The sequence below is a fragment of the Erpetoichthys calabaricus genome, chromosome 5 (assembly GCF_900747795.2).
Source record: "Erpetoichthys calabaricus chromosome 5, fErpCal1.3, whole genome shotgun sequence".
In the NCBI taxonomy this organism is placed as follows: Eukaryota; Metazoa; Chordata; class Cladistia; order Polypteriformes; family Polypteridae; genus Erpetoichthys; species Erpetoichthys calabaricus.
Window position 1 is genome coordinate 51,927,556 of NC_041398.2, and position 144,179 is coordinate 52,071,734.

Consider the following 144,179-nt stretch of genomic DNA (forward strand, 5'->3'; position numbering starts at 1 on the left):
TAAAAGGCACATGGCAGCCCACCTGGAGTTTGCCAAAAGGCACCTGAAGGACTCTCAGACCAAAAGAAAGAAAATTCTCTGGTCTGATGAGACAAAGATTGAACTCTTTGGTGTGAATGCCAGGCGTCACGTTTGGAGGAAACCAGGCACTGCTCATCACCAGGCCAATACCATCCCTACAGTGAAGCATGGTGGTGGCAGCATCATGCTGTGGGGATGTTTTTCAGTGGCAGGGACTGGGAGACTAGTCAGGATAAAGGGAAAGATGACTGCAGCAATGTAGAGACATCCTGGATGAAAACCTGCTCCAGAGCGCTCTTGACCTCAGACTAGGTGACGGTTCATCTTTCGGCAGGACAACGACCCTAAGCACACAGCCAAGATATCAAAAGAGTGGCTTCAGGTCAACTCTGTGAATGTCCTTGAGTGGCCCAGCCAGAGCCCAGACTTGAATCCGATTTAACATCTCTGGAGAGATCTTAAAATGGCTGTGCACCGACGCTTCTCATCCAACCTGATGGAGCTTGAGAGGTGCTGCAAAGAGGAATGGGTGAAACTGGCCAAGGATAGGTGTGCCAAGCTTGTGGCATCATATTCAAAAAGACTTGAGGCTGTAATTGCTGCCAAAGGTGCATCGACAAAGTATTGAGCAAAGGCAGTGAATACTTATGTACATGGGATTTCTCAGTTTTTTTATTTTTAATAAATTTGCAAAAACCTCAAGTAAACTTTTTTCAGGGCGGCACAGTGGCGCAGTGGGTAGCGCTGCTGCCTCGCAGTTAGGAGACCTGGGTTCGCTTCCCGGGTCCTCCCTGCGTGGAGTTTGCATGTTCTCCCCGTGTCTGCGTGGGTTTCCTCCCACAGTCCAGAGACATGCAGGTTTGGTGGATTGGCTATTCTAAATTGGCCCTAGTGTGTGCCTGGTGTGTGGGTGTGTTTGTGTGTGTCCTGCGGTGGGTTGGCACCCTGCCCAGGATTGGTTCCTGCCTTGTGCCCTGTGTTGGCTGGGATTGGCTCCAGCAGACCCCCGTGACCCTGTGTTCAGATTCAGCGGGTTGGAAAATGGATGGATGGAAACTTTTTTCACGTTGTCATTATGGGGTGTTGTGTGTAGAATTCTGAGGAAAAAAATGAATTTAATCCATTTTGTAATAAGGCTGTAACACAGGGGTGGGCAAAGTCATTCCTGGAGGGCCGCAGGTTTTTGTTCCAACCCAGTTGCTTAATTAGAAAACAATCCTTGCCAATAATTACATTTCATGGCTTGTTAGTGCTTTAACTCTGCTATGTCAAGTCATTCTCATATCCTAGATTTTTTTTCCCCATTCTAAGGATATCATCCAAATACTTTGAAGTGTAAAACGGCCGGGTAATTCTCAATCCTTCACTTTTTTCTCTTCTCTTTCCTTTGAAGTATTTAATTAAACCAAATAGTGCATGATAAATACATGTGTAAAGGGTAACAAGCAAAATGAATAACTGCTGGTTTCTTTTGTCATTTGCATCTTATTGCTAATAAGGAGCAATTAAAAACCGAGAATGCAGCTGTTTAAGACTTAATAAGCAATAAGGGTTCAAAATCTTAATGAGGGAGGTAACTAAAATGAAGCTGAAGTGTTTCTAGAGCAATAAGTGCTTCTTATTAAGCAATTGGGTTGGAACAAAAACCTGCAGGCACTGCGGCCCTCCAGGAGTGACTTTGCCCACCCCTGCTGTAACATAACAAAATGTGGAAAAAGTGATGCGCTGGGAATACTTTTCGGATGCACTGTATATGAAAGAGGACGGCTGCGCGAAGTGGGGCCAATATCGTTTCGTTCCATAGCCAGGTCTCCTACAGTGGATGCGGGGCGAGTGGCTGATCGTGCCATAGGGACAAGTCCAGTGCGGAGGTGTGTAAGGGGCCGGCTGGTGAGTGCTGGTTGATAAAGCATACCGTTCCAAAAGCCGCCGGCTGCCTCGCTGAGGTCCACAGGGACGCAGATGGTACGGGGTCCCATAAGGAGTCCCAGACCGTCCTTGCGTCCTAGAGTTGGAGGAGGAGGAACCGGAGACAGAGGGGTGGATCTCCTGACAAGGGGCAGGCTGGGCCCGTGTGCCCACCTGCTGTCGAGAGCCGCCCTCTGCAGGTGCAGAGGGAAGCCCCGAGCCTGGCTGGGGACCAGGTGGAGCACAGAAACCCATCCTGTTGCCATGTCCAGAGGGCACAGGGACATGGGGGGAAGCGCCGGTGCTTTAATTGTAATAACAGCGGTCACAGGTGGAGGCGCTGTCCATATACGCTGACAGATGACGCCAAGGAGTGGCGTCAGGGACGTGCCTCCCCGCCCTTGTTGTGTTTATCTTTTTCAGAGTGGAACTGTGACCCAGGACAGGCCAGCGCCCCAACCTGTCGAAGGACAGCCCTCGCGGGACGGGCTGCTTTGCCCTACAGGCTTCAGCTGGGGAAGGGGCAGTGTGATAGACGGCCAGGAACCCTGCCCCGCAAGGATGCCTGGAGGAAGGAGGAACCGGGAGAGAGGCACTTTCCTGGGTACCCGGCCGGTCCTTGATCCCTGGGGGACAGCACTTCCGGGAAGTGCTGACAAACCAGGGATGGTTTATGCCCGGAGTGCTTCCGGGTGCAAGGGCAGCACTTCCGCCACACTGGGTCATCAGGCACCTGGAGCACATCCGGGGCTGAATAAAAGGGGCCGCCTCACTCCATTCGGAGAGTCGGAGTTGGGTGGAAGAAGCACGGAGCTTGCGGGACAGGAGTGGAGGCGGCCAAAGGAACCAAGGACTGTGAACTGTAAATATTGTATATAATTGCTGTAAATAAACGTGTGTGTGTGTTGGACACTGCGTTGTCGTGTGTGTCTGTGGCCGGGCTAGCTTTTACTATTTTATATATATATATATATATATATATATATATATATATATATATACACAGTGGGGCAAAAAAGTATTTAGTAGCCACCAATTGCACAAGTTCTCCCACTTAAAAAGATGAGAGAGGCCTGTAATTTTCATCATAGGTATACCTCAACTATGAGAGACAAAACAAGAAAAAAAATCCAGAAAATCACATTGTCTGATTTTTAAAGAATTTATTTGCAAATTATGGTGGAAAATAAGTATTTGGTCACCTACAAACAAGCAAGATTTCTGGCTCTCACAGACCTGTAACTTCTTCTGTAAGAGTCTCCTCTGTCCTCCACTCGTTGCCTGTATTAATGGCACCTGTTTGAACTCGTTATCAATATAAAAGACACCTGTCCACAACCTCAAACAGTCACACTCCAAACTCCACTATGGCCAAGACCAAACAGCTGTCAAAGGACACCAGAAACAAAATTGTAGACCTGCACCAGGCTGGGAAGACTGAATCTGCAATAGGTAAGCAGCTTGGTGTGAAGAAATCAACTGTGGGAGCGATTATTAGAAAATGGAAGACATACAAGACCATTGATAATCTCCCTCGATCTGGGGCTCCACGCAAGATCTCACCCCGTGGGGTCAAAATGATCACAAGAACGGTGAGCAAAAATCCCAGAACCACACGGAGGGACCTAGTGAATGACCTGCAGAGAGCTGGGACCAAAGTAACAAAGGCTACCATCAGTAACACACTACACCACCAGGGACTCAAATCCTGCTTAAGCCAGTACATGTGCAGGCCCATCTGAAGTTTGCTAGAGAGCATTTGGATGATCCAGAAGAGGACTGGGAGAATGTCATATGGTCAGATGAAACCAAAATAGAACATTTTGGTAAAAACTCTACTTGTTGTGTTTGGAGGAGAAGGAATGCTGAGTTGCATCCAAAGAACACCATACCTACTGTAAAGCATGGGGGTGGAAACATCATGCTTTGGGGATGTTTTTCTGCAAAGGGACCAGGACGACTGATCCGTGTAAAGGAAAGAATGAATGGAGCCATGTATCGTCAGATTTTGAGTGAAAACCTCCTTCCATCAGCAAGGGCATTGAAGATGAAACGTGGCTGGGTCTTTCAGCATTACAATGATCCCAAACATACCGCCCGGGTAACGAAGGAGTGGCATCGTAAGAAGCATTTCAAGGTCCTGGAGTGGCCTAGCCAGTCTCCAGTTCTCAATCCCATAGAAAATCTTTGGAGGGAGTTGAAAGTCCGTGTTGCCCAGCGACAGCCCGAAAACATCACTGCTCTAGAGGAGATCTGCATGGAGGAATGGGCCAAAATACCAGCAACAGTGTGTGAAAACCTTGTGAAGACTTACAGAAAACGTTTGACCTCTGTCATTGCCAACAAAGGGTATATAACAAAGTACTGAGAAGAACTTTTGTTATTGGCCAAATACTTTTTTTCCACCATAATTTGCAAATAAATTCTTCAAAAATCAGACAATGTGATTTTCTGGATTTTTTTTTCTCATTTTGTCTCTCATAGTTGAGGTATACCTACTGTATCATGAAAATTACAGGCCTCTCTCATCTTTTTAAGTGGGAGAACTTGCACAATTGGTGGCTGACTAAATACTTTTTTGCCTCACTGTATATGGTGAAAGTGGACCCTTATGTCTGCAACACCTGAAAATGTAAGCGACACTGACAAAATAAAAGCTGGGAATTCTCTGCACTCCTAGAATCAGTTGAGTTACTATTAGTGCATGATCAGGCCATGGTGTGTGTGTGTGTGCTTGGATGTATTAATTTATTTATTTAATGAGTCACTGAAAAAAGCCAAATTTCCCCCTGGGGATACAAAGTTCTATCTTAAAAAGTTCCCTCTTAACTCCATCACATAAATTTTACCAAAAATCCCCAGACATAAATTATGGACTAGAGCCAGTAGTGCACAGGAATCACTTAAACAGGTCAACTACAAACATTGCACATATAAAACTCCTCATTCTCTACTGCATCAATCCAACAAAGATATGATTTATAAGAAAAGCAAAAATCTGCAAAACGAAAGAAAAACATTATCAGTATAGTATAACCCAAGTGCCCATGAAAACTTACAGTTATGCAGCAGTTTGGGGTTAGCAGCAGTTACCCATCGATGTATACCCAAGTAGATGCCGGCTTATAGCAGACAGTCTCAAAAAAACTTCACATAAAGCACAAACTAAAATATCAATTTAGTACAAAATGCAGTAAGTGTAATGTTTTATTATCAAGAACGTAACTCTTTCTATAATCAGAGTATTATATAGCACCTTCCTCAGTGAGCAACAGCACAAAGCACTTCTAAACATCTCAGTCTTGTTCATAAAGTTTGTTATTTTTTAACTACATACCTACAACATATGTCTAGTATTGTATAAACAGGTCTTTTCATACATATTCTTAAATGTCCTTTTTTAAAATAAAAATTGGCAAGCACCACAAGGCAGGACAGAAGTAAAGACCAATCTGGAGACAGTTTTTGCATATAAACTGCTGTTTATGGTTTACTGAATAATAATAATATATATAAATTAAAATATAAAGTATGTACAGTGCTTTGAAGTTATAAATGAGATGAGCTCTTTACAAAAAAAAAATTGAATAGTACCTAAAAGTGCATGACCTTTAATCAAACTTATATGGAAGTTTGAAATATTACTAATTCTTTAGCATCTGGAAAACACACAGTGGCATTACAAAAGGAAAGGACAGATTAAAATGGATAAAAATGGGCAGGAAAGCTGGGTGGTTTTAGGAGGGTAAATCAAAAAGTAAAGGCAAGTTAGATAAAAGCTGACGCAATGCAACACATTCACAATGGTTTATGGGTATTTTGAATAAGTTTCAGTCTCAATTTTACAAAAAGGTTTCACTCCCTCTGCCCAAAGAAATCCCACTACACTGTGATATTCAGCAGTGGTACAATCCCACATAGAACTTCCATGTTCAATTAACCTTGGCTTCAACCAGACTAATGGCAAAACTCTGATGTGATATGTTACTGCGTACACTTCTATGCGTTGAGGTTATCACATATTTTTCAAATTGCCTTTACTTTTTAATTTACCCCCGTATTTTTTAGCTGTTCGAAGTCTAACTGCATCTTTGTTAGAAGATTGTAATAATGAAGTGTATAAACAATTTTTAAAAAATTATCTACATATTTAAAACTGATTCAGAAAATTAGTTTTTATATAGGGTCTGATATCTATTAGGGACAAAAAAGACAGTAGTTTGAACATTTTCTTTTTCAAAGCAGAAATTTAAAATTCCATATACTCATAATTTCTGCAATAAAAACTATCCATCCATCCATTTTCCAACCCGCTGAATCCGAACACAGGGTCACGGGGGTCTGCTGGAGCCAATCCCAGCCAACACAGGGCACAAGGCAGGGAACCAATCCTGGGCAGGGTGCCAACCCACCGCAGGACACAAACAAACACACCCACACACCCAGCACACACTAGGGCCAATTTAGAATCACCAATCCACCTAACCTGCATGTCTTTGGACCGTGGGAGGAAACCGGAGCGCTCGGAGGAAACCCACGCAGACACAGGGAGAACATGCAAACTCCACGCAGGGAGGACCCGGGAAGCGAACCCGGGTCTCCTAACTGCGAGGCAGCAGCGCTACCACTGCGCCACTGTGCCGCCCGCAATAAAAACTATTAGTTTCCAAATCCATAAACACTCATCAGTGTTAAAAAAAAATGAAGATGAGGCAAAGACATGAAGAAACTGTAAACTAGTTTATTTAAAAATAGAACATACATAAAAAACAATTCTCATTTCCATATTTACAAACATAGATAAAATAGAATATGTAAAATACAGAGTATTTACATGTGCTAAAAAATCATTTAAGGGAAAAATTGATCAAGTTCTTCAAAGAAACCATCTGTTAGGAATTCATCTTCCTCTCTTATCTTTAACACTGTAATGAAGAATTAATGGAGGAGACTGGAATAAAAAAAAGAAAAATGCCTTGTCACAGATCTGTTTAACATTGACATTTCTTCAGCTTTAAGACTACTGGCTTCTGATGGCACAATTTTGATACTTCAATAATATGAAACTTTAAATAAATTACCCACATTCTGCAATCATGAGTACTGATCTTTTCTTATTCATATAAATACATTATTTTTTTTAATGTAACAGTTTACAAATTATGGAACATCTGCATAGTAGTTTCTACCATTGCTGCAATGGCAGGTGAAATTACAGTACACGTTGATGATGAAAAACAAAATTAGTAGTGATCAGTAAATGGTAAATCTTAAAAACTTCATTGTCCAGCTACATTATTACTTAAAAATTACTACAATATTATTAATATACTCATGCTATAGTTCATTTTCAGTCAAAAAAAACTAACACTTTATGTAATGTAAAATTAATTTTCAAATGTCATACCTTGCCAAACCAATGTGATAACCACAACTGTTTCATGGTCATGTGTTCTGGTAGCGACTCATTATTAAATAATATCTGGATCTAAAATAAAAATACAAGAAAGTCCAATAAAAAAGTGTCTGTCTAAATCAGTAATCTGTCACTGTATTCATCACCTCTACAGATAAATAGAGGATGGCCACATTAGTGATTTTTTAAAGTTGAAGACTCCAATTTTAATACTGAAGTTAACACTCAGGAAAGACAAAAAAAATTACTATGCACTTCATGTGTAATTAAAACAAATCATTAATATTGTGCAATGACTAGAATGATAAAAATGTCAAGTTAAGACTGCAAGTACTGTATAAGCCACACAAATATGCCCATTTTATCAAAACTCTGCAATTATATGTAGAACTGTTACCTGTGATTTTTTTATTAAAAATTCAAGAAACTTTAGAGTTCTCATGGAATTTGGAAGACAAGCATAAAGAAATCAATTTGACATTTTAACAAAGTCAAACATGACCATTAATTATGAAAATGTTTACATAAATAACGCATGGTAATTCAAGTGGGTAGAAATGACCAACATATTGATATTGACTCATTCTACACATTAGTTCTGCTTAATTTTAGATGATGCCTTTTGAAGATGGCTAGTTTGTGTAGGGACTTCAGTCTATTTAACAACAAAAGCCCATATATTATATTTTTATGCACATTACCCAATTTTCAGAAATGGTTATGCATTTCCAAGAAAGGAAAGGTGTAGCTTTGCAGTAACTTTTAATAATGGTCCATTTATTTGTAAAGTTTATAAATTTAACATACTGTATGTTGGGCTACAAAGCTTTCCACTTAATTGAATCGAATCATCATTCCTAGCTACTACTGTATATGTCACTATTCCTTAATAATGCTGTCAAAAATTATAATAAGTTAATTTCTTAAAAAAAATAAACAGAATATAATTTCAAACAAAAATAATTCTTATTACAGAATAAAATTCATCAGCATCAAGTATGTTTACAGAAATGATTAATACTATTTAACTAAATTATCAATCAGACAAAATTTAACAAATAAGTAAAAGAAATAAACAATGAGTAAAAATATATGCTCATAAATTTATATTTTTAGAAGAATGAGAACAGTACAATTTTAGAGAAAATTTTAAATTGCCGAAATTATTGTGATAGAAAAATGACTGGCATCTGATCTATTTGTTTCTGCCAGGCATACAAGAACACATTGTTTTAATCAAGTTGTGAACACAGAATATTTTAGTAATTACTAAAACATTCATTCTAACATTCAGACCTGCATTTAGTAATTTATAAAGCTTCTAAAATGTCATAATATCTTATTTTGTGTATTATATATAACTCATTAGTTATGTTCCAACTCCTTTGGCTGTACATATTGCTCTAATCCAATCACAGTAACAAAATCATAGGATGAGAGTGCTTTATGCACAATTCACACAATTCAAGATAGATCCAATATGACAAAAAACAACATGTTAAAGAAATATTATGCCAGTCAAATGGGCACAAGCCAAATTTCAGCAATGTATAAGATGCCATAATAACCAGGTCATGAAGAACTAAAACATTAAAAATTTGATCCTAGCCAGCTACGAGGGCTTTGCGATGTATTAGAAGTTCACATTGTCACATCATTGTTTCAAAATATCGCAGATGTATGATACCACTGTCTATGCAGTTGGGAGGTGGGGAAAGTGAGAGATGGTTGTGGGTTACAAATAATTAGCTGCTCTACCCATGTACCGCAGAAAGCTCAGGATGCATTATAGAAAAAAATTGTACTTCATTCTGTTACATTGTGGCTTAGTTATAGTGCATACACAATTTTGTCTTTTTTTATCATGCCTGCAATCAACAACCTGCAAAAAAATGCATAATGTTGCTGACTAATTGCATTTGCCTGGGGAACAGTGACCCTCAGAGCTGACATTTCATAATGCAGATAAACAACTTCACAGCACACTTTAAAAGAGGCAAACCTGCCACAGTCGCAAAAGAATTCCAACTTCTGTGAAAACAGTGAATGAACACTGTAAGGACAGTGAGACATAATAAAAAGCAATGTAAAGAACAATATATTTGTACTTTTTACATTCAATTTTTTTTCCAAATTTTTTCCAACAATGTTCACAGACAGATTATTTAACTTTTCATTGACTATAGCACAATTTTAGTGGGTCACAAGTTTACATACACTTTGTTAATATTTTTGTGTTAAGTGTTTTGGGTAGTCTTTCAAAAGCTTCTTACAATAAGTTGCTGGAATTTTGGCTCATTCCTCTAGACAGAACTGCTGTAACTGGGACAGATTCATAGACCTCCTTACTCGCACACAGTTTTCAGTTCTGCCCACAAATTTTCAATTGGATTAAGCTCAGGGCTTTGTGATGGCCACTCCAATACCTGGACCTTGGTGTTCTTAAAGCCATTTTCTCACAACTTTGTACATATACTTGGGGTTATTGTCCATATGGAAGACTCATTTGCGACTGAGCTTCAACTTCCTTGCTGAACTGTTGAGATGTTGCTGAAATATATCTACAAAATTTTCCTTTCTCATGATGCCATCTATTTTGTGAAGTGTACCAGTCCCTCCTGCACCCCCACAACATGATGCTCCCACCTCTCACGCTTGATGTTTGGGATGGTCTTCTTTTGCTTGAAAGCCTCGTTCTTATTTCCTCCAAATATAACAATGGTCATTATGGCTAATCAGTTCGATCTTGGATTCATCAGACCAATTATAAAGTGAGTTTTAAAGAATTTACCCTAAGTGTATGTAAATTTCTGATTTCAACTGTAGTTTTGCAATTATTTTTACGAAAGGAAACAAATCCAATTTCACTTAAATTGCTGGCTCACCACTAACTTTAGCTTAAATGTAGCCAGTGCCAAGGTAGCCCTCCCTCTCCTGTGGTCTAAGGTTTGAGCCCTGTTACATATGCCTACAAACAAACTATAATGACTCATTAAGAAAGAGAAAAGTCAGCTATACTTGCCGAGCTACGTCATGATTACTGTGATGTCTCAATCTATGCATCTGCATAAGAGACAACCTGGTCAATTCCCTGTTGCTGTATTAGTCTTTAACTACTCTGTCCCTCCATCCTCTCCGGAAAAAACAAAAAGGACCATCCATAATGCATAGAAAAGGAATCTCACATTCCTCCTGCTTAACTGCTCTCTTGTGAGGTGTGCAAGAATTAAATTAAAAAAAAAAGTGAAGGCTGCACTGCAGTTACAGTGTGTTTTAAGAAATTTCCCCAAATGTTTGTGGAGTCAATCACAGATTTTTTTTTTATGTGAATGACGTAGTCAGTCAATTTGCATCGCCTCAGCCCTTTCAACTACCTAACTTTGAGCAATTGCTAATAAAATGTGCAATTATTCATTTAATACTATATTTAAAATTACATCGCTATATAAAACAATTTTGGATCTTGAGCTTTCACAAGTGAAAAAGTAAATTACTGATGAGTTCCTGGAAAACATAATATCATTTTAACTTTATAGGAAAATAAAGTTTATTACCTGATGTCGATCTACTTTTAGATTGTTACACAGAACCCGCCTTAGATGCCTAATCTCTGCTCGAGCAGAACATCTGACATACTTTTGCTGAAAAAGGAATATATAAGAGAGAGAAACACAGAAATAAGTCAAGCTTAAATTTATTCATTATTCATTTAAGTTTAAAACTATATGGTAGACTAGTGTATAGCTGATTTAAACCAAAAAAATACACAAGCTACGTTCAGCTCATTGAAGAGAACACAGTACCCGTATCAGTACCTAGAGAATTTCATTGCAACCTGTTAAGGCTTTTTCCTCTCTTTAATTATATATCTTCAACATGGATTCAAAATCTAACTGTATTGTTAACATTTCAGCATATTTCTTCATCAACACGGTGGATCTTTGTGCAGGAAATTGCATTTAATTAACACAATTGATTTTCTTTTTCTGATTCCCAATAAAACATGACTACATAATGGTAAAAAAAAACAAACAAAAAAAAAACACTTTTTAAGCACAGGCATGGGTTTATATTATAGATAGATAGATAGATAGATACTTTATTAATCCCAATGGGAAATTCACAAATATTATACTACAGCTTTGATATCTGTTCATAATATAAATAAACCATATGTTCTGAGTGGATATGACACATAGTGCTGAAAAGAAATGTTCTACCTTTCCATCAATAAAAAACTACCAATTTGAAAGAAAATTGCTTAGAAATGGCAGAAAAAGAGGAAAATTTTGGATCCACCATAGCAAATGTGCATTTTCAACATGCAGTGTTGTCTTGGAACACCTTCAGCTGTTGGCTAAACTTAACATGGTGTGCTAAGAGACTTTACTGGGGCTCGTTTTTCCCTCAGCCATCAGAATATATAATACCTACTTCCTACTGTGCCCATCTTCATTCTAGACAGCTATAATACAGTAGATGCATAGGAAACAAAATTTAATTATATCATTATTAGTTTTTGTGTCTAGTTTTGACTCTTGAATTACCATAATAATTTGTACTTTTTTCTGCTTTGAATTATGTCTTTATTTTCTATGTTGCTGCTTTAGCAAATTAATTTCCTTTTTGTGATCAATAAAGTAAAGTCAACCTGACAGTACTGTTAATCAAAGGATAAGACCAAGAAAATATCACAGACTGAATTACAATAGGATTCTAATAGAAAAGAGGAGGAATGAATGTAAAAAAACTGTATGGCATAAACATTGGGACAAAAAGCTAAATAGAGCGGGTACCACAAATCTAAATATTAATTTAAAACATGCTAAGATATTGTTTAATCCTATATGGGAAAAATAACATTTTAAATTTTAAACCAAAAGCTTCTTTAAATGCTTACTTTCAACACAGTTTGGAGGATACATTTCAGTGAATTTCTTATAAATATTCCAACTTGTATTACTTAAGCATGTGCTTTGACCTCCTTTCACTAATTAACACCAAAATCAAAACCTTGTATGCATACATATGCACCTAGATAGCTTGGGAATAACTTAATTTATAGTAACAAGCTGCAAAATGTAAAAAAGGATAAAGAAATCAATAAATTCCCATCAGCTCATGTCTACTTCCATAATAAAGTCTGACCTTCATGGACTATTCTTTCATTTAGATGAAGTGCTGAGTTTGTATCTATTTGCTGTTAAATATGTTTTTGATTTACTGCCTTTTTGGTCACTGTGCTCTTTGACTGTGACCTGTCAATGACAACGTGTAGAAGTTAATGAGAAATCACCTCTCAGGAGAGAAGGCTGGATTTGTGGGCAATATACAGTGTGCCTATGTAGTACTGCACCAAACTACTCCAGTGACTTTAAAAGAAGGACTTCTTTCCAGAATACTGTCATCTTAATTAAATGACTAGTGTTTTTCATCACTCTGCTGTATCAGAAAAAATCTCTGGCAATGTGAGGCCTTACCATTTAAGAGAAAAAGTAATAAAGTTTGCACTTTGGCCAAGAATGTAACAATTTATATGTCACTACTGAAAACATTAACTTTGGTATGCTGCCTGCCGAGGCACTTTTTCTTTTAGGGGCTTATTTTAGGCTCACCACAACACACACTTTGTCAAACAGTCATAGAGATATATTGTTGTTAAATAGCACTAGAAGACTATATTTTTTGTAGCAGTAAATTTCATATTTTGTGAGCACAAAATAAAAAATTAAAAGTGGAAAACTAAACACTCTACGGCCATGAAAATAATATAACAAAATATAACTGAGGGCACTGATGCAGCAAGTCACCAGCCACATGGAATTAAAGAATTGCAATGGCCAGAAGTGGGCTCTTCATGCTGACATCAAGGTGAATTTAAAAGACAGATATGCAAAGTGACTGATAAAGGTTGGACTGGAGGGGGACTGAGTTTGAATAAGTACAGAGCCAAGAGAAAGAGAACAGATGATCAAAAAATTGTTTATGCAGTATATGGTGCAGCATTGCATACAGTACATTACTAATAAAACAGCAGTGTACATTTTACTAAAAGAATTACTTTAAGGACAGAAATACACAGGAGTGAGTTAAAATACCTAAATGTAAAAATCGGGAGTGGTCTTCCCTAGAATTTCTTGTATACTCAGATATGAGGAGTAAACCACAAGACAATGATTATATTTTTATATTATGTACATTAAAGAACCATCAACAGCAAATCAAATCAAATTTATATTATATTGAACAATTATTAAAAAAGTAAAGTTGAATAAATCGGACTCTGTAGCTGCATGAATAAGAGAGTACCACTTCCAGTTAGCGGAAACAGCTCAAAAGTGATAGAAATCCACATTTTGTACCTAATACTTATATGCAAAATTTGGTTGACCTAAGTGAAACCGCACTCAAGTTGTCGGGTTTACAAACACACACACACACACACACACATACACCGACACACAAACAATTCCAAAAATGGTATTTTCAGACTCAGGGATGTTTAAAACGTTTCAAATTTTTGGACGATTACAATACTTTCCCTATACTTCGTATAAGAGAAAGCAAAAAGCAGTGAAGGCACAATTTTTTTTTGTTTTTGTTCATTAATGCAGTTCTTACTTGTTCATTAATCATGCAAGCTCACTGTGCATCACCTCTAAGCATCAGATGGTGTGCTTTATGGTGGCAGTTTCAGACCTATTATTTGTTAATGTAAATTCATTTAGTAGTGTAGATGTCACACAACAACCTTGGTGTTATAAATAAATACATAGGTATGTATATAATGGACTGATGCATCTGAGTGATTAAAAAATGACTTTGCTTCAATGTGATGGATGTCATCTTGCAGACTACACTTTTAGAAATGAGAAAATTTCCAACCTGACGTTTTAGCTAACATTAGCCAATGTGTTAGCTACCTAAACTAGCCCATTTACAAACCATCCTCAGAGAGATTAACCATCATTCACTGTATGCAGACATGTGATGCTTGGTTTATTGGTGCTAGAAAGGCATATATTTTTATGTTTTTACTTCTCTTCATGAAACCACCAGCAGCTCTGATCAGTGAGTTGCTGCCAGCTTTATAGACAACTACTAACGACTGACTACTTTTGTGGGGAAAAAGGTGTGCAATATATAGCAATGCTGATTAAACCAATCCAAGTGCCCATGTAAATTTACCTAGTTTATCTCGGATAATCAAAATGCACACAATTGGAGCACACTTAAAATTGTGGTTTGCACAAGATGAGACATTCTTGCTGAAGTTGGCTTTTTAAATTATGTTTAATTTGACTCTTGAGTTTTTTCACAAAAGTTATTCTGTGTTTTTTAGAGAGGTGGTCCCAGAACAACCCTCTATCTTAGATAAATCTTACAGTTAACTCGCATAAAGGAACTAATGTGCCTGTGCAGGAATTTCAAAATGAGAATGTGACAGTTATCCTATAAAAATCCTTCATGGTTTAATAAAGTAGAAAAATCCTACTACTCTGTCAAGGCAAAAAAGGTTTTATGTATTCCTTTGGAGCATGATGATGTGACCAAAAAGTGGGAGTTCCAGTTCTTTGAACTTGTACTACCAATGCAATTGAATTGCGTGAGTTAGAACGTTTAGAGCCAGAATAAACTTGCATTCATTCTCTAAATATAATAGAGGGAGCTATAGTTGTTCATCCAACAATCAATCAATTTTTTTAACTTTATTTTCCAAATTAGGGATGCAAAGAGCAGCTTCCTATCCTAGTTGCACAGTGTGTGAGAAAGTAAAAATTGAAATATGTTTCAAACAATGCGACTGTCTTTGTACCTGGGATTTGTTTACAGGCGAATTTCAAAATAATGTTTCAAATACTCCATATTGCTTGGAAATAACCGACAGATATGCTGTTAGTGGGGTTGCTAGAACAGTATACTTCAGTCCAGTAAATAAATCCGCAAATAATTTAAGTGACTGTTTTGATATAATGTTGCATTTTTTTTAATCATTGATGTCAATGAATAAACTTATATTCCCAAAGCCTGTATAATCTTCTGTGAACATTACTGTAGCCTAAAACAGTGTTTTCCAAATACTTTCCATGTCCAAGGACTATTCAAATTTTGCTTGACATCCTAAAGTAAAGTAAAGTAAAGCTAAACACTTTTCTGAAAAGTGCAATTTTTCAACACTTTTTTTTCTTTTTATAAAGTTTACTGTCAGCACCCAGTGAAAACCAAAATAACACATAATACATGTGTAATCTCAGAATGCAGACTTTGGGAGCAAAAAGCCAAGGAAGTGGTTTGCGTGTCCCCTTTAACAATGTGAAAATCAAAGGGACAAAAGACAGGCACATATACAGAAGTACAAACTCCATTCCGCATTGCCTTTTAATAACAGAGATTGCACATGAAGATTATTTCAAATGTGTACAGTATATAACACCCCAAATACTTAAGCTACATTTGAATATTCTTTTAGTACTGTGAATATTAGAATCTTAATTTTGGCTTATTTTTCAATCCTATTGCAGATGTGTTTTTTTTTCTCCTGTACTGTAAGTTGAAAGTTCAATTTAAACAGAAACAAGGCAAGTGAGAGCAGGTGGGGCTGCTGCTTCACGTAGTGAGTGGTATGTGTGTGAGCACAAATGGTAAGTCTGTGTGCATCTGAAACGGACAGAATAGATACTAAGGAAAGTGAGGACTGGTAACACTTCAAAATTTCTCAATCAATATGTATCAATAAGTCAAGATTTTTCACAACACTAATAAATACACTTTAAATGCATTCAGAAGTTAATATGCATGCTTTCCAACTTTTAGTGAGTTTATCATGGCTCCTTAAAGAAAAATCCAACAAAGTGCTGGGAAGTTGACAATAACTGGCTTCATCAAAAAGGGCAATCGGTTTGTTTAGTGCTTGTTGCTCATGCTCATGCTCTCACTCAGTATCCCTTTGCTCATGTATCCTGTGAATTAGGCCATGTAGCTACATATTTAAGTTTATGAATAGCATTTAAAGTATCATCTCTCCCAGTTTTGTTATATTAATTATTTGCCTAATACTCTTTTTATAAATCCTTTTTTATTGGCAGTGAAGTGGATGAAAATATTCAAATTGATTGCTTGCACAACATTAATAGTTACTGTGAGAATATTTGTCTGACTTCTGTTATTCTATTCAGGGTGAGAATTAATATGATCAGATGGCTCCAATGACAATATTACCAGAGCCAGCATCCTCAGCAGTCACACGGTCAGGCTGCCGTGTTCAGCCAGTGCAATAACAGCCATTTTCAGAGTCAGCATTTACAGGTAGTTTTGCAGAGAATTCTAAAGATGATCATTTTGCACAAACATTTTAAATTTACTATATTAAATATTAAATATTTACTGAAATACACAGGAGTATCAATTGATGGCTGACATAAAATTTTACTGCCTGTGTTAGTCATGTGTAATTAAACAAAACAGAAGTTAATAACTACTTCTTAATTAATCAAAAATAGGATTTCAATTAGGGCATCTGTATACAGAAATTCATGGTCACCAGCTCCTCCAAACTTTGGCCCTTGGTTGGCTGGTATTCAAAACTTACTGAACTCCTCTGCTATAAAGGATACCTCAGCAAGCCTTGTAGTAGTATATTTTAGGTACTTTATCAGCACAAGTGTATTTCAAGTCAATCTAACTTCCATTTTTGACTGACCATTTTAATGGTTAGAGGCATTGTGTTGGTGGTGTTATTGTCCTTTTACTTTTGCAGCAGGTTTTGCAGTGGTCAATCAGAGAATGAAGCAGTTAATTTTATAAATGACAATATTCTTATGGTCAGCATACAGAGACAGGAGAAAAAGAAACGGGAAAATTGCTAAAAAAAGAAACAAGCAAACTAACAATAAAAACCGGATGGAACTGGACTATCAAAGCCAAGTTTAATAAGATAGTAATGGTCTTACATATTAAATTATTGCTATTGTTACGTGTATTCACCCCCTTTGAAGTTTTAACATTATATTATTATACATCATTGAATAATGGTGTATTTAATTTGGCTTTTTAGACACTGATTTATAGTAAAATACTCATTACTATCGAAGTGAAAATAGATCTGTGCAAAGTGGTAAATATAATAAAAATATAAATATAATATAAACCACAAAATAATTGTGTAAGTATTCTTGCTGTATTCTTTTAATTATATTAATTTTCTTTTAATGCAACATGCCTGAATCATCACCCATGCAGCCAGTTGGTTTCAGAAGTTACAGTCAGTTAAGTGGAGACTATCTGTAGTTAAGGTATTTCAATTTATTATAGTATCTGGAAGGTCCAACTTGTGGTGAATTGGTACTGTAGCCTATTCTACTGTGATGGACACCCCTGGAATGTAAGGATGGGGGAAGGCAGCTACTTGCCAACACTGCCTCTCCCAAAATGCTAGATGGCAGCTCCCCTGGAGTGTAGCGGTGCCCCGGATTCCCTCAGGGCATCCTGTGACTTGGAGTTCAGTTTCTCAGCCCTGTTGGGTGCCGCCAGAGGGAGCAGCTGTCAAAGAACCTGGGGACTCATACTTTCCTTATAGCCCGGAATTACAAGGTAGTCATGAAGATGTCAGTTCTTCATTAGACTCGGAAGTGTCAGCCAGTCACTTGGTCAGAAGGACAGATGCACTTCCAGGTCAAAAACTATTTAAAGGACTGATGGGAACCCAGCAAGCGTGCCGGAGTTGGGAGGTAGAGGACAGAGCTTGCTTGGAGGTGTGGTGGAGAGAATTGTGATTTACTTGTGTTTATTATTTATTAGTGTATTTGCTTTCCTGTTTATTGTGGAGGAGGTGCTTTGGGCACAATTTATTTAAAAAAAAGAAATTAAAACAACTTTTTGGTACTTTTAACACGTGTAGTCAGTGTCTGTGTGTAGGGTTAAGAGCTGGCATAGCGCCATCTAGTGTTACATACACAATGAACACAAAATAACACTCCAAACAGATCAGTGAAAATGAAATTGAAAAGCACAACTCAGGGGACAGACATAAGAAAATTTTCAAGTTATTGAATTTCCCTCAGAGTCCAGTTAAATCAATCATTAAGAAAATATGGTACAGCTATAAATCTGCCTAGGGCATGTCACTGATAAAAAACTGCGTGATCATGCAAGAAGACAATGACTAGTGAAGGAGGCTATCAAGAGACCTATGCTAACTCTAATGGCATTACAAGCTAAAGAGGCTGAGACTGGAGAAATGGTGCAACTGGGAATCCTAGGTCCAAAACCTCAACCAGTACCCCACACTGCCTGCCACTAATATAAGCCTTTGAATAAAAAAAAAAAAAACACACACAAATATTGTTTAATAAAAGGTACTTAGTTACAAAGAACTTCTGATACATCTGATTAACCGATGGCAGTATAATTGTGGTCCATTGTTTTATATGAAATTTCCTGGGTGAAACTGGCTAATGCAGTTAAGTGTTAACATAAAAGGCAAAAATATTAGTATCATAAAACTTTTAACATATACAGCTTCAGAACACCACCTTATTTTGATCATGTGTGCAGAATATGGTTGATCTTTTCAAATTAAAAGCAGATCAATAAACAGCTATATACTTTTGTGAATTACATTACTGCTAAAATGTCACCATCCAAAAATTAAAATTGCACATTACAATTTAGCAGTGTAATTCAAACCCCTATAGACAGTGACATTTGGAATTACAGATTTTCTTAATGCATTACTCTGCACCTTCCACTCCAAACATACAAAATATACAGAAACATTTCAACCTTCAAATTTTCACTTAAGGCTAAAAACAAAAAAGGAAAAATATGTCTTGGTTGTCCTCAGTAAAGAGTAGGGTGATTTAAATGCAAAAATACAACTAACTTTAGGACATATTTCTGAAAATTTTTACTGCTACTTTTGTACTAAACATATACAGTCTCATTAATAGCTAATGTATTTTATTTACAAAATTATTTCAGCATAATATGTGCTTTGTTATGTTTCTATTACATAAAAACTGAACACACACATCTCTCACGAAGTCTAGATGGAAAGGACTAAAATTAGGTTGCATGACCAGGTGGTTCTATACAACATACTCTGAAAATGGTATTAATAGTGACTTCTTGCCCTTGTAATATGCCTACAACATTGGTTCAAGTAAATGCGAATTTACACCTATAATACTGCATAAACTAATACCATCCTCTTCATCAATGCTGGCTAAAATTATTATATTTTGATACCAGTTGGTTTTGATGAAATTTGTTTCAACACCTTAACCACTTAACTTTTATACTGTTTCTCCTTATGATGTTTGCTTAAAGAAATATTTGAAATTTGTTAATGAAATAAGAAAATAGGTTCTGAACATCCATGAAAAACATAACCCCTAAATGCCATAATAAATAAGTTGTAGTTATTAAATTTTGGCATGTCATATAAAATCAATTAAGTGATAGGAAATTTGTTGGACTGAACAACATGTTTACTTTTAAACTTCAATATTGATCAGATATTTGTTGGACTGAACAGCATGTTTACTTTTAAATTGTATCTATCTATCTATCTATCTATCTATCTATCTATCTATCTATCTATCTATCTATCTATCTATCTATCTATCTATCTATCTATCTATCTATCTATCTATCTATCTATCTATCTATCTATCTATCTATCTATTTCAATAAACAACCAAAAAGCAAAGTATAAGGTACATTGGCCATTATGCGTAAATTGAAGAAATACCCCTTACCCGAAGTGTGAATCTGCTTCTGTCTTTGCCAACTGAGGAACTATACAAAAGAAAAATAAATATTGTTACATATCAAGATGAATACTTGTTTCTTTCTCTAATTTTTCCATGATTGATTCTTCTAGAACATAAACATCATTGTTTGTACGGAAACTAATATACATATAGTAGTTACTAAGCAAAATCAAATTTATTTAATTACAGTATGTAGAAAAGAAAGTACATCTGGCACCAAGATAAGGTTACAAATGACACACAAATAAAACATGTTAATGTAGTAGTATTGTCATGAGTTCAGAGTATAGCAATATTCTTATCTGCACGTCTAACCAGTGTGCAAAATTTTAGCTTCATGACAAATACCATTTTTTATCCTAATGCACATCTATTTTTAAAAAAAGAGTTTACGGCCCCCTTGGAAATTAGTTCTATTTCTGCATTAGTTACTGCTAAATTATGACTTGATTATAATAGAAGACAGACATAATCTGCTTACACTGTTTATACATAAACAATGATCTGTCTTCATGGCGTAAATAATCATAGTCTACACTGCAAAACGTATGTGAGCCTCTTAGTTAATGACTTCACCAATGACTAACTGGAGTTAGATACTCTAGTCATTTTTTTCCTTTCCAATTTGAATCTTCCCCCTAAATAAATGCGTGTGATTTTTATTGGAGTCAGTGTTGTTCATAGTGTAAACAGAAATTTTAAAATAGCTCTTGACTGTGAATGTTATAGTCAAAATATAAAAATTTTCAGTAGTCTGGTGTGTGCATGATTTTATTACTATTATATAACACTACCTTGCAGCAAATATAAATCCAGACACATTATATTAAAAAAATTAAGGATATAAAGTTTTTAAATGAAATAATAAATACATGACAATAGAAACCTGAAAATGTTTTTTTCTTTTGCAGGGCGGAAATATTTTTATATCTACATTAATTGTTTCAAGTGCAATGCAAGATAAAAACTACAATACATTTAACAGTCATGGCTCGGTATGCTTCAATCCTGAACTGGCAGTTCTATCAATTTTAAGTTTTCATCAAAACTATTAACTCATGATGGCAACTAAAACTCATGTTCATGTCGATGGCAAAAGCAGCTTTAAAGAAGACCTGGAAGAAAACTGTTACAAGTGTTGATGTATAACAAAGGCCAAACGAATCACCACATAGTTAATACTACAAAGAATGTACAACACTTGAGCTAGCCACATTAATTTTGCATTTATGCTACAGTTAATGTATTTTGGAAAATTACATTTGTCCATTTTACTTGAAGTTTCTGTTGCAAAAATGGCAATAAATATATTCTTCTGCTTAACAAAACTATGTATAATTATGCTTTTTATTGTTAAGTTCAAAGTAGGGCTGAATGATAAAACAATACAAATAATTATCGTGAAATAACCTTTCCCCGATAGAATTATAAGACATGGCCGATACAACGTCAATAGAACTCATTCCATCCATGTTTTGTCAGACAACACGAAAAGCCAATGATAATGAGAACAGTGCCATGCCAAACCAATCATGTGGCTGAAATAGAGTTACAGCCATGCCAGGTTAGGTTGACAACCACAGCACTGAGTGTAGGAGTAGCAGCTGGCAGCAGCACATGTGCAGCTGCACACATCAGTATGTCAGGACTGGGAGTGAGATAAAAGAGAAATTGATGACAGAAAAATTAAAAAACAGAACAAAGGTTTTGTTAACAAAAGATAACAAAAATTGGAAAAAAAAAACAGCGTTACTGAAGAAGAAACCCCAACAGACAAAGCCCAAGGCTCAAAAGACACATTGTTGAAAAAAAGGGTCTGAGGAATTCAGTAGTGTGGAGATATTTTGGCTATTTAAAGTCTGACAAGATGTGGAGTAGCGTGCAGTGCAAATTGTGTCAAAAACATGTTCCCACAAAGACAGGTAAAACCACAAATCTTTTGTACCATCTGTAGCAGTGCCATCCTTTAGAGCATGCACAATGCAAGACTTTACAGTCCCAGACCCAAGCAAGTGGTGGTGGTCCCCCTAAAACAACCAGAGTGATACCTGCTTAATAGCAATCGACCATAATGTCCACTTTCTTCAGCGCAATGCCTTATGACAAAAAAACAAAGAGACACAGAGGTAACACAAATGCAATAATTGTAAATTTCCCCTTGGGATTAATAAAGTATCTATCTATCTATCTATCTATCTATCTATCTATCTATCTATCTATCTATCTATCTATCTATCTATCTATCTATCTATCTATAGCCTACTTTATTACAAAAGACATGATGTCAGGAAGCACGGTCAAAAATGTAGGATTTAAGCGGCTGATTAAAGTAGTTAACCCTTGCTACAAACTACCTGGCCATAAACATTTATGTTAGATGGCATTTCCCCAGCTATACACAAAGTAGAGAGACAGTTGAAAATGAGCTGCAAAGTGTGTCTTAACTTCACTACTACATCAGATTTGTCACACATTTATGAGCCTCACTGGCCACTTCATTGACCAAGATTGGAATTTGAAAAGCAAAAGACTTCAAATTGCCTACTTTCCTGAAGACCATACAGGCGAAGTCATTGCTTCAGGATTGACAGAAACACTTGCATCCTGGGAACACAAACCAGTCTGCATCACAACAACCAGTGGAATGAATATACTGAAAGCCACATCACTAAACTGGACACAGCTGCAGTGCTTTGGGAATCTATTTCACTCAGCTACCAGTAAGTCAGTGAACAGAATTATATAAAAAAGTTACTGTAATATTTTCTTATTTTGTCCCTTAGAGCATAAGCTGACTACAATTGAGTGAATATGTCACAATTTGTTTATGTTCTCCTTCGTATATATTTGAAAGCTGATTGAATTTGTACTGAGGATACATACAGAACATTTGTTGTCTATTTATTTGTGGGTTTGTTTCCCAAAATTTTAAAACAGTTTGAATCTATACAAAAGAAAGAATATAGTATAAAGGTAGATTTTTCGAGATTTTATTTTGCAGAGATGCTGGGTATATTGGGAGAAGGATGGAGCTGCCAGATAAGAGGAAAAGAGAAAGGCCTAAGAAACGGTTTATGGATGCAGTGAGAGAGGTCATGAAAGTGGTGGGTGTAATGGAGCAAGATGCAGAGGACACGAAGATATGGAAAAAGATGATCCGCTGTGGCAACCCCTAATATAAGCAGCCAAAAGAAGAAAAAGATGAATTTCTACTTTATTTACTTAGAACTGACCAAAGACTTTACTTTGTATTCTTCTGTAGAAATTGAAAGCTTTATGGTTTTATTTTAATATTTAAGATTTTAGAATTAAGATTTTATTTTATTTATTTGGAGTTGACCAACAAATTTAATGTGTTCTCCTGTAAAACGTGAAAGCTTTTGATTGGTCAGAATTGAGACTTTTTTATTTTGTATTACCTATTTTATTCATTTGGAATTGACCAAAGAACTTAGCTCTGCATTCTATTTGTATTCTCCTGTAACACTTGAAACTTTTGACAGGTCAGGATTAAAATTTAAATTTATAACATATCTATTTATTTATTTATTTGAAATACAGTTGCATAATGTTCTACAGTACATTTGTCACGTTCAACTTCTGACAGTAAGTAAATAATATTTAAACCAAAATTAACCTTTTGATGTCTTCACATCTCACTCAGCAGTGAAAAGGAACCTTTAACTTTGACAGAAATAGTCATTTCATTTATATCATGATATACATCAATATTGACTAATATGAAAAAAATTATCGTGATAAGATTTTTTCTTTTCCATATAGCCCAGCCCTAGTTCAAAGTAATGCAAAAATTGCATCTTTTCTACAGTACCTTAAGAAAGGATTACATTTCTCATTCACAAAAGTCTTTAACCTGAGAAGTCAATACTTTGTACATACAGTAGTCCTTGAACTACAATTTTAGACATGACTCTCATTGGATATATCCATTTGAACTTTAAGATTCAGAGATTTTTGAAAATTCTTCAGTGTAAATTTGTTCCAACTCTAAGTGTTGGTGCACACCTTTTTAAAAGTTATCCCATGAATTTTCAATTGAATTCAAGTCTGGGTTTTCGCTGGGACTTTATAAAATAGTAACCTTTACTGAAGCCATCCTTAGAAGTTTTTTTTTATTAGTGACTAAATGGTACACTTAACTCATGGTACAATAAGCACTATAATATATAGTTAATCGTTTGGTTCATAGTGAGGTCTGGTGCAATACGATATATAGAAATTGCATGCAATTTACTTTCAATGGATAAAGTGTTCTCTTTTTACCACTGTCAAAAAACAAACAAGGATGGCTAATTCTTATTATGAATAAACTCAATGAAGATAAGCAAGTTAACAGGTAAAATACAAATTCTTCTACATATAAACAGAAATTCCTATCAGCCTACACTTACTGAGGTGAGGAACATTGCATAACGCAACTAAGCAGGTAAGCTTTAAAGACACACTTTTTCTTCAAGAGAATTATATCCACAATTTCAGGTAGCAGTTATGACATTTAGGCATAGACATGGCACCAGTTAGTGAAAAGCACTTTTTTGCTTGGAACTGTGGCTGGGATTGATACTTGATAGAAAAGCTTTAGAGAGTTTGGCAAGGTTTGTTAAATTCTAGCTGTTGTCTTTAAACCACTCCAATGGATTTTTTGTCAAAAGGAAAAGTATTCGACCCCCTTGAAATTCATCACCTTTCTCTGAATTTCTAAAGATACATAGACATATTCCCCTCATAAGTATTTCATTGACAACCTAAGTGTTCTAACAATTTATTTTTAAAGCCAAAGTAAATACATTTTCAAACTATATTCCTAAAAAATAAAAATTGGAAAAAGACACAGGATGTAACACTCGAAAAAATATATATACTTGCTTAGTTCCCCAAATAAAACCCCCACCATTTTGCAGTTGCCCATAATTTAAAGTAATAATAGCCTAAACCTGATTTATCTTGCCATATAAGTGAACCACCTGTGGAAATAGTCTTGAGAACACCATTTCTTGGTTTTCAGCATCTAGGTAAGGCAAAGTGCAAAACTGGATCAATTACAGTGGTCTCTCAGAGAAAGTCCAGGTCATAATTGTAACGTTTTAAAATATGTCAGAACTCCACTTTTAAAAGCAAATCTGCAGTATTTACTGACACAGCTATTTAAGCCATTTGTTTCAAAGGCTAAATCAAACACAATAGTTGGGATATTTTCATCACACAGCATGGTTGTTGCCATTCTGAGAGGCTTCAGCAACTTTATCATGTCTTCAAAATCATTTACATCTATAGATGCCACAGCAATGTCATTATGATTTGTGTAGACTTCCGGACTCAGCTGTCTCATCTCAATAGTATGTTTCTAGCAAATTGTAACTGCTATTCCATTTCATGTGTATACTGTCAGAAGTCTGTTTTGGCACAATCAAGTCAAATAAAATTTTTTTGCTTTATTAAATGGCAGTAGCTGTAGGACTGCAATGGAAAAATGTTGTCAATCTCGGTACTCTTCTCAGTGGTCAGTTTGTAGAGAATACCTGTAGAACTCTCTAAGTGAGTAAAGCATTCTAAGTGTAGTCCTAAGCCACTCACATGAACAGCAATACCCATACTGGACCCAATTGATGGATGGGGTGAAAGCTTTTATTTATTCCCTACACTGTTATTGTCAGTTTTAGCACCTCACCAATGTTTGACCCTGTCTGTGTATGATTATCGCCGTTGACTGCCATATTTAACTTTCAATCACCTAGCTGTTAGTGATCTGCAATAAAAGGAATACGACATTTGGTAGTTCTTGATGGTCATGTGTCTGTGGTCAGATGAATCAAACTGGCATTAGCAACGACATTCATAATTGTTTCTTTAGTTCACTGATACAAAGTCGCCAATTTACCTAACATGCCTATCTTTGGATTGTGGGAGGAAAATGGAGCACCCGGGGAAATCAACACAGACATGGGGAGAACATGTACACTCCACACAGGGGGGACCCAGGACGTGGACCCCGGTCTCCTAACTGCGAGGCAGCAGCACTACCACTGTGCCACACTGCCACCTTTATAAGGCAATATAATCCATAAAAGCTTTTGCCCTCACTGATGATGAAGCAATGCAGTTAAGACAGTTTATTTTAATGTCTTTTGGCCTTGTTTTGTTACTGGTGCCTGCTTGTACTCACTGTGGTGGTGAAGCAAATGTGCTGGCATGTTACATGTGTTTTCATTACTGTATAGCAGTAATGTGTTGCAGATAGTCAACATGTTGCGGAGTTACAAAAAAAAAAACTGTCTATAAATTTTACAGGTAATCCAAAAGTTTTCCACACTTTAGATTTGAAGGGAAGGGGTGGGTTTTTAATTTCAGTATGTCCATCCGTCTCTTTCATATCTGCCCTTGTGTATCAAGGAGGAATATTCTAATCAAATTTGGCAAAACCGAATGAGTGATGTATCACCCCTTTTGCATAGTGGGGTATGCACTGGTTTCTTTAAAATGAGGAATGCCAGTAGTAGTCAGTTGGTTACATGACAGCGCTTTTACAAATGCATAGGTAAATGGACACTAGAAAACAGAAGAAGTAATCATACCAGGATACATTGAATCAGGACACAAAGCAACAATATTTAAACAATTTTTGCATGAAAAACAATGTGGCTAAGTATGACGTGCCAGTTAAGGAACTGATAAAGAATCCAAATGTACTACCTTGACACTCTGACTATGAAAATAAGGGATGGTAAAAATCCAAGAAAAACTTTTGTATAAAGAATTATTTATATTGAATTCTGAACTTAATGTCAAAACTTGAAGATTTAATTGTCAGCATATTTTATCATACTCTTCAGAGCCCTAGAAGGTCACTTGGACTGCACTGTACCTCTGGAATGTCTGCGAGGATGACAGAAATGATTTATGTTTATGTAGCTGGTTGCTGTCTAAATATTGGGAGATGGGATTTCAAATGTTCAGCATGCGTTCTTGTTTTTGCGATTAGGATGCATTTTGTTACACCATTCTTGCTCTTTGTCTCGCTGCATCCATGCTGGAAATAGTAGCGTGGCAGATTGGAAGTGGGATTTAAAGCAGCCTGTCCCATGCAGCTGAATCTATTTCTATTTTTTTCTTAACTGTATTTAAAATAACAGCGACATCATGAGCTGGTAAAGAAGTTAAAGGTATTGACTGAAGTCACATTAAGTTATTAGAATATTAAAGTATAGATTCCAATTACTCTATAAAATACTAAAGTACTAAAGTTGTAAAGTCACAACTTTGTCACTGTTCAACAAGGGAGAAAACTAACAGTGCAAACCCTTTGATTTGAAACACATTTTAAAAACTCGCATAATTTATTTTATGAAAACTAAAGCATTGTACACTACTCTGTCTTCCTGTAAACTGATTTAAGAGTGACCACTTTGTTACCAGAACAAAGAATAATGGCCAAAGAGGTGACAAGATGCATTAGGAACAGTAAAGGTGAACTAAAGTGAAATATGAAATGTTCCAAATTTATAATTTCTCAATTATTCATATGTGAAGAAGTCAATAAGCTCCCAGCACTTAGTGGGAATATTAAGAAGATACTCTGTGATTTGGAAACTGTAAAGAGAGAAACACTGCTTAAATTGAAAAGGCTGAAATTAAACAAATCTCTGCAACCAGATATAAATCTTAAGAATGTTTAAGAAGTTTAGTAAACAAATATATAAATCCTTTTCCATTTTTTTGAATATCACTACACATTGGTGAATTTCCAAAGAACTAAAAGCTAGTAAATGCTGTCCCATCATAAAAATTTTTATTGGCTTTTAGGCCAGTAAGTGTAACATACATCATGGACAAATTAATGGAAGTAATTATTAAGGAAAAAAATCAAGCTTCCTGTGACAACAACAGGTGTATCAGTGAATAGTCAAATTTGGTTTAATATACAGAAATTGTGTTTCACTAAAATGCTTCACTAACATAAAACATGATCAGAAAGGTGCATGTGAAATTATTTATCTTGATTTTTAGAATGTTTTAAAAATGTACCACATAGTCAGACTTGTGGCCAAACTAAATCCAAGTTATATTTCTTAAATACATAAATATGCTGAAAATAAAATATTTACCCTGTCACAGTATTTGTCTCTATGTATACATATGTGAAATATATGTATGAAAATTAAAAATGACAAATATTTGGTACTGTAGTGCATTTGCTTTTCAGTTTTTACTCTCTTACAGCTCAGAAAGTATGACTAAAATAGATTTAATACAAAACTACAAAAATCATGGCAAACATTATTAAAAAAAATCAAATGCCCATACCATAACTCACAATACAGTGGACCCTTGACTTACAAACTCAATTCGTTCGTGAGGGCTGGTTGTAACTCAAGTTGGTTGTAAGTCAAGACTGTTTTTCCCATAAGAAATAATGGAAATGCCCTTAATGTGTTCCGAACTGCCCACAGCAACACTTACTTAACTTTTTTTTAATAGAAACGGGTTGTATAATGTGCATAATTTACCAAAAACACCAATAATTTTTCTAATGTACTAACCAAAAAGTTATAAAAAGTGCTTAGCCTACCAGAAACAACAATTTCATACTGTACTCACCATTTAAGTTGACATCTTTGGCTTGCAGGAAGGAAGGAGGAGGAGAATGAAATGGAAGGTGGTTATTGTTTGGAAGGAGTTTCCTTATACAAATCTTTTCCTTGTAAAATTGTCGAGATGGTGGATTTCGACATGCTGTACATATTAGCGAGATCGGTCACACGAACCGATCTCTCATATTTCCACACAATTTCCTTCTTCGTTTCGATTGTTCGCTTTCTTTACATTCATTACCTTCACTTCCTTCCTTAGCAATTATCAAAATAAATTATATAAATCACTGCACTGACCGAAAATACGTCCACAAACACATGTATCTGGGTTCCGACTGACGCTTACAAATGCTCTCGGCTGTTTGTTTACAATCGCACAAGCGGATACACGTGACCGCATTCGGGTCGTAATGCAAGATGTTGGTCGTAATTCAAAACAAAAATTTTTGTCGTAAAGCAAGGTGTTCGCATGTCAGGCCGGTCGTATATCAAGGGTCGACTGTACATGTTGCACAGTATCTTTTCATTTCAGATGCCAAAGTTGATTCCTCTCATTTGAAATACTGCAGTTTTCTTACTGCAAAGTGCAAGTGTGGCAAGTACTGCCCAATGTTTTGACTTAAATCTAGTACTAGCCACACAACTATGCTGCAGGATTCTGTCCTGATACACAATCATCTCCAAGATATGATACCCCTCCAGAGTAAATATCTACACTATTTACTGTATAAATGTGTGAGACACCGGAGATATTTCTTAATTCCAACTGTTTTCAAAGACTAGCATGAGCAGAAAAAATTCACTTAATGACTGCAAATTGTCTAGATCCTGATGATGCAAAAGAGCCCTAAACAACTACATTCTAAATAATATGCTTTAAGATACAGACAAGCTGGCATTTTTTCTTGGAATTCTTCATTTCTTTGTATGCCAGACATATTTCACATTTGCCTAACGTCATCTATGGCAATGTTCTTCTTGGAGAGTTGTGGTGTCTGTGGTGTACTCCCATATACACCACTCATTGAATGTTTACTACTGAAAAAAAAAATGCCTGATTTACTTAAACAGTATCTAAGATTATTACGGGTAGTTCAGAGTTCTAAAAGTTTGGCTAAATTTGTCAAAGTAATAAATAAGTGAGTTTTAAAACTACAATATGGCAGAGAAGTGTAGATGTACAAATTACTTGCAACTGAGCTACTACAATGGTCTTACGATGACAATTAAGACCAGTCCAACACAATTAATTGAAGAGAAAGCCATGAACTGAAAAACTATTGTATAAGCTTATCTACATGTACCATATGCTTTATACTAATCAGAATTGAGTGGTAAAGCCTTAACAAAAGCATCTATGGATGCACAGCTGCTTTTAGTAAAAATATTGCCAAGAAACCGAGCCTGCAAGTCATATGTTACTGGAGTGTGTGTATGTTCAAGAAATGTAGAACAAATTACAGGAGATGTGGCAAAAACCACATTATATCACACATATAATATATAGTCACACAAGTAAATGACCATCATGAACTAGAAAGACCAACAATTCAGGAAAAAAAAAACAAAGGGAAATGCTGCAGGTTTGCAGCCAATAAATCAACTATAGTCTAATGCAAAAAAAAAAAAAATTACAAGGGCCAAATGAAGAGTTTGGAGACTATGCAATTAAAGAGAGATTACCATACCATACCATTTTTATTTGTTAAGCGCTTAAAAACACAGCATTACAACTGACCGAAGCGCTGTACAGTTAAAACAAGCAAGACTAAAAGCAAAACATTAAAAACAAACATTAAGAGAGAATTAAAACAGAGACACTAAAAAACAGGTCAGGGGACCCAATAAAACAGATAAATAGCAAAAAGCAAGTGGAAATAAGACAGGTTAAGAATTAAAAGCCAATGTGAAGAAGTGAGTTTTTAGGTGTGATTTGAATGTGGCGACTGAAGCGGCTTGCCTAACCACTAAAGGTAAGGAGTTCCAGAGCCTGGGTGCACAGACAGAAAAAGCCCTTTCACCACGAGCTTTAAAACGTGCCTTGGGAACGGTTAGGAGCAGCTGATCTGCGGATCTAAGAACACGAGGGGGATTGTGACAATGGAGCAAGACACTCAAGTAGGCAGGGGCTAGACCATTTAGTGCCTTATAGGTTAAGAGGAGTATCTTAAAATCAATTCTGAAGCTAACCGGCAGCCAGTGTAGGGTTTTTAAAATCGGTGTAATGTGTTGGCTTCTGCTGCTTCCAGTTAAAAGCCTTGCAGCCGCATTTTGAACCAATTGGAGTCTCGAAAGAGTGGCTTTACTAATACCATATAGGCAGGAATTAGAATAGTCGAGCCGGGACGTAATGAATGCATGGATTACTGATTCCAGGAGGTGGTAAGGCAGAATTGGTTTGAGTTTGGCAATTCGCCTGAGATGGAAAAAGCAGGATTTTACTGTGCAGTTGACTTGAGCATCCATTTTCAGGACCATATCCATTTTGATTCCAAGATTGGAAACAGACGAAGTTACTGGAATGGGAAGAAAGTCGAGGCCAAGGGGTAGGGTCTGTTTGCGGTCGGGACTAAAAACAATGACCTCGGTTTTTGAATCGTTCAGGTGAAGGAAGTTTACAGCCAGCCAGTCCTTAATGTCAGATAAGCAGTTGAGAAGAGGTTTAGTGGAGTCAGTTGACTTGAGGGAGAAATAAATTTGGCAGTCATCAGCATATAGGTGATACGAGATTGCATGTTTTCTAAAAATTGCACCTAAAGGCAGGATGTAAATTGAAAAAAGTAGTGGCCCCAAAATGGAACCTTGGGGGACACCACATGGGAGTGGGACTGATTCAGATGAAAAATCATCTAGCATGACTCCAAGAGTCCTGTTGCAGAAATATGACCTGAACCAGTCGAGGGCTAAGCCAGATACACCAGCCCAGGATTCGAGTCGGGAGATCATGATGTCGTGGTCGATTGTGTCGAAGGCAGCAGATAAATCGAGAAGAACCATAATCACGTAGAGTCCTGAGTCCAATGCCAAAAGGACATCATTTAGGACACGTAAATGCACGGTTTCTGTGCTGTGTTGGGGCCTAAAGCCTGACTGAAAAGGGACTAACTAAAAATAACAGAAGACTGGATACTAAAACAACACACAAGTAACATATAAATACTGTGGGATAATTATAAAACAAAGTAAATGAAAATAGTTTGTTTAAACAGTAGTTAATTTTATATAAGAAAAAAAAACATGTAAAACTGTTAATTTCAGTAGAGTACAATCATAATAAAAGGTCTACTGATGGCTGTATAAAATATAAACTCTTTAGGCTAAAGGTAATAAGCACCGCAGTGCTAACATATATTATATTACTACCTGTGCTTGAGTTACAAAAAGCACAGAATGGATGTCAAGTATATCACTGAAAGTTTAATATGTTTTATTTCATGGTACCTCTCATCATTCTCTAACTCCTTCAACACCATCCAACCTCTGCTCCTTAGAGACAAGCTGACAGAGATGGGTGTAGATTCATACCTAGTGGCATGGATCGTGGACTATCTTACAAACAGACCTCAGTATGTGCGTCTCGGGAAGTGCAGGTCTAACATTGTGGTCAGCAACACAGGAGTGCTGCAGGGGACTACTTTCTCCGGTCCTGTTCAGCCTATATACATCGGACTTCCAATACAACTCGGAGACCTGCCACGTGCAAAAGTTCGCTGACGACACTCCTGTCGTGGGCTGCATCAGGAGTGGGCAGGAGGAGGAGTATAGGAACCTTATCAAGGACTTTGTTAAATGGTGCGACTCAAACCACCTACACCTGAACACCAGCAAAACCAAGGAGCTGGTGGTGGATTTTAAGAGGCCCAGGCCCCTCATGGACCCCGCGATCGTCAGAGGTGACTGTGTGCAGAGGGTGCAGACCTATAAATACATGGGAGTGCAGCTGGATGATAAATTGGACTGGACTGCCAATGCTGATTCTCTGTGCAAGAGAGGACAGAGCCGTTATTCAACATCTGCAATAAGATGCTGCAGATGTTCTATCAGACGGTTGTGGCTAGCGCCCTCTTCTATGCGGTGGTGTGCTGGGGAGGCAGCATTAAGAAGAAGGACGCCTCACACCTGGACAAAGTGGTGAGGAAAGCATGCTCTATTGTAGGCATGGAGCTGGACAGTTTGACATCCGTGGCAGAGCGACGGGCGCTCAGCAGGCTCCTATCAATTATGGAGAATCCACTGCATCCACTAAACAGTGTCATCTTCAGACAGAGGAGCAGCTTTAGCGACAGACTGCTGTCACTGTCCTGCTCCACTGACAGACTGAGGAGATCGTTCCTCCCCCAAACTATGCGACTCTTCAATTCCACCCGGGTGGGTAAACGTTAACATTATTGTCTGGTTTTACCTGCATTTTTATTACTCTTTAATTTAATATTGTTTTTTGTATCAGTATGCTGCTGCTGGAGTATGTGAATTTCCCCTTGGGATTAATAAAGCATCTATCTATCTATCTAAAGCACTGTACAGGCAGGAAACATGACTGTAGGACAAAGGCATTGGTTCCAGCTACAAGGTGAAAACCAGACACGCTTTGCTTTCTCCAAAGAAAGAAAAATCATATCCCTAAACTGCTACATTTTTAGGATACTGCTACTTGAAAACTTAAGCTAGTGCAATGTGACTGTGATATTTATTTGTACTTGTTTAAAAAATGAAGTAGAAAAAAAATAAACATATCAGGATCTCAATATTGATTACATCTTGCCTGAAGAAGGGGCCTGAGTTGCCTCGAAAGCTTGCATATCTTTTCAGTTAGCCAATAAAAGGTGTCATTTTGCTTGGCTTTTCTCTACATTCATAATGGCTAACACGGTACAACACCCTAGTACTAGGATCTCAATATGAAAGAGAAGATATGTTTATATATTTCTGTGGAACTTTTCTTGATTATTATGATTAATTTCAAGCACTTGAATATGTTTAAAAGAAACCAGAAAGTGATTATGATTTATATTAAACATTTATCATTTGCTATTGTCATTAAACAATTTCTGTCAGTTATGTTTGTTGGAAGAAATAGTTGTAACTGGAAAATTACTGAAAATAGAAAAGGTGCTAATTCTGACAAAGGAATACATAAGTAATATTTTATTTGTACATTTTCCCTAAACTGCACTTCTCCATGTGTATTAAAATTAAAACAATGACTTTATTTGGAATGGCACATGAGATACTCTATATCTAGAATAATATTAAATACAGAGCAAACATTGAATTAACACTGGTCATTTCATATGCAGATGTACTATTAAAAAATTTAACTGCCTATTAGAGTTTTCAGTTCCAAAAGATTTCCTGAAAACTGTAGAATTCATTTCAAATTAGATCACATAAAAATGCATTAAAAACTATACAGAAAATATGAAAAAAATCCTTCATTTTAGAAAATAATACCAACACTTATTAGCAAATGTTATAAAAACCAAACCTGTCATCTCAACAATGCCAATTAAATTATTATATTTTGCATTGCTGCCTTAATCCCAGGGCACTAGGTTTAATGTGTGGCCTGTGCATTGACAGAATGCAGTCTGCACTTTCTCCTGGTCTCTGTGTGGGAGATCCCCCAGGGGTAACAGTTTTTCTCCCATATCTGAAAGACGTACATGTTAGGTTAGTTAGTGACTCTGCAATGGATCTGACAGTGCAAGTATGATGGTCTGGTACGATTTCTTAAGTTTTGTCCTGTTTTACACCTGATTATTCTGGGGTGAGTTTTACCATTTTCCCCCAATCCTCAATTGGAAAATACAGGTTCAGTAAATGAGTGGATGGATGCAGTTCACCCTAGATCAAATGCAAAGTATAAATGTGTCCTGCATGATTATAAAGGTGTAAGTGACTGTGCCTTGCAACAGATTGGCTCCATGTCTGAGGCTGGCTACTATGTTGTGCCTGATACTGCCAGCATATAGGTCAAACAACAATACAAAAAAAATGACTGACCTTTAAGCTTAACCATTTAACTGACTGCTGCTGCTCTTTTCTGAACTCTATGCTGCCATTTTACTAATTATTTTGAGAATATAACAAATACAATGTGATTGTTTTTAAAAATTGGTATTGATTGCAAGCGAAACACAGCTGACTCAAATTCACTGGATTGAGAGAAGAGTTTAGTCTGAGACAAGAAAGTCAATAGCTAGGCTGATTTTGTTTTCTGTAATACTTATTGATTGCCTAAGCTCATTTTCTGTGTTGTAAGAGGTAATCAAGAAAGTAATCAATGTCGACAGGTTGTAAGAGTCACTGAAGCATAGTTAGTGCCTTTTCCAGAATAATTCACACTAGGAAAAACAACACAGCATTTTGAACATTTATTACCAGTTACTAAAAGCCTACCAAGGGATACTTGGGGAAAATACAACTTGATGATAACAGCAAATACAGATGTAAGTGCAATATTACCATTTTCAGTTTATCAGATTTGTTAATTTTTCACCTAAATATAGATGGTGGTCCATAGACGCTTATATCTAATTGCACCGCTTAAATGAATAGTTCACCAAAAATATTTTTATAAGTTATGTACTGTATCCCATGTAATTTGTAGTGATTGCAGAGAAAAAAAATAATCTCATGTTTTCATGGAGAATAGACAGACAAAAGTCTGACATAACAGAACCCAATGGTGATCAGTGCTGTATAAACAATAGCAAATGATGTGAAAAACTTTTATATAAAAAAAACAAAAAAAAAACAACAACAACTCACATAACTCATGACCCCTAATCCATGTTATCCTTTTTGCTAAAATACTTTTAAACAGATAAATCCAGAAACATCAGTGCACATCCATTAATAAGAAAATGCATTCCTGTAATACCGTGCTTCTGAACTGAAAAAGGGACTCTTGAGCAATGAATGAGAGAGAGTGGAAAATCTTTGGTCCAAAAGCAAAGTATTACGGGAATGCCTCTTTCCTGTTTTGAACCAATTTCAAATTTGCCTTCTTCTAGAAAAAGTAGTTGCCACGAAACTTCAGCCTCACTTACACATGACAATTTTCTGGCTTTTCTCCAGTCAGAGTACAGAAATTGCAACAACTCATGTTGTAAACAATACTTTAATGTTTCCTGATGAAGAAAATGCAACAACAACTATGTTGTTTGATTTTAACACAGCCTCTGGCATCATAAACCACTTTATTCTATTATACAGGCTGGACAATTACACTGGGCTCTCAGGCACTGTCCCTCTGTGTGTGTGCTTTACTTCATATTTGCTGCTCAAAGTATTCAGTTCAGTTTAGCCCTGTATGTTATTCCTTAACCAACTGAATCAGCCCACAGCACTTAACTGGGATCCTGAATTGCAAAATATCAAGTTATTTCCCACAGACTCTGTCTGCCATCTGTTATTGTCCACAGGCTACATTTTTTTCTTCTTCATCTGTCCATGGAACTAATAAAGGCTTGCACTTCATTCTTCTTTATTTTGTTCTGTTTTGTTTGATAACTTAGGAGTTTCTCAATAAACAGTCAAACTCCATTTACAGATATTTTTATAAACTGCTTTAACGTAGAGAGCTTGCTAAATGTGTAATGACAATGAGAAGGAATATTCAACAATTGTTAGTTGTTTATTAGTAAAGCAAGTAAAGCCTTACTGAGACATAATTTATATAAAAGAATAAGTAAAAAGAAGCTGGAGAAAACAAAAACTGATTAATAACTGCGTTTGACAAGTTTGAACAAGTTGTCTTAGTTTCTTATGTGTAGCACATGTAGAAAGAGGCAGTGTGCAAGGCTTCAATTTCTCTTCGATCATGTCACGTTGCACTCACACTGTACCCTAATTTTTGAAGGACAAGGTTTCTGAGTGGCATATTCCTCCCATAATCTAGCAGTTTTCACTTGAGTCTTTTAAGGACTGCTGAAAAAGTAATAAGCATGTCATCCTTTAAAGAAGCATAGTGCAAAAAAAAGTAAAACAAATTAATGAAATATAAAGAACAGAAAACAGATTTTTTAGCCTACATTTGAATACATACAAACTATGTACTAACTTTTATTTTATGAATACAGTAATCCCTCGCTACATCGCGCTTCGACTTTCGCGGCTTCAATCTATCGCGGATTTTATATGTAAGCATATCTAAATATATAACGCGGATTTTTCGCTGCTTCGCGGGTTTCTGCGGACAATGGGTCTTTTTACTTCTGGTACATGCTTCCTCAGTTGGTCTGCCCAGTTGATTTCATACAAGGGACGCTATTGGCAGATGACTGAAAAGCTACCTAATCAGAGCACACAGTTAAAGTTCCTGTGTGCTGACTGGCTCAGCGACGGAGTGCTACATTAACCAGGAAGTCTCATCTCACTCATTCAGCATTAACGTGCTCCTGCTACTGCTTCAGGGGCCGTGTCCAAGTGCCAACAGAAGATGCAAATGATTGCAGAAAAGGTAAAAGTTTTGGATATGTTCAAGGAAGGGAACAGCTACACCACTGCAGGACACCATTACGGCATGAGTCCATGATTTTTTTTATTTAAAAAGGAGGAAAAGCATATAAGATCTACAGCCGCAGTGTACTTTAACCAGGGCGCAAAACGAGTTGCAAGTGGACGTGATAAGGCAGTAGTCTGGATGGAATCTGCTTTAGGGATTTGGATTGAAGACTGCCAAAAGAAGAACAACGGCGATGCTACACAATCGCCTGAAGAGGCTCATTTAGAAGAGCTGAAACGGTCTCCTTTGTTGTGCAGTAAAATTAAACTCATTGTTATCGGACAAGTCATCGTGTCATTGTTGGTGAGTAACCATAATTAATTATCTACGTACAGTACTTATTACATGTACATAGTTTAGTGTCACTGTACACACATTTTACTGTATACAATTTTTCTTGCATTGTACGTATTTATTGCTGGTGGCCTGTCTGTCGTGATGGCTGTAACATATGTGATACTGGAGACGCTCGATATCTTTAAAATAATATTTAGGTTTTACTGTATATAAACTGTGTTTACATACATAATTTCAACGAATCTTACCTAATATCTAAGAGAATACAAAGGGTTTATGCTGTATAATTGTGCGTGAAATGTTTATAATAGTGTGGGAGAGTTTATAAGGGCTTAAAATATATAAAAAGAACCATATGAACATATGGTTTCTACTTCGCGGATTTTCACCTTTCGCGGGGGGATCTGGAACGCAACCCCTGCGATGGAGTAGGGATTACTGTACTCACACCTAACCTTTTGGCTAATCTGACATCCCTAATGACCCTGGGCTAAGAACAGTTGTGGTATGCTACCTAACTTATGGTTTTGTCAGCTTATTACTTTAGCTATGGATGACTGCTGACTTTGGGTATGTCCTGCTATCTGTATTTCATCTACTTATTTATTTCTAATGCAGTACGATTTTATTTTTCAAGTTGCATAATGCTATGAGCAAGCCTTGTAAACATTCATAACAGAACACTGAAAATTACCACATAGCACAAAAATGCACCTTAATTACCTCCCCAACTTGTAAGTATTATTTGAATTTTGCAAATGCAAGAAAATGCCGATGGACACCTCAAAATCAGTCTGACCATATTTCTCACAGTACTACAAACATAGTGCCTGAAATTAAAATATCTAAAAATTAATATATGTGAATAAATATTTATATATTTAAATTACAGTCATATGTCAAACTGCAATGTATTTACTCACTAATACGGTGTAATCCTTTAGCAAAGACAAAGAAACATGCCTATCTGCTGACACTGCAGATTGAAGGTTACAGAGAAGTCTTCTTATTTGCACAGCACAACCATTTGGGCTGTTTCAAAAACCTGATAGGCTGAGGCCACAATTGAGAAACTTGATTATATAATGACAGCTGTCATTTTCATATGAAAACAGGTGGTTGAATCAGTAAACATCTAAAGCTGACATACAAATAGTCACAAAGTGTCATTTACAATATAAGTCATGTTACATGAGCATCTGTAGGACTTGCACTTAGTTGAAATTAAACGAATAAAACAAACAACCAGGCAAACAACCAAAAAAACTGTTTTAGCAACTAAAAAATAAATTAAAAACAAGGGCTCAGAATTACTATTTCATTAAAAAAATTAATAAAACAACATAGAATCGATTTACCTTTGTCTTTCTAAACACAAAGAAACCTGTTCATCATATCGATAGTAATGGGCCTTAGAATGATCAAAACTGGTGTAAGGTAATCCTGCTGGGTCTGGTATTGAATCTAAACCAAAAAAAAGCATATATATTTTAAAGCACTTTCACCATCAGTAGATAAAATAATAGCGTGAATTTTATTCAAAGACAAACTGAAAATATGAAAAGAATGATGTGAGTAGGCAAAGATGAAAGTTACTGTAAATTCATTTTATTGGAACTAATAAGAGCAAAAAGATTTGTGAAAAGTTTAAAAGAATTAAAATTCCCTTGTCTGTCTGTGTGCTATCTTTCACAATTCTCTCTATATCAATAAGTAATAATAATAATAATAATTCATTACATTTATATAGCGCTTAAGCATAAAAAATACATGAACAGATGTGTTGTATTCCTTTGAATAAAATCTAGTTTTTAATTTACATTAATCTTCTTCAGATGGTGTAATCTGTTACCTCATTTATTCATTAAGTAATCTTTAATAATTGTATGATTACTGACATAGTGCAACAATTTTGCTGAGTCACTAAACAAAAAAAAGAATACTGTAGTATGCTGTTACACAAAAATATATGTAAGTATTACTGTAAAAATTGCTAGAAAGCACCACAGCATGAAATAAAGAATGCATATTTACTACAATGGACTAAAGCTATTTAATAGAACCATTCACAGATTTCTGTACACCAGTATTCCCCTTCAAAATCGGAAGTGACATACCTTCATTTGTTGGCTGAATAACTCTTTCTAAGCCTCGAGATTGATAGAACTCTCTAATTCTTTTTTCTTCATCTGTTAAAAAGATAAAGCAACAGTTACCACTCTAAAGTTAACACGATAAAACAATAATAAAAGTAAGCATACTCTCAACAATTATGGTTGTTTTTGCTAGGTATTGCAGTTTCACTAATGCATTAACAACAAACCGAAGATGAACCTAAAACCATGTTCTGAAAATGAAATTTTGGAAATTTCAGGGCAAACTATTGAAAGAAATTTCTGTGATTTTTATTACATGTGCCAGGGATTAGTCAATATCTTGGGGCAATAACCTTCTCCTTAAATGAATCATCTTTAGGTCCTAACTTGGGGAAACTGCTGTCTAAACAGAGATTCCCAGCTTGGCTTTGTTCACGTGCCCTGGACAGAGTAGTTTACTTGTATATTTCTGGGACAGTGTGCTTGTGTGAAAGGGACTTAAGTGAAAGAATGGGTAGTTCTGGAAAGAAGAAAATTGCCAACAAGTTTTCATGCCAGGCAAGATAACTTGGAGAAAAACTTGGGAAAGCAATCCGCTTCAAACCTGTGTCTTTCCTTCCTTCCCTTAGTTTGCCATTTCTCAGTGCAACTCTTTTCAAAGAGTCTTCAAATGGGGTAATAAATAGCAGGAATAATGTATTTTGTGCTCATGACAACAGCATTCTCAATCAAAATCATATCAATGGATTTCAGGTAAAATATCCAGCTGTATAAAACTTTTCTAGAAACTGACTGCTTTTCACTTCACAGGAAATTACCCTACAACTTAAGAAATATCTAGCTGTACTATAACATTCAGCTTAATGATTTGATTACTTTTAGATATTGAAAAAGTTCAATTTTTACCTTATTTTGCAATTTCAAAAAATATCTAAAAGCTAGTATAATAATATGCCCATTTGGAACTAAAACCTAAAATCAATGTAACCTAAATAGATTAATACTTTCATTTATCAATACTATACGACACAAAGTGCAGTGTAGTACATGTGAATTTAGAGATGGGAATGGTGAAAACCTAAGGCATTCAAATTGTGAATAAAATAAAAATTAAAAACCACTGCTTTTCATTATGGGCAAATAAGACGTATGCCAGTCAGTACTCTGGTTTTGTGATATATAAAGTATTCTTAAAATAACAATTAAAACATTTATGTTTTACACAAAAATGATATGTGCTAGATAATTTCAGCACAACATTAACAGTTACTACAAGGATAAATGACCATAATAAAATGCTTTGAAGCAATGAGCTATGGAAACTTTCTGCTTATAGGTAAACCAATTTGTGCTGTTCCGCCTGCTAGTCACATATGGCCAAGACTGTGAAGAATGTATTCCAAACAGCTTGGCTTCAAGCAACGATCAGACATGGATGTTTCTCTGTAATGATGTTGGCTGCTGTTTGGTACAGTTGACAAATGGATTAGACTGAACATTTAAAATGTGAAATATTTAAAAAGTTGGCTAATGAAAAAATATTGAATATTAATGAAACAGTTGTCTGCGTTTACATTTCTATACCACAATAAATGATCAAGAACATGTCTTCAGGTAGCACATGTTGTCTCGATCTATTTATTCATGCAGTGTACTGTGATGAGTCCTGATTTTTCTGTGAAATCAAGTTTGTATTGTCTGAATTATTTTCAGATACACTAGAATAACTTTCTGAGAAATATCCTTAATGTAAAAGCTTCCTCAACTGAAAAATAATGTAGAAATTAGGGTGATTATTGGAAGGTTTATAGTCACTAATGTAGTACAAGTGTAAGAGCCAAACTAATTACGTTAATGGTAAATTCACAAAAGTTTTTGCTTAATTTGAACAGACTATAGGTTTCACATACCTACTTAGATAATGGAAGATTCCATTTTACTCCAATAAGCTAACAAGTTAATGGAATGCTCTTAATGTTCTGCTAGATCTCTGGATTGACAAAAGAATGATCTCAGGTTATTTGTAGACAGCTAGATAGAAACATGAATTGCTAGACAGAAAGTATAAAGAGATAGTTTTCTGGCCATTACATGTGCACAGTTGTAGGATATGTGATAACATACAGAAACTTTAAGAAATGTATCCAAGACTGTTAAGCCTTAAACAAAATATCACACACAATAAGTTTGCGCGTATTAACAAATTTCTGTTTGCTTTGAATTTTACTGAAAAATTTAAACTAAAGACATCAGGACTGTGGAGTTTGTTTTGTACAAGAGTAATACTAATTGCCAGAACCTTTCTGGTAGCTGCATTTTGAACTATTTTGAAATACCAATAATATAGCTTCACATTCCATACTAAGTAGAAATTCACATATTTCACCTTGAATTTAACAAATTCTTCTTCTTCATAATAATAATAATAATAATACACACCAGTTAAACATGTACACTTAAAATTAACAGATTAAAAGCATGTTCCTAAACATTACCTAAATAAATGATTGTATGCGATTGTGTTGCATCTTCTTAAATGTACAATATCATCTGGCTATGGTTAATTTATCCTAATTATTTCTTAATTTAACATTAGAAAACTGAAATAAGCAAAGAATATCAAACAGAAATGGGAAGGATTATATTGAAAATCCAGCAGCATAGTGAAGATATTACCTAAGATTCTAGAGATATGCTTTAAAGAAAATAAAATACCAAATGAACTCTGCATACATACTCTCCTGTAACCCTGGGACCAATTTGTAGACAATATCCTGCATCACTCTGTCTAGCTTAAGATTCAATAGAGGCTGCGTTTCATGTATTTTGATGTTGCACATTGGGCAGTACTTGCTTGTCTGTAAGTATTTTACAATGCAACTCTTGCAGACTGAAAAGGAAAGAAAACAAACAATTAAAATTATTAATATAAATATTTATTTCAACAGCTTATCCCTTTATGCACACCAAATAAGTTAATTATATAGTAGGTGAATTAGAACACATAACACAAAAGAGTAAATACAAAAATTTACAATAATTAGATATATATTTTTTCTACCACAGGGCACATTCTATACATAACCAGAAAAAAAGTTTTAATCTTTTACTGCTTCAAATTGCTTAAGGAATTGCATGATGTGAGTTTGACTTGAAAACCTTCAGAAATATGCAATCTATCAAACACTGACTAGTCAACAGGCAAAAATTGCTGGAGGGTATCTCTGTTCATTGCAATACACACTCATTCTAAAACTACAGTATCTAATAAGTAAAGTCAAGTTGGGGAGCATGCACTGGTACAGTGTGTTGCCGCACCCACAACATGACAAAACAACTCGGGATCCTGGTTGGCAACCCCCCAGGCAGACACGCGGTCCAGTCTCAGCCTCCAGAAATGACCCTCTATCTGCCGCAGCCAGGTGTTATGTGGGCGACCCTTTGGCCTGGTCCAGCCAGTCAAACAAACGGTACCTAAGGATTTTCCGGAGAGACACAGTACCAAAAGAGTCCAGTCTTTGTCTCAGGTCACTGGATAGCGTCCATGTCTCGCAACCATATAGCAAGACAGGAAGCACCAGGACTCTAAAGACTTGGACCTTCGTCCTTTTGCATAGATATCGGGAGAGCCACACACCCCTTCCAGAGACCTCATGACACCCCATACTCTCCCAATCCGTCCACTGACTTCATAGGAGTCACCAGAGACATGAATGCCACTGCCAAGGTAAGTAAACTTCTCAACAAGGTTGACACTCTCTGCAGACAGACACTGCTGATGGCTGTGCCCAAGAGGTCATTAAAGGCCTGGATCTTGGTTTTTATGCAGGAAACTTGCAAGCCCAGACACTCAGACTCCTCGCTCAGTCTCTCGAGTGCCCCGATCAGAGCCTCCATTGACTCCGCGAAGATCACAGCATCGTCAGCAAAGTCAAGATCCATGAATCTTCCTTCACCAACTGATGCCCCACAGCCGCTGGATCCCATGACCTTGCCCAACACCCAGTCCATACAAGCATTGAACAGAGTAGGAGCAAGAACACACCCCTGACAAACCCCAAAATCAACTAGGAAAAACAGAGGTTCTGCCTCCACTCTGCATAGCACTCACAGTACCAGTGTATAGTCTGAACATGATATCCAGCAACCTCGAGGGGATCCCGCGAACCCTCAGGATGTCCCACAGGGCAGCTCGATCAACTGAGTCGAACGCTTTGTGAAAATCGACAAAGGCTGCAAAGAAACACTGCCGACATTCGCAATTGCAGTCCATGAGAACCCTCAGTGCTCGGATGTGGTCGATGGTAGACTTCTTAGGCGTAAAAGTATCTAACAAACAACAAAAAACTAAACTCAACTTGTTTTTAAAACATGCCTAAGGAATACACAATATATTTAATTTAAAACAAATTAATCTTTATAAAAATATCCACAGATCTATGGAATTTTTTACATTCCAAACACAAAAATCCCCATACTTGACATTTTGCCACAGTTTGCTTGACATCCCTATCTGACACATCTGGTTAAAACAGGGGAACAAATGACAGGGAAACTGAGATCTCAAAATGCATCAGAGCTGCCTCTACTCTCTTTTTAGGTGAAAACCAGAACAGAATGACCAGGGCTACTTGTTTAATTAAAAAGAGAAAAAAGACTGTGTTACAGATATAAAGAGGAGTCAAGCTTGGAGGACCGCAGTGGAGACCATGTAGTTTATAAAAACAGTGTCAGGCATACAAGTTGAAAAAGACAGTGGTTGGTCTGCCTTTGTTCACAATGGAGCCTTGCCTGCCACACTCTCCAGTCTTCACTGAAGAGCAAAGGAAGGGATCACGGACACTTAACTTATTGAAAATAAGTAAACAAATCAGGAGGCGTAGGTTTGAAAAACTATTTTATGATCAAGAGTCTTAGTTACCTGAACACTCCTGCTGAACACTATACAGTCATATGAAAAAGTTTGGGAACCCCTCTTAATTCTTTGGATTTTTGCTTATCATTGGCTGAGCTTTCAAAGTAGCAACTTCATTTTTAATATATGACATGCTTTATGGAAAGAGTAGTATTTCAGCAGTGACATTAAGTTTATTGGATTAACAGAAAATATGCAATATGCATCATAACAAAATTAGACAGGTGCATAAATTTGGGCACCCCAACAGAGATATTACATCAATACTTAGTTGAGCCTCCTTTTGCAAATATAACAGCTTCTAGACGCCTCCTACAGCCTTTGATGAGTGTCTGGATTCTGGATTGAGGTATTTTTTGACCATTCTTCCATAAAAAATCTCTCCAGTTCAATTCAATTTGATGGCTGACAAGCATGGAGAGCGTGCTTCAAATCATCCCATAGATTTTCGATAATATTCAAGTCAGGGGACTGTGACGGCCATTCCAGAACATTGTACTTCTCCCTCTGCATGAATGCCTTTGTAGATTTCAAACTGTATTTTGGGTCATTGTCATGTTGGAATTTCCAACCCCTGTGTAACTTCAACTTTGTGACTGATGCTTGAACATTATCCTGAAGAATTTGTTGATATTGGGTTGAATTCATCTGACCCTTGATTTTAACAAGGGCCCCAGTCCCTGAACTAGCCACACAGCCCCACAGCATGATGGAACCTCCACCAAATTTGACAGTAGGTAGCAGGTATTTTTCTTGGAATGAAGTGTTCTTCTTCCACCATGCAAAGCGCTTTTTGTTATGACCAAATAACTCAATTTTTGTCTCATCAGTCCAAAGCACTTTGTTCCAAAATTAATCTGGCTTGTCTATATGAGCATTTGCATACAACAAGCGACACTGTTTGTGGCGTGAGTGCAGAAAGGGCTTCTTTCTCATCACCCTGCCATACAGATGTTCTTTGTGCAAATTGCACTGAATTGTAGAACAATGTACAGATACACCATCTGCAGCAAGATGAACTTGCAGGTCTTTGGAGGTGATATGTGGGTTATCTGCAACCATTCACAATCCTGCGCATATGCCGCTCCTGTATTTTTCTTGGCCTGCCAGACCTGGGTTTAATAGCAACTGTGCCTGTGGCCTTCCATTTCCTTATTACATTCCTTACAGTTGAAACTGACAGTTTAGACCTCTGAGATAGCTTTTTGTAGACTTCCCCTAAACCATGATACTGAAAAATCTTTGTTTTCAAATCTTTTGAGAGTTGCTTTGAGGATCCCATGCTGTCATTCTTCAGAGGAGAGTCAAAGGGAACCACAACTTGCAATTAACCACCTTAAATACCTTTTCTCATGATTGGACACACCTGTCTATGAAGTTCACGGCTTAATGAGCTAATCCAACCAATTTGGTGTTGCAAGTGATCAGTATTGAGCAGTTACATGCATTCAAATCAGCAAAATTACAAGGGTACCCAAATTTTTGCACAGCCAGTTTTTCACATTTGATTTAATTTCATATAACTAAATACAGCTTCACTAAAAATCTTTGTTCAGAAAGCACCCCAGTACTCAGATGTTCCTAGGAAATGAAAGACATTCCACGGTTATCTTTTTTGTTGAAAGTAGAGTAAATTATTATGCAGGCCGAGAGGGGTTCCCAAACTTTTTTATATGACTGTACATAAAATGAAATTTCTGGTACACTGTTTGATTTCCAGTAACTACAACTGGGATAAACCATGCTACCTTTGGATGTCCACATATATATTTATTTACTATACCAATAGGTGCATTTACTCCACCTCTGACTATATTAGCATACTGTACTTCATAATAACTTATCTTTCTGTTATTAGTAAATCACCAGATGGAATATTCACTCCAACTTTTAATGAGCAAATCATTATAATTTAGATTACTCTTATTACACATGCCACATTGAATGAGCTTTGATCAACACAGCTAACAGAAGTACTATACCTACAAATACCACTACTCTTTATTTTTTGTACACTATAATGGTGTTAATTCCATTATCCTGAGGCCTCATAAATGTAGAAGGTACATACATAAATCTAATTATCTACATAAAAAAACATTCTCAAACCCTCTTATTCCAATTTGGGTGACAGAAGCCTATTCTGGCTGCACTGGACACAAGGCAGGAAACTAGGGATTCAGTCGACTGCAACACCCATTCAGACATACCACAATACTCACACAGCGGTCAATTTGGGATTGCTATTTAACCTAACTGAACATGTTTGGAGATGTGGGAGAATATGCTAATTCCACAAGGACAACATCCAGGCATGGAATTCAAACAGATGATGCTGGATCAGTAAGTTGGAAGCACAACCAATTTTAGTAAGCATTATGATTAGTTTCAATATAATTAAATTCTTTGCCATTATCAGAATTCACATAAAATATTAAAACACTTATTGCCAGATGCCACTGTTTAGACCTCCACAACTCAGCATTCAGTATTAGAAAAAATGCCAAACTACTCTTAAGTGAGCGTATAACAAAGATTTACTTTTCTTTTCTCTGTTGTTTTACCTATTATCACTTATATCCAAAAATACACACCTATCTGAATAACTGATAAAAATCTATATGGGTATGAGTGACGTAGGCCATGTGTGGGTGCAATTGTACCCATTTGTTCAGTGACCCCACATAATTCAAAAAAATGTTTTAGAAAATTAGCAGTTGTTATGTTAATACAGCAACAAACAGGTTGTAATATTCATATAAATGAAGAAAAAAGACAAGATCTCAAGGTTAGCACTTCAAATGTAACATAAGGCAGCATGTGTGCTTTGGTCTGCTATTAACTCAAATTAACACAAACTCAGAGAATGTAAATATTGAATCCAAGTAAATTCTCTTTCATGTAAAAAACAATCAGCACTGTTGCCTTTCATGAATTCTATGAATTATGTCAAATTAGACAAAAATTAAATCTGAAAAGGCACATTTAAACCCTCTTTACAGTTGAATGAAAAAAGTCATAAAAGACCTGAATATTTTTTTTATTATGTCTCATTGTTTTAGGCAATGTGTGTCACATTAGCAATAAACTAAAATACAAAATAAAGTATGTGTGAAACCACATTTTGGATGAGGTAGCAAAAACGGGCACTGCTGACATTACAAAGGCTCTTTAAAATAGTGTTTTTTAAAGCTGTTAAAGTAAAAATAAAATGCAAATCAGAAATAGACCAATTCTTTTTCATTGTCTTTAGTAAGAAAACAAATAATCTTTTATTCACTGCAGTGGATGCTTAACAATAGTAGTAAGTTAGGGATGTCAATATCATGAATAATAAAAAGAAACAAAATAGTATTTAAGGATGGCAGAGAAAATACTATAAGTGCGTTCTTAGTAGGGATGTCAGAGGAACAAATATTTTGGTATTAAGTCGAAACCAAAATTTCAAATACTTAACAGTACCAACTTTTTTTTTGTAAAACAGAATTGGTTGTACTGAGTGAAAGTCAATACTGCACTCATGTGTGACAGCAAGTAGACAAAGTACTTTGAAAATAAAAATGTAATGATGATACAGCATAACACCAACACATGTCAAAAAAGAAAAACAGCAGGAGATTTTCAGCACAGAACACACACACAGGCTTTCATTATGGAGTTAATTCAGAAGTAAATTGGCATAATGATGTGACTAGTTAGATACATGTTGTAATTGTTTAACTTCTAGTGTCACACATTTGTAAAAGAAAAGAAAATAATGACGAGATTAATCGCTTTTTAATACAATGTCCTATTCAGTCCTGATAAAGGAAACAAGATTTTACATTTATCCCTTGATTGCGCCAATCATATCTACTGATGTCCAAGTATCCAATTATTTTCTAACTGGAATATATAGTTCAGAGTCGCGTTGGATAACTTGCACTATATAAAAATCGTGGCAATTTTCAATCAAAGTGGTCTTTTAGCTTGTCTACACTGAGAATGAAATGAGCTACTTCATTTGTTAACACCAAAATAAAATTCATGTAGTGTTTCATTGCTTAAAAGCGCATCTACCTATTATTTCGACTGTGTTAAAAGAAACATGGGCATGCCCGAGATGGGCAAATCAACATGCCTCATTGCTGAATTAGAATATGAAAACACTAAACTTGTGTCATTTCTTTGGTTTTTGAAGGCAAACTAATATTCATGAGTATAAACCCTAAAATATTATGGCAAAACACACGTTATACAGTTATTTGACTATAGGTAACATCAAAAACTGCTATACAAAAGTTCTTAAATAATGGATTAATGTAAAACTGACAGGATTGATTTTGCACTAGAAGCCGTAAAGTTTACAAAACCTCACAGGGTTACATCATTTAATCACATAGGTTCTCTTATCAGTCTCTGCATGTCTTACCGATATCTCAACCAGGATGAAGGACCACCTACAGCTCAACCCAGCAAAAACCAAGCTTCATTTCTGTACAGCTTGGCTCAGTGTCACTAACACCCACCAGGTCTGTTCGCAACCTTGGGGTGGTAAATGATGAGCAGCTTTTTCTGACCACATTTCTAATGTTTCTCATTCATGCAAGTCTGTGCTGTACAACATCCGCAAGATCAGACCTTTGCTGAAAGTATGCAGCACAAAGTCTGGTCCAGGCTTTGGTCTTAAAATGTCTGGACTACTGCAACTCTCTTCTGGCAAGAGTATTAGCAAATGCTATGAAGCTGCTGCAGATAACCAAGAATGCAGCGGCACGTCTAGCATTTAACCAGACAGGCACATGTCACTCCTCTCTTCAGGTCATTACATTGGCCCCCCTGTAGCAGCACACATTAAGTTCAAATTGCTGATGCTGGCCTACAGAGAAGTCAATGGGTCAGCACCTGAGTATATGGAGACACTGATGAAGTGCTATGCTACTTCTCGCCCACTCAGGTCTACCAGGGAACAGCATCTGGTGATGTTACTTCTACGTGGCACCAAGTCTCAATCCAGACTATCGATTCCCTCAATGTATTTAAAAGTGATCGAAGACCCATCTGTTCTGTGAAAATTTGTCTAACTGAAAAGAAGAAAAAAAAAAAAAACGATGTGCTGCAATACTTTATATTCTTGGTTATTTATTTAAGTTTAATTGCTTTACTTGACTTATCTGTTAAATATTACTCTTTAGGATGTTTTTAAACCACCTAATGATGCTTACCATTCCAAATGTTACAAACCTAACAGAGTGATTCTCTGACAAACCAGATTTTAAAAGCATGTTGTTAGAAAAACAGCTTCAAAGAGTTGTTTAAATGAAAATACCCTGGATTATCTTGGAATTTACTAAATCAACAGTTTAGATATAGTAACATTTGAATTTTTAATTTTAGTACTGAATGAAAGCAGTGTTTTTCAGTTACTGCAGAGAAAATGTCAATGGGTAAATTTAGAATGTACACATGGTAAGATAAATCAGGTAGTCGATATCCTTTACAAACCCTGTACTGAAATCCCTAGATTATAAACCCATTGTTGTAATACTGGGGGAATTGTTGTGTTTCTCACACAGTAAAAATCAAGCTTTGGATTTTATTTTGATATTTATGCATTCCAGTACTACTTTACATAAATTATAGTTTAAGAAATACTTGATGAGTATACCAGTATTTTAAAGCATTTGTTACTCTTTATATTTTACATCCTATTATAAAAAAGGCATAATATTATTACATCCGGCACCGCCGAGAGTGGCAGCCTTTTTAGCAGCTCCGTGTATGACTGTATGTGTATGTGTATTTTTCTACTTTTATTTTTCTATTTTTATTTATTGATCACTCCTATCACTGTTTTATGTGGATTTGTTCACTGGACACACTTACTTTTACAACATTGGCATGGATTTTTACACGCCGAGACTCGCCTATTCAAGTAGTCAACTTCGAGCGCTGAGAACAAATGCCAGTGCCGGTGTGGTTCCCTATTTACCCGACGAGGTAAGAAGGTGGTATCGTGGCAGCAGAGCGGGCACTAAGCTAAAAATGAAGCGGCTTGCGAGAAAGTGGCGTTTTAAGCCTTCGGTGCCTTCTGTGATTCTAGGGAATGTGAACTCAATCTCAAATAAGATCGACGAACTGGCTGTGCTGGTGAAAAATGTCAGAACCTACAAAGAATGCAGTTTGTTGTGTTTTTGTGAAACGTGGCTCACAACTAACATCCCAGATGCTAACGTGGAGCTACCTGGGTTTAGCACAGTTAGAGCGGACAGAGATGCAAGTACCTGTGGGAAGCACAAAGGAGGAGGACTCGCTCTCTATGTTAATACACGGTGGTGTAACTCTTGACATGTTAACGTCAAAATCTCCACTTGCTGCAGGGACATCGAACTGTTGGCCGTAAGTTTACGTCCCTATTACTTGCCCAGAGAGTTTGGATACGTCATTGTTGTCATCGTGTACATCCCTCCTCGGGCGGACGTGGAGTCAGCGAGTGACATCATCCATTCTGCTGTTGCTAAGTTACAAACGCAGCACCCTGAGGTGCTTGTGCTAATCGCTGGAGACTTTAACCATGTGACGCTGGACAAAACATTACCTGCCTTCTCCCAGTATGTGGACTGTAACACCCGGGGAAATAAGACTATTGATTTACTGCATGCAAACGTTAAAGACGCATACAGCGCCACCCCGCTGCCTGCGCTTGGGAAAGCAGATCATAACCTGGTTCTGCTTCAGCCTCACTACAAACCAAAAGTGAGAGTCCTACCTGTAACCACACGATCATTCAGGAAGTGGACCCCGGAGGCTGAGAATACTTGAGAGAATGTTTTGCAACTACAGACTGGGATATCCTGCAGGGATCTCATAGTGAGAACATTGAGGAAGTTGTTGACTGCACTACTGACTACATCAACTTCTGTTTGGACATTGTAGTTCCAGTAAGAACAATACGCTGCTATGGTAACAACAAGCCATGGATTACAAGTGACATCAAGGGCCCTTTGAACCAGAAGAAAAGGGCTTTTAAAGACGGTGATCAACATGAGCTCAAGCGCGGGCAGAAGGAACTCCGAGTCCAGCTCAGGGCGGCGAAGGAGCAGTACAGGAGAAAGCTGGAGCAGAAGTTGCAGAATAACAGCATGAAGGAAGTATGGGATGGGATGAAGATCATCACTGGCTGCAGCTCGAAGCGGGGTACCACCATCGAGAGAGACGTGAAGAGAGCAAACCAAATGAACAACTTCTTTAACAGGTTTGACCACCCTAACCCACTCTCACTCTCACCTCGGAGTACTGCACCCTCCACACATCCTTCTGCTGATACCAGCATAGGAGAGACATCCCCACCCATAATTACAACAGCGCAAGTGAGCAGAGAGCTGAGGAGACTTCGTGCCAGCAAAGCAGCCGGTCCAGATGGAGTATCGCCACGACTGCTGAAGGTCTGTGCATCGGAGCTGGGGGGTCCTCTACAGCGCATCTTCAACCTGAGCCTGGAACAGGGGAGAGTCCCGAGGCTTTGGAAAACATCTTGTATCACCCCAGTCCCAAAGGTATCACATCCTAGTGAGCTGAATGACTTTCGGCCTGTTGCTCTGACATCACATGTGATGAAGACCATGGAGAGGCTGCTGCTTCACCACCTTAGGCCACAGGTTCAACACGCCCTCGACCCTCTGCAGTTTGCATATCAGGAGAAGGTGGGAGCGGAGGATGCCATCATCTATATGCTACACCGATCCCTCTCTCACTTGGACAGAGACAGTGGTGCTGTAAGAATTATGTTTCTAGACTTCTCTAGCACCTTCAACACAATCCAACCTCTGCTCCTTAGGGACAAGCTGACAGAGATGGGATTAGATTCATACCTAGTGGCATGGATCATGGACTATCTTAAAGACAGACCTCAGTATGTGCGTCTTGGGAACTGCACGTCTGACATTGTGGTCAGCAACACAGGAGCGCCACAAGGGACTGTACTTTCTCCGGTCCTGTTCAGCCTATATACATCGGACTTCCAATACAACTCGGAGTCCTGCCATGTGCAAAAGTTCGCTGATGACGCTGCTATCGTGGGCTGCATCAGGAATGGGCTGGAGGATGAGTACAGGGACCTAATCAATGACTTTGTTAAATGGTGCGGCTCAAACCACCTACAACTGAACACCAGCAAAACCAAGGAGCTGGTGGTGGATTTTAGGAGGCCCAGACCCCTCATGGACCTCGTGATCATCAAAGGTGACTGTGTGCAGATGGTGCAGACCTATAAATATCTGGGAGTGCAGCTGGATGATAAATTAGACTGGACTGCCAATACTGATGCGCTGTGCAAGAAAGGACAGAGCCGACTATACTTCCTTAGAAGGCTGGCGTCCTTCAACATCTGTAATAAGATGCTGCAGATGTTCTATCAGACAGTTGTGGCGAGCGCCCTCTTCTACGCGGTGGTGTGCTGGGGGGGCAGCATTAAAAGGAAAGACGCCTCACGCCTGGACAAACTGGTGAGGAAGGCAGGCTCTATTGTTGGCATGGAGCTGGACAGTTTAACATCTGTGGCAGAGCAAAGGGCGCTCAGTAGGCTCCTATCAATTATGGAGAATCCACTGCATCCACTAAATAGTATCATCTCCAGACAGAAGAGCAGCTTCAGCGACAGACTGCTGTCACTGTCCTGCTCCACTGACAGATTGAGGAGATCGTTCCTCCCCCAAACTATGCGACTCTTCAATTCCACCTGGGGGGTGGGGGGGGTAAACGTTAACATTTAACATTATACAAAGTTATTGTCTTTTTTTCACCTGCATTATTATCATTCTTTAATTTAATATTATTTATTGTATCAGTATGCTGTTGCTGGAAAATGTGAATTTCCCATTGGGATTAATAAAGTATCTATCTATCTATCTATCTATCTATCTATCTATCTATCTATCTATCTATCTATCTATCTATCTATCTATCTATTTTTCAATTGAATAATGGAGGTACTTTCAACAAAAAAGCAGATGAAGAGGATTTCTGCTTTACTGCAGTATCGAATAGGTATCAAGAATTGTAAAATTTCACTGGTAGTTCTTAGTACAAAACAGCAAAACATTGTGTTGGACATATTACCTCAAAATGCATTGTGAAGGGGTGAAGCAGAAGACTGTCCATTTTATTAATAACAACATAAACTAATCAGTCTTAGAAGTGAGGGGCAAAAGTAGATCTACCAAATACTGCAATATTTTACAATGAGTCTAGGAACACAATGCTAAAATTATTACTTGGTAAAGCATCCACTACCTTGATTTTCTACTATCAGTATTTGTCTTTAAAGAGGATTTTTTTTTAATTCATCAGAATTATATTAGGGTAATTCGATCTGATAGCCCAAATACACTCACCTATTTAGAAATATTTTAGGTTTCTGTAGAAATACATGTTTCTTATTCATTTTTCTTTTAAAAATTCCTATTATTTTAATAGGAAAACCTCTTTTCCGACTTAATTTCTACCTACTGTTTACTGCAATTCCCTATCATTCATTTCTCTCTACATTAAAGATTTTCTTTGGAACTGGTGACCCAGCATCTGGTATGTTAATTAGTAACTGCCAATGTGTCCCTGTCAGAAAATTCCTGAACGTGGATTTCAACCTCTTTTGCTTGCTGTATTCATGCCAATATAGCAAATACTTGATGCAGAGACTATTTTTGCTGTGTCTATCAGAGTTTTTTTTTTTTTTAAATACATGAATATTGCATGACTCCTCAATGTTCTGTTTGAGTACGGTTTAATTCAGCAAAATTTGCTGAAGGAAAACAAGCAGTTGACATCTGACACCATTCTCTATATCAGCAGTGCTCTTACTTCATGTATTTTGTGAAAATGGTATACAGTGTCTACTTTCACGCATGCAAAATAAAGATCTGCATAAACAGGAAATACAAGAATGAAAAAAAAAAAAAACATGACAGAAGATTTGTAATGTTTGGAGGAAAGTGTTAATTTTAATCCAGTCCAATCCATTCCATTCATGAAGATTTTTATCTTCTTACAAACACTTATTGCTTTCTTATTTAGAGACTACAGGACTCATTATTCTATCTTTTAATGCTGCTGTGGCATCATCTACCACTGCCTGTAAGGCGAGGAAATCTACATTGCCACCTAGAAAGTTATTTAGGAGTTCTGCAGTCAGAAAAAGTACATCCCTATAAAGCAACAAAGTGTCATAATATTAGAAAGCTTTGTCTGAGTATACAGAATATGCTAGAGCCAGCTGTGTTTTCATTGGCATCTAAACTGACATGGCATGGTGGGCAGGTAGCCAGCTCACTACTTACAGTCTGAAAAAAATTAAGCAAATGCTCCTGAACTTGTTTTAATTTTTAGGTCACTTGATGCTTCAACATCGGAAAAAAAGAAAAGTTAACCTCAGATCTTGCAGAAATCAGTTTATTTTGGTCTGCTGACTTTGCATCATCACTGGCACAAAATGCCACGTTACTGCTAGATGATACAACCCTATGAGCATAAGATTATGCCTTCTTCAATTTTTGCAAAATCCTCCTACAATAATCTCGATTCCTCTGTCTTTGTTAATTTTAGACCAATTCCCTAACCTGTCTTTCTTAGGTAAAATTCTAAAAAAGGCAGTTATTAAGTAGCCAAATGATCACTAGATTCAACGTTCTATTCTTTACAAATTTCAGTCAGGTTTTAGAACAAACCACAGTACAGAAACTGCACTGGTTAAAGTAGTACATGATCTACGGATTAATGAGGATAGAGGCCATATATCTGTTCTTTTTCTCTTGGGTTTGAGTGCAGCATTTGACCCCGCTGACCACAGTATTCTGATAAATTGCCTTAGACGTTGGGTGGGCCTTCCTGCCAGCATCTTAAATTGGTTTCCAGTCTTACTTAATATGTTGTACCATAAGGATCTATTCTGGGTCTGCTTCTTTTTTCAATCTGCATGTTTCCTTTAGGTCAGATTATCTCAAATCAGAAAGTGAGCTACCACAACTATGCAGACGGCACACATCTTTATTTACCTAAGTGGTCGATATCCCTGATGCTCTTGGTTCTGTGATGCAATGTCTTAGCAGTATTTCCAATTGGTTGAGGAGAAACTTTCTCAAATTAGATAAGGAAAAAACAGAAATCTTAGTGATTGGCAAACATGGATATAGCGATGGCATTAGAAATAAACTTGACCCCTTAGGATTAAAAATCAAGGCGGAGGTAAAGAATTTAGCGGTAATTATTGACTTTGACCTAACCAGATTATGAGGACTGCATTTTTTCACTTGAGGAATAAAGCAAAAGTTAGACCCCTAATAACTTTACAAGACGCTGAAAAATTAGTTAACTAGATTACTGTAATGCACTTCTAACAGGAATATATCAATCTACTGCAATTAGTGCAGAATTTGGCAGCCAGAGTCTTAGCTAGAGAATGAAAATCTAAGCACATCTCACCAGTTTTAGCATTACTGCACTGGTTGCTTGGGTCGTTCAGAATTGACTTACTAATGGTTTATAAAGCCTTATACCTGTATAATCTTGCTCTGTCCTATATTGTGGATTGCTTGTCCCCATACACTCCCAAGTCGTAACCTTATATCTTTGAATGGAAGTCTTATTATAATTCCAAGAGCCAAGCTTAAAAGAAGTGGTGAGAGAGCCTTTTGTTGTTACGCACCTAAAACTTGGAATACTTTACCAACAGAAATTTGCCAGGCTAATACTGCGAAACATAAAAAACTCATTATTTTTATTTGGCTTTTTCATAGCAACATTTCAGTTTCCTTATAGATTATATGGGTATAGAATTGTATTCTTCAGAGATCTACATTTGTACTAATCTCTACTATTATCTGCTATCTTTTCTGGTACTCCTGTGGTGGAGATCTGCACCATCATGAAGACCCCTGAAAAGTTGGAATGAAGGTTTGTGTCTCAGCTGTCCACAAGACCAACTTCATCAAGTGAAGCATGAAAACAAAGAGGATCGATTTTGAAACTTTTATGTACTGGTAGAATGATCAGTGGGGGCTGGGTGGTCTTTTGGTCTTGGAACCTTTGCAGATTTTATTTTTTGCCTAATTGGATTTTTATTTTTGTTTTTTCTATCCTCACTGCCATCTGTCCTTACCTTGTTTTGTTGTTGCTTCTTCTTTAATATTATTGATTAATCTTAATTTTTTTCTTGTAATTTTCTTTTCTTACCTTTTAAAAACACTTTGAGCTACATTGTTTTATGAAAATGAGGTATATAAATAAATGTTGTTGTTGCTGCAGCTACAACATGCCTGATTGCTCCAAAAGTCATAATAAATTTTAGCAGTGTACATTTTTACTAGTTTGAATTCAAAGATACATTTATGAAAGAAATCACTGAGAAAGTATTAAAAACAAGCAGCAATGAAGAGTACATACCCCTATACCTACCACAAAATTAGCAGCGACTGTGTGCTATATGTGTGAATATCAAACACCCTCCAGCTGTCAAGACAGTCATTGGTCATTCACAACATGTACTGTACTGGAATAAAATTGTCTCTGGACTAACTGCTCTGCTTTCTGATGTTACAGCACCATGTGTAACCCAAGATGGGTACGATTTTGTTTAAAATGGTGCAGGCTTTATTATGGTGGTTTTTGAAATAGATATTTTAATATAACATATGAAACTAACCAAGATCTAGCATAGATGTTTTCAAAATGTTTTTTGTGTACATTTCACATTCATCAAAATTAGATAGCGGGTGACATCATCCATTCTGCTGTTGCTACACTACAAACACAGCACCCCGAGGCGCTTGTGCTAATCTCTGGAGATTTTAACCATGTGACGCAGGACAAAACATTACCTGCCTTCTCCCAGTATGTGGATTGTAACACCCGGGGAAACAGGATTATTGACCTACTGTATGCAAACGTTAAAGACGCATACAGTGCCACCCAGCTGCCTGCGCTTGGGAAAGCAGATCATAACCAGGTTCTGCTTCAGCCTCACTACAAACCAAGAGTGAGGGAGCTACCTACAACCACACGCTCATTCAGGAAGTGGTCCCCTGAGACAGAGCAGGCTCTGAGAGACTTCTTTGGAACTACGGACTGGGATATCATGCAGGGGTCACATAGTGAGAACATTGAAGAGGTTGTTGACTGAACTACTGACTACATCAACTTCTGTATGGAAATTGTAGTTCCAGTAAGAACAGTATGTTGCTATGCTAACAACAAGCCATGGATTACAAGTGACATCAAGGGCCTTCTGAACCAGAAAAAAGGGCTTTTAAAGGCGGTGATCAGCATGAGCTTAAGTGGGTGCAGAAGGAAGTCCAAGTCAAGCTCAGGGCGGCGAAGGAGCAGTACAGGAGAAAGATGGAGCAGAAGTTGCAGAATAACAGCATAAAGGAAGTGTGACATGGGATGAAGATCATCACTGGCTGCAGCTCGAAGAGGGGTGCCACAATCGAGAGAGACGTGGAGAGAGCAAACCTGATGAACAACTTCTTTAACAGGTTTGACCACCCTAACCCACTCTCACCTCAGAGTACTGCACCCTCCACCCATCCTTCTGCTGATACCAGCATAGGAGACAGTTTCCCCCCACCCACAATTACAGCAGCCCAGGTAAGCAGACAGCTGAGGAGACTTCATTCCAGCAAAGCAGTGGGTTCAGATGGAGTATCGCCATGGCTGCTGAAGGCCTGTGCGTTGAGATAGGGAGTCCTCTACAGCGTATCTTCAACCTGAGCCTGGAACAGGGGAGAGTCCAGAGGCTTTGGAAAACATCTTGCATCACCACAGTCCCAAAAGTATCACGTCCTGGTGAGCTGAATGACTTCAGGCCTGTCGCCCTGACATCACATGTGATGAAGACCATGGAGCAGCTGCTACTTTACCACCCGAGGCCACAGGTCTGCCACGCCCTCGACCCTCTGCAGTTTGCATACCAGGAGAAGGTGGGAGTGGGGGATTCCATCATTTACATGCTACACCGATCCCTCTCCCACTTGGACAGAGGCAGTGGTGCAGTAAGAATTATGTTTCTGGACTTCTCTAGCGCCTTCAACACCATCCAACCTCTGCTCCTCAGGGACAAGCTGACAGAGATGGGAGTAGATTCATACCTGGTGGCATGGATCGTGGACTATCTTACAGACAGACCTCAGTATGTACGTCTTGGGAACTGCAGGTCTGACATTGTCGTCAGCAGCACAGGAGCACCGCAGGGGACTGTACTTTCTCCGGTCCTGTTCAGCCTATATACATCGGACTTCCAATACAACTCGGAGTCCTGCCACGTGCAAAAGTTCGCTGATGACACTGCTATCGTGGGCTGCATCAGGAGTGGGCAGGAGGAGGAGTATAGGAACCTAATCAAGGACTTTGTTAAATGGTGCGACTCAAACCACCTACAACTGAACACCAGCAAAACCAAGGAGCTGGTGGTGGATTTTAGGAGGCCCAGGCGCCTCACGGAGCCTGTGATCATCAGAGGTGACTGTGTGCAGAGGGTACAGACCTATAAATACCTGGGAGTGCAGCTGGATGATAAATTGGACTGGACTGCCAATACTGATGCTCTGTGCAAGAAAGGACGGAGCCGACTATACTTTCTTAGAAGGCTGGTGTCCTTCAACATCTGCAATAAGATGCTGCAGATGTTCTATCATACGGTTGTGGCGTGTGCCCTCTTCTACGTGGAGGTGTGCTGGGGAGGCAGCATAAAGAAGAGGGACGCCTCACGCCTGGACAAACTGGTGAGGAAGGCAGGCTCTATTGTAGGCACGGAGCTGGACAGTTTGACATCTGTGGCAGAGCGACGGATGCTGAGCAGGCTCCTGTCAATCATGGCGAATCCACTGCATCCACTGAACAGTATCATCTCCAGACAGAGGAGCAGTTTCAGCGACAGACTGCTGTCACTGTCCTGCTCCACTGACAGACTAAGGAGATCGTTCCTCCCCCACACTATGCGACTCTTCAATTCCACCTGGGGGAGTAAACGTTAACATTATACAAAGCTACTGTCTGTTATACCAGCATTTTTATCACTCTTTAATTTAATATTGTTTTTATCAGTATGCTGCTGCTAGAGTATGTGAATTTCCCCTTGGGGATTAATAAAGTATCTATCTATCTAAAACTGCCTCTTATCTCGAGTGGTTATCAAACCACATGGTAATGCTACTGGTCACATTTCTAAAACACGTGTTGTCACGCTTATTGGATTCTTTATATTGACAACATGTGAATGAGTGTGGGTATATGCATGAAAGTGACCTGTGATGGACTTGGTCCCCTGTATCCTTCCCAGTGTTGTTGGGATAGGATTCATTCAAGTCTGAAAAGAAAGAACATACTTTATGACTAGGTAGATAAAAATACCAGAAATTTTACGGTCTCCCCTCCAGGTTGACAAATTTGACATTTGCTGTTTTAGTTATTTGTGAATTAGCCATCAACAAAATGGAATATTTCTGGACCTTACCAAAACATTGCAGAAATTCACAGATGATGTATAAACCAAAAATATATAAAAATACAGAAATAATTTGTATCACATAAAATCACATATTATATAAAGAACAGTGTTATATTTAATATTCGCTAGTTTAAATGTATACTATATTATTGATATTAAACTACTAGTGATGCTCCAATCAATCACCCATTTATGTTAATCAGCTGATTTTCACTCCAAATGACTTGATCGGATAGTGGTAGACTGATGTCAAATTTTGACTTTTTTAAGCATCTGCTTTCTAGACTTTACAATAATGATGTTCTAATGCTGCTTCAGGTATTACGATACTTCAGGAAATTCATGTCCAGTTTTCTTGCTGGTACCATTTCTGTATACAGAAAACAACTAGGTAGGCTTTAGGAGATAGAGAGAAAATCAAAATACTGTCTTTTACATTAAAGAAAGTGGAATAATAAACTGAGAAGAAAGAATCTGAGGAGACGTCCTGTTCATGGATGGAAATGGCAAAAGTTTGTGTTGTCCAGCTGAACTTGGGAGTGAAAGAAAGGATGACTGCTGACAGAGATGTGCGTATTTGGCAGAAATTAAAAGGGAAGCATGTTTAATGAGTTCAGACCTTTTCATTTTGTTCTTTAATTAAAGCATACACTCCTTGTGGATGTTGAGTAAGCTTGTTTTTAATAATGTACAGTGCCCTACAAAAGTATTGGAACAGCAAGGCCAATTAAATTGTTTTTGCTGTGCAATGAAGACATTTGTGTGCGAGACCAGAGAGATCAGAGTTTCAACTTTTATTCCCTGGTATTTACATCTCAACATGCTAAATGTAGAACAGAGCACATTCTGTATCAAACCACTCAGTTTATCAAATGAGCAAAAATATTGCAATAGAATGTTTTCAACTACGTTAAACTAAAAATATTTAATATTTAGTTGTACATCCCTTACTTGCAAGAACTGCATCAAGCCTACAATACATAAACTCCACTAGATTTCTTGTTTCTTCAGTGTTTATGCCTTTCCATGCTTTTATCATAGCGTCTTTTAGTTGTCTGTTTTAGATAGATAGATTTCCCAAGGGGAAATTCACATACTCCAACAGCAGCATACTGATACAAAAAAAAATTAAAAAAAACCAATATTACATTAAAGAGTAATAAAAATGCAGGTAAAAACAGACTGAATAATGTTAACATTTACCACTAACCCCACCCAACCCGGGTATAATTGAAGAGTTACATAGTTTGGGGGGTTTGTTCCTTCAGTCTTCTCTTCAGAATTTGAAATTCATGTTCAGTTGGGTTAAGTAAGGTCTGGTGATTGACTTGGCCAGTCCAAAACCTTCAAGTTTTCTCCATGATGAAGTCCTTTGTTGCTGCATAATAAAGTTCCACCTGATTAGTTTGGATGCATTTCTCCATAGATTGGCAGTCAATAGGTTTCTATAGACTTATTGTTATTCTCAAAGTCTCCTTCGTACAGTGGACTGTGATATTTCCAACCCTGCTCTTTAGAGGTTGTTCACGATGTTAAGGATTGTTGTTTTGCATTTTTTTTTACTGCTCTTACCATTTGTCTGTCATCAGTTGTTGTTGTTTTCCTTGAATGACCGGTTCAATGCCTGTTGATTAGTATACTAGTGGTTTCCTTCTTTTTGAAGACATTCCAAATTCTGGTACTGGCTATGCCCAAATTTTTTGAAATACCTCTGATGGATTTTCCCTCATTTTCTCAGCTTCAGGCATGCTTTTCTCCCTTAAACAGCTCTATGGTCTTCACATTGGGCTACCCTTCTTAACTACAAATTCAGTCTCCACAACTGAAAGCCTAAATAAGCTCAAACTGAGAGTATATATCCAGGTATATTTAACATTTAAACAATCTATGACACACCTGGATAACAAGAAACACCTGTCAGCTGGACATAGTCTAATACTTTTGCTCACTTGAAAAACTGGGTGGTTTGATACAAAATGTGTTCTGTTCTATGTTTTTTTTTTTTAACATATCGATGTACATACCAGGGAATAAAAACTGAAACTCTGATCTTTCTTCTCATATTCATTTTTTTGATCTCAAACACAAATGTCTTCAATGCAGAGCAAAAACAAATTAAATGGCCTTGCTGTTCCAATACTTTTGGAGGGGACTGTACCTTGTGAATTAGAAGAACAAAATGTAAAGAAGAATTTGCCCTTGTTGTTTTATTAACAATACTTGTTAGCTTAAGACAAAAAATACGTCATATCACTTGCAAACCTGATAAACGTGTTAGCCTTGTATCCTCTAAATTAACATCTTATGAACAATTTATACTATTGGAATTGTGGCTTGTAATTATGACATGCATTATTATTTCTTTTATGCCATACGTATTATAGATAAATGTTTTGTGCATATTGTATTAGTTAACAGAAGTATGCATTTAAAGGGGATTTGGTTAAGTATTTTTATGATCACTGAACAATAAACCTATAGAATTTAATTTTATTAACAAAAATGAACCGGTGACACCTGTGATCTTCAGCTCAATTGTTAAAATGGTAAAGCACAAGTACTGTCTGAACTCTTTACGGATTATAATTTTTCTTATATTACATTTATCTGAAACATTGCAAAAAATCATGTGTTTGCACCTCTAAATGATTAAACTTCATCTGGTTATATTTGCTTTGTAGCATTATGTAACTCAGGGCAGTGGCCTTGCTTTAATTGTTAGATCTGAACTGAGCATTAAAAGAATACCGATTAAGTGCTTGAATCTAAAACTGATAGCAAAATCTAATCCTTTACTACTCAAATCTTTATCTTCTTCTTCTTTCGACTGCTCCTGTTAGGGGTTGCCACAGCGGATCATCTTCTTCCATATCGTCCCATCTTCTGTATCTTGCTCTGTTTCACCATCACCTGCACGTCCTCTCTCACCACATCCATAATCCTTCTCTTAGGTCTTTCTCTTTTTCTCTTGCCTGGCAGCTCTATCCTTAACATCCTTTTCCCAATATACCCAGCATCTTTCCTCTGCACATGTCCAAACCAACGCAATATCGCCTCCCTGACTACTACTCAAATATTTATAATCCTATAAAATATTATAATAATTAGTCATTTAAAAAATGTCATCTGATTGAATAACTAACTTATTTAGGTTCTCTTTCATTGGCAGTCTTTCCTGTGAGTGACTTTAATATCTACATTGCTATTTCCAAAAATTAGCTTACACAAATTATTTTAGCTGTGCACAGCCTTCTTCTAACAAGCTGTAGTTTTGTATTTTTTCTGGCATATTGTTCCTTATTCTAATTTAAAATTCTATTTTTCATGCACTTATAAATTTTTTTGTTTAATGTTTGATACTAATTAGTATCTAGTGTTATTTACTTGATCTTTTTCTGTCTTTGTATTCCTTTGGTACCTTTTTGAATATTCTGAAAGATTGAAGGTGGGAAAGGTGCTACATGTGTAAAATGGATAATTATTATTATTGTTAAAATACCAAGGATAACATTTTATATAGAACATGAGGCTTCTATATAGCTGGGTATGCAGGACCTTGTGTAAAAATGTAAATATATTTTCCTCACTCTTTAAAAATGACAGTAGTCAAACTCCTGCTTAAGAAAAATATCTTAGGTGTACAATTGTTAACAGCCAAAAACCTACCCTTTTTAAGCAAAAATTTAGAAAATGTGTTTTTTCCACTTAAATACGCAAATTTTATTTTTGATAAGTATGACTCAGATTTTACATCAAAAAATACAAGCAGTAACTTATAGCTTAATATTAATGCAAATAACAATAAGTCCTTGTTCTCCTATTCCTTAGGCACTGCATTTAATACTCTAGCTCAGTACTTCTCAAAATGGGGGTCTGTGGCCCACTGGCGAGTCACAGAACCCCACTAGGAGTGTCACAAAATTTGTTGTTTGATTTGAAAATTCTAGGAGCTGAAAGTGACAGTCCTGATGGATATTAGAGCCTCAAGTTTCTAAAAGGCTAGAACAATTTCCTTTTTATTCATTTCTTATTAGTGTCCCTTCTTTTCCTGTGTAATTCCCTCAGTATTTTTATTTTTTTTTTTTTTTGTAGAGGAAAGTGCCCTTTTGTTTTTCAGTTCGCTAACAGTGCTAATTCTCAGTTCAAAAGTGAATCACTGTGTTTAAAAAACCCTATTAGGATGAGATTAGTTTTGCATAAAGAGGTACCCAAGACAGACTGCCACTCCAAAATATTTTTATTATAATTTTGGTTTCCTTGAAGTTTAATTTATTAGGGGAAGGAGGGGAGCTTGAGGATCTTTGTTTTGGCTTAGGGGGCCTTAGATGAAAATAACTTGAGAAGCACTACTCTAAATTATAGCATTATCATTAAACTCTTTAGACAGGGAGCTGGCCATTCTGGTAGTTCTTTAAATCTATATAGGAGAAAATATTTTGAGAGTCTTGCGAACTATATATCTAAAATGCAAGTTATTACATACAATGTGCTTCGGAGATCAATTCTCGGTCCTTTATTGTTGTCACTTTACAGATCATTTCTAAACATTAGATAAATTATCATAGTGATACAGGAGACACACATAACTGCCTATGGCACCAGATAATACCAAGGCTCTTAACGTCCTGACTGAATAGCTTACATACATTACTGAATTGATGACTAAATTAAACAAGGTAAAAAAAATAAAATTATGAGGGGTGTTCAGTTATAAACCGGAATTTACATGCTCTATTCTTATAAAGAGTGCAAGGTAGACGTGACTCATTGGACAAACACACGCACGTTTCAACTTGTTGTTAGTAGTGATAGCTGCTCTTTCCCCCCTTCCTGTCAGTTGTAATCAACATGTCAGAGCAGGAGGCACACAGCAGTGTTGCGCAACGAATTATTATTCAATTTTTGACAAATGAAGGAGGCATTCCCTCCCAGATTTATTCAATATTTAAAATCAATTTGGGGATGTGTGTCTCTCTCTTAGTCTAAAGTGTATGACTGGTGCAAGTCACTCAGAGAGGAACGATCACCTCTTCGGTCCACTTGATGAATTTTTAGGAGGGAAGAAATTCAAGTTGAATGAGAAGGTTGTTGACGCTGTGCAAGAATGGGTCAAAAGACTTCTACTTTTCTGGGATCAAGAAGCTTTCTCAGAGCTGGAACAACTGTATTGCAGTTGCAGGAGACTACATAGAAAAATAATGCGTAAGTCGTTTTGCTGTATTCAATAAATTAAGTGTACCTCATAAATTCCTGTTTATATTTGAACACCCCTCATGTATATTAATTCTAGTTATTGGCTGCAGTAAAAAATTGAAGACAAAAATTTCATCATCTAATTTTGCCAATCAAGCCAGATATAAAGAATTTAGGTGTTATTATGGACTCTGAGCCAAGGTGCCGTTGTTTTGTTCTCCACTTAACAACCAAAGCATAAGCTCAAACACTTACATTTTTCAGCATATTGTAGCAATAATGCATGATTTCATCAGAGCCAGCTAGAATATTTTAATGTACTGCTTCCCAGATTACCAAGAAAATCGGCCGCAGCTGCCTTAACCAACTAGAGAAAAGCCTTAATAAATTTCAACTTTACATTTATGTCATTACATTTGCTATAATGCTTTGAGCAAACTCTGTCTGTTTTCGCCTTCGAGCATCTTTTGGTGGAACTGTGCATCATGGCCACCAAACTCAAGTGCTCTGTGCTGGAATGGATAAATCATGCTGCCACTAAGATAATGCTATGATTAACATGAGCAGCATCAAATATTCTTAAGAGTCCTCATCTTATGTAGTCAAATGTTAATAGCTTTATTACTATAGAATACTGTAAACCTGATGTTCTTTGCCCTTGGGACCCGAACAGTTTATTTTCTTCATCTTTCACATCAGCTGGAGTTTGTTTTCCTTTACTCTCCTACCTTACAATCTATCCATGGTGTAAGTTATTAAATTGATTTGCCATTCATAACCATTAGATACTTGTTAACTACATGAATTTATCTGTAAATGTATCAGATGTTACCTCACCAAAGGTTTTAAATAAAATAAGGAACCATTTTTGATTCTTCTAATCTAACCCTGACCTTATCTGATTTGGCTAGAATACTGGACAAGGCACTTCTTATCATTAAAGTGTTGAATTTTGAATGTAACTGTTCTTGACATAACTTTAGCCAACTTACCTACAAGCTTTACAATAATAAATAAACAAATAAATGCACACACCTTTCCTCTTCCATGGAAGAGTGGCTAAAACTCTCTAAAACCATAGTGATGTAAAAAACTGATACTTAAAGAAAATGCTAGACATTGCAGCTAAAGATGTTGCAACTGATTATTATTATTAATAATAATTACACATTTTATTTATACAGTACCTTTCCCATATTGAAGCTGCTTATTTAAACAGCAGGGCATATATATTAACTAAAAGGGGGAGAGTTCTTTTTCACACAGTGTCAAATGGTGTTAAGATAGCTTGTTCCATTCAATAAATAATTTGAAAATATATTTGTCTAATATTAGATTTTGGCTAAAGACCTGAAAACATACAGGGTCAACATTTCAAAATACTCCAAATTTGGCAGGTCCAATAAAAAAATGTCAGACAGAAAGGGGCTGCAAATTGATTACTCATGAGTATTTACTGTAATAATGGGCAAACCAAGAACCTCACTCAGAACAAGAATACTAGCAACCAACTTTTAGAAAGGGTGCTCATCACCACATACTAATTGATGTCATCAATTTGCATGAAATATTTACAGGTGCATCTCAATGTAGAGAAAAGCCAAGCAAAATGACACCTTTTATTGGCTAACTAAAAAGATTACAATATGCAAGATTTCGAGGAACCTCAGGCCCCTTCTTCATAAATTAGATTATTATTGGAAAGTTAGTTTATTTCAGTAATTCAATTCAAAAAGTGAAACTCACATATTATATAGATTCATTATATTTCAAGTGTTTATTTCTTTTCATTATGCTGATTATGGCTTATAGCTAATGAAACCCCAAAATTCAGTATCTCAGAAAATTAGAATATTGTGAAAAGGGTCAATGTCACACTCCACTCAGCTAATTAACCCAAAACACGTGCCAAGGTGTCCTGAGCCTTTAAATGGTCACTCAGTCTAATTCAGTAGGCCACACAATCATGGGGAAGACACTGACACCCTCCTCAAGGAAGATAAGCCACAAAAGGTCATTGCTAAAGAAGCTGTCTGTTCACAGAGTGCTGTATCCAAGCATATTAATGGAAAGTTGAGTGGAAGGAAAAAATGTGGCAGAAAAAGGTGCATAAGCAACAGGGATAACCGCAGCCTTGAGAGGATAGTGAAGCACAGCCCATTAAAGAATTTGGGGGAGATCCACAAGGAGTGGACTACGACTGGAGTCAGTGCTTCAAGAGCCACCACACACAAGACCTATTCGGGACATGAGCTACAACTGTCGCATTCCTTGTGTCATGCAACTCCTGAACCAGAGACAATGTCTGAAGTATCTTACCTGGGCTAAGGAGAAAATGGACTGGAGAGACTGGACTGTTGCTCAGTGGCCCAAAGTCCTCTTTTCAGATGAAAGTAAATTTTGCATTTCATTTGGAAATCAAGGTCCCCGAGTCTGGAGGAAGAGTGGAGAGGCAAAGAATCCAAGTTGCTTGAGGTCCAGTGTGAAGTTTCCACAGTGATAATTTGGGGAGCCATGTCATCTGCTAGTGTTGGTCCACAGTGTTTTATCAAGTCCACAGTCAGCGCAGCTGTCTACCAGGAAATTTTAGAGCACTTCATGCTTCCCTCTGCTGACAAGCTGCCAAAAGTACCAATACCTGGTTTAATGACCATGGTATCACTGTGCTTGATTGGCCAGCAAATTTGCCTGACCCTACAGAATCTATGGGATGGGGTATTATCAAGAGGAAGATGATACACCACATCCAACAATGCAGACTAGCTGAAGGCAGCTATCAAAGCACCCACAACGCCTCAGCAGTGCCAGAGGCTGATTGCCTCTATGCCACACCACATTCATGCAGTAATTCAAGCAAAAGGAGCCCAAACAAGTATTGAGTGCATACATGGACATACTTTCAGTAGGCCAACATTTCTGTATTAATTTTTTTTTTTTTTTTTTTTTTTTAAAAGTCGGTCTTATGTAATATTCTAATTTTCTGAGATACTGAATTTTGAGTTTTCATTACCTATAAGCCATAATCAGCAACAAGAAATAAACGCTTGAAATATATCACTCTGTGTGTAATGAATTTATATAAAATAAAAGTTTCACTTTTTGAATTCAATTACTGAAATAAATTAACTTTTTGATGATATTCTAATTTACTGAGATGCACCTGTATGTACATCCATTGGGTGTTCTCAGACACCATAATCCAAATAATCCAAATTAAAAGGTAAGTGTACTACCATTCAGATGACAGAATTCAGTGAGATGGAGATACTAAATCCCCGTGAAACAGCAACTTGAAGAAAAAAAATAAACAACCTTGGGTCATTCAGTTAAAAAATCAAATATAACTGGTATTAGTAACCATATAATTAAATACTCTGCTGTTAAAAACAAACATTTTAAATTCAAACTCATCATAAGCCAGGCCTTAAACTGGTAAAGGAGTGTTATTTTTACTTGCTCAGTTTTCATTTTATTTGGCCATTCAATTTAAATGCCAGCTATAGCTTGATTTTTGGAGTTACAGACTGAAATGCCCCCAAACAATTTATACTGAAGGTCAAATATCAAAGAAACAGAATTTATACTAATTAGCTTAGCTGAGTATGTAACTGTTTTATCTTGCAATTTACAGATGCTCAGCTGTGGAAATGTGAACCTGTGCATCATTTGAAAATTCTTTCTCTTTCAGCTTTTGGTATATTTATGACCTTTTCTGATATACCATTATGCAGTAATGTTTGACCTCCAAATTCACATAACAACATGCAAAATGATATTTAATATTTTTTGGATTATTATGCAAAACTTACAAATACAAAATACAAGTATTTTTAAAGAGATTTAAGAACATGAAAGAGTATGTTATTTTATATATACCCTTTACATATATTTTAAGGAATTTTAAATATACTTCACTGGTCAATTTCAGTTCTGCAATGCTGACACTGACAAAATTACAATATTTAGCCAGGTGGCACAGTGGCCTGGTGCATTAGTAAAAGTTTAATGGTTGCTCAGATAGAACAAAGAAGAAAAAAAAAACACAACCTCAAATCACTATACTTAGTTGCTCATACATTCAACTGTGGTTTTTTATTTTGCCATTACTAAACATGGAAAAATTGCTTTCAATACAATCTACGCAATTTACGCAAATAAAGAAATCTTAATTTGTGGTTAATATTAGAGAATGAACAGAACACACCGGTTTACAATTTCCTTATGGTCCAATGTTTAAACTATCAAGTAAAATAAACTTTCATTTTTGAACTATTACTAAATCAGAGAAACAGCTGTACATTGTCTTTTTGAAATGTTCCTTAGTAAGAGCTGATTCAGTGGTCAACGCCTGCTTGCCCATTTTCACACCTGTATCTGTGGCAGTTTATACCCAAGCCCACCCATACCCATGGCAGTTTACACCCAAGCCCACAAGTTCACATGGGTTTCCCACCAAATCCTAGAGATGTACACATAGGGCTAATTTGTGACCCTAAAGTAACTAGTAAGTGTGTGCCCTGGCTGTTAAGACTTGACTTTATTTTTGCCTTTCCATAGGGACGACACAGCCAGTTTTGGTACACATTTTCACACCCTGTATGCTCACAGCTACTGCACAAAAATTAAAATAAATAGAACATATTAAAATATTACTACAGTGACGATTTAATAAAAGATTTCACTTGTAATCTACAATTCTATAATTTAACAAGTATTATACTTTAATTGAAATAAAAACAAATATCATCTTGCCTCATGTCCATGGCATATTATTTTGCAGCTGATATGTTATCAATAATAAAGTGGTTGGTTCTGGTGACTGATAAAGTACTTTGAGCTGACTGGCACCTTTGCTGAGATGCAACACAACTCTCATGATGTGTCCTTAGGTTGTGCCTGCAAGTTCCACTTTAAAATGTTGTTACATTGTGAACACTAAACATAGCCAGTTAAAGTATTGACCAATGTAGCTCCATATTGCATGACCAACGTACTGTGAAAATTTGCATCTTTCTATGTGAATTACAGCTAAACTGGTGTCACGCCAACCTGAAAAGAGTGCCTCTCACAACAATTGGACTGCATTTTTAAACAGGTACAGTAGATACCTGTAGTACTGAGTGGCACATAAAATGCATATTACAATTTGCACCTCAGCAGCTTGCTACTTTTTCACCCTTCATAACTTGAGGTGTCAGGCAATTCTTTAACCCCCCCACGCACAGGGAGACTGCAACATATTTTTCTAAACCTGTTCTGGAAGTGGATACAAAGAATTTTTTTTTTCAGCACCCACTGGGCTAAACCCACACCCATACAAATCTGTATGTTTGACCATCACAGACTATATAATATTCGGAAACTGCTGCCACCACAGAAATTCACTGGTCAATTACACAATCACTCTACACTTACTTGTGTACCAGTTCCCAAGGCACTTGAACTCCTCCACTTGGGGCTTATCCTTTACCTCCAGGTAACAAGACACTTATTTCTAAGAAAGGACTATAAATTTAAGTTTGGAGGTGCCATTTCTGTGAAATTGTTCCAGTTTAATTTTAGGTGTTTAGGTTCCTTACAAGGAAAATTTGCAAGCATTGGCCATCCCAAAACACACTCTTGGCCGAGCCAGACACCCACAATGAAGAGATTCACAATACTGTAAGCACAAAAACAGCATCAGAATGGCATGTGGAAGCAGTCCCAGAACTAAACACTCTTATAGAACCCTCCACAAGATTACACATAGTATAAAAGCTCATTGTAAGTTCATATAGCACATTAAACAGCACTGACAAACTACCAAATGATCCCAAATACCTATGCCGGTACAAAGGGCTGCCAAAAGTTTCACAAGCAGGACAGAATTCACATCGGATCTGAGTTTCAACTATCAGACCAAGTCTCTGTTCCAGTAACCTGATATATGTTTCAGTAATAACAAACACCCTCTTGTCACTGTTTTTAAGAATGTGTACCATCATTCCAGTCAGCCAGACATAAGGAACTGTCTATGTATAACTGACAAGACATGCTAGCCAAAAAAAAAAGAATATCCAGTTATTTATACATTTTTAATTAGATCATATCTAATCCTGCAGCTTTACTACTATGGATTTTTAAATGACCATGGCAATCAATCTCTGCTACAAAGATGGACCTAACCTCAGCCTAAAAGTCTGGCACCATCACCTCTTCCAAGGATGTATTCACTGGGTTTAGAAATCTCTCTTTAAATTCTCTTTTCACCTCCAGAAGATATCATCACCCTAGGTCAATGTTTCTTGACAATGAAAAGACAACAATCTGTGCAGTGTTTCACAAAACCTTCCAGACTCAAACAGTTTATCAGGATTTCCTTCTGGCTAGTGGGAAAAAAAAAAAACAAACCTCACCAAATTCTGCCACTGTTTCAAGGAATACAGCATCTGCACAGATATACTGAGAGATCGGTAAAATGCCAGGCAGGTGGCAAGCAACAGTAGGATAGAAGATTTTCAGAGAGTTGGATTATATGCTAGGCATGTGGCAAGAAACTGTAGGACAGATCTAAGCATGCCAGACAGCTGTAATGGTAACTAGCCATTGGACCATGAAACACATAAATATATATTTTAACACCATCACTTGATTCAAAGTAATTTGCACTTATGTTTTCAAAATGTATCATCTAGTAGCCTAGTATTGTTCCTTTAACCTAACACGAATGCAACAGTCTGAAACATAGAACTAATTGTGGATCACCATACCATACCATACTATAGTTAACATGATTAATATGAATTACAGTATTGAAGGAACTAATTTCTCATTGCTAACTTTAGTATTATGTATTATACATACATACATACATACATTTCCAAACTCACTAAATCCAATTCATAACGCCACAGAGTCAAACCCTATCTTGGCAGCTCTGGGCATAGGGAAGAAAACAACAGACAGGGTGTCAGGGCAACACAGGTTGATTGTGTAGTACACAAAGCAAATGATAAAAGAAAACTTCAACTCATTATTTAATATTTAGTTATACACATTAGTAATAACATTGATATACAGTACAAGGATTTTTCTTTGAATTTATATTTAACAAGGCTTGCTAAGAATGCTACATAAAAATGGTGCACCACTAATTTAATGCTTTATTAAGTATGAACATAGAACTTGTGCAAGTCTTACTTACATGTATGCAGACACTCTGTAATTGTTGTTGCATCAATGAAGTATCCAGCACACAAGTAGCACACAATGTGTTCGTTCAAGTCTTTAATTTTCACCTTTACTTCTTCCTGAAATGGAAACAGAATATTTCAGTTTACCTTTAACACTACTAACATACTGAATGACTGTCACAGATGATAGTTTAAAACAGTAATTTTAATACAGTCTCTAAGTTATAATAGAGAGGCAATTGCTGCCAACTGCAAATTAAGTTATTGCCACTGAGTAGTTGTGTGATTAAAAGTATTCATCCTTTCAGAGTTTTAACAATACAAAATATAAATACTATTGAAATCAAATTCAACTGAAAATGTCAAAGTAAATAAAAAATCTATGAAAAATGATCTAAATTAATTAAAAACATAAAACACAAAATAATTGATCTCATAAATATTCACAGCAATTCCAGCCTTGAGACTGTGCGGACAGGTCTCATTCAGCTTTGCACATCTGAACACTGCCATTTTTCTCCATTATTCTTTGCAGAACTGCCCAAGATGAGTCAGGCTGCTTGGGAATAATGAGTGTACAGCATTTTTCAACTCCTGCCACACACTGCCAATTGGACTGAGATCTGAGTTCGGATTTAGCCACTCCAGGTCATTAATGTTGTTGTTTTTAAGTCATCCATGTATTGCTTTGGTTTTATGCCTGGGGTCATTGTATTACTGGAAAGCAAATCTTCTCCCAAACCACAGGTTTCTTGCAGATTACATCAGGTTTTCCTCCAAGATTTCCTGTATTTTGCTGTATTCATTTTACCCACTACCCTCACAAGTCCTCCACAACCTGTGACTGAGAAGCATCAGCATCCCAACAGCATGATGCTGCTACCACCATGGTTCACAGTAGAGATTGAGTCTTTTTGATAATGTGCTGTGTTTAGCTAATGCCAAACATGGGATTTACTTTGATGGCTAAAAAGATCAGTTTTGGTCTCACCATACCACTGAATACTTCCAGGTGGTTTCAGAGTCTGTCATGTGCCGTCTGGCAAAGTCGAGCCGAGGTGTGCCTTTTTTTTATTTTTATTTTTTATAAAAACAGCAGCTTTCTCTGCCAGTCTTCCATTAAGCTGAAACTGGTAAGGCACACAAGTTACAAGTGTTGCATGCCCAGTCTCTCTCAATTCTCATCGGCTGTAACTTGTAACTCCTTCACAGTTTTCATAGGCCACTTGGCTGCCTCGCTCACTAGTCGTCTTCTTCTTGCACAATCACTTAGCTTTTGTGGACAGAGTGCTCTAATCAGATTTAAAGCTATGCCATACTCTCTTCATTTCGTAATGACTGATTTAACTGGACTGCAAGGGATATTCAGTGACTTAGATATTGTCTTGTGTCCATCCCCTGACTTGTGCTTTTTAATCACCTTTTCACAGAGTTGTTTAGAGTGCTCTTTTGTCTTTATTTTGCAGGTTACTGACTCACCACAAGTTAGACCTTCAAGAAACAGGTGCATTTATACTAAAATCAATGACATCCCTTGATTACAGAGATTTCAACAACCCCCTGGCTGCACCAGAGCTGATTTACGTGTGTTTGGGGAGAGGATTTACACTTAGTCAATTACAAATATATAACGCATAATAATTGTTTGAGACCACTTTGCAGTTGTCTATTTTCACTTTTACATTAAGAAGTCTTTTTGTAAATGTCAAAAAAGCCAAATTAAATCCTCTGTGATTCAATGGTACTTTTTATAGGCATTTATGGAGCTTGAAATTAATTTTCGAAACTGGGGGAGGGGGCTGTTAAAAACCCATAGTTTAAAAAACATTTTGATATTAATATTTCAGGCATCTTTAACGCCACGGCTTATTGTTATGATACAGTATTTGCAGAAGTCTGTAAAAACAAGTAGATCATAATCAGCAAATCTTTCAATTAATGTTATTTCTGCTATTTTAACTTCAAATAACTATTTATTTAACTTTAAACGTAGAGATTTCCACTCATTTTTATTCAAAAAGCCAGACTTAAAAAATAAAAAATTGCATCAGTAGATTAATACAAAAATACAGAAAATGTAAAATAAAATATGCTGAAAAAAGTTTTTACATTTTTAGCTGTGCTACCCATCTAAAACAGGTTGAAATGTCAGTAATCAACACTGACATCAGCATTAATGTTTGCAGAGCACCATCTATTGGAATGTATTTTGTGATGCATGAAGTAATAAAATGCATTGCATTTGTCACTCCAACAGATGGTGCAGCACAAACATTTGTAGTAATTACAATTTGTAATTACAATTTGTAGTGATTACTACAAATGTTTGTGATATGTCACCTGTTGCAATGACACATGCAATGCATTTTATTACTACAAATGCTTGTTATAGGCCAGCTGTAGAAATTGTAGAAATTTAAGATGTTACTTAAGAGGTTAGCTGGTTAGATGTTAGTAAAAAATAAAATTAATACAATCTTAGCTTAGATGGCACAGTAGTGTATGGTGATGAGCAATGTCACTTAACAGATCCACGAGCAAGGTTCAAATACGGCAAATGATTGTCTAAGTGGAATTTCCATGTTCTTCCGGAGCCTCTGTGCTTTTCTTTGGGTACTCCCACATTCTCAAAGTATTGCAGGTTTGGGGGCGGCATGGTGGCACAGTGGGTAGTGCTGCTGCCTTGCAGTTAGGAGACACGGGTTCGCTTCCTGGGTCTACCCTGCGTGGAGTTTGCATGTTCTCCCCATGTCTGTGTGGGTTTCTTCCGGGTACTATGGTTTCCTCCCACAGTCCAAAGACATGCAGGTTAGTTGCATTGGTGATTCTAAATTTTCCCTACTGTGTGCTTGGTGTGTGTGTGTGTGTGTGTGTGTGCGCGCGCCCTGCCTGGGGTTTGTTTCCTACCTTGTGCCCTGTGTTGGCTGGGATTGGCTACAGCAGACCCCCGTGACCCTGTAGTTAGGATATAGCGGGTTGGATAATGGATGGATGGATTGCAGGTTTGGTTAAATAGTCTCAGTGTGAGTCTGGGTGTGTGTGTGTGTGTGGATCCTAGGATGGACTGGTACCCTGTCTAGGCCTTTTGCTTTCTTTGCACCAAGTACTGGGAGAATAAGCTGTTTCTCCCTGCTTCTCTGAATTGGAGTATGCAGTTTTAAGGATGACTATGACTATTATTAGCTTGCCAATGTGAACATATTTGGCTTGAGAGTACCATAAAACCAAAGTACATTTTTAAAAGACCAAAAAGAATGTAAAATTGAACTATGGTATAATGGGGAAAGGCATGTTTTAGTTTTCTAATGAAATGTCCTTAAGTAGTGCCAGCCTTTGCCATGGGTATTTCTACAGCTGATTTTAATGAAAGTTGCCGTTGAAGATTACTTTATGTGTGTTGCTGATGTTGCTTTTCAGTTTCATAGTTTCAAGGCACTCCTTCAACTGCAAACATTGTAAAGAAATGAAAATTATGAGTGACACAACACTGTCACGAATTGGCAGCAGTCAGTTTGTCAAATAACAAGACAAAAACTGAATACAATTTCACCCAACAATCCAAGTAATTTTCTGAATTTTTGCATTGATTTTGAGCAGAAGAGTATACTTCAGCCTGTTATTAGCTTTCAATTTAACCAAGTTTGGTCAGGTTTTTTTTCTAAAACACAGTTTAAACAAAGAGCATCAGGCACCAGCCACAGTTTTGACTCCTGCAGCACTCTTGTGCAGCACCACTGAACAGAAGATCAGATTGACAATTACTGGAGCTGCATGTTCTGTCAAATGCAACCGCTTCAGAATACTGCCATCCTATGCATGCAAGTGTAATAAAATATGAACAATTAAAACAGTCATTTAAAAAAGACATTGGATATTTTTGCAACATGCAAGAGAGATTGCTTACAAAATAAAAAGGTGTGGGAAATTCAAAAATTAGAATTTATGAGAATCAGTAAATTTGTGAGACACATGGAATCCTGTGCCAAATTTCAAGCTCTGATTTTATATATGAAATGATTTACTTATTAACAAACTAGGGGGCTCTGCCCCCTGCTCGCTTCACTTGCCCACCCCCTTGTTTGGTTTACTGGATATACAATTTAAAGAGATTGTTATTTTCATGGGAATTGTTACATATGCATTATTTTCACTTTTACTTTAAAAACTTTTGTAAAAACAATACTTGTCCTTTATTTCCGCGTGGTTACATCTCTTTCTCACAAGACGTGTAACGCTGCTCGCGTTGTGAAGGGGGGGGCGGCTGAATGCACGCCAAGGATATGCCGTCGGATCATCTGCTGTCGAGCTGCCTGTTCTGCTTGTCGCATGTCGTTGTTTTAAGAGCTGGAAGCACATGATACGTGTCTGCCAAAAGCAATCCAATGACTGCTAGGTTAGTTGTTTTAAATGATGGCTCACTGCCTTGTCTCGCGTGACGTTGTAAAAACAATAATTGTTCTTTATTTCCGGTCCTGGGCATGGTTAAATCTCCTTCTTGCAGGACGTATATAACGCTGCTCGTGTTGTGAAGGTGGGGGCAGCTGCTGTTGCGCTGCCCATCAATCATTTTAAAGCTTGTACAGCCACTGTCCTTTTTGCCACTTCGTGTCTCTGCTGCTCACGTTGTGATCGCTTCTCCATGATCATAAATATACACCTGTCCGAATTGTGTTTTCTTTGAAATTAAACTTGTCGTTGCTTTAACTGTTGCAGAACCACAGACTCTCATAGCGTATGGTCCATTATTGTGTAAATCTACGGTTTGTGCATTGAATGATGTGAAGGCGAAAAGACCTCGCTTTGTCCTGCTATTTTTTCAATTACACCTGGTCCTGATGATTAATTTCCTTTTGTTTGCGCTAATGCAATCTTTTAGTTGTCAACGTTTCATTTATAACGTATTGTCCTTTACATACTTTATATGCATTGAGACCCCTGGATCTCTGTGTGCTGCGTGCCTTTACACTACCGATTTTTTTTTTTGCTGGCCGTGCTCTGATACTGCTTATAAGTAGGGCATGTCTCTCGCGGGTCTTTTATTTGTCTACCGTGATCTTAACGTGAAGATCACATATCGTCTCCTAGTCATTCCCTCCCACAGGATTTTTTTTATTATAATAGAGAGATATGTTAAAAATAAAACGAATTATGTTGCCTGCACAACGATAAAAAGCCCTTTGTATGGGGACTCTAATTCCCATCATGAGGATATAATTGCCTTTCCAAAACTGATGTCATTATCATAGAATCGAGATAAAGTGATCAAAATTAGACTAAGAAAAACAGTACAAAATTACTAAACCAACATTAATTTCCATATAATCAATAAATGGATTTTGTATTACAAATTCAATGCAATCCAAGTACTGAATTAAAAATGTCAGTACCATTAACTGAATTACAGTGTTTACCATTGACATTTCCAGTACAGAAATGTATCCCTTGGTATCTTTTAGACAAATAAACACATAGCCCCATACCCCAAGCAAGAAATGAGGATAATGAGAGGGACAGAGAGTGAACATAATAGAAAACAAAAAACTTAAAGGTTCTCTGTGCCTTCCTATACAAGCTACCTGGATCACCAGAAATGAGCAACTGAACTTCTTACACTAAATGGCAAATATCCTACTGCCTTCTTTCATACACTGGATGCTATTTGTTCCTCCTCTTGCATACAGTGCATCCGGAAAGTATTCACAGCGCATCACTTTTTCCACATTTTGTTATGTTACAGCCTTATTCCAAAATGGATTAAATTCATGTTTTTACACACAACACCCCATAATGACAACGTGAAAAATCACATGTACATAAGTATTCACAGCCTTTGCTCAATACTTTGTCGATGCACCTTTGGCAGCAATTACAGCCTCAAGTCTTTTTGAATATGATGCCACAAGCTTGGCACACTTATCCTTGGCCAGTTTCGCCCATTCCTCTTTGCAGCACCTCTCAAGCTCCATCAGGTTGGATGGGAAGCGTCGGTGCACAGCCATTTTAAGATCTCTCCAGAGATGTTCAATCGGAATCAAGTCTGGGCTCTGGCTGGGCCACTCAAGGACATTCACAGAGTTGTCCTGAAGCCACTCCTTTGATATCTTGGCTGTGTGCTTAGGGTCGTTGTCCTGCTGAAAGATGAACCGTCACCCAGTCTGAGGTCAACAGCGCTCTGGAGCAGGTTTTCATCCAGGATGTCTCTACATTGCTGCAGTCATCTTTCCCTTTATCCTGGCTAGTCTCCCAGTCCCTGCCACTGAAAAACATCCCCACAGCATGATGCTGCCACCACCATGCTTCACTGTAGGGATGGTATTGGCCTGGTGATGAGCGGTGCCTGGTTTCCTCCAAACGTGAATTCAATCTTTGCCTCATCAGACCAGAGAATTTTCTTTCTCATGGTCTGAGAGTCCTTCAGGTGCCTTTTGGCAAACTCCAGGTGGGCTGCCATGTGCCTTTTACTAAGGAGTGGTTTCCATTTGGCCACTCTACCATACAGGCCTGATTGGTGGATTGCTGCAGAGATGGTTGTCCTGTCCTTCTGGATGGTTCTCCTCTCTCCACAGAGGACCTCTGAAGCTCTGACAGAGTGACCATCGGGTTCTTGGTCACCTCCCGGACTAAGGCCCTTCTCCTCCGATCGCTCAGTTTAGATGGCCAGCCAGCTCAGGGAAGAGTCCTGGTGGTTTTGAACTTCTTCCACTTACGGATGATGGAGGCCACTGTGCTCATTGGGACCTTCAAAAGCAGCAGAAATTTTTCTGTAACCTTTCCCAGATTTGTGCCTCGAGACAATCCTGTCTCGGAGGTCTACAGACAATTCCTTTGACTTCATGTTGGAGCACAAACCCAGCATGAACTGTCAACTGTGGGACCTTACATAGACAGGTGTGTGCCTTTCCAAATCATGTCCAGTCAACTGAATTTACCACAGGTGGACTCCAATTAAGCTGCAGAAACATCTCAAGGATGATCAGGGGAAACAGGATGCACCTGAGCTCAATTTTGAGCTTCATGGCAAAGGCTGTGAATATTTATATACATGTGCTTTCTAATTTTTTTTATTTTTAATAAATTTGCAAAAACCTCAAGTAAACTTTTTCCACATTGTCATTATGGGGTGTTGTGTGTAGAATTCTGAGGAAAAAAATGAATTTAATCCATTTTGGAATAAGGCTGTAACATAACAAAATGTGGAAAAAGTGATGCGCTGTAAATACTTTCCGGTTGCACTGTATGTTTACTATGCCACATTTAGCACATATCATCCTTTTAATTCCTTACATGGGGCTATTTCTGGGGTAAAAAGTCAAAACGTATGCCCTTGCAACCTAAAAATAATAGCCCTGCTGATTTTAACAATGACTCTTTAAAAGACCCAAGGGTCTTAAATACTCCTATGCTATCTATCCTCCTCCCATCTTCTATGGAATGAAATATTGAGAGAGACCCTAGAAAGTGTCCAAGATGCCAAAGACTCAATATTGTATAGACCACTTTCAAAAGTTACTGTATTTGAAGAGGAATGGACACATTTTGTCTTGGAGGGTTGCAATGGCTAAATATTCTCCTTGTAGCCAACATGATAATAAACACTTACTTTGAGTATGAAAGGGAACCCCATTAATTTTAATTCTTATTTATTTATTTCCTAAACTAAAAGAACCTAATAGATGAACTTTGGTTTTCTTTAAATTCAACAGAGATGAGTGTAGTTTTTTTGATCCCATAATGAATAAAAACTTAGTGTTAATAAAATGAAATAAAAAAATCACAATATTTTCAGCTGCCTGGCCTACACTGAACAGATTTAAAAATATCAGTGATCAAAAAAACAAAGCTGTGTGAAGTAGGTCCAGTATGTGCCATTAGACCAGAATATTGTCTACAATAACATATTAAACAACATTTCACCTTCTTTAGTATAAGCTCAAATCATTATTACAGTGATCTTTAAAGAATGAAGATATTGCCAGCTCAAAAATGAACAGGTTATACTGTACAAAAGGTAAATTCTACAACTACAACAATGATAAAACACAGCAAAAAAATAAATAAAAACTCATATACACAGACAGATATTTACTAATATTCATAGCTTGCTAATTTATTAGTTACAAAAGTAGATTTAAAATTAGTGAAAATCTGAGAGAAAATGACCCTACAGCAAAGAAACACAAAAGGGTATTTTGTGGAACCAAGCCAGATCATCTGAAAGCTGTATTATTTGTTTAAAAAGATACAAGCGTTTTAATAGTACTAGTCTTGTCTAACCTGGGTTTGTGATCACATTTAGACTAAACAGTTTCATTATTCTAATTTAAAAAGCTTTATTAATAACCAAGTACAAATCTGAAAGGACTGAACAATGGATAAATGTAATGTTACTTTAAGGTGAGCTGGTATTTTTGAACACCACACTGTAGTAATCACTAAAAACTGCAGAACACTGCCCCCTGATAGGAGACATGCTTAACTCTCCTAATTTCTGGTATGCATGCTATATCCAAAGGATGAGCCCACTGTCTCCATAATCTCCACCGTGTGTCTATATGAGTGACAGCAGCACCCCTTGTGGATCTAGGAAACATCCAGTCCAAACATATCTTCCCTTAGAGTCAATCTTAATCTCAAAGAGGTGGACCTGAAGCTCCACATTCCTTTATTCACACCATTTTAACAAGGTAAATGATGTTGAACTTTGAGATACTACTAAAACAAACGACAACTGCACCAGCTATTTCAAACAAGCCAATATCTGTTCAACTCTGCATTAAAAGCTACTTCTCTACCCTTGAGAATCAACTATTTACAGAAATACAAAAATTAAGAGATAAACATATTTGCTAGCATCTATTATGTATTGAGCCTCTAATTAAGGTGACTTGAGTAGTGTTTCCCTGTCTGGCCAATGTGACAATACTTTACCAGTTGATTTGGGCACTATTGTGCTGTGGGAAAAGGCTGGTATGGAATTAGTAAGTTGTATGGTAAAAAGCAATAGGTAAAGTAAAAAGTAACAGGTAAAGAATGGTGGAGTAAAATGTACACTGTGACAGAACAAAGTTTTAGAGGCAAACTCTTAAAAATAAAGGTACCACAGTGGTTCCTCAGAGCGATGCCATAGGGGAACCATTTTTGGTTCCCAAAAGACCTATCCATGTGAAGGTTCCAGAATGAAATAATATAGTAGACTTTAGCTGCGGACCTCCAGGGCTCCACTACACTGAGGAGGATGTTGCTTTATATGTCACTGGTAAGCCTGCTTGCACTATAGTTAAGATTAGGGTTAGGGGAGGCTTATAGAGCTACTGAATCATGGGGCTGCAGGTCTGCAGCTGGACCTATCGATAGAGCTACTGAATCATGGAGCTGCAGGTCTGCACCTGGACCTATCTTGAAAGAACCTTTATTTATTTAGATCTGTAACAGGCTCCATACAGTAAATAACCATGAATAGATGGTAACAAATTTGTGAAATACAAGTGGTTTTCTGATTTTAAAGAACTCTTACTGCATACATTTATTAGCACAGGCTAAGTCCAGGTTTTCTTAATCTGTTACTGTAGTGCCCTTCTAGGTAGCCTACTATACATTCTTTTCAAAGCATAAAGAACCAGCTTCATATGCAAACAAACCTTCCCAGAATTAAATGGTACTCTGTCAAGCAATAGTTATACAATGAACCATACAACACAGTAAAGAACACTACAGAGTAATTAAAGAACCACTATTTTTAAGAGTGCACCAGGAAGGAGCAAAAAACTAAATTAACATAAGTGGTAGCAGATGACATGACTGGACCTTACTCTCAATGAATAACAACACAAAGAAAAAGTGAAAAATTACAATGGCGATATGCTCAAATAATGGGTATAATTTGTTTAACATGATTCAATGGTTGAGTTTCTAACTATTCATCTGAGCTGTAGATCAAACTCAGGAGCAAATATGAAAATAATTCACAAAAAATAAGGTAATTCAGCATTATGAACAGCTGAATCATAAAATGTATACAGTATAAAAAAGGGTAATTATACTGTGTATTTCTGATTGGAATGATACAGCAGAAATCGTGCAATTAAAATTAAAAGCAAATTGACCTCTATTATAACAAACTGGTTGGAATGTAAAGTAGTAGAAAAATGTTAGGCAATATATTACCGATAGGATTATGACCATGAAATGGTTCATTAGAAGTTAAAAGCTTAACCATTATACTTTTAAAACAAAACACACAAAAGCAAGTGAATGTTAGGTGAGGTTGTTAGTCCAGTCTTTCTCCCGCTTTTCAAAGACCTCTATGTTAGGTAAGGGTAGCACTAAATTGACCTGACGTGCGTGAGTTTGCCCAGAAATTAATTAATTCTCCCCAACACCGTCCCAAGCCCCTCGCACAAACACACAGCGCAGTCGTGTGATCTACTTGAACTAAATGGGGTTGGAGGACTCGTGACACTAATGTAAGATAAATCGAGTTTCATTTAAAACGGATGGATGGGTGGGTGGATCTTAAAAAAAACTAATTCTTCAACTTAAGGCAGCTTAAAACACGTGCAAACACAAATGATAATAAAAACAGGTAACATCGCAAATGTTATTGGATCCAAAATGCAATCCTGTAACTCCAAAGAAGAGTATTCTCGGCGTCTGAATTTCTCTCTCTTATACGCTGCCGTGCAAATGTTATTGGATCCAAAATGCAATCCTGTAACTCCAAAGAAGAGTATTCTCGGCGTCTGAATTTCTCTCTCTTATACGCTGCCGTTAGCTACGAAGAGTGCACTCACTCATTCGGAATCGCTCACTCCCTTGTTTCACGTACACGTGATCTCGGGTGGTTACAAACGAACCAAAGCTGGTAGGGCAGACAAGATAACGGGATTTGAGCGCAGACGTGGAGACTTTTGTCAGCGCCTCAATGTGACAGTTTCCTGAAGGCCGACCAAAGACAGAAACAGGGATGATGGAGCTTGGGGACAGAGCGCCCGCTTCCTCTAAAGCTTTTACATCGGAGACGAGACTGTAGCAGATAATTATTTTTTTCATCCCGGGATGATTGGGGAGTGTGTGTTTCGGCAGACTTAAAAATCGATTTGGTCGTTTCGGATGCCACACAACAACAATTAAATGACTAACTCCTGCCCGAAGCGCTACGTGACGTAAAGCACGGGTAAACTGATTTTAAAGACAATGGGGCCGGGGCCGAGCCCAAACCCAAGATGAGCGTTTTAACATGACAACCTTTTCAACGCTGAACCTGTTACAAATTCGATTGGTTACTCTATTCCTTAAATACTACACTGTCGATCGCGAGTTCGCATTTTGCACACGTGATCTGCTTTACTTGATATTAGACCACCTGATCTTCTACATTGTGGGGTGTAACCTTTTCAACATAACATTGTCTAATAGGCTTTCAAAATAAATGTCATGGTTGAAAGCGCACAGCAAGCGCGTATCACTGAGATCGCGGCACAACTCTCCTTAAGCACGCTTTCAAATTCTAAACGGAAACACCAGGAGTTCCACTCCTATAAACAAACTTACCAAGGGATCGCGAAGGGGCCCCCTCTTCAATGTCTCCGAAACCAAAACATTAAAATGCTTATTTATTTTGAAATCAATACAACTGGCAGAACACTGGACAATTAATGCAGTTCCTCCTTGTTTGCATATGTAAAAACACATCGCTGCAAACATACGGTTAATAAATGGACCCGTTTCACGATATCAATACCACTGCTCATCTAATGAATTAAGCAAAAAAAAATCATATAGCACTTGAAAGGCGCGACATGATAGTTCATACTGGCGCAACTCCAGCAAAGATTCGACGGATGTCGCCCTAACGACTGAATCAAAAGCACACACAGCCTGCCAGGTAAGACATGCAATCAAATCCAACAGACAGGCTGTCACAACTATAATACCATTTTTACGGAGTGGCAAGTTCTGCCAAAATCTAACCTGCCGATCCTACTGCTGTAAATTGAAAGCACCTGCACGGCGCACCTTTCTAATTCATGCCATTTATTTTCAGAGCAGGGGCCTACTTTAGTAGCAGTAAGCAAAGTCATACTTGGACGGGACTCCAGTTTATCATAGCCTATACTGGGACCTGATTTATGCTACCCTTATTATGTACTTCATTGGTTAGTGAAGAACTAGTTTAGTAAACATGATTCACCATATAACTTTCGCACATACATTTCCTGATCTAACAATAAAACCAAACTTCCGTGCTTACAGTTCTAAAAGTTAATTTAAAACACCTCACAACTCCAATAACTATTTTTACATAGTCCTGAAATAGTGCTTGCAAAGTAAGATGCTGCACTTCCCCCTTATTTTGTTACGTTTTTTTGAAACGGAATAAACTTTGGCCACTCGAATTCCATTAGGGGGTGAAACCTGAGGTCGGTAACATGACATGTCCTCTCTATGTCAAGTCCTTCTCATCATTTTTGCTGAAGACACCTATAGGTTTACTCTTTATCATCAAGGAGTAATTTCCTGCACAAAACATGGTCAAAAAATGGAATACAAATGAAGTTTTCGGGTCTGTAGGGCATAACATAGGGGAGAACCCCAAAAGACTCGACATCTTGCTTAACTTGACATCAAGACAGGTCAAATTGTTAATTATACGTGGGGGTTTTCTCGTAACGGTGAGTTCAAGCGGCATCGGACAGAAAAAAAACTGAAGTGATTCCAAAGCGTCCATAAGTAATTCTTATAAACAGAAAAAAATAAAATGAGCTTGTTTTGGCATTTAGTTGTGCTTCCTGCATATACAAAAGCCCACACCAGAATGACATCCTCAAAACACCACAGTGACAGGAGTCACTATAGAAGAAAGCACACATAATCAAATTAAATTAAATTTAAAAATGAACCCATGCCTTGCACGAAACTTCATTTACAGATTAACCACATTGCGTTTATAAAATAATGCACTCAAAATACTTTTCCAAAAATACGTACTAACACTGTACAATGAATACAACCTCTTACATGATTTACCACTTATACAATCTCTGTAAGTCTGTATATACACACACACTTGAACCGAAAAAAATACTGTTCTGTTTTTTCCTGTCCATCCATGTCGCAGTTCTATATCTAAATATATTCCCAAATGCTATAAGCTAATCATTTTTAACAGAAAAATGTCTTAACCTTGACTCAACAATCAACCACTTCTACGCTACTGCACATCAAGGTTGCAGGGAAAGTTCACAACGTGCAACTAACAGAGCAAATGGGGCAAAAAAATTAAACAAAACGACAAGTCTTCGCAGGACAGTATCATGCAAGTAAGAATCTCACTGTACTTTGTGCACGTGACAATAATGACCCCAATCACACATATGCGTCCATTAAAACCAACATACTTTGGTGCAGAACTGCCCATTTTCCTAACAGCTGGTCCTTAGTCTGTTGTGTATATGGTAACTCCGCACAAATCACCCCTGCCACAAATCGAATTGGAGTCCAGGAACTGACTGGCCACCTAACCCACTGTTTGCTTTTCCTCGAAGTATTTTGATAGTACGCTGCGACATCTAACAGCTGAAAATGTATATTATTCTAATACAAAAGATGGCACCTTGTACAGAATTAAACTTATTTAAGATAAAGAGGATTAAAAAAAGAGAAGTGACTAAAATGAACAGAGGACCCAACTTCAAAGGAGAGGGGTGGGGACATTAAAATGTCACGTTACAGTCCTTTTACTAAAGGATGTGATCAGTACTCCTGTGGATATAATCCAGGAATTAAGCACGGATCCAAACTGTCACAGTTCTGTTACAGAGAAATTTCAAGTTATTGCTTAAACGTTAACTACTGTACAATACCCTTCTAAAATATTCCAACAGCAGCATTATGGTTTCTGTTTTCCGCACGGGTTGTGTTATAGTATTCGAAGGACTCGGTTTCACTTTCTTCTGCTTGCGAGTGGCGAGTCAGCTCGCTGACGAGTTACGGGCGCCGCATGATCGTAAACTGCTTACACACAGCGTGAGAGTCTTCACTGAATTAGGAGACGCAAAGCAAGTCTATTAAAGTGATCTTACATCTATGTGTATAGCACGTGTATTCGTGCATGTTTTTTTTCCTGAAAGCATGTCACGATGTAGTACGTTTAAGAGATAATCAAGCTACTTCCCGTGGAGGTTAAGGACGGGGTCCGACGCGTCATCCTTATCTGTAATCGCAGGAGTCTCACACCTCTCTTTCTCGCGACCCCGTCTCGCACGAAACTATTGACAGTCGCGCTACTCTGACGAACGTAAGCACCGCTACTTACTCATGTACCTGTCATATACGCTTGATCGCAAGTATACCCCATTCACCCTGCAACAGTACAGCAAATACATGTCTTTGCGAGCTCCTCCGTTTCTTTTTTGTTCAGTCGAAAGGCGTCTTTCCAGTTCACACTCAACTATGAACATTTCTTCGTGATGCCGATTATTTCGAGTAGCTTCTGCACGAGAAAGGAGCGCCGAATACTTTCAGTTTTGGTGTCAGGTTCTTTCTGAACTTTAGCCGTGAAAAAGAAAGACATCAAGAGGAAGGCAAAGAAACACTTAGTATAGTTCGCAAATTGACAGCGGCAGGGTCCGGCTGGTCGGCTAGGCTTCCTAGCGCGAGTATCCCGTCACGCCTGCGCAGCTGCCACACCGCCCGGCTCCGGCTGCTCTCTACCACACTCCCGGTCCCTTAGGCCGGACAGAGGCTCAGCTTCCCTCCCGTCCTAACACCAGGTCGTCACCAACCCACCTCGTTCCGTAGCGGGTCCAACTTATACACGGACTGCAGCTGGTTCCGCAACCGCATCGCTATCGCCATCGGCCCCTGCGTCGCCATCTTGGGCACCTCGACTCGACTCGGCTCCGCTCCACTCTCTTCCGGATTAGAGCCGGGTTGGCATGACAACCAGAGGCTCCGCGAGGAAAGCGGTCAAGACACACGCGCGCACACGAAACACGAGAGGAGGGGAACCGGCTGGCGGTTGCCCCATGTGCTCCGGCGCATCAACTCAAGTGCAGCTTCCGCTTTTCCGAGCGTTGTGGGGGGTTGGTGGGGTCGACCCTAGAGATACGTAACCTCGACGATCAGCGATCTGCTGTCCGATCTTTAACTGCCTGGTCATATTTCATAACTATACAATCTTTTCAGAAACAGACAGTTTCAGAGAAGTTACTTTTACTTAAGTCTGCTGGGGCACCTTGCAAAGAGCAAAACTGCTCATTTGCAAACATTAGGCAGCCGGGACAGGTTTCGACAGTGCATAGACACTGCAGGTGTTGTAAAGGTGAAGTCGTTCAGCTCTTTTATGTACTTTTCATCCAGTTCATAAGCAGTGACAGCAGCCAAATATTTCGTGATAATTACTGCCGACGCCTTCATAAGAAACTATGTACAGGGTCAGAGTGTCTCCTTAAATTCCTTCTCATCTATTCGTTAAAACCTGCAGCCTTACCCGTCTATTCGTCTCATCCTGCTTAAAATACATATATCGCACACACAGCATGCAAGCAGCATAAACTGGTGCTTTTTGAAGTGAAAGGTTTTGGTTTCCATATCGCAAGAAGAGCATAACATGAGCAAAGAGAAGAGCTTCACTAACATTCTCAGACTTGCTTTATCCAATTTAGTATTCGGGGCTGGAGTTATTACAATTATGTGTGTATAGTAAAGTCAAGCAAAATGACACCTTTTATTGGCTAACTATAAAGATTGCGATATGCAATTATGTGGAAATCCTGATACAGCTATACAGTATCAGTAAATGTGTACATCTAATAAAGAATTTAGCTTTACATGGCACTGTACAAAGCACATGATCAATTCATTCAAAGTAGCAAAATACTTTAGATTGCGTGAATATTTAAAAAAAATCTAACAAAATGAATGTACACAGGGGAAGGTTGGCAGTAAGAATTAAAATGTCACAGCAGAGTCATCATCAATTTCACTGGTATATAAAAGACAGCATCATGATAAAATGTTTATAAGGTGTAAAATAACATTCTCAAATCTGCTCAATTCAGTTGGGTCCAAAGGGCTAGAGCCTGTCCTGGCAACATTAGACTTAAGGTAAAAACCAGGCCTGAACAGGGAGCTTTTTCATTACAGGGCCCAATAACATAATATATCTACACATGTCCAATTCAAAATTGTCTTAACCAGTTGTACCTGGCTTTGAGTTTTCAGCCATAACTTCAATGTTAAATCCATTGGAGTTTGTGTATGACTGTGTCAGCATGCTTCTACAAAGAAATAACAGTTAAAACATAAGTTCCACACTGAAAAGGCTATCCTGACAACACTACTGCTGGGACTACCCCAATTCTTTATATTAAAATGAAAATGATGGTCCCAGAAGCCTTATAATTTCTGAGAGTGCCTTTTTGTGAGTATTACATTTTCTGTTTTTGACTTTCATTCATTGGGATCTCGGATTAGTTGCATTTTTAGGTAAACCTTTCTGTCTTATTTTTTCTTTGTGACATTTTTATTCTTCTTTTTGAGCTTTTTAAATAAATATTTTTATTGATAAAGGTTTTTTTTGTTGTCTTTGTATTTCAAGCCAGAAGTTTGACAGTTCCTCTCTCTTGAAGGCTTATTTGTATATATTAAAGGACATTGAAAGTGTTTTGAACTTTTGAAGCCCGATTCCCTTTTGTGGGCCTGTATAAGCTGAAGCCTGCCTGTGTAGTTTGAGGTCAGGCCAGCTAGGGACATTCCTGGCACCTGGAGTATGGGTCTTTTAGAGGCCTCACACTGTTTTTTGATTTTTTTGAGTGTACTCAACAATCAAGTCATAACAGTAACTTGGTAAGACATACAAGAATAACACTGTCCCCAACTTTTACTGCAATAATAATATTTTTATTACAGAGCATTATTAGTTTTGCTGCCTCAATCCTACATCCAGCCATTGTATTTGTGGAGTTTGAAGAGTCCCTCCTTCTCTGCATGGGTTCAATTTCTTCATCCTCAAAATTTGTATGGTAGGTAGATTGCTGACCTGAAGTTGCCCCCAATTCAAGTGAGTTTTGTTGTTCATATTTGATCCCTGCCATGAACTATCACCCTGTCCAAAATGTTTCCTGTCATGTACCCTGTTCTGCAAGGATAGGCTCTGATCCGCTGAAATCCTGAATTACTTTTAGTGGGTTTAACAATAGGGCTGGGTATTGGCACTGATGTCCCAATTAGATTCTGATTCACAATGCCCTGTTTCGATTTGATATTGATTCTATATTGACTGAAGTAGCGTGCAGTGACATATTTGAAGTGGTGGCTTTTTTAGAGATTATTTAACAATGCATAGGGAACATTAATATAATGTGACAAATTTCAGTAACACTTCATTTCAAGGGTGTCTACATATTGACTTCGTAACATATGCATAAGCATGGAATGATTTTTAAGAAGAAATACTTGATTAGTAATGAACAGTTAACATCACTATTTGGAAAATGTGGAACAAAATATCATTCCTCCAAAATGTTTGCAGCAAGCACTGTCATTTTCCAAAGCATATCAACATTTGTATGTTTTTTCCTAAACTTACTGTATTTAACTTTAGAAAAAAAAATAAAAAGATTGTAACTGGTAAATTACATGTAGGTTCAAGTCAAGCAATCTACTCAAACCATAAAATGATTTAGTAGTATTTATTTCTTTTCAATTGCTACCAAACATTTGGCATGTGTTATAGTGTATGTTTGATGTGTATTATACAAGTAATTGTTCACTTCCTCAGAGCTCCACTAGACTCAATTGGAATTCCTGGTTTATCACTATCTGTGTATCTGCATGTTTTTTTTTTCTTCTTGATACTCTGGTTTTCTTCCTACATCACAAAGACATTCATGTTAGTTTAACTGCAACTCTGAACTGGACAGGTGGGTGTGACAGTATCCCATACAGGAATGTTGCCCAATCCAGTGTTGCTTCATGCCTTATTCCAATACAGCTGGAATACACCACGCCCCCCACAACCCACAACAGAACAAAGCAAGTTTTAAAAAGCAAAATGAAAAATATAATTGCACTTGCATGTTTGATGTTACTGATACAGTTTTATAAATAAAAATTGATATTCTTACTTCAATTTATTATAACGTTTAAGGTACTTATCTCCACATGAGACAGCATTGAAAAGGAGCACTGCAATTTGAATAATGTTCTATGCACTTATATGCATGGCTCCTAATTATAGGATACAGGAGAAAAACTGAAAGCAAGCAAGCAGTTCCCTAGTGCAGTCTGAAAGTCTAGTGAAAAAAATTAATATATGTTTAAATTAATATAAAATAGTGTAAGAAGGCAAAGATATAACTGTAAAATATGAGAGAGAAATCAAAAAAAGGAGTAGGTATGTGGCATCAAAAAATCAAGAAGGTCAACATGTAACTAAGTGAAAGAGGGAATAGGCCACAGCAGGTTACATAGCAAGAGCAGAACACACAAGGTGGGTGGGGTATACTGCTTTCTTATTTTTAAGGTGTGTATTTCAACCCAGACAAAAGTATCTTTAACTATAAAATACATATATTAATTTAATTGGTTTTCTCATAGCTGCTGCTGTACAATATTTAATGACATGTTAAACATACACATCAAATTTAAACTGAATTGACAACTTAAAATTCTAAATCTAATTAAAGCTAAAATGTTATTAAAATGCCACTTGCCTACATTAATGTACATTGTTCACAGTACATTAATCTTTTGTTTTTCTTTTCTGGGTATCTGGTGGTGGTGCTGTGCTACAACCTGCTGGATGAAATTCCATGAGGCTGGTTGAAGGAAGAACATAGAGGTCCCTAATATAGTCTGCACTGGTTGCCTGTCTCTATTATTCATTTTTGTATCTTAAATATGAAGGCTTGGGCAGGCTTTTGGTTGCAACACCCCAGAGTTTTTTCTCCACTGGAGTTTTTTCCTCTTCCCACTGATCATCTGACCTTTAGTATAATTAGTTTATTCAATTATTGTTTTTCTTTGTTGACACTTGCTAGTATTTGTAAAGCACCTTGAATTATACTTTGTATTGAAAGGCGTTATATAAATATTGTTGTTGTTGCCTCATACTTTTAAAGGTACGTGTTAGATTCCTTTCTGTGATTAGTTCATTTATTTATCTTAGTCTCCATGAAGAATTTCTCCTATCATTTAACTTTCTTTCTGCATCCCTAAGATGTTTAAATTAGGATGGTTTATAACTCTACATTTAGTTTGAATAAGTATATGTAGAGGTGCATTCTGAGTGTGTCCTGCATTATCTGTAGTAACAGATCTGGTTCCTACCTTGTGCATAAATTGCTAATTCCTCATGTTGTACTGGAGAAGTTCAACATCAGAAAACTGATATATAGTATATGCCCAATTCAGTAGGAGTCATTTGTAGGGATAGTTAGTATCAGATTAAATACAGTATATTACATTGGCTGTGGTGGGTTGGCACCCTGCCCGGGATTGGTTCCTGCCTTGTGCCCTGTGATGGCTGGGATTGGCTCCAGCAGACCCCCGTGACCCTGTGTTCGGATTCAGCGGGTTGGAAAATGGATGGATGGATGGATATTACATTGGAACAAACCTACCCATAACTAGCAGCACAATTCAACCAACTGTAGGAAATGAGATCTACCCACATTACAAGCACTGATCTGGCCTTGGCCCATTTGAAAATATTGTCTTTATGGTCAATATATGCAAATTCACTGAAAGGGAAGCAGTGAAAACCCATAGCATTCCAGGATCCACTTGGCCGGCCACCACTACTAAAAGTCAGCAGTGTCATAATGGGCACTGCAAATGATGTTTCATCTCTATGACTCTTTAGCCAAAGATCTGAAGCATACCTAGAGGTCCATGGAAAATGCACCTCAATGTAGTACATGATAATAAATATTAATGTATGTGTTGCAAGAGCCTGACACATACTTAGATGGTGCTGTTATAGTACTGTACATCCACCAGATGGATATACATTCCTTCATAAATCTAGAGATACAGGTTGAGGAGGTGGCAAAATTAAAAATTGTGACAAAATGAAAAACCACTTCTAAAAATTTAGGGAATAAACATTCTTTGAGGCACTCATTTTCAATTATAAAACAGATTCCAGCACAATTGTAATGTAGTCTACAGACCACTAGGGCCATATCCATTATTCATGGATGAATTTGGCAACCTTTAATCTGATTTGGCTATAAATTATGATTGTGTAGTGTCGAGGATGGCATTGTAATGTACACATTGATATGAAAACTGACACATTTACCAAATGTTTAACTTATTTGTTAAAGTCAGTAGGATTTTGTCAGATGGTTAATGGTCCAACTCATAATCATAACCACACATTAGATGTTGTTATAACTCACAGAGTGAAATTTAAAATTTAAATATTACTCTATTAAATTATTTCTGATCACTACTTATTTAAGTTTGATTTCATTCTGCCCTTATCAATGCATTCACATATTAAAACAAAGACAGTACAACATCTAGATCTTTTAACACATAAAATTTTAACACATATGTCCAGTTCTTAAATCCTTACACTGGTTCCCAGTTAAGTATAGGGCAAGTCCTCTTTTTAACATATAAAGCCTTAAATGACCAAGGCCATGCTTACTTATCTGAACTATCATTACTTACAAACCAGAGTACACATTAAGATGCTGGTCTGATTATGATTTCAAGGCTTAATAAAATAACAGTGGGAGGTTGAGCTTTTATTTACAGTGCCCTGAAGCTGTGGAAAGGTCTTCCTGCTACTATAGGAGGTGCCCCTTTCAGTCCCAGCTTTTAAATACCAGCTGAAGTCTCACTACTTCACTTTAGTATACACTGAGTAGAGCTGCTGATTAGCTGTGCATACTGCATCTGTTGTTAGCCATTAGTACTAAAAGATAAGTAATGTGATATTTATAATCTGTTACTAATGCTTACCTACCCTGTTTCTCTTCTCGGTACTCACATGTGGCACTTGGTGCCACTGCTTTACTGCCAAGTTGTTTGTCTAGCTATGGAAAAGTCATCACTGATAAAGGAGTACTGGAATCTTCGGGTAAATGCATCCTTGCATCAAATTGGCCAGCCCAGCACTGACTTAGCTGTGGAATGGCCAGTAGTTGGGAGGCAGCTTGTTGGCTGAGTTCTTCAGGGCCCTGAACAAATCAGTATCCTCATATGTGATAGTTCTGTATTTACTGAGTGACATAATCTATTCTTGCATTTTGCTCTGTAGTTTGTACTATTACTATTACTATTGTACTATTGTATTGTATTCCTGAGGTTGGAATTACAGATTGCCCATCAAGCACTGTGAAGAGGATTACTTGTGTTCTGTTTTGTGTATTGTATTTACCACATTTTTTGTCACATTTTGCACACTTAACTTACCTGGGAACGGGTCTCTTTCTGAATTGCCTTGCCCAAGATTACTTCCATTTTTTCCTTACAAGGGTATTTTTTGGGGAGTTTTTTCTTGTCTTCTTAGGGAGTCAAAGCTGGCGGGCTGTCAAAAAATGGGGCCTGTTATAGCTCATTGCGGCACCCCTTGTGTGATTTTGGACTATACAAGAAATAAATTGGTATTGTTGTTGACATGTATAAACAGGGTTTATCAGTCAGGCCCATAAGCTGCTGCTTTGGTAGTCTTCACTGAAAATATACTACTCAAAAAAATTAAAGAAACACTTTTTAATCAGAATATAGCATCAAGTCAATGAAACGTCTGTGATATTGATCTGATCATTTAAGTAGCAGAGGGAGTTGTTAATCAGTTTCAGATGTTTTTTCACTAGTTTTGCATTTGGCTACGGTCAGTGTCAGAACTGGTAGCATGAGGTGATACCTGGACCCTACAGAGGTTGCACAGGTAGTCCAACTTCTCCAGGTTGGCACATCAATACGTGCCATTGCCAGAAGGTTTGCTGTGTCTCCCAGCACAGTCTCAAGGGCATGGAGGAGATTATTATTATTCCAGGAGACAGGCAATTACTCTAGGAAAGCTGGACAGGGCCATAGAAGGTCCTTAACCCATTAGCAGGACTGGTATCTGCTCCTTTGGGCAAGGAAGAACAGGATGAGTACTGCCAGAGCCCTACAAAACGACCTCCTGTAACCCATTGGTGTGAATGTCTCTGACCAAACAATCAGAAACAGACTTCATGAGGGTGGCCTGAAGGCCCGACGTCCTCTAGTGGGCCCTGTGCTCACTGCCCGGCACTGTGGAGCTCGATTGCATTTGCCATAGAATACCAGAATTGGCAGGTCCACCACTGGCACCCTGTGCTTTTCACAGATGAGAGCAGGTTCACCTTGAGCACATGTGACAGATGTGAAAGGGTCTGGAGAAGCCGTGGAGAACGTTATGCTGCCTGCAACATCCTTCGGCATGACCGGTTTGGTGGTGGGTCAGTGATAGCCTGGGAAGGCATATCCATGGAGGGATGCACAGACCTCTACAGGTAGACAATGTCACCCTGACTGTCATTAGGTATCAGGATGAAATCCTTGGACCCACTGTAAGACCCTATGCTGCTGCAGTGGGTCCTGAGTTCCTCCTGGTGCATGACAATGCCCGGCCTCATGTAGCGAGAGTATGCAGGCAGTTCCTGGAGGATGAAGGAATTTATACCATTGACTGGCTCCCACGCTCGCCTGACCTAAATCCAATAGAACACCTCTGGGACATTATGTTTCAGTCTATCCGACGCCGCCAGGTTGCACCTCAGACTGTCCAGGAGCTCAGTGATGCCCTGGTCCAGATCTGGGAGAAGATTCCCCCAGGACACCATCTGTCGTCTCATTAGGAGCATGACCCGACGTTGTCCGGCATGCATACAAGCAAGTGGGGGCCATACAAACTACTGAGTACGATTTTGAGTTGCTGCAATGAAAATGGACTAGCCTGCCACATCATTTTTTCACTTTGATTTTCAGGGTGTCTTTGAATTCAGCCCTCTGTAGGTTGATAATTTTCACTTCCATCAAACGATGTGGCATCCTTTCGTTCCTAACACATTACCCAGTCCATATCAGTATAGATATCCAGCATGATTTTTTTTCCCATTGAGATCTGGTATGTTTTCAAACTGTGCCTTTAATGTTTCGAGCAGTTTATTTACAGCATATCCACATAAAGTTTATAACACTATATTATTAATAACTTACAAATTTTATATCACCATGAATTCAATATGAAGATCTTTGTGGCATACAGGAAACTTATTTTTATTTAAATTAAAATAGTACAGGTAGATTGATCCAATCTACTAGTATGTTGTTATGGGAGTGTTCCCTGCTTATGTACATTCTGGTAAAGATAAACTCATGGTCTCAATTGGTGGTATTAAATTAAAATATTTTGGTTCAAAGATCCATCTATTAACTTAACCTTGTTTGTTCAATTCTAGATCACAATGAATTTGATTTATAAAGTACTTTAACAATATAGCTAGAACAAAAATCTTCACTTCAAAAAGGTATTCCTTCATGCATTGAAAAATCACACTTCTAATTATCATGCTAAGTTTTTTACTTTTTTTTTTTACCTTGAGCTTTTTCTCTCTCAGGATATAACAAGTGACCTTTTATTATGTTCCTCATACACACCTATTCCTCCTGATGATTATTAAGCCAATCAAAGCAAGGGTGAGTCATATATCATATACTAACCTTGCTAGTCAATCACTACTAACTCAAGCAACTCTTAAGTCAAGATATAATAGTTCCCAATATAATAATGTCTACTACACTGCTACTTCGTACCTTCTGTGTACATTAATTGTTCTTTGTATGAATAAATAGGTTATAATGCTAGTGTAACATTAACCTGTGAAAAATTATCATCTGTGTCCTCATACATTTGTGGAAGACCTTGATTTTAAATTAACTGGTGATGTCTACCATATTAATTCATTTCATAATTGAAACACCTAATCAAAGGTTATTTTTTTTTTGCTTAAAAGACTCAACTCTTTCAACCTATCCTTGTAGCTCATAACCCATAGTGTTAGAATCAGTCTGTTATATAGTTCATCTCTGGATGTGCACTGTGATATGTCCACTACAACTTAAATATCTTTCTAATACAGTGCACTTAAGTTTCAGATTCCCTATTGTGTAATTCTATCTAAGACCCAAAGATAATACATTGCCAGACACAGTCACACACATTCACACTCAATAATATGGTACCAGTTTAGAGTTATCAGTTAAACAAATATTTGTACATTTGTATATTTTTCATTTTTACCATGCAAAATGGTTATTCAACATTTGTCTTGTGAAAACTTTTAAAATATGTTCTTCCTCCTACACTATATAAAAATATATCATCCTCCTATATGGGCGGTACAGTGGTGCAGTGGTAGCACTGCTGCCTCACAGTTAGGAGACCCGGGTTCGCTTCCTGGGTCCTCCATACGTGGGGTTTGCATGTTCTCTCCGTGTCTGTGTGGGTTTCCTCCCACAGTCCAAAGACATGCAGGTTAGGTGCATTGGCGATTCTAAATTGTCCCTAGTGTGTGCGTGTGTGTGTATGCCCTGCCCGGGGTTTGTTTCCTGTGTTGGCTGGGATTGGCTCCGGCTCTGTAGTTAGGATATAGCGGGTTGGATGATGGATGGATCCTCCTATACCAATTAACAGTATCCACAAAGTCACACAATCAATGATATGCTTGTGTGAAATATTTATTGTATAAATTCATATTTATAATCCATTTATCAAATTTATTCATCAATTGTCTGAACCCACTTAATCCAATTTTAGCATTGCAATGATGGAATGCTTCCATACTTGTTTGCTTTTACATAATTTTGTCTGCTTACAAACATCAAAGCAGAAATCTAACAGGTTACCGTTATTAACGACATTATAAACTTAATTCTTTGCATTATTGGTCCTTAACTACAGTCATAGGGAAACCTGGAAGCTGGAGGATTTCATTTCAAATTTATTGTCAGTGAAAAATTAATTATTGTTTAATTAACAGGTATTCTTTTTGTCATTTGTAGCTAAAAAGACACTGTGATAAGAAATATAGACCATTTGATAAAAATGTTAAGCAAGCTTGAAAATGTTGTCATAGATTTTTATACAAAGACTACATATTTCACTTTCTATCTTTTAATTATTTTTTTTCTCTATACAGACTAAATGTTAAGAATGGTCAGCTTATCCATAGCATTTCCACCAGTTTACTTATTAGCAAGCAATGATTTAAATAACCAATATGATCAGACAAATCTTAAAAAGCAAGATGTGGAAAAATGTATTTGTATAACGAAAACAAATCATTAAATAACTATATGATCCATATTTTTAAAAAGAGCAAGTGTAGAAAACAAAGTATTTTTATGGGATGACAGACTCTTATTTTTTGGTAGACTGAATTCTGAAAATTATATTGTGGGAATAGCACAGATCACTTTTTAATCAGCCCTTCCCACTTAATAACTGATACTCTGATCCTTCTGATAAGGATCCACAAGATAAATATGTACCCTATAACTAGGATATACATATTCATTGTCTGACACTTTTTAATACAAACTGTCTAAAACTATTTATAACTTTATATTTGAGAAGTAGGATTTTAAAATAGTTTCTAAAATAAATGGAAGCCAGTAAAATCACTTACAATCTGGAGTTAAATGGCGATGTTTCTTAACTTTAGTTATGACCCCTGATGCTGTGTTCTGAATTATTTGTAGAACTCAAGATAACATTTTCACACCTGATTATTCTAATTAAGGATCACAAGGGGTTGGAGCCAGTTCCAGCACCACTTTGCATACAGCCCTTGATAGAGTGCCATGACAATCTAGGGCCCACTCATGCACAAACCTACACTCATAATCATACCTGGCCAGTTTGCAATTGCCAATTAACCTAAGTTAAGTACACAGCCTGGCCACAACCCAGTCAGTAATGCTTGAAATCAGTGAATGAGCTTTTCAAGATTCCACAGCTTAAAAAAAAGCTTTCACTCTGCAATATTCGTAATCTGGAGAAAGGTGGACTAGTAATGTTATGACTGACAGTTACAATACAAGATAACACCTAAATTTCAGATGAAGGACCATCATATCATGCATCCTCAAAATGCGTAAAGACAACTCCTGTCTAAAAAAAAATAGAAAAAAGGTTAAAACATATTGTTACCTGTTTACTCTTCATCATATCTGTGTCTCTAACATTTTTTTTATGAGGAAAATCCTTTACATAATTTTTCCTTAAACTTTCTTGACCTTTAAGAATTTTACTTGTTACCTTATTATTTAGAGAGTTAACATTCATTATGTTCTTTTTTGTAAAGTTTAAAATAAAGTCTAATAATGAAGCTATTAATGATGAAAATGAAAAAGTATAAATGCTTGTAGTGCCCTTTCCTTAGTATCATTAGTACCCCTTTACTAGCACAAATGTTCTTTACTATTACTTCAAAGAACTGTTGAATATTTGCTTATGAAATAAAATAAAGTTCATGATTTTCATCAAGAGCATTGCTGCTTTGCAACAAGTAGACTGGGGTTCCGGACTTGCAGCATTTACTTGCTGGGATAGACTCCAGGCCCCCCTTGACCCTGCTCTGGATAAGTGGGTATAGAAGATTTATAGTTGAATGGCCGGACGGATGTTGCAGAACTTTTCTCAAATTTTCCACTCTGACAAAAAGACTGTAGTATCATATTTCTAATTCACATTTTAAAACTTTGTTTGCTGGAAATATTTCAACCCAGCTTTTGTCATGCCCACAATTTTAATTGTAGCCATAAATGATGCATTGATGGTTAAGGAATTGGTTGCAATGAAAACCTGTACATGCTATGGGTCACCATGTAATGACTTTAGTAGCTTGATGCTGGTATAGAAAAATGTTAGATTTGTAATACTTGTGCGTTCAAGCCAGATAAATCAAAGTATTTTTTTAAGTTACTAATTCTGATATATTTTCACATTGACGTTAAAAAATGTAAATTACTCTCACTACTTTAGAAATATAGCAAAACAAGTAATTAATCACTACTCAGGGAATGAAACAACAGGACAGTGCAGTAGTGCACCCTCCAGGTTCAAATCTATGTTTTCTATGTTGGGTTTTCCCCGTGTCCCTGTGACTTGTCTTCTAGTCGCACTTGTTTTTCTTCCCACACCCCCAAAGAAGGTTAGCTTAAAGTAAGTGGCGATTCCAAATTGCGCCTTTGATTGTTTGGGGGTTCGTCCAGCGCTCTGGGCCCTATTGGCTATTAGCTAGATTTTGCAGATCTCAGAATGACAGACGGAACTTTCTCACCAGTTGGCAATGGTGCGGTAAGTTATATTTACAATAATTAAGAAAACTCTGATCACATTGTTCTCGCTTCTCTAAAGAGCAGTGCCGAGCTGGGGATGTGCGCCCCTTTAGTTGCGAAATCGCCGCTCCTCGGTGTCCAAGTCGTGGATAGAGGTTGGGTCCGTAACACGCCACTCAGTGCTATAGCCTATATCACGCTTTCAGTATTATTAGACTTTTAGGGCCTGGGAGTGTGTCCCCTTCGGTGGCCGTACCGTGCCTGCGTTACTTGAACGGCTCCCTATAATAAACTGTGTGTATCGCCTGTTTGATTGACCGACTCTGCCAAAGAGACCTATGGCGTCCGGCAACTCATAATTGTATATACTCTTAAAGCACCTTAATCCATTTATATAATAATGCTTGCAGTTCATAATCGGCTTAAAATACATTCAAGGCTTGCACGATGGCCCGGAAGAGCAAAACGGTAAAAAGTGTCCGAAAAAGTAAAAAGCAATCCGTAATGTCGGTTTTCCTAAAGCAAGTCTCAAACAATTAATCAGTCAGAAATTATTGTCGGATTTACGGATCCAGTAAAATGTTCAGAGTAGTCAAGACTGATAATTCAGAACATGATTTACAGTGAACTGACTGTTTGGACTTTGCCTTTTTCTACTGGGCTAACATTTGCAGTTTTCTACTACACAAGGCAATATAAACTTGAACGTAAATACATGCCTAACAACTGCAAATATATATTTAAAACGTCTAGGAGAGGTACACAGTTTTATCGACTGTCATTTGCAAATGTCTTCTCACAACGCGTTTACCTCATTGCGCGTCCACGCACATCTAGTCCGCGCAGCGCATGCACGGTCAAAGATGGCGGCACCTACGTATCGCACGTGTTTTGATTATGTGGAGCTAAACTTGTAGTGAAAGTTACTGCTAATAACCTCAACCATTTAGGTAATAGTCGTTTTGTACTTGTGCTGTATATGGTGATTGCTGTGTCAGACATTACTTACGGATGGATTATTTTCTCTCTTGACATGCGTATTGTTCAGGCGAGTTGCTTTTTGTCATATTAAAATCCCAAAACGGCGGCTTCACTATTTACAGTCGTCGATGTTAAACGGGACGCGATTTTTATTTTATTTAGATGAGCTAGGTGATTTGTTCGAGGTAGCACATTTTACCTGGTTCTTTTTTTTTTTTTTTTTTTTTTTTTTTTTAGTTCCCTGAAAGTTGTCTTTCTGGTAATATACCACGGGTGGCGAGTTTCCGCATTGTCTGCATGCTAATTTAGAAGTTAACAGGAAAATTCTGAAGTGGGCAAAAATGAAAATAGACATTGCGCTGAGAAAAATGAAGACGTGTATTAAAAATTGGGCAGAAAGTTTCATGCGTTAAATTTCAGTTTACTCTCAGTCGAAATAAACATACGTGAAATAGTTGTGATAATTAGCTCTATTGTTAAAACATTAGCTAGCCTGAAGCCCTGTAGTCCTAGGTGCATGATGGTGCTGTATAAAGTGAATAACAAGTTTTCAGTCCTCAGACATAATTCAAAAAGAATGTTTAATTGTGGTTTGCCTGTTTTAAAAAAAAGTCAGGGAGTTAAAAGCAATGGCTGTGCCCTCATAAGCCCAAGAAGTAAGACGGTGAAAGTGTGTTTCTTGCATAGGCACCACTCTTTCATGGATGTTGTAAAAATACGTTTTCAGTTTACATTTTTACTTATGAGAGAAAACTACTCAGGTGCGACTTAACATTCTTACAGGTATTCTAGTTGTACAATGTCTCTCAAGCAAAAATTAAGAAAACGTATGAACCTAAACCGTTTTACCGTGTGAGCGTAGTGATCTGTCCAAAACGGGCCTAGTAGACCCCGGTGCCAGTTTTGTTATGAACAACACATTTGTGTGAGTGCTGATGTTAATAAAAAAAGCTCTTATATAGCAGTCATTATTTTAGAGCTGAACACTATCCTTAATGCCAGCATTTTAAGTGTGCCCAGTAATGGACTGGAATCTTGTATAGGTGTAGATTACTTGCGTCCATAACTCATACAGAGCTTTTTAAGAGATCCAGTCAACCCAAGCAGAGACTGGCAGAATGCAGAAACTCCACATAGACCATTAATATTCTGTGGCCGGAACAAAGTCCTTAAAATATATAATTATAACCAACCAACAGGCATCCTATCTGGGGTTAATCCCTACCAGGGCTGTTAAGCAGGTACACAAAAACGTAGACTCCCACTCCTCAATTTCTGGTACCACCTACTCCAACTCTTCTATTTGTAATTAGACTATATATGTACTATGTTGATTGAATGCACACAAGATACAAGGCACTTCGTCACAGCTAGCATGAAACATCAGGTCACATTGTAACACTTTAACCTGTTAAAGTTAGGGTTTAAAGGCAATACCAATGTAGGTGTGACTTACAAACACTGAATAACATTAAACATTAAGACTAAACTTAAAATTTTAAAATAAGTTGTATTTTTATGAAATGTCTAGAAGAAAAATACTTTTAAACAAATCAGTATATGTAAAATTGGGAATTTTAACACTTATTACAATTTACATTTAGTCAGAGTTTGAGTTGAGTACATTTTCACTGACTCCAAATCCAATAACTCAGTAATTGTTTTCGAGTCAGACTTCAGCTTCACTACCGTGGTTTCTGCTTTGCACTTGATGATCCAAGGATGGGCTTTTGCCTCCTGGGAGCCAGTATTGTATATTCTGCTTTATCATAGTATTTAGCATGCCTGTTATAGTAATTTGGTCCCATTTCATTGTGGCCATATATATATATATATATATATATATATATATGTTTGTGTGTGTGTTTTATTTATTTTATTAATATATACATATAACATAGCTTTTTGAAACATTTACAATTTGGCAAATACCAATGCACTTGAGATATTTAAAGGCTTAATTTAAACAAATATTTTCAATGTGTTTTGAGATATGGTCAGTCCTGCTTTAAATTTCAGGAGAAATTTGTAAATCAGCATTTTATGTACTTTTGTTATTGGTGAAAAATGAATAATTTTAATGTAATACACATATTACATGTAATATATATATATCCAGATAGCTTTATTAACTGAAAATAATGTCACAATGGCACATTGCACTTAGATACAATCTTGTAAATGCTGAAATACTCACAGCTGTAAACCAACTTTTGTCCACTCCTGTATGTATTATACACACACACACAGAGTGGGAAGCATGGTAGTGCACTGGTAGTGCTTCTGCCTAGGAGACTTGAGTTTATGTTATGGGTCCTTCCTGAGTGCAGTTTGCATGTTCTCCCCATGTCTGCGTGGCTTTCTTCCAGGTGCTCTGTATTCTTCCCACGGTTTAAAGACATGCAAGTTAGGTGGATTGGGAATACTAAATTGGCCCTAGTGTATGTGTGGCGTGTGTGTGTGTGTGAATGTGTTCACCATGCAGTGGACTGTCACAAGTCCAGATTATTCCTGCCTTGTGCCATATGCTTGCTAGGATAGGCTCCAGGCCCTTGCAACACTGCTCAGAATTAAGCAGGCTAAGAAAATGATATACATACACACACTCATAGTGCCAACAGAAAGTATTCAGACCCCTTGACTTTTTACACATTTTGTTATGTTGCAGCCTTGTGCTAGAATAGTTTAAATTCTTATTCTCCCTCATCAACACTTAATAGTCTGGAATGACAAAGCAAAAACAGAATTGTAGGAATTTTTGCATACTTTTTAAAGAATAAAAAACTGAAATATCCACTGACGCAAGTATTCAGACCCCCGTATTCAGTAATTTGTTAAAGCCTTTTTGGCAGGGATTTCAGCCTGGGGTATGATGCAGAATGCTTTGCACACCTGGATTTGTGGATTTTCTGCCATTCATTTCTGCAGATCCCCTTAAGCTGTATCAGATTGGGTGGAGACTGTCAGTGGACAGCTATTTTCTGGTTTCTGCAGAGATGGTCACTTGGGTTCAAGTTATTGTTTCCTGCTGGGCCTCTCCACAACATTCCCAGAGTTGTCACTATGCTTCTCCTGTTTTGTCTGTGTTGTATTTAGGGTCTTTGTCATGTTGGAAGGTGAACTTTTGGTCCAGTCTGAGAGAGGTCCTGAGCGCTGTGAAGCAGATTTTCATTAAGGATATCTTTGTACTTTGCTCCATTTATCTTTCCCGCAACCTAACTAGTCTCCTAGTCCCTGCTGTTCAAAAGCAACCCCGCAGCATGATGTTTCACCATTGGAATGGTATTGCACAGATGATGAGTGGTGCAAAACATTATGCTTAGAATGGAGGCCGAACAGTCATATCTTGATTTAATTAGACCAGGGAATCCTGTTTATCACAACCTGAGAGCCCTATAGTTGCCTTTTTGCCAATTCCAAGCAAGCATCCATGTGTCTTTTACTTAGGTTTCTGTCTGTACAGTCTGTCAAAAAGCCCAGATTAGTGGACTGTTGCAGTAGTGATTGTCCTTCTGGAAGTTTCTTCTGTCACAGCACAGTTTCTCTATAAACCAAAGTGGCCATCAGGTTCTTTGTCACTGTTCTTACCATGCCCCCTTCCCCCTCCCAATTGCTTGTTTTGGATCAGTAGCCATTTCTAGGAAGAGTCATGGTTGTTTTAAACTTACTCCATTTAAGAATTATGAAATTTCACTGTGCTTTTGGGAACTTTAAGTGCTTCAGAAATAGTTTTGTAACCTGCTGTGTCTCAACACAATACCATCCTGTCTCTAAGCTCTGAAGGCAATTCTTCAACCTCATGACTTGTTTTGTTTTCTGATACACATTTGCAGCAGTGGGACCTTCTATGTAGTGTCATAACAAAGGGTCTGAATACTTGTGTCAGTGTGACGTTTGTTTTTTTATTTTTAATAAGTTTGCAAAAATTTACAAAATCCTGTTTTTGCTTTGTCATTATATGGTATTTAGTATTGTTTGATGAGGGAAAAACTGAATTTAAATGATTTTTGCATAAGGCTGCAGCATAACAAAATGTGAAAAAATGTAGGGGTTTGAATACATTTTGAAGGCACTGTGTGTATTGTGACATAAAATGCTCTATAGCGCCCCATTGAACCCTCAGACAATACGTCAGACACCAGGTAATAATCCAAATATTTAAATTTATTGTAATAAATGTGCACAAAGCACCCCCACTCCACAATACTCTAATAATAAATCAATAATCAAATACAATCCTCCACTTCCAGCAGCTCAGTCACCCTTCCTCCCAACTCGGCTCAAACTGCTGGGGTTTCCCCATTGTCCTTTTAAAGTCCTTGACCCGGAAGTGCTTCTGATCCCTCAGTCCATGTGATTCTTAACACTTACGGGTCAGGTGAATACTCCTTTTCTTCATCCCGGAAGTACGTCATTTCTTCTGTCGCTGTGACTAAGACATACTTCCGGGTTATAGGGCAAATAGCAGTCCCTGGGTCTCCCTGCAGCGACCCCTGGCGGCCCCCATGTTATCCAGCAGGGCTCTAAAGGGAAACTCCAAGGTCCATGATGCCCTGCTGGAATTTGGGGCATCTCTACGTCGCAGGGAGGGCTCCACCTGGCGGCTTGGGGATAATGGCCGGGATAAGCTGCCGGCCATAGTCCACAGTATATATACAGACTATATATTTACTGAATTATCACAAGAGTGCTTGTACAAGTAGGCTTTGGGAATGATGAAATGTTTTAAGTAAAAAAAGGTAGTATGTTCTATAGTGAACAGTGTTTACTGGCTGAGATGATTCTCCTTTTATTTATGACCTTTGGAAAATACCTTTTTACGAGGCACTGAGGTTGCTGGAATTGAGAAGCGCATTTTTGTTAGCTGAAACAGATGAGGTAAGATGACAGAATGTCTCCTCTCATCCAAGATCATCAATTTGTGCTTCATTTTTCCTATGCTGAATACTGGCAAAATGTTTGAAACGTTTCAAAACAGGGTAAACATTATTAATAAAGCCAGAGGCAGCATTGTCAAGTGCCTTTGTCACTTTTGATAAGTATTTCAGAGCAATGTTTCAAAACACAGTCTCTCATATGAATGAATGCAGTTTCAAAATAGTGTTTTGACATCAGTTTTAGAACAGGAACCCTACTTGGTAATGTTGAGCCACCTGCAGTACTTTTCTTTTTCTTTCCTGTAATGTCTGCAAAGCCAAGGAGCTGGTGGTAGACCATACATCGACATTGGTGTGCATAATGTGGTGAGGGGTCAGTAGCTTTGAATTTCTTGTGAGTTCCCATCACTGATACCCTGAAATATATCTGTGGTAAAACAGTCTCAAACTTGAGAAAAAATAAGCTGCTTCTTATGAAAGTTTATAGAAAACTTGCACTTGTTATAAGAGCTGAATAGGCTTTGGGTGAATTACAGCTATTTATCTTTGAGCCTCTGACAATATTAACAACAGCCAAAGCACTGCTCAGAAGGTAACACAATTTTGCATATGCATTTAAGATTTTGAGTTTAATCCAAAGTGTTAGCTTTGGGCTTTTAAAGTTAAAAGTTTTCAAACATAGTAGTGGTATTGCATTTTGCATATAATTTGGTAAATTCACAGTGTGTACTATAGACATGTTGTAAATATTAGGAAGTCATTTGCTAGCCACTTCAGGGTTTGTTTTTTTTTTAACTTAATTTCATTTAAACAATTTTAGTTTTAGGATAGAGATCTATACTTGTTAAAAGCCTGGCTATTACTTACATGATATCCTAATATAGAGAAGACAGGTAAACTTTGGAAAATACATATTACAATCCTAACTCAGAAAAAGTTGAGACTGTATAGAAAATGCAAATAAAAACAAAAAGCAGTGATTAGTAAATGATAGTAAATAACCTTTGACCTAAAAATATGACACCCCATTATTTGATGTGCCAACTAATTAATTGTATTGTTTTTTTGTCTTCAAAAATAAACACATTTTGAACTTCATACTTGCATCATTTTCCAAACAAACTTTGGACAGTAAAGAATTTACCACTTTCTAACATTGCCTTTTCTTCTTGCAACACTTAATAAATGTGTACAGTAGATGCTGAGGACTGCAATTTATTGATTTACAAGTATACCTTTGTCCCATTCTTCCTTCAAACAAGTCTAAGGTTGTGCAGCAGTATGGCATCATTGTTGGCAGACCAGTCAAGCATCTGCTCCCTCTTCTTATGCAGCCATACCTTTGTAATGCACGCAGAATGCATAGCCGTCCTTGGAAGAAATGCCATCTTGAAAGCAGCATATATTACTCCAGTATTTTTAAGTTCTTTTCAGCATTAATGGTGTTTTCACAGAAGTGCAAGTTACCCATGCCCAGGGCACTGACACAACTCCGTACCATCACAGACACTGGCTTCTGAACTTGTAGCTGTTAGCAGTCTGGACGGTTCTTTTCTTCTTTGTTCCGGAGGACACAATGACTTGAGCATTCCAGGCCGATGGCAGGTATATGTGGTCAGGTGTTATTCTGCTGATGTTAGACAAGCCTACAATGAAGGTGTATCCTGTGGTTAACAGAATCTCTTTTACTTAACATCTTCAAGTCTGTTTGCTCCAAATAAGCAACAGGGGTGCGAGTCCATCAATAGCACCATACATTATGATACCGCAGAAATATGCCATTTAGAATGTTGTCCAGATTGTGCTGTTGTTTTCATGGATAATCCTAATGGTCATTGGTCCCAAGGGATAAGCAGGACTTATCACTGATTGTTGTATATGATGCAGCACTACTCTTGAGTACTGAATATGTTTGAGCTTGGAACCAATCCACAAGCAATTAGTGATGGTCAGAAGGCAATGACAGAGAGTATAATAGAGATGATGGATAGTGTTGGTCTTTTTGCTGTTCCAGACAGCTAAAAACAAACTTTTGTTCAATAGCAAAAATTACAGACAACTGTTAAATGGAATAGTTATAGATGCACAGTCTATAATGCCAATATGAAGGCTGATGTGAATTTGGCATGGCACAATAAAGTGTGTTGTTTCGCAGTAGTTTTACATACTTGGAGGAAAATCTTAAAGTGGTGCTGAGTTCCAAAATTGGTGAGCCATTATTTTGTAGTAAGGATAGATTTCATTGTCAACTCAGAATATATAGTACAATTTTTAAGATACAGTAAGGAAATTTCATGAATTATTTTTTTTCTCTGCCGGCACTGCTGGCATCGGATAAATACACAAGGAGTAGTTAGTAGATGGAAAGCCAGAAAGTGTAAATCTACAGACAGATTTGTTGTATCTTGGGGTGTGAAAAATGGGTTTAGCTCAGCAGTAAGCAGCGTTATAGGCCTGAAGAATAAAATATAAAAACGGTTGTATAGGTCCAGCACAGCAGTAAAGAACAAATAAGGTATAAAAATATTAATATAAGTCCTTTATTACAAAGTACAGCAGTAATCCTTAATCAATTTACAAACTTGGCTATAAAGATTTAAGCATCAATGTGTCTGTTCAATGCTGGAAAATGTGTACTTAGTCTTGGTGAGCAGAGCTCCAGTAGATGAAGGTGCCTTAGTGAGCAAAACCATTTACCGGTAATTCAATTAAGGTTCATTTGAAGCCAATTCAACAGCATTGGGCACATCACAGAATTAGAATTTGGTTGACAGTCAATTACAGGGCCTCCTCATGAACACTTCCAACATAGGTTAATTAAGAATGACCAATTAGCCTAATATGTTTGTCTTTTTGATATGTGGAAGGAAAACCCAATTAATTAGTTGTGGATAGAGAGAACCTTCATGCTTCTCACAGACATTGACCTAGTACAGTATTTGAACCCAGGACTCCAAAGGTGTCAAGTTAATCACTGCACAGCTTACAATACTGAATCATGATCAGTTCAGTGTAAATGCAATGTAAATCAAAGCAGCAATTAGAATTTATGACAAGAAATTCAGCACTTGAAATATATCAGGAGGTGGGGAATGAACCAGATAATTTGTGACATACTGCAAGTATCATTAAAAAAATATACAGACCAAAAATACAGTAGTCGCCATATTAAACATCAAAGTCATGGCAGAAATGAGGAAACAGCATAAACTGATAAATTGTGAGAAGAGCTTTTGAAATTGAAAAGTACAAGTATAGAATTAAAACGCCACAGAAAACATATACATCTTCAGTCTGGATTTGAAAGCCAAGGTAGACAGCACAGGAACTCACACGAAAGAAACTGTGAAAGTGTGGTTTTTAGAAAGTGATTGTTTGTGCAGTAGTTTTGCAATCTGAAGATGTTTTTTTTTTTTACTTTCTTGTATACATAGTATAGAGAAAATATAGTAATCACAAAAGAAAATCAACATCGATTTTTGTAATTATATCCGGTCTGTGTGTATGTACAGAAACATGATAACCTGAGAATGCTTTGAGCTAGATAAATGAAATTTGGCATATGGGTGTTATATCAAAATGTTACTTTTCTATCAACTTTTGGACAACATACGTCAACTGAAAGTAGTACTTTACCTAAACACATTTCAAAATTTTTTAAATAAACTGTTACATACTTTAAATAAACAATTGAAATTTTGTATAGTAGTTTTTCATGTGAAATTGGTTACTGGAACTGGTATATTACTGACCACAAAAACAATCAGATTTGAAATATCAGTTTAAATGGATTACTGGAAGTAGTTCTTTGCCATATAAACTTACATTATAAACAATGATAAGTGATTGAAATTTTGTAAGAAGCACACAGATATGAAGTTTCATTATAATCGGACACCTGGAAGTGGTATCTACTGTGCCTGAATAGGTACAGTATAAGGTACATTGAGTGGAGAACTATCCAGATTTTTTATTAAAACGAAAAAGTTAAAGACGGGGCTAGAATAATATATAATTTTGGGAAAATCTAATTATTCATCTTATTTAGTAACAGTTTATTAACTACATTACACATATTATTATTTTTAAGTGTTATTTAACTTACCAGCAATGCGAAGAAACTACATGGTTTAAGTGCAAAATAACACTTATTACAATTTTATCTAATCAGGTAGAAGAACTATCAGATAAACTTGAAATTTGAATAGGTACCTGTTTTGTTACATAAGTTGAAATATTCATATAATTTTTATATAATCTCCACATATGTTGAGAAATTTTAGTGGAGAACACTCCAGATTTTTTTGTAACTGCGAAATAGGTTGGCATACTGGTGCAGTAGTTAATACTGCAAAATCACAGCTCAGGAGCCTGGGACTGAGACATGGCCTGATCACTGTATGGAGTGCACATCCTCCTTGTGTCTTCATTGATTGGCGAAACTAAGTTGTTCCCGATTGTGAGTGTTCCTTGTGAAATACCATATATTCTGTGTTAACACCTTAAGACCATAAAACAAAGTCTGGATGGATGGATAGTATCTGTAGTTGGGTTCATCTGATCTGCGGTGTCTTTTACTGTAAACAATTATTGCAATGGTGTGTCTGAAGTGAATTGTTTTGAAAATGACAAGCAGTGTACATTGTGTTATATCCATAAAGGAAAACATTCCTGTTAATCTGTATCATGTGAAAGAGGTGTACTGAGTCATACTAAGAGATTCATTTAACATGGTCTCACTAATTTGTTGGTCTTAAAGTTGATAGAAACCATCTTCACACTTCTTTATTGTAAAGGTTCTGGTTTAATTGCCTTATACATTTCCTTTGTGGTTTGGTGGTTACTGTGTTAGACTGTAAAGCACAAGGTTGCCAGTTCAGTTTCCATTGCTGACATACTGTTTAACCCTAACCATGACATGTAATGGTTCTCTAAATTTAGGAACAAGAAAATACAGTACATAATATTCACTTGTGATCAGCAAGTTGTTCTGGATATAAGGGTTCTAAATAATCTGTAATTCCTTGTTAAAATACCCAAATGCAGTTTTGGGGTGGGAGTAGTTAAATAGTTACCAATAAGAGTTCAATGTTTAACAATTAAAGACTAAAATACTGTGTAATTGTGGTACCTCAAAACATTCCCATTCCTGAAGGTGGTACGCTAAGAAAAAAAAAAGGTTAAGAATTCTTGCTCTACACATACGGTACAGTGTCTGAATTGGGAAGTAGATGCAGGTCCATTGAACTGTGAGACAGCGGCAATACTCAGTGTGCTCTTGCTTTGTTTTTATATACAACAGCGGTACTCAAACTGTGGGGCACGCCCCCCTAAGTAACAAAAAAATAGGGTGCGAATGTTGCCATATGTGGCATAATTTCACTATTCGTAGGGAAATTTTAAACTTGTAGCGGTATATCGGCAGCAAAAAATATAGGAATAAATTTTATTAGGGTTTCAAAAAAATGTTTGGGGGGTGCAATTAGAACTGTTATGAAAACTCGGGTCGCAAATACTTAAAGGTTGAGAAACGCTGATATACAATATGTGTTTGAGTATGTGCATGCTTGCATGTGAAATTTCAATGTTGTACTTTTTTTTAATGAAAGACAGACAGTGTTTGCGCCCAGTGATGAACTTACAAATTGTAAATGTCAGTGATCTGCTGTACAAGTGACATATAGAGAAAGATGAGTTGGTGAGCGTGGCAAAGTTAGGATTGCTGATAGGATTTCTAAAAGGTGATACACTGAGAAAGAACTAGCCACGGCATTTTACATAGCCCTTAACATGCACTCCCATGAACTGTTGCTTTGACAATTCAGCAGTTGTTAAACACAGAGGCAGTACTTACCTGGCAGGCATTTTAGCACTTCTGTTTCACCGTACTGTGCCAATGGAAAATGGATATTAGTTGCCAGGACCTTTGAGGCTTTTGGTGTAACTCTCAAAGGGATGCTATTTAACATATGTGGTAGAAACACTCTCATTTTTTAATATGAATTTATTGACCTTTATAGCTCAACAATATAAAATTGCTTCAAATCAGTACAGAATATAAGATTACTCATAAGAGGCTGGCACAGCAACAAATCATAGAGCACAAGGGAGAAGAAATGCGTTTTTAGTTACAATGTTATTTTTAAAATCTGTCAACGAGAAAGTTCAGTAAATGCAATAATTTATTTGTTATTTCTAACATTCCAAAACTATAAAATTCCCTGCTAGTGCTTTAGACAAGGCAGCCTCCTCTTAAAATCTCAGCAACATTTTGTTTTTCCATTTCTAGTTAACAGTTCTTCAGGTTCTAAAGCATGTTTACATTTATTTTATATGATATTTGGCAATGATGTCTGGCACAAGATTAAGTGGTAATTGTTGTACAATGTAAGAAATTGAGTGATAATGATTCTGTTTTTAATGGAGATATTTGATATTCTGTCTACTAGTGTTTGGGGTTGTCTCCTTCCTTAAGCACTGAGATTAGTCTCAATACTAGCATTTCCAAATGGTTCTTTTTCTGATGTTCGTTTGCCAGAATTTACTGTTTAGAGCCACAACTGGGGCCAAAAGATTTAAGGACTTGGATTATCAGATATTTAAAAAAAAAAGAATGTTTATTTTAGTTCTGCAATTTTTCAAACAGTGATGTAGTCTAGGAAATTTCCATGCCAGCATTTTTTGAAAGATGCAGCAGTATTTTTCTTTGCTTCAATGCCTTACTGTGTACCCAGCTGATAGTTTTAATTTTCTCTCCTATTGAGCTGTAAGTACTATTTTAAGTTTAATAGACTTTATTTGCAGGAAGATGTGACTATAAATTTGAATAGAAATACAGACCATAAGACTGAGTTACTGAATTAATGTGAGCTGTCTGTTTTAAATGTGCCTTTAGTAGTCGGGCAGTTAAAAATAAAAAAAAAATCATACTTCTCTGTTCCAATTTGTTATGCTTGTTCATATGTTTGCAAAATTTATATAAATGTATACAGTATACAAAAATATTTTCAGTGTTAAAACTTTCCTCCTCCAACTTTTACTTTGTTAGTTCACATTGCTCCCAATCCTAGACAAAAAAAAAAAAAGAGAAAGAAAGTAAAAGACATTCTGCTGATTGTTTGGTTAAAATCCTCATCTACAGAAGTCAGTTATAATGAATGACTTAAAAAATGATCAAGTCAGTGACAGCAAGCATATCTCAGGAAATAAGAAACAAGGAAACAGGGAAAAAACTGCAATAAAAGTAGAGTATAGCACATTAAAGAGCATTATGTAACAGATGCTGGTGAGACTGCTCATAAAATTTTCTGAAAAGTAAAATATCTTGTGGCACCTTCTGCACCAATAATTACGAGTTGCATATTCAGACTAAAATTGTCTTTGGCCTGTAGTGTTAGTACTATATCTGTGTCTCACCCCAGGTTAATCTTTCTTGTTTTTTCATTTTCTCTCTTACCACTTCCTTTGTATTTCAGTTAGGGTCTAAGCTACCAAGGTCTGGACCTTAATCACAGTCATGGTTCTTAGGTGCTGCAGTCACCCCAGTGTGTTCTGACACCATAACAGAAGGTCTGGAAGATGCAAGAGAGAGAGAGAGCGGAAAAAACAAGGTTAGAAAACAGAGCAAGAGTTGAACATTATTGGACTTTTAAGACTAATACATAGTCCAAAAATAAACACACAAAAAATCCTGACTTCCTAAAAAGATTTTGAAATAACTAAACACACAATATGTTCTTTTATTGTATCTAGAAACACTAACACTAAAAGTAGGATGTCAACTTCTTGTATAGATGGTAAACTGCAATGTAATGATATGGCTGCCGTCAACAACACGCAAAATGGCCCACTATCCAAATCATAATACAAAGTGAAGCAGTTAAAAGATAATGGGGGGAAAAAAGTAAAATCACAAAACATACATGGAGATGCATTCTGGAGGGTGGAAAAAGCAACTCGTGACAGAAATTTGCTTTCATTTTTTGGTTCACATTTTTTTAGATTGAGGTCTTAACTAGCGTAAACTAACCTTTTACTGTTTTTTGAATTGATTCAGTTTCCCACTGTCAGTTTTTCTGTTTTGTACAGGACTGCATTGATAAAGTAATAATATCAGTACTGTTACATGTACAGAGTAAGAGAAATTTTTGCTTGTATGTTTCTAATCAACATGCAACATATTGCCTGCCACTCCGCAACACCAGAATCAGTGAGCATTAATCAATGTGGTTAATTAAAGCAGGCCCTGTGTATTTCACTTTTATTTCAGTTTTCTGACATTCCCTTCCTGGAATGTAAAATAAATACTACAGGACAGGTTGGTTTGTGACACAGAAGTAGACCACATTCAGCACAGTGAACTAGCATTTCTGTTTCATATAATTATTGTACTATTTAATATTTGTTTTATTTTTAATTTCTAGGTTTAGTGGAAATTTTGTAATTGTGATTTTTAGTCTCATTTTGTTTAGTTGAGGTTGTTATATAGGTATTTTCTTTTGGTTAATTAAATCTTTATGATTTTAATAAAAGGGCCACTTGGAGGGGCAGTAGTAGAATTGCTGCCTTGCAACAAAGAGACCATGGTTCACCTCCTGGGTCGTCCCTGTGTGGAGTTTTCATGTTCTCCTGTGGCTGCATGGGTTTCTTCCAGGTTTTCTGGTTTCTTCCAACAGTCCAAAGACATGCAGATTAGACTGGTGATGCTAAATATGTTTTGTGTGTTCACCCTGCATTGGACTGCTGCCCTGTTTATGGATTGTTTCTACCTTGTGTCTTATGCTTGCTGGGATAGGCTTCAGCTTCACCTCAGCCCTGCTCAGTATACAACTGGATTTGATTAGAAAGTGGATGGATGTATGATTTAAATAATAAATTAAAATACAAATTTTTGGGAAGATTCTCTTTGGTTTTGGCTTCCGCATTTTGCGATTTTTTTTCTTTTCTTTTTCCGTGGCGGGAAAGCATTCTCAACAACAACGACCACATTTATTTCTATAGCACATTTTCATGCAACAGTGTAGCTCAAAGTGCTTTACAAGAAGACAAAGAAAAAGTTACAAGGAAAAAAATAAGATAAGACAATGATATAAAGATTAAGTAACAACAAAACAAGGTAAAGTCAAATGGGTGGAAGGACAGAAAATAGAAAAAAAAACTCAAATAGAAAAAAACTAAAATCTGCAGGGGTTCCAAGTCCAAAAGTCCACCTAGCCTCCACTGAACATTCTACCTAACGTAAATGTTCCTAAATCAGTCCTCTTTCATTCCTCACACGATAGGATTCTGATTAAGTTGGTCTCGTGGACAGATGAGACACCCAACTTCATTCCATCATCTCAGGGGACTGCGTGGTGCCACAGATGAACTGGAAAAGACAGCAGAGAATAGTGGGGATTAGTACAGATTGTGGATCCCTGAAGAGTATGGTAATTCTATACCCATACAGTCTATTACAACTGAAATGTAGCTACGAACAAGCCATTTTAAAATAATGGGTTTTTAGCAGTTTTTTTAAAGTGTTCCACGGTATTAGCCTGGTAAATTTCTATATCTAAAGCATTCCATATTTTAGGTGCATAACAGCAAAAGGTAGCTTCACCACTTCTTTTAAGCATGGCTCTTAGACTTAGCACTCCTCCATTTGAAGATCTAAGGATATAGGATGAAGTGAGATTATTTAAGGCTTTATAAACCATTAGTAGTATTTTAAAGTCAATTCTGAATGATACGGGTGAACAGCGCCAAAACTGTAGAGATGTGCTCAAATTTTCTCTTTGTAGTTGAAGATTCTCAATGCTGCAATCTGCACTAATTGCAACCAATTGATGTCTTTCTTAGGTAGTCTAGTTAGGAGTACATTACAGTAATCTAGTCAACTAAAAACAAAAGTGTGGACTAATTTTACAGCGTCTTGTAAAGTTTTAAGAAGTCTAACTTTTGCTATATTCCTTAAGTGAAAAAATGCAGTACACGTAATCTGGTTAATATGCGATTTAAAGTTTAGGTCAGAGTCAATGATTACCCCTAAATTGTTTACCTCCGCCTTGATTTTTAAGCATAAGGGATCAAGTTTATTTCTAATGCCCTCACGATATCCATGTTTGCCAGTTACTACTAATCCAATCAGAAATACTGCTAAGATATTGGATCACAGAGCCATGAGCATCAGGGTCATCAAGCACTATAAATAAATAAAGCTGTTTGTTGCCTGCATAGCTGTGGTAGCTCACCTTGTGCTTTGAGATAATTTGAGTTAATGAAAGCACGTAGATTGAAAAGAGCAGCGGGCCCAGAATAGATACTTGTGGTACACCATTTCTACCTGTTAAATACAACTGAAACCAATTTAAGACGCTGAAAGATAGACCCACCCAGTGTCTAAGGTGATTTGTAAGAATACTGTGGTCTATGGTGTCAAATCCAGCACTCAAGTCTAAGAGAACAAGAACAGATATATGGCCTCTGTCCGCATCAGCCCACAAATCATTTACTTTTTGGAACCAGTGCAGTTTCTGTATTGTGGACTGTTTTAAAACCTGACTGAAATTTATCAAGAATATAATGCTCATTCAAGTAATCATTAAGCTGCTTAATAACCTCCTTTTCTAGAATTTTACTTAAGAAAGACAGGTTAGAAATTTGTCAAAGACAGAGGAGTTGAGATTATTTTTCCTGAACATGGGTTTAACAGCTGCAGTCTTTAGACGGTCAGGGAAGACCCCTGTATATAATGATGAGTTCAGTATGTCAAGTGCACTATCAATAAGGACATTGGAGGGTTCTTTGAAAAAGTTGGTACTGGGTCAAGGTTGCAAATTATTCTACATAGTTCGGGTAGATCTATTACAGTCAAAGGATTTAACTTGCTTTAAAGGGCATGCTGGGATTAAATTAGATTAAGTTTGGGGGGGGGGGGGGTACTATATTATTACTAATATTTATTTTGTGTTTAAAAATTATAGCAAAAGCATCACAAGTTTCACTAGTAAGATTTTCGGAAGCATTCCATTGAGTGAGCTGGGTTTAAAAGACAATCAGTAGTTGAAAATGGAACTCTTGGATTATTAGCCTTATCATTTATAATTTTAGAGAGATTCATGAGTTGAGTCAGTCTAGCAAGGAGTTGCTGAATCTTACTCTGAAGATCACGGAGTTCTTCGTCAACATGTTGCAGCTCACAATTGGTCATCTTCCACTTCACGTCCTAAAAGAGATAGATAGAGGTCCTTTCTTTGGTAGTCCTTTTGGAATTGCATTGCACTAAACTAGTCATCTAAAAACAAATGTACGAATTAGTTTTTCAGTATCTTGAAAAGTTATAAAAGACCTAACTTTTTAAAAAAATTCGTAAATGAAAAGGCACAGTTTTATTAGTACAGATATGTTATTTGAAGTTTAGATCCGAGTCCATAATGTGACTTGATTTAAAAGGCCAGGTGATCACGTTTATTTTTAAGATCTTCACTCTTTAAATTTCTTCCAACAACTAATTTTTTCCTTGTTTAGCTTGAAAGATATTTCAAAAAGTGCAGGACCTGAGGGTCACCAGGTGCTATATAGATCAGTAAAGCTGTGTGTTGATGAGATAAACAATAAGCTCCAAAAGCCATTGTGTAAGTATATCTAGTGTTTTGTTCTACGTATATGTAAAGTATTGCTAGTACTGTATAGAAAACTTTTCAAATTAAAATTAGATTGACTGTGCTTTCTACATTATGAAAATGTCTGCTGTCTCTGTAATTTGATGCTGATTTTTGCTATGCAGTTAACGTTTGTTAAGCTGACTACTAAAGTCGGTAAAGAAAGATTATTCCTTTCGTACTTGAGAATGCAACAAATATGTCATGTTTTTAAGTACCACTGTAGCCATTTAAATCACAAATGTAAAATATAAAAAATCAAGTGTATTCTCCCTTAATACAAAATACCACAAGTCTTTTTGTTAAAGTGAGAATGATAATAGGGACACTGTTTAAACACAGTGTATGACATACAGTAGTCCCTTTACAAGTCCCAAGTTAATGCCCCAGGCATTTGCATTTTGCTTTGAAAAAAGCAATGATATGACCATTTTAGCTGCCATAGTTTGCTCTGCACATCCATCTGTAATACAGGTAGTACTCCACTTACGATTGCTACCACCTCTCACGATCAACTGATCTCAGTTTATTACCTGCAGCAGTTTTGACTACATTCCATTACATTTGTCTTACAATTACAGAAAAAAGGCAATTGATCTTGACACAGAAATGAAGGTGATCAAGCAGCATGACGGAGGAAAGAAAGCTAATGTGATCACATGTGACTTTAATCCCATTGTGATTTTTATCCCATCGTAACTGTTGTTTACCGCATGTGTTGTATTGCTGCACTCTGGCTTTGAATCCGCCGAAGCTTCTGCATTGTGACTCACAATGTGCCACATCGTGTGCACCACCATAAAGGGGTACTGAAACCACACTGAACTCCTTTATTTGTTAATGTTTATTATTAACAGACTGAAATGTTAAAACAGAAAACATATGAATTCTCAAGCTCTGCCGGTACAATTCCTCCTCTCACTGTTAACTCAATGAACACCGGGAGAGACTCACACTGATGACGTAACATGACACAAAGAAAGGATTCATGAGGGCTGTTAAAGGTTCGGCACCCATGCAATCAACAGTAATAACAAACAAAATAAAAAAATAATTTACAAAAAAAAATGATAGAAAAGCTACACAATGTGCTAAGAATGATGATATAAAAGAAACAATATGACTTAAGGGATTTACTGTACAGTACTATACATATGGTCGGGTTTGAATACATATATTGGTCCACCTTACGTTCAGATTGATTTACAGCCAGTCAGATGGAACCAAACGTGGTTGTAAGTCAAAGACTTACCTGTATTCGATTTTTTTGGCAACTGTGCATTTTGCTGAAGCGGTAGTGCATCATACTGCTGGGATTATGTCCTCTTTTATTGGTCTACTGTTATTATTTAAAAACAAAATATATTACAACAGATGGAAAGATGTATACTTTTTTTTTTGCCTTGGATATTCTGGTGCTTAATTTTGGTCCCGTACAGTTGCCCCAGCCGGCTCCCTGTTGCGTTCTGTTGGTATTTCAAAAATTTTTGAGTGGTAGCTTACATATGGTTGGATTTTTTCATTACTTTTTTTCTTAATAAATAAAGGTTATTTTTGCTAAAATCAAGCTGTTTCGTATGACACAAAGGCTGGTTAGAGTACCTTGGATGGTATGTCCAACAATATATTACAACAATATATTATGTTTTTCTTTGATTTTCTCTGGTAACTGTCATTGTTGACATTGCTCTCTGCATAGTTTGTACAGTCAGCTTTCCACAAAGCCAGTTTTGAATTTTCTGACACTATTATCTCCGATCACACCCCTCTGATCATGGAGCTTAACTTACTATGCCCTACATACTCAACTCGTTGCTGGCGTTTTAAACCCCTGTCATTAGTTAATGAGCACTACAGTAATCCCTCGGTATATCGTGCTTCGACTTTCGCGGCTTCACTCTATCGCGGATTTTATATGTAAGCATATTTAAATATATATCGCAGATTTTTTGCTGGTTCGCGGATTTCTGCGGACAATGGGTCTTTTAATTTCTGGCACACGCTTCCTCAGTTGGTTTGTCCAATTGATTTCATACAAGGGACGCTATTGGCAGATGGCTGAGAAGCTACCCAACCACAGCGCGTATTATGTATTAAATAAAACTCCTCACATATATCGTGAGCACGGGGGCTGTTCGCACCCCTAGAGGACACGGCCGCTCCTCAAAAAACGCTGAAAGATTACCTTCACAGTGCTCCCTTCTTTGCTGGGCTTACATGTGGCTGCTTTGCAAGCGATATGCTTCCTGCATGGTGCTTCGCATACTTAAAAGATCAAACAGCACGTATTGATTTTTGATTGTTTGCTTTCTCTCTCTCGCTCTGACAGAGGGAGTGTGAGCAGAGGGTCTGTTCGCATACTGGCCTAGAGGATACGGACGCTCCTCTAAAAAATGCTGAAAAATGCTTGCTCCCTTCCTCGCAGCTACTTTGTCCGGCGGTGCTTCACATACTTAAAAGCCAAACAGCCCTATTGATTTTTGACTGTTTGCTTTTTTCTCTCTCTCTCTGATGCGCACTCCTTTGAAGAGGAAAATATGTTTGCATTCTTTTAATTGTGAGACGGAACTGTCATCTCTGTCTTGTCATGGAGCACAGTTTAAACTTTTGAAAAAGAGACAAATGTTTGTTTGCAGTGTTTGAATAGCATTCCTGTCTCTCTACAACCTCCTGTGTTTCTGTGCAAATATGTGACCCAAGCATGACAATATAAAAATAACCATATAAACATATGGTTTCTACTTCGCGGATTTTCACCTTTCGCGGGGGGCTCTGGAATGCAACCCCTGCGATGGAGGAGGGATTACTGTATACAGAATTCATATGAAAGTAAATTGATTATTTTCTGGAGACAAATACATCCCTAGAGGTCTCTGCAGAAATACTCTGAAGGCATTTTAAGAGGACAGATTATTTCATATTTTCTCACAAAATAAATTAGAAACTAAGAAGGCTTCTGAGTTAATCTACAAAATTACCAGACTAATATGCCAGGTCTCCAAATTAAGCACTTTATAGTAAAAGACGGGTTTTGCAATCAGAATTTAACCTCTTGATTACTAAAGAAATGGATCAGCTCATCTGTAAATTGCAACATTATTACTATGAACATGGAGAGAAGTCCAATAAGATTTTAGCTCAACAAATCCACAACCGGGAAGTCCGAAATGCAATAACAACAATTACCAACACAGACAAGAGATAAAATCATACACCATGAAAATATAACCCACACATTTAGAGAGTACTATAAGTCCTTATGTTCTACTCAGTCTAAAGAAGATAAACCACAATCTAATGAGTTCTTTGACTCGTTATGGATACCACAGCTAGATACTCTTAGTGCTGTGGAACTAGATGCATCTGTGACACTCTCAGGATTACCAGACTGTATAATCTCACTTAAGAGTGGGAAAGCAGCCAGCCCTGATGACTATCCAGTGGAATTTATAAAAGCAATTTCAAATAAATTAGGTCCACTATTATTAGCAACTTTTATTAAAGCTAAAGACAACAAAATTCTACCTGAAACTTTTTGCCAAGCATTAATTTCTGTCTTTCCTAAGAAAAACAAGGATTTACTACAGTGTGCATCATACAGACCAATCTCACTCCTGAATAATGATGCTAAGGTACTCTCCAAAGTTCTAGCTAGAAGGACTGAGAAAGTGCTTCCTTCTGTAATATCACAAGACCAAACCATATTTATTAAAAGCAGACACTTAGCTTCTAATCTTCGATGTTTCGATGAATATAACACCCCAGAGATGTTGCTGTCTTTGCAGGAAGAAAAAGCATTTGACATGGTTGAATGGAACTACCTATTCACCACATTGCACAACTTTGAGTTCGGTCCAAACATATGTGCATAGATCAAGCTACTCTATGCTTATCCAGAAGCATCAATTCATATTAACATTGTTTAGGTCTACTTCAAACTAGAACTAGGTACTCAACAAGGATTGTCCCCTATCACCATTGCTCTTTGCAATCACCATTGAGCCATTGGCTGTTTACTTTCGAAATGTATCAAGAGATGAACGGGATTCAGAGAAGGACTTAAACAGAAAATATCACTATATGCAGATGATATGGCTGTATATACAGTATCTGAACCACAAAATTACGTACCAGAAGTCATAAAAGCACTAACAAATTTTCAAAAGATTTGCTATTTCCAGTGAACTCTCTAGCATGCAGTACTAGACTGGACACCTTCCCATTTATCTCAGGAGATCAGTTTAAATATCTAGGTTTAAATATCACAAGTAAATATAAAGCTGTTTTTCAAGAAAATGTTGCTGTCTGCGTAAAATAATGCCTTCCATCACACATTAGTGAGGAGAATCAGCTCTGTCAAGATGAACATCCTTCCCAAGTTTCTGAAGTTAGATTCAATGATAAGCTAATTTATTTGGTATTCGGAACATCCACGCATCCAAAGGGTGACTCTACAACAACCTAAAGCAGAAGGGGCATGACATTACCTAATTTTCAATTTTATAACTTGGCAGCAAATATGCAGGCTGTAAAGACCTGGACATCAACACAAATTGATGAGCGTATAGAAGCCTGGTCTACAATAGAATTAAAATCTTGCAGTATTTCTTTATATTCCCTGCTCTGTGCTCCAGTAAATACAAACTATCATCAATACACTAGTAATCAAATTGCCCTTCATTCACTCAGAATCTGGAACCAATGTTGGAAGCACTTTAAGACAAAGAAGCTCTTATCAGTTGCACCTCTATATGACAACCACTCTTTTCCACCCTCTCAAACATATACAGTATTTAATGCTTGAAAAAAGTCTGGGATTAAAATATTTAGAGACTGATAATGTTTTTGTTTTTCTATAAACAATTAAGCTTTAAACTTAACTTTTCATCTACACATTTTTTCCACTACTTTCAAATTAGAAACTTCGCTAAACAACACCTGCCCAGTTTTTCTCACCTTCTATCTATTTCTATTCCAGAAGAAATATTGATCAGTCTTGAAGACTCGGATAGCATTTCCTCAGTTTATAAGAACATCTTAAAGTCCCTTCCTTTCAAAGATCCCAGGGCACAATGGGGAAAGGATCTTTCACTTAACATTTCAGAAAAGGAGTGGAAGGCAGCTATACACAGAATACACTTAAGCTCCATATGTGCAAAATTCAATTATTCAATTTAAAATCTTCTATCGAGTACATTTATCTCAATTAAAATTATCCAAAATGTTTCCAGGGCAATATTAAATCTGTAAACGTTGCAAATTATGGACCAAATTAACATTGTTTTAGACCAGTCTTTGAATGCCTGTCAGACAGCCTTGGTGTCACAATCTCTCCTAACCCATTAACAGCTTTGTTTGTTGTACTCCCAGATGGGCTAAAAGTGGAGATGGACAAACAAATCGTAATTGCCTTTACTTCACTATTAGCACGTAGACTTATCTTACTCAACTGGAAGTCTCAGCCCACCACATTTAAATCAGTGGGTAAATGATGTTGTATACTATTTGAAGTTAGGAAAAAATCAAATTCTCACTCAAAGGATCTGAGGCAGGTTAGCAGGATCTATTCAATAACATTTTTAGAATAACCTATATCGGGGAAAAGGATACTCTTCATTCCTTGCTGCTTCAAAGATTTGCTTTGCTGGCTGGCTCTCTTTCTTTTTGGTGGGGTTTGAGTTTTTGTTTTGTTAAGTTTGATTTGATTGTATGGATTATTATTTGCTTTCAATTAAAATCAATTTAAAAAATAGAATGATCAGTTAACCTGAACACACTTGGGATATACGTATGAGGAACACTGAAATTGTTTGAGACCCACATGGACATGAGGAGGATGTGCAAACTCCACATGGACAGCTAATGGGTGTGGGTTTCATACCAGGGTGGGTGATTCATGAAGCCTCAATGCTAACCAGTATGCTGCCGTATTATACAAAAGAGAAAAAACAAAATAACAACTGTGTGTGTCGGAACATATTGTATTTCATGCCACACTAGGTCATCTTCCTGTCTTATCCATTTTCTTAATTCACTTACTCTAATATGAGGTCACTAGAGGAAAGCAGGAGTCATATGTGATTAGGATACCAGCCCATCACAGGCCACACTTTCAGCCTTACTAGCATGCATTTCTTTAGGATACAAGATGAAACTGGAGATGCTATGGACAACCCATGGGAAAACAGAATATGCCTGGCTCACACAAACTGTCTGGGCCAGAATCCAGTTCTCGCATCACATCCATCCATTATCCAACCCGCTATATCCTAACTACAGGGTCACGGAGATCTGGTGGAGCTAATCCCAGCCAACACAGTGCGCAAGGCAGGAAACAGACCCTGGGCAGGGTGCCAGCCCACCACAGTCTCACATCACATTCACAAAGAAATTGATTACAATTGTTACGAATTGAGTTTCATGTTTATGGAAGGGGTTGCATTAATGTGGGCCTTGGTCACTAGTAGTTGTGTAGTTCAACATTCCCAGAAACTCAGTCATAGTGGTCAGTAATTAGCCATGATAACATCAAACAAGTAATGAAGGAAGACAAGTTAAAATGTAAATGAGAGCAAGTGAGTTAGCAATGGAAGATATTTTCTGGAAAAATTAAAATGAAAATTAAAGTTATAAAATGAAAATCCAATCTCTCTTTTACAATTTCATTTTCAAAGTCTGCACACAAAAATGCTACAAAAATTAAAAGTAAAATGCAAATAAACACTGGCGCCACCTGCTGCTCATTGAATTTTCATTTGCCACTTTGCATTTTCATTTTCAAGTTCTCAACATGTAAATAATGAGGGCCAGTGGGCAGGGCTTGGCCATTTTACTCAATTTTTTTGTCCTTCGTAGCTGTAGAGCCACTTTGATCAATAGAATACTTTTCAATTCGACTGTGTTTAATTGATGTGATTTTCATCTTTTCTCCCCCATACTGCAAGCTTCACAGCAAAACTGTCTCACAAAATCCGAAGACCATGGATAATTGTAGTTCTGAAGAAATTAATGTGCAATGTAATTACAATATTTAACATGACAGAAATTAGCCTTTAGTACATCATAGTTTACATTTATTTACACTGAAGTGGAAACAGGACACTTTTTATTTTTATAACATTATATTGTATCATCGGCGCAGAGCACCATAATGGCTCTTTGGGGGAGGTGCTAGACAGCCTTGAGACTCAGATCTGTTACTTGGAGTGCTGTTTCCAGTAGCAGTACAGGGATGGAGACAGCTGAGAGACTGACAACTGGGCAGCTCCACCACCTCTTCCTCATCTGCTAATGTCCACTTTTCCAGGTGCGCAGACACTGGTGGAGATTGAGGCTCATGAAGCTGGAGAAAAGTGTGACAGATCAAGTTGCCACTGACCCCAAGTGAGCTGTGAGAAGCAGGGCCGGTAGTAAAAATGCACAAGCAAAGGACACATTAGATCATAGAGGTGTTGTGAAGCAGCAGTGAAGTGAGAGCCTCAAAGTTGAGATTCAGAACTGGAACATGGTTTTTAGTGCCAGTTCAGTAAACGAAAACGGCAAAGAAACCGGTACATCTGCATGTCCACAGCAGGAGATAGCTGACAACACAACACTCCCAAATTCTGCAAAACTTAAAAGAAGTGGTGAGGCGGCCTTCTGCTGTTATGCACCTAAAATCTGGAATAGCCTGCCAGTAGGAATTTGCCAGGCTAATACAGTGGAGCACTTTAAAAAACTGCTGAAAACACATTATTTTAACATGGCCTTCTCATAACTTCACTGTAATTTAATCCTGATACTCTGTATATTCAATTCATTATAATAACTATTCATTCAAAATCTGTACTAATCCCTACTCTCTCTTCTGTTTCCTTTTCCGGTGTCCTGTTGGTGGTGACTCCACCACCATCTACCGAAAGCACCATGATGTTCCAACAATGATGGATGGATTAAAAGCCAGAAATCTGTATGACCATCAGCATCAAGTGACTCCGTGAGAACCCTAACTACAAAGAGGACTATTTCATTTATGTTAGGTAGAATGCCCAGAGGGGACTGGTCGGTCTCGTGGCCTGGAACCCCTGCAGATTTTATTTTTTTCTCCAGCCTTCTGGAGTTTTTTTTGGTTTTTTCTGTCCACCCTGGCCATCGGACCTTACTCCTTTTCTATGTTAACTAATGTTGTCTTATTTTAATTTCTTACTTTGTCTTTTATTTTTCTTTTCTTCATTATGTAAAGCACTTTGAGCTACTTTTTGTATGAAAATGTGCTATGTAAATAAATGTTGTTGTTGTTGTTGCTGCTGATGTGCTCTCAACACCGGCCACATGACTGAAGCGGGAAAGAAGACAACCTACCCGTTTAAGATGAGTTTGTGCACTGTTGCAAGGAGTTGGAAGTGGCCATTAGGGACAGTGACTTTGAAGGCAGGGCTATGCAACGGCACAGGACAAGTTACATCAACTAGAGATGAGTCACCAAAAGATTGAGCTGGCTTTGTATTATCAATAACAGCAGCGCCAATAAAAGCGGCAACTGCACAGTCGCACGGGCATTTCAAACTAGTGCAGCAAAAGGCAAGCAGTCCTTTTAAGGACAGCAAGCCCTCTCAAAGATGTAAACACCATTGCGGTACTCTGTGCTGATGCTACACTATAATACTACAAAAATACAAAGCGGCCCTTTTGTACTAATTTCTGTCATGTTAAATATTGTAATTAAATTGCTCATTTTAATGTTCTGCATTTCATTTTAATAATAATTTTTGCAGCATTCTTGCTTGCAGTCTTTGAAAATTTAATTGCAAATGGTGTTATTTTGTTTTCATTTTTGCATGCAGACTTTGAAAATGAAATTAAAAATGGGGTCATTTAATTTTCATTTTAATTTTTGCGCCATTTTTGTGTGGAGACTTTGAAAATGAAATTGCAATAGAGAGATTGCATTTTCATTTTAATTTTTGCAGAAAATACCTCTCATAGGTTACCAGCCTAAATTTGATATTCTTTACTGATGGATTGACTTAAACACCTCTTAAAATGGCCATTTTGAAGTCACCTTTGGCTTTACTAATCATATTTTATCCATGAATTAATCCATCTTATGCTTGTAGCAATCTAAAGATTGTTCTGAAAGTAACTGTGGACTGGATGATGGTAGCACGCATGTACAAGATCTCCGTTTAGATGTTGTTTTTTTCTTTATTTTATCATCATATTTTTACTTTTAAGCACAATGAATAATTGTAGTCAGTCTAGTACAGTTCACATAACATACAGCTTGCAAGAAATACTGAATATTGGAATGAAGGGCTTTATTTCACCACCACCTCCCAATATCCTGGATGAGCTTCTCAGCATATTGGTGCCCACCTGGATTACCACTCCAGTGAGGAGGCAACACAGGTGGAGAAGGGAGAAGAAGCAGTAGCAAGCTATGAGAGCCCAGCGCTCATGCTTTGCAAAAGAACTTCCCGAAACAAGCCAGCTGTACCCATCCTTTTCGTCGCAAACAACCCTGTCTATAGTCAACAAGTTTAGATTGTGGTTTGCGTTCCACAGGATGAACCACTGCACCTCATTTTTCAGTGAAACCTGGCTGAACGCTAACATCCCAATACTAGTTCACTTACAGGGCAAACAGGTCAACTGAGGGTGCAATCTCACTTGCCATTCACACTATCCTATCACACCAAGAGCAGAGGGACAGTTATGTGGAGATTCTACAGTTCTACCTTCAACTCCACCAAACCCCTCCCTCCATCAAACTGGCTGTCAAACTGAACAACTTTGGTCTGAACTGTGCAACTGTTAGCACTTCTCTTCATTAGTAACACTGAATATTGGGTTACCGCAGCGCTGTGTACTGAGCCCTCTCCATTACTCCCTCTTCACAAATGACTGCAAAACTAACCATGATACTAACATCATAATAAAGTTTGTAGACCACCACAGTGATAGGCCTGATCTCCAATAATGATGAAGCAGCCTATAGAGAAGAGGTCGAGAATCTGGAGAGTTGGAGCCAGAACAACAACCTTGCACTCAGTTCCAAGAAAACAAAGGAAGTGATTCTGGACTTCAGGAGACTGAACTACAGTGGTCACCATCCCAGTGGGAGTCCACATCAGCCAGGACCTGTCATGGACAACAAACATGACAGCAATGACAAAGAAAAGTCTTCAGATGCTTCACTTTCTGAGGCGCCTGAAGAAAGCACAACTCCCACAACAGCTGCTGGTTTACTTGTGTAGGTGCACTATAGAGTCTGTCATCATGTACTGCATTACAGTGTGGTTCTCCGGCTGCACCTCTGAGAACAGGAAGACTCTCCAGCTTATCATCAAAATGGCTCAGAGAATTACTGGCACTCAGCTACCATCACTGGAAGATATCTTTTCTACCAGAAAAGCAAAGAACATTTGGAAAGATCCAACTCACCCCAGCCATTGCATTTTTACTCCTCTGCCCTGTGGCAGGCGCTTCAGAGCCTTGCATCAACAACACATAGTCACACACTTATACATGATCCATGTGGAACTCATGACCTTTACATTCAGTGTAATCTTCACCATGTCATTTTTCATTTGTGACTTCATTTGTTATTTAATCTTTTTATGCTTACATGTTTACCTTTGACACTGTATATTTGATACTGTTAATAGTAACTGTACTTCTCATAGTTTAATGTTTACTTTAGTTTATTATCTACTCTTACATACTTTTATGTAAGGCATCTACTGTATAGGCTTGCTCCAAACGATATCTCATTGTATTGGACAGTGACAATAAAGGTATCTTGCATCTTGATGCTAATTCATCATAAGGCATACTCATCCTCACACCCAAACTCACTCAAACAGAACCAATTGATCCAAGATGTACATCTTATTTATGTACAAGGGAACACTAGAGAACATAGAAAGTTCATTCCAGTTGTACACAGTGACCAGAACAAGAAACAGACCCCAGTCTTTGGTTTTGTGAGGCAACAGCACCAACCCTTGTACAGCTATGCTGTCCTGATCCTTTTTGCCCATGTTTGAAAGCTTTAGTTTTCAGGTACCCCTCTTGACCTCATCCTTGGTTATAGTTTCTTACTTTCAACAAATTCTGTAATTGGGGCTCAATTTTTGATTTTTAAAAGGACTGCTATCTTTTATCTTAATATATTGTGTTTGTCCTGGGTATGACGTTAAACTGCAAGTGGTCCTCCAACTTTCAGGGAAATCGTGGGGGTTGGTGGCAGGGTTGGCACTCCAACCACCGTAAAAAAAACTTCACACAGTTCCGAGACGACAGAAAGGACTGTTTTTTGCTCTCTGCGGGAGTAGCTCTGCTGCAGCCGCCAATAGGACGGCTGCTCGCATCATGAAGGGGATGGGGGAAAGCCCTCTGGAGCCCCATCCCCAGAAGAGTCAAACCCGTTGGAGAGCCAATGGGGTCAGGTCTGTTGGGGATCGAAACTGGTGTGGTGCTGAGTCATCACCCGCTGCATGGCAGCACTTGGGTCCCAATTTGAGGCGGCCCATACGGGTTGGCGCATGGAACGTCTTGTCTCTCTGGCAATGATGATCATCTTCCTCTGCTGTCGGAGGAGCTGTGTAAACTCCGCATTTCAGTGGCGGCACTCTCTGAGGTGCACAGTCCGGGGACTGGCCAGGTCTCAGTAGCTGGATACACCTTTTATTGGTCTGGTCGATCTGATGGCTGTCATACTCAGGGAGTAGCTGTTGCTGTAGCGAATTGCCTTCTTCTGATGGTGTCTGATGTCACTCCTTTCAACGAGCGTATTATAAGACTCAGATTACGGCACTCGCTGGGTTCCTTGTCTGTTGTCTCAGCGTATGCTCCGACCACGGTGAGTGATGTCTCGGCGAGGGAGACATTTTATTCGCAGCTTCGCTCGGTGGTTGATGGGTGCCCACGAGGTGACATTCCTCTGGTCATGGGTGACTTCAATGCAGCCACTGGCACTGACAGGGCTGGCTATGAGGATTGTCTCGGTCCTCATGGGTCTGGTGACCGTGGTGAAAGTGGCTCCATGTTTCTTGACTTTGCAAAAGGTCAGGGGCTGCGAATCACTGGATCCTGGTTCCAACGCCCAGAACCACATCGTTGGACTTGGTACTCCAATACTGGTGGTGCGGTGAAGGAGATCGATTACATCCTCATGGGCAGATGCCGGAGGCTCTTGCAAAACTGCAGGGTCTACAGAAGTGCCCAGTTTGTGAATTCTGACCACAGACTTATTGTTGTTACTCTTAGGATCCAGCTTAGATCCAGTAGGTTACCACCTACTAGGAAAATGAGCCTGGACTTGGCCAGAATCCAAGACCAAGCTGTTTCTAATGAGTTTGTGTGAGGAACTTTTGGGTGCAACTGCCAATCCTAATGTGATGTGGGAGACCTTCCGTGACAAGACCCTGAAGGTTGCTGAGCATTGTGTTGATGTTACTGGTGTTCCCAGAAGGAGGTGTTTCATCTCGCAGGGCACCGTCTGTACTGGGACGTGAGAAGGATGGCTGCAAGGGCTCTGAAGGCAGGTAAAGAGGCGTTTGTTAGAGGAATCTGTGAGCAAGTGACACACCATCTGTGGTCTAGTGACCCACGTCCTGCCTACAGAAGAATCAAAGCATTACGCAAATCCGAATCTGTTCCTCTGAGAGTCGCAGTCAGGGCGGCTGATGGAACAGTCCTTACGGATGGCACTGCAGTTGTGACCTGCTGGGCTGGCTACTTTGAGCAGTTGTTCAAAGCTGATCCTCTGGCTAGAACGTTGGATATCTCTGGGTCCACGGTCCTTGAGGCTGATCCTCCAATTACCTGTGAACCACCCAATCTCACTGAGATTGCACAGGTGGTGAACCAGCTGAGGGGAGGAAAGGCTGCAGGGATATGTGGTGAATTTCTCCAGGCAGGTGGTAAGGCTGTCCTCCTGGTATTGCAAGCAATCTTTGCTTCCATTTGGGATACTGGCATCATCCCAACTGACTGGAAAATGGGACTTCTCGTTCCTATCTGGAAAGGGAAGGGTGATCACCTGGATTGCAGCAACTACAGGGGGATAACACTGCTCTCAGTGCCGGGTAAGGTCCTTGCTAGGGTTGTCCTCAATAGAATCCATGATCACTTGCTCACCTACCAGCGACCGGAGCAGTCTGGCTTTACGCCTAAGAAGTCTACTATCGACCACATCCTGGCACTGAGGGTTCTCGTGGAGCGCAAATGCAAATATCGGCAGAGTTTCTTTGCAGACTTTGTCGATTTTCATAAAGCGTTCAAAAACGCTGTTGATCGAGCTGCCCTGTGGGACATCCTGAGTGTTCGCGGGATTCCCTTGAGGTTGCTGGATATCATGGCCGGCCTGTACACTGGTACTGTGAGTGCTGTGCAGAGTGGAGATAGAACCTCTAGGTTTTTCCCAGTTCATTCTGGGGTTCGTCAGGGGTGTGTTCTTGCTCCTACTCTGTTCAATGCTTGTATGGACTGGGTGTTGGGCAAGGTCATGGTGTCCAGCGGCTGTGGGGCATCTGTTGGTGAAGAAAGATTCATGGATCTTGATTTTGCTGACGATGCTGTGATCTTCACAGAGTCAATGGAGGCTCTGATCGGGGCACTCGAGAGACTGAGCGAGGAGTCTGAGTGTCTGGGCTTGCGAGTGTCCTGGATAAAAACCAAGATCCAGGCCTTTAATGACCTCTTGGGCACAGGCATCAGCAGTGTGTCTGTTTGCGGAGAGATTGTCGACCTTGTCGAGAGGTTTACTTACCTTGGCAGTGACATTCATGTCTCTGGTGAATTTTCCTGTGAAGTCAGTGGACGGATTGGGAGAGCATTGGGGGGGTTGTCATGAGGTTGCTGGAAAGGGGTGTGTGGCGCTCCCGATATCTATGCAAAAGGATGAAGGTCCAAGTGTTTAGAGTCCTGGTGCTTCCTGTCTTACTATATGGTTGCGAGACATGGACACTATCCAGCGACCTTAGACGAAGACTAGACACTTTTGGTGCTGTCTCTCTGAAAATTTCTTGGGTGCCGTTGGTTTGACTTTGTGTCAAATGAGCGGTTGCTCATGGAGTCCATCAGTTACAGCACTACGGCCATGTGTCGCGTTTCCCCGAGGGTGATCCAGCTCATAAGATACTCATTGTTGGGGACCCGAGTGGCTGGACCAGGCCAAGGGGTCGCCCACGTAACACCTGGCTGTGGCAGATAGAGGGTCATTTCCGGAGGGTGGGACTGGACCGCATGTCTTCCTGGGGGTTGCAAACCGGGATCCCAAGTTGTTTTGTTGTGTAGTGGGTGCAGCAACGCACTGTATCAGTGCATGCTCCCCAACTTGACTTGACTTGAAATGAATGATAAGGCTTGTTTGATTTAAAAAAAAGTTCATTTTATGCACAGAGATTAATTATATATCCTAATATTACACAATTTTGCTTTCAAGTGTTTTGAAATGTTTTGTTGTAATTATTTTAATCAGATCTTGTGTGTTAATCACCTTTTTGTTTTGAGTGCAACGTGTGGCCCTCTTGTGGCATAACAGGTATGCAAGCCTATTCATTCTCACTCTGGCCATGCTTATTTTTCATGGCATTTTCTTATAAATTGCTGGATGGTTTCTGAGTCCCATTTTTGTCTTCAGACTGTATATAGAGTCGTAGCAGTAGGGTATGTTGCCTAATGTTTCAACGTTTTGTGAGTGCAGCAATTTAAATTGCTACATTTTGTAAACTCTTGTAATAAAGACACACTGCAGTCTCATTAATTAGACAACTGCTATTCTTTAACAGTTTTACATTTATTACAATGAACAAATAAACACTCCTGATTGCAGGGCACAACTTCCAGATAGTAAAATCGAATTCTGCCCTGTTTGATTTGTTTTGTCCTTTCTCTGATAAGATAGGCTTTGACATGAATAGGCTGGCAGTGAAATGTCAAGTACAACACCAAAGCTTTACACACACGTTGTAGGGCTACTTTGACAAGATCAAGAATTCAGCAGGAAATAGATACGTTTCTTTAGTTGTTCTGGGGATCCCATAACTTTTGACTAGTTAGCATTTAATTGGAGGAAGTGATTGCATCATTGATGGAGTTGAAGAACTTGTCAACAATCAAAACATATTCACGGACGATTTTCATACAGTGCTGGTTATTGTCGGCATAAGGAATACTGGAGGCCATATTCGTTTATTTATTAGCTGTTATTTTATACAAGGAAGGCATGTGTATATAAAAGAGTCATTATTTGGAGAACACTAAAACTTAACATAATAGGCACATGAAATATGTTACCAAATATTGTGGTTGACTGTAGGAGTTTTGGGATCTTCAAAATTCAACTCAAAATTTATCGTTAGAAATAATGTTAACCTAAATTGCCTCATCAGAATTGTTCCAACGTTCTAATATAACAATATGTAAAATATCATAAAGGAGCAGTAATCCTGTAAAAAGAATTTGTAAAATAAATATTCTAATGTTGTAATATAAATATTAAAGAAATGCCATAAAGTCATAAAAGTGAAGCAATCATAAAAAGTACATTTGTGACATATGCGAATAAAATGGTATAAGACCAACTGTACAATTCATCCATCCATTTTCCAACCCGCTGAATTCGAACACAGGGTCACGGGGGTCTGCTGGAGCCAATCCCAGCCAACACAGGGCACAAGGCAGGAAACAATCCTGGGCAGGGTGCCAACCCACCGCAGGACACACACAAACACACCAAGCACATACTAGGGCCAATTTAGAATCACCAATCCACCTAACCTGCATGTCTTTGGACTGTGGGAGGAAACCGGAGCGCCCGGAGGAAACCCACGCAGACACGGGGAGAACATGCAAACTCCACATAGGGAGGACCCGGGAAGCGAACCCAGGTCCCCAGATCACCCAACTGCGAGGCAGCAGCGCTAACTGTACAATTCAGTATATAAAATATAATTGATGCATTTTTAAATAATAAATTATCTTCTTAACCAAAAGTAAAAAAAAAAAAAAGTACAGGTCACAGTAAATGAATCACTTTCAGTTTGTTCATCCATACATCAATTTTCTTACCTGCTGACAGAATCATAAGGAGCCACTACCTATTCTAGGAGCATCCAGTGTAAAATATCAAAAAGTTGCCCAAACACCGAACGTATAAATGGGTTCTCACTTTAACAACTTTATTCATTTTATTTTTACTGCAAGTCAGTTTCAAAACGCTTTTTAGACAGTTTACCTACTGGCTAAGGGTCCTGAGAAGAAATCCACTCGCTCACAGATTCAAACTCCACAGCTGTCATTTTTCCTAATCCTAAACATGGGTTTCAATTTGCTCCTAATGTTACTTTGTGCATACATTGACTCTGACAGAATTAGTTATATTATTTATGAATAGCTGTGCTGTAGATCTGGATAAGGTTGACTCTGTAGAGAGGAACATTTACTTTTTAACGTTTAAGGCATATGATTGTTTCCAGTTCTAGTTTTTGAGCAGCAGTTCAACATAAAACAAAACATAACATTTTGCATAGATTTAATAGAGGTACTAATCAACAGTTATTAGAATAAAACCATGAAAATCATCTCTACCTTTACTATCAAGCAGAATAATTCTACCTTATTTGGAAAGTGGGAGAAACTCTTCGTTTCTAATTCAATGCTGCCATCAGCTGGAATAATTGTTGCAGTAAAGGATCCATATTAAGGTCCAAGATATTCCAGGGTCTATTTATTCCAAGCAGTTTTAATATAATATTTGTTTATAATTCATGGCTCATAAATTGGTAGAACTTCTTTTAATGTCTAAAACACATTTTGATTTCTTATAATTGTTATTTATTAGAAGATCAAAAATCTGCTGATTGTTATTCTTTCTGAAAAAGAAATGATTTCAGTACTGTAGCTGCATTTATCCAAAATTACAAAAGTTCTACAGCTTTTAGTTTACTTCACAGGATGATTCAGGTAAAAGTGTGATGCGTGTTCGTACAATTCCACAGACCAAATATCTTCATTTTAAAAGTTTTAGTAAAATTGAAAGCAAAATAGTTCACACAAAAATACAGAAAAAACTAGCATTAAAGAAAAGAAAAGTTCTTGTTTAAGAAAAGTTCTGTTTAAGGCTCATGTATCTTGTTTCACTTCTCTAAGTTTTGTTCATACAGAAAAACTGCTAAAAACCCATTACTTTAACATGGCTTTCTGATAGCTTCATTTTAATGTAACCCTGATATTCTGTACTGTATATGCATTTAATTATCACTCTTTTTCATTGCTCCAAAATCCATACTAGCCCCTACTTTCTCTGTTCTTTTTCTGGTTTTCTGTGGTGGCGATTCTTCGCCACCACCACCATCACCTGATCAAAGCACCCTACATTGATGGATTGAAGGCCAGAAGTCCACTTGACCATCATCGTCTAATTATTCCACATGAAGCTTGAAAAGAATGAGGACTGATTGAGAACATTTATGTTAGGTAGAATGCCTAGTGGTGGCTGGGTGGTCTCGTGGCCTCAGAACCCCTGCAAAGTTTGTTTTTTTCTCTGCAGCCCTCTACAGTTTTTTTTTTCTGTCCTCTCTGGCCATTGGACCTTACTTTATTCTTTGTTAATTAGTATTGCCTAATTTTTAGATTTTTTCTTTCTTCATCTTATAAAGCACTTTGAGCTACATCATTTGTATGAAAACATGCTATATAAATAAATGTTTGTGCAAGATTTTGGTGTCCTTCAACAGTTCAAAGACGTGTTCTCAGGTTGACTGGTCGTTTTAGACTATCCTGGTTAGCTTACCATTTCGTACTGGGTGTTATCATGACAGACCAAATGTGGCTGCCCCTGACTATTCAACAGGTGACTTTTGTCTCATATAACAGGCATTTAATGAAACTTATAAGCGTTACAACTAATTTTATTATTTCTCTAAATATTACACACTTTGGAATTAATTTTCTACATTAGTAATGGCGGCACGATGGCGCAGCTGTAGCGCTACTGTCTCACAGCAAGGAGACCTGGGTTCGCTTCCCAGGTCCTCCCTGTGTGGAGTTTACATGTTCTCCCCGTGTCTGTGTGGGTTTCCTCCCACGGTCCGAAGACATGCAGGTTAGATGCATTGGCCATTCTAAATTGTCCCTAGTGTGTGTGGGTGTGGGTGTGTGCCCTGCAGTGGGCTGGCGCCCTGCCCGAGGCTTGTTCTTGCCTTGCGCCCTATGCTGGCTGGGATTGGCTCCAGCAGAACCCTGTGACCATGTTAGGATATAGCGGGTTGGATAATGACTGACTGACAGACATTAGTAATAATGTTTTGTAAAATTATCACTATAAAAATATTTAATTGTGCAGTTGTTTTTTTTCCTGGAAGTGTATTCAAATGTGTAAATTCTCCAATGATCCAGAAGGTGGCACCAAAAGCAAACAATGCATACAGAAGTCTGCAAATATACCCAAAATATTCTTAACCACTCCGTACACCCTAAAAATGATTTCAAATCAGATGTTACACTTATTTACTGTCTTCACACACATCATTTTGAATTTTTATATTGTATTAAAATGTCTTTTGATTAATATTTGTTTTACATTTCAATCTCATTTTGTTTTTTTGTTTTTTTTCTATTTTTCCTTTGCCTTTATTGTATTTAAATGAAAGTAGATCATTGTATCAGGTATGTTATTGTTATTTTATGTTTTATTAGTAGGCTGCTATTGTAATGTTCTAGTTTTCAAAAATAAAAGTTAAAAAACAGTTTTACTTTTAAGTTTCCCTATTATTATGATTCTGCTGAAACATCTAAGTATATATCCGGATGTCTTTTATTGTGTGTTCTAAACATATATATTGAAGTAGTCCTGCAAGGTGTCATAGAAGTTAACTCTTCTGTCCCAGTAATCCGGTGTCCAAGGTTTGATTCTTGCTCCTAGTCATTGTAGCGGGAGTTGCATTCTAATCATTTGTATGAAGTCATACTCTGTGTCTGTGATTGTGGTAAGAGAGATGACTGAAATAATCACACAGGAAAATGTTATGCTTGGACCTCAGTGGCTACCCGCAATATTTCAACTCTTTACTCCTTGTACCCTGGGGTCCTAAATCATACTCTGTTGATTATCTCTGATGAAACATAGTGCCATGAACCCTGCCAATTTAAACTGCTGTCTCCCTTCTTTTTCTTTCCAATGTGTTTAAATAAGCATTAATATTATCAAAGGTAAAGGTTATGTAGTTGTATGAGCATGTAAGCCTGAAACTATCTCTATAATTCAGGGCAGTGCCAGTGCTAGGTTGTTTTGTGTCCAAGGCCAAGCTTATTAGTGTGCCAACTGACTGTTCAGTAGCTGACCCGTGTGGCTGGGCAGGCCCCCAGCAATCCCACATGATCTAATTCCAAATGCCTAATTCGCCATAATGGTGGCACTGGCTCTGGCCCTTGGTATGTTAAGCTGGTGCAGGAAATGTAGTGTGGCATAATCTTAAAGACATGTTGTAATCAGATGACAGGCTTCATTAAATGCTGGTATTATCTTCTTAGTTAGTTCTCTAGTTGGTATATTAGTAAATAAAAAGCTGAACTCTAAAAGAACTTTAATCTGTTTTTCTTTGGTCTGTGGGTATATGCTACTTATAAACTTAGTTCATTTATATGCAATATTTTAATAACATCCTAAATGTTCTTAATAAACTTTCTATTATGCATTAATACACACAGTATTAGTACTAATAGGGCTAATTTTTGACACTTCTATCTTATATTTTACTTTTTTAAAATGTAATTTACTTTTTTCCACTCTGATTAGAATGAGGGTTCTACCTGTATTCTATAAAATACTAGGGTTAAGTGAATGAATTTTTAAATGTCAGTGTAGCAGACAGGCTTACAGGGTAGCAGAGCCGAATTCAGCAGCACTGTTTGCAAAGTAGCAAAAATCTTACGATTGTATTCTGGCCCATTAAGGACCCTCTCATGCATACACTCATATTTTCATCAGAGACAATTTAAAATTGCCAATTAACCTAACACACTTCCTTGGGATGAAGAAAGAAAACCCAAATAGACTTGGAAAAAATGCTTATCACTTTTCCTAATCTGAAGAAGCTGTGGGACAATAAAAACGTCCCAAGAGGAGTGTGTAAATAGTAAACTTCACTGATATAAAATTAAGCTTGTATAGCTTCTAACAAGGTTACATGAAAATAGTCAACATTGAGGAAACTGTGTAGTACGTAATTCATTGCTTAGTATTGTTAGAAGGATGTCTTGATTTGATATGACTAAAAGTGATATTTGTACAGTACAGATCGCACCAAGTGCAGGTACTGTCCTGGAATGTATGGCTTATAAATGTGACTATAGGAGTCTATCAAGCCTGCTAACACCTTAACAGTACACTGGGATAAGTAATTAGATAAACATGGAAATGTCTTTTGTCTTTGAGATATGTACAGTATGTGCGTCATACAGGCATGTTTGTTTTGAAATTTTGCAAGGCTGACTCTGTTTTACATTTGTGCGATTAAGTTTGTGGGAAGTCTTTTTTTGAAGGACATATTGATAAAGAGATTTATTCACTGCAAAATGATGACATAATTTTCAACCAGTGCTAACACCTGTGCTTGAAAACCGTGCACATTGTCATAAAACAGTGAATACTTTGTTAAGTCAGAATGTAACAACTGATAGATACTGAGTGCCCTGGCTGTTATGAAAGTCATTCACAGTTTTCTAATAAATAAGAGATTGGCTTCTGCATAAAATTGTGTTCAGCATAACCATTGTTACACACAATTTGTTTTTTCTTCTTTTTAAAACTAAACTTGAACAGTGAACAAATTAATCATCTTTGGCGTGACTTTAAATAATTTACGATAGATAGATAGATAGATAGATAGATAGATAGATAGATAGATAGATAGATAGATAGATAGATAGATAGATAGATAGATAGATAGATAGATAGATAGATAGATAAGCTGATAAACTGTAACATTTAAGAAACATACATAGGCAAAAGGTACTTTGTTAGATAGAAAAATAGACAGAAGAAGTGCACAATACAATAAAGATAGGGTTTATTCATTATTGAATCCACTTAATCCATTACAGGGTTGCAGAGGCTGAAGCCTATTCCAATTGGCTCAAGGCAAGAATTTACCCCAGACAGGGCCCCAGTCCACTGCACAAGCTCATTTATACTCAAATAATTTATATTAACGTTGGCAGCCAGCACCTAGAATCATGCCAGTAGAATAACTGATCTTACCTTTCACTGAATCACTTGTGAAGTCATGTATTTAACTTTTATTGACTGTAATATCAACTTCTAATAATACCAGTATTAGGTGGCTTGTACAGATGTATGAAAATTCAAATATTTACAGTATTTCTTCCACTATTACATCAAAATTTCCTCATTTGTACGTTTCACCCTCATTTTGTGATACTCAGTCTCTTTTATGTATAGTCTACTCTTGTAAGGTAATTGCTAACCAACACAAAATACAATTAATGTGTAATCGCTTATTATTTTAAGTAATACTTTTTATGGTCATTGCTATGACAAAGCTTAATAAGTGATTTCAATTTTCCTTAAGGAATGTGAATTGACTGGGATATTTTTGGATTAAAGTAACACAACATTTGGTTGATATGTGTGAAGTGAGAAAAATGTTGCCTGAATCAGTAGTGATACTAGGAAATTACACATGAGAAGGAAAGGGTACAGTGGTTTGGTTATGTCTTGCATTTTTATGTGACAGCTAAAGCTTTGGGGTTTTGATTGAATGTTTTGCCTGCAAAACACGATTCTGATTAGTGGGGACAGAGGGAGGAGAAGACTGAATATTATGAACAAGCCGTGCTGAATTCCATTTGCAGTTGATACAAGGTGAGACACAAAAATAATCAGATTGGTAAAAAAAACATTTATTGATGAATTACAGTATTCTAAACATTGTCACCTTCTATATACTCCCCCTCCCGATCTCTACACTGCTCCATACGTATCTTCCATTGATTGAAACAGTGCTTTAAGTCTTCTTGCTTGAGGCTCTTCAACAGGCTTGCCGTTTTTATCTTCACTTCATCCATTGAAGAGAAATGTGTTCCCTTCAAGTCACTTTTGATTTTCAGGAACAAGTAAAAATCAAAGGGAGCTAAATCGGGTGAATAGGAAGGATGATCAAGGACAGGAATGTTTTTGTCAGTCAAAAGCTACTTTATGGAAGAAGAGAAAAATCGAGAGAAATTTGATGTTGATTCGCTGTTTGATTTTTTTCATCCGACATAATCACGGCAACTCGTGTAGCAATTGTTGTGCAAATACTGACTGGGCAATCAACAGGATATACCTAGCCAGTCGGCGGTTTGAGAGGGCTTGTAGGAGGGGATATAGTTCTATGATTCACGTCCAGCCGACCTCCAGACGGGTTTCCAGGAAAGCCCCAAACCCAGTCCAGTTATTTTTGTGTCTCACCATGTATGAAACATGGAAGGCAGTTAAGAACAGTTTTGTTGGTATATTTGCTGAAGTATATATTAGTTCTTAAACAACTTAACTAGTGCAATATTACATTCATGTAAAATAAGTGTTACACAAATTACAGTTTATGAATAACATTGTTCCAGGCACTGAAAAATAATGTTCAGTTAATATGACCATAAAGTCTGCTCTCACTAAACATTTATATATTCCAAATTATAATACAAGGAATATAATCATAAAAGGCCATGTTTTTATTTTGTTTTTTTGGGTAGACAACTATTTGATTAAATATTTATCACATAAATATCATTAATAATCTTAATATTATTGATGTGAACTATTGGGGACACTCTTGAATCACTCTTAAACCTTGACTAAACATCCAGCAGGAAAATGTTATAAAAAAGGTTGTCTTTATTTGAAAAATAAAGAACACAAGGAAGGAAGTTACCCTCAAGAGGTTCTGAATCCCTGTCTTTCTGGTGGGTTGTTTTGCTCACCCGCCCACTTATAATTCCACAGCTGCTTTTGGAAAAAACAATTACAGACCAATGGTGCTTATGTCCCAGATTATGAAGACGTTTGAATGGCTGGTCCTGGACGACATGAGTCCTCTTGTAAAATACCACTTGACTGTGGCCTGCAGAGGGCACTCCTGCCACCCAAACCCGACACAGACAGACGCAGAGGCACAAGTACAAGCAATCGCATTTTTATTTTTCTTTTACCTTGTGGGAAATGCCTTCCCCCGTTTCCCACAAGCACAACACATTCACCAAGCACAGCACAAAACTCTTTTCTTCTTTCTCTCCTTCTTTTTCTGTTCCTCCACTCCTCCTACCAAGCTTTGTCTTCTCCCACGCGACTCTGGCTCCCAGAGTAGTGGCTGCTTGGCTCCTTTTATAAGGCACCCAGAAGTGCTCCAGGTGCATGTTGACCTACTTCCAGCAGCACCTCCGGGTGTGGCGGAAGAGCTACTCACAGAGGCTCAGCAGCAGCACCTCCTGGTGGCGCCCACAGAGCTGTATCACTCTCTAACTCCCATGGAGCCCTGTGGAAGTCCAAGGCACCGCTGCAACCCAGGGGGTCTGCCACCTAGCACTCCGGGGGACGTAATGCTCTGGAAATGCTCCCTCCCCCAGTCCTTCCAGTGTTGAGGCGTCCCGGCTGGGCAAGTGCCCCAGCTGTATGCCACACAGACATACATTAGAATGGAAGATGCAACTTTTATTGGAGTGGAGGACAAAATTATCTATCTGCTCCACAAGGCTTATTATCACCTGGGCAAAGCTGGCACCACTGTGAGAATTATGTTTTTTGATTTCTTAAGTGCCTTCAATAATTTTCTTGTTAAAGGGTAAGCTCAGAGATATGCTGGTGGATGACCTTATAGTGTCCAGGATAATGGACACTATAATAGAGTATAGGAGTCAGGCGGAGAATTTTGTTCTTGGTGTAGAAAGATTTGTCTGAAATGTAACATCAGTAAAACCAAGAAACTAGTTATTGACTTTTGTTGCACCAAACAGCCTCTATTTCCTGTCACTATTCAGAGAATGGATGTGAAGGTGATGCATTCCTACAAGTACTTTGGGTTCACATCAGTGACAAGCTGGACTTGTCTAGTAACACTGAGGAACTATATAAGAAAGGGCAGAGCAGACTCTTTATTAGGAGACTCTGTTTCTTTAATATGGATAGTGACATCCGGTTACATATTATATAACTCTGTAATGGCCAGTGTCATTTTCTACACACTGTCTACTTCAAGTGACTCCCAACAAATCATCAAGCTGATTGAGAAGTCAGCACTGAGTCTTGGACACATTTAATTATAGGCGACACAACCCCAAGATACACAACAAAGGTCACCTGTTATAATGGGCCTCCTTGCTGCCACATGTTGGACTTGATGACTTCTGTAAAGTTATTAGTTGTCCTTCATTGCTCTATTCCTGTTTCTTTGTCTCGAGAGATATGACTTCCAGGTCTTTTTTTATAAACATACATCTTATTGCCCCCCTGGTGCCTGCAGTACCAGTCCATATCGGGCATTTTTACAGAGGCATGTATGTGAGCACATGGAACTCTTGGGTAATTTTTATGTTTTATTTCCATTTTAGTTACTTTACAAGTGTTATGGACTAGAGAGTCAGGTCAGGTCAGGTCAGGTTTGGGAGCATGCCCTGATACAACGCGGTTCTGCTCCCACCACATGATGAAACAGCTCAGGATCCTGGTTGGCAACCCCCCAGGCAGACACGCAGTCCTGTCCCACCCTCCGGAAATGGCCATCTATCTGCCGCAGCCAAGTGTTACATGGCCGTCCCCCTGGCCTAGTCCAGCCATTCAGGTCCTCAACAATGAGGATCCTGCGGGAAATGCAACACATGGCTGTAATCCCGTAACTGACGCCCCCTAACAATGCAGGTAATGTTCCTCATTCAGGACTCCATGAGCAACTGCTCATTCGACACAAAGTCAAACCAATTGTACCCAAGGATTCCCTGAAGAGACACAGTCCAGTCTTCGTCTCAGATTACTGGATATCATCCATGTGTCGTAACCATATAACAAGACAAGAAACACCAGGGGCCTCATGTATAACCACGTGCGTAGAACTCACACAATAACATGGCGTAAGCACAAAAATGGGAATGTGCGTACGCACAGAAAAATCCAGATGCAGGAATCTGTACGTACGCAAACTTTCACGTTCTTCCACTACATAAATCCCGATCAGTGTGAAAAGTAACGCACGTGCACGCGCCTTCTGTCCCGCCCCAACTCCTCGCAGAATTACGCCTCTTTGAATATGCAAATCAATATAAATAGCCTTCTGTGAAAAGACAATGGGAAAAGCACGGGGGAAAATAAGATTTTTCAGCGAATACCAAGTGGAGGCAAAGGAAAAACTTACTATTTGTTGGTTTAAACAGTGATATAAACAACAAAAGGAAGTTGATCGAGTGACATAGTGTCGGAGAAACTCGAAAGCTCAAGTTCACAAAGTTGCACAGTGCCCGAAATAAAAAAAATCACATATCAAAGTCACCGTGAAAAGGCAAGTCGTAGCCCACCGTCTGAGTGTCATATGAAAGCTTATTAGGGTACAGTGAAAAAAAAAATAGGCACACAGTGGGGAAAAAAAGCACAAAATGTCAACTTTAATCTTGAAAATTCCACTTTAATCACGTAGTTTATTTTGCCATTAAAGTAGAACATCATAAACTTCATCTTAAAATCGTTTAATTTACTAGTTTCTCAAATCCCATTGTAACTAAAGTAGCACATTAAATGCTTTGTTCTGTATTTGATCTTCTATGTGCTCTGTGTGTGTGAATCACTACCTGCTTCTTAAACGGGCTTTCTTTTTCTCCAACAGGACACAGAATCCATTACATTCGTGATATTACAGTTCTCTGAATAATTAAAATACTGAGATGTATACGTGATATCTTTTTCATGATGATGGGAATGAAAGCATGTTATTAAACATGGGAATACGGTGGCGCAGTGCTTGTTCATGTCTCACGCAAGAGGCTTGCTGCGCCATGCGCGACCTTCGATGAAATAATTTATTACAGAAGTACTGTCTCTTTCAAACATACTAAACTCCAATTCCTGTCCTTACTTTTCTTTCTCCAAATACCCAATCGCCACACAATCAGCTCTGTAATAGACGTGAAGCCATATGTAAGCTTGGAATGCCGACTCTTCAAAACTTTTAAGGAACATTGAAATATGGTTCGTAGTACATGTTTAATTATTCTATCCGTCTGTCCTTCCAGTGTCGCGTCAGCACCAGCAAGAATACAACGCAATGCAGGAACAATCCCTGAACTAGCTAGCACTGCAGCACCGTGTCATCACATGTTTAATTATTAACAATACAGATTATTTAAATGATATTAAAGTTTTATCTGTATAATATAATCAACATATATTTTGCTGCATTTCATCTTAAAAATGATATTGTCATCATATGTAACTACGTGCTTTATAAAGTGGCGCAGGTTGTGCAATATTATAACTGTAGTGCAAGTTTACAGTGAGGTAATTGTACTTATAAGTACAAACAGTTCTACAAGGAGCACTTGATGGACTGATTGAGTGCGTTTATAGTTCTTGGGATGAAACGTTTTCTAAACCTCAAAGTCCGTACAGGGACTCTTTCCAATCAGCTGCTGCTGTGATTCCCCACTCAGATACAGTGATATAAATACTCCGAGTGGTGCAGTGAGAATAATATGGAAAAAGATGATCTGCTGTGGCAACCCTTAATGGGAGCACCTGAAAGAAGAAGAAGATGCAGTGAGAGTAACAACGCTAAAGCAGTTATGGTATTTGGAATACTATGGCTATTCCTTGGACCATTATATTGCTGCAGGTTAATTACAATCAGATGCATTACACTAATAAACAATATGCAGTTAGTTTCAGTGTATTTATAAAGCCGCGTCAGGAATGTGGATCTAAGAAAGAAAGGGTGAC

At 37.7% G+C, this 144,179-nt stretch overlaps 1 protein-coding gene across 1 annotated transcript; it reads right to left on the minus strand.

The window, feature by feature from the left end:
- Positions 1-6,654: 6,654 nt before the first annotated feature.
- Positions 6,655-87,430, minus strand: pcgf1 (polycomb group ring finger 1). The gene is made up of 9 exons (XM_028801525.2): positions 87,172-87,430; positions 72,396-72,501; positions 42,367-42,519; positions 39,651-39,722; positions 38,892-38,997; positions 20,104-20,143; positions 10,900-10,986; positions 7,337-7,417; positions 6,655-6,880 (listed from the first exon to the last, which is right to left on the minus strand). Exons 1-9 carry the CDS (start codon positions 87,256-87,258, stop codon positions 6,830-6,832), a joined length of 783 nt encoding a protein of 260 aa, XP_028657358.2. The 5' UTR covers positions 87,259-87,430; the 3' UTR covers positions 6,655-6,829.
- Between the last annotated feature and the right edge of the window lie 56,749 nt (positions 87,431-144,179).

Bases quoted from the DNA above. Each gene is read 5' to 3' on its own strand.
- pcgf1 (XM_028801525.2), bottom strand. From the start codon at position 87,258: ATGGCGACGCAGGGGCCGATGGCGATAGCGATGCGGTTGCGGAACCAG. The intron at 38,998-39,650 runs GTATGTCACTTC...TTTTTGGTTTAG, and splicing joins TATTCAGCCAACAAATGAAG to ATTCAATACCAGACCCAGCA. The intron at 10,987-20,103 runs GTAAGGGGTATT...TTCCTTTTTCAG, and splicing joins GAAGCAGATTCACACTTCGG to CAAAAGTATGTCAGATGTTC.